We start from the raw sequence: 121,142 nt of genomic DNA on the forward strand, positions 1-121,142 counted from the left end.
ATGCGAAGTAAAATAAACCAAATCAATCAATCGACAGTTTACTAAGAGCTTTTGTAACCATAACTTTTGGCTGCATTCGTAATGTGGACTCCCTATTTTATCAGTTAAAAACCTGAACCTGTATCTAGCATTTGCAATAAACATTACCATAAAACTGAATACTTGTTCGTATGTGTGGGTGGCAACATTGGTATTTAGTTGTAACCAGTTTCCAGTTGCCTCCCCTTTGACAAAACCTCACCAGATGGGGAAAGTTAGGACACCCGCCTTGGAGATCCCAATCACAGATCATATTTCCCAATGCACAAAGGGCTCAAGAAGCCGCGCGTCTTTCCTACTGTCATCAAAACTGGTATGACCCTAACTTGGTATGACACTCCTGCCCCACCCCTCTCTCTCTCTCTCTCTCTCTCTCTCTGCGGAATATTCATGGGTCTTTGCATTCCATCAGCTGAATATGTAAAGTGTAAATCAACTTTCGATTTTTTAAAAATAATTGTTCATTATAAATATTTAAGGAAGAAAAAAATCAGGAGATTTCCACATTTTCCTGAAACTTGTCAAGAGATCAGTAGATCGTGCTGAAAATCAGGAAATCTCCTGCGAAATCAGTAGACCTGGCAACACTGCATTGAACAAGCAAGCGTCCTTTCTCTGGGATGTGTTTTCTTTCAGGAAGTAAAAATAGAAGTATCTCCAGATCTTTATGAGGACATGTTTGTTACAAAGGGAAGAACAACATACCCAATGTGGTGAAGTTTCCAAGGACACGAGGGACGGCATGTCCTCAAATTTGGAGACCATATTACGGTACCTGCATCCTCTCGAGCAGTGGTTTATGACGGGCAACCAGTAGAAAACGGCAGGGTCACAAACAACAGAAGTGTCGCTTATTGCTCCTTACCGGCGAACTTGAACTAACTGGTAGTGGTAGCATGCCAAAAATGAACACCGTTTTCCGAATCAAGAAATTCAACTGTGTTGCGGATAAAATTTTAATTTCGCATGTTTTTATAGCAATAATGTTGATTTTTGGCTGTTGCCATATCTTGCTGTACAGCTCACCGCTCACGAGAAGATACCCAAATGAGGGGAGAGGACGTGCGGAGGGACAGGGGAAGACCGGTCTATTTGCAGATTTTAGGGGTAGCAGGAAGTCTTCCGCTGCGGTCATTGTCGTTGTGGAAGTGCTTGTGCGTGGGTGTTTAATTGTGTTTTTTTGGGGGGATTTTGCGTGGTTTTCGTGGTGTTTTAAGAGTTATGGCAGGTGTAAGGAGGAGAAGTGCTACTGTGCATAGTGAAGCGCCTGAGATTATCAGCAAAGTTATTGAATTGTGAGATCGTGAATCTGAAGAAAATAAATCTGTCAATTACGCAGAGCACCAAGCGTGCGTCTGCAGCAACAGGTTTGTCGGAGCCGACAATCAAGAGGATTCGGAAAGAATCGCTTGAACGGAATGATCGGCCACCGATGAGAAAACTTGTTTCCCCCGAAAGATTAGGAAAACACCACTTCACCGTAATGTGACTCTCATTGATTTTGACATGAATGTCATCATGAATTCAATTCGCTTTGAATTATGAATTTGTTTATTTCTCATTGGTTGCTGGTTTTTCCTTTTCAGTGTACAGAATATTTTTGTATTGCTTATCCTGTACATTATTTAGCCGTGTTGTGTCGGAAACGTTCGAATAAAAGAAATTATGAACAATGTCGATATGAATCAATCAGCCCAAAAATGTTCATGCCAAACCTAGATCGACAAAGTAATGTTTACCATTGTTAACATTTGTAGCTCTGCACATTGTAAGTGCAAATAAATGTTCCCTATTTTTCATTGCCATTTTCTTCGAACGCCAGTGCTGTAACAGTCAATTCCGTCCTTAAAAATATCTTAAACATTGTAGTTAGTACAATCGTCAGGTTCTTTATCTTAAAAAAAAACCAAAAGGAAAAATCGGTGTACTCTGTCAAGAAACCAACACCAGATTGACGTTGATCATACCTTGACCGCTAATGTGGATACCCCCTGACCGTGCGCGGACAGTGATTTGAGCGTAGATGTGAATCAAGCCTTACAGCTTACAGCGAGTACAAAGCGCTTCTTTCTGACCCAGGGTGCACTCCCCCAACGTTAATAGTGGAGTCGCCTGCCCCTACGTCACTTGACTTCCGGCAGGGATCTTCTCCTGAGCGGTGAGCTGTACCCGTTTGAAATCACTTCTACGTGGCGGAGTGGTTAGTAGAGCGCGCTACAACGCCAGGGGTCCCAGGTTAAAATCCAGGCCGCCAGGATATGTGTGTTCTTTATGAGTGTCGTTTCATAATTTCACCATCCTCATCTTCGCGATTAGCCAAAGGTGGCAGAAAAGCGAAGTAATCAATCAATCGTTTTATGTAGTAGTAGGGTTGCTAACATATGTATGTTGTTGTTTTTTTTCCTCGTTTTTTTTCCCTCGTTCTATTTGAATGGGATCACGCTTTCACAATAAATGAATGAATGAATGAACAATTCGATAGAATTGTACTTTGGGAGCGCGAGGTCCTGTGTTGTGACACGCGTCGCACATCTAATGGCGGCGCTGAGTGTTGGACAGAAGTTGAACTACGCCATCATTCGAGCATCGCTGCTTTATAAATAGAAATGTGCAGACTGCCAAGGAAATTATAACGGGTAATATGTATTATTTGGTTGTGGTGGTGGTGGCGACCAATTAAGTCTTAAATTGTCAGGCGAATTCCGGTGCGAGAGATTGAGTATTTTTTCGATGGAAAGAGGGGAATATCAATGTTAATCTTAGGTTATATCGGGAATTTTGGTAGGCGACTGAACATCAAATTTGGAGCACTAACTAAAATTTAACCAACTCTCTAAGACTCTAACCTTCTTAAATTCGAAGGTTTATGGCTCCAACAACCAAAGCTTTCCATCTGTCCCTATCCTGGGCAAGATCAGTACAATCTTTTCCATCCCATACATATTTCCCTTAGGTTCTTCTCAACGTTATGCCTCCATCTTCGTCTTGGTCTTCCTACAGGTCTCTTACCATCAGGTTTTCCCAACAAGAATTCTGTAAACTCTTCTTTCCTCTCCAATTCGTACCTGATCACGAATGTTTTCTTGATTTAATTATTATAATAATGTGGACATGCATACAAATTATGCAGTTCTAAATTACCTTCTCCACTCAGCTGTCTCCCCTCCACTATGGAAAAATTGCTTTCAAAGAGGCCACACAACGAAGAAAAATGGATGATATTTGAACTCTCATGTAAAAAAAATTACTAACGATTTGACATAATTTACCTTAGAAGTAATAATTGACTGTAGGCAGTGCTCGAATTGAAGAAGAGGAGGGAGGGGGTTGAGTCATGGAGTTTTGTCGTTCCCACATTTTATTTTCCAACCTCTGCAGGTTTAAATTAGTTTCGAACGAGGGAATGACTTTTTCTCCATTCCGCCATTGTTGTTATTAATTTTATAAATTGAAGTAATAATTATCGTTTAATTTCAAGTCAATTCACAGTAATAAAACAGCCTACATTGTAACTTTTGTACTACATTTTACATTAAAAATCAATGATTGTAAAAGAAATCTATGTAATATTACCCTGGTCTGTAGGTGAAACATTTTTTTCTTCTAAAAGTTATACGAAAGTATTGACGCCATTAAATTACTATTTTTGATGGTTTACCATATGCATAAATAGCAAATATCTTACTGTGAAATTTATCTGATTAAACAAAAATTTCGATAGAAGTAATAGTTCACAGAAACCCTCGAGATATGGAAATAAGCAGGCCATAAAGTTTGAGATAAAGAATTCTTGACACCTCCAACCTCCGAAAAAAATTCTGCCTGCACCTTTGGCTTCCGAAGAACTATATATCAGGCAACAATCTCAAAATGTAAAAATAGGAAGCTCTGAAAATTTACCCTCCTTCCACGTTTACTTCTAATCGAACACGGGGGAGTAGGGGAGGGGGGGAGGGCTCACGTTAGCCTCCACATAAATCTGGGCCTGGCAATGAGTGAGTTGAAGTGAAAACGTTGGGACTGTCTTCACAAATGCATCTTCATGATGGGCATCGCGAGTCACCTCATCTACAATCTATCCAGGGAATCTTCTGGAGCAAGGCCGCGCATAAGGGTAAAAAGCTAGTGCGAGGAGCGAAGCAGTACGCGATGCTGCAGAGGCTGGTAACTGCAGTTGCTTCTCTGCCCTCCACGAAATCCCGTTCCCTGGCATGTTTTCACTGGTTGAGCCCTTTCACGTCATGACTTGTGCAGAGTTGCTTTCCTTCGCTCCTGAGATTCCCTGGACAGAGCATAATGTATAGGTTATGCGGCGGCATACGTTAGAACAATTATCACCAAATAACCTATGCCACCAAATTACGTTACTTTATCCTGTTATTGTATTATCGATTCCTGTAAAATGTAATAATTGTACTAAGTACACTACATAGTAGAGCCTTGTATATAAATTACTCCATAAAATTAGAAAAATAAATAATATTTGTGCCTTCATGGCGTGTTGCTATGCACAGGGGAGCACTTTTACTTTCTTTTTTTTATTTATTTGCATTTTCCTTGTGCGAGCTGTACGCTGTACGCACTAGATAAATTTTACTTTACACACACTTTCTCTTCCCTTACAGTCATGTAATAATATTGTACCCTCTTTACGTTAATGTAAAAATACTCTTAGTAGTTGATCAGATATAAGAAAATTAGACATAATAAGTATAGTTTAGCAATCCAAATCTTGTACATGCAAATAAAGTTGTATATCTGGTTTCATTACGCAGAGTCCATTTCTAACTTCTTGTCGGGTTACACTTTTATTTCAGGAAGTGAATTTTTCGCTTGAAATAAAACACATGTAATTTTTTCTACAGATTACCAGAAGCAGAACGCGTGAATCTGTACAGGAGACACCAAATTCTATTCCATTTTTAGAAATCTGAGTACGGCACTATACTACAGTATATATAAGATGTATGAAACAATATTTGAATCAGTCACACAAGCAATCAATGTGCTAAAAATAAATTTTAACTCTGTTGCAAAATAATAATAATAAAAAAATATCTGTGCACCCTATGTCTCCAACATTGCAGCATGTATATTTGTACCTACAAGTGAAAGTGAAGGAAATCCTGGCAGGGATTCTTCAGGTGCGTAGCTAGTTCCCTTTAGATTAGTACAAAAGGTATACAGAATTCTTCTCACCATTCGTTCTTCACTCTTTTATTCCCACGAGAGTTGAGGCTGCCTTCTACCACAACTGTCACGTCCTATTTCCGATGATATATCGAGCTAGGCGTGCAAAATGGCCACATGTGCCCACGCACCCACTAATTTTAAAACAATCAATCAATATCGAGCCAGACATTTACTAGATTCTCAAAATATACAGAGAATGAATAAACGTAATGTCCATTATTTCCCACTTTAAAAATTATAGTTTTTGATTCTTCGGCAAACATCAAACGTACAATAATCGGTGCTGCTGAAAACGATAGTTATCATATCCTAAGATGAAACCATAAATACACAACTGAAATAAAATAAAAAATCAAGTAGCGAAATTCATGGAATTAATACTTGTTGCTTCTCTTAACTATCTCATTTAAAGTTTATGATATGGTAGTAGTCTGTGTAATTCATGGAATATTAGAGAGAAAACCAGAGCTTTGAAAAAATAAATTATAAAAATAATTTCTAACAATTTATCTCAATAGATAAGTTTCAAAATATGTTATTTTGCAGCACAATCTATGTTATTTTTCGCTGTTTAGTGTGAAAATAAGGGTTATTATTATTTTTAAGTGACCTTATTTTAGTGTTATTTCTATTATTATAAAACACTATGCTTTGAGTCTGGAACACTGAATCGCGAAAATGAGGAAGCAAAGGCTCTGAGGGCCAAAATTGAAAACATATGGTACCGTTGTGGCTATACTACCCGTTCCAAAACCTTTTGGAATCATTTTCCCTCCTTCAGATAACAGGCTCAAAGATTCCAACAAAGACGCAGGACACAACTGATCATGTTTCCTGGGAGCTCTGTACCCGAAGCTTTCTAGAGATATGGCTTTGAATTCACTTTAGAGGTCGTTTCCAAGTCATTTGCAAATCTGTTCCATTGAAACAGACAGTACGTGACAAGGAAGACATGTAAGATATGTATTATTCTTGTCAACATCTATGTTATTCTTTTCCATTATTATTTCCAGCATCAGGCGTTGGAATGGTTCATTAGCGGGACCGGGACTTTTCTGCCGATCCCTCACTTCCTACAGGAAGTAGCCAACGTCCAGCATTTCCATCTCCGCAATGCACAATTGAAATCTGATGAGACAATCATTCCTTACTCACTGTTATTTTGTTTAATACGTATTAATTTTCTGTACGTAATTCCGTACTTATGACTGTAAAGCTGTGTCGGTCTCAGAGGAAAGTTGAAAATGACGGCGATATCCAAAATGGGTCTCCGGCAAAAATAAAATAAATAAAATATAATAAAATTAAAAACAAACTAGGTAACAATGGCGACGAGACTCTATGCACCGTCCACGGTTTAACAAACAAAAAAAAACGTATCAATAGATACTGATTTTCAAAGGAGTTTTATCACTGAGTTAAAATTTGCGTTTCTGAGTTAAAAAACAAACAACCAACAAATGATAATGTAGATTTTTGCAGAATGTATTATTTCGTTCACTGACATGTGGTTTAAGGTTAAAATTTAATGTATGGGGAACTTGGCGAGGGAAAGGGTCATTTTCCTTCCCTGAAATTTTCAGGCCTAGTAAAATTTACAAGTTCAGGGCATTTTCTGATGAACAAAGAATGAAAGAGTAATTTTAAATACCAAATAGTAGTTGACGCTATTTCCACAGATAAACGTATATAGGTTTATGTGTCTAGGTTTATAAGTTTATCTGTGCTATTTCTATGGGGTAAACAACTTGTCGATTCTGCCCCTCCCCCTTTCCAAAGTTAATCCCGAAGTTCGATTTTGCCTCTCCAAACCAAGGTTCGCAATGCATTTCTGCCTAAGGCTAAAGCCGTACGGCCTCCCCTTTAGACAGAAATCTGTGACTTTGATGAATAATTCACATTCCTTCCATATCTGCAACAATAGTTAACAGCTTCCACGTTTGGTGAACGAAGGGGAGTTTCATTGCTTCGGCCGGAGTGTAATGTACAGTATGCACTAGAATTCAGTACTGTACATTTTTCTTGTATGATATAGACATATAGATATCTGTATCATCAAAAGTGGTCTGGAGTGTGTAGTAAGGGATGATGCCAGTTGATTTTGCATTGCTTCTATTCATGTAAATATTAATTATTTTGTTGTAAATGCACTGAAAATAGTATCTGCTTGCCAATAATAAAATTAAGGAAGTTGAAAAAAGTTTAAATTAATTCCATTTCACAGGTTTTAAGCTTCAGGATATTTGCAACGATTTTCGTAGCCTTTCTTAGTAAACTAATCCTGCATCAAAGAACAGCGAAGATGCCTGTTGTGAACATTTTTTGAATCGACAACATTCGCAAGGATATTACGCATGAAATCGAAATCAGATCACATCTTCCGAAAATAAGAATTCGTTTTGAGTAGGCAGTTGCCCACCCGCGTCCACACCTGACGCCGATATAACATGAACAGCGGTTTGTGGAGGCTGAGGTTGATCCTTTATGAAATGATAATAAGTTACACATTCGCTATATTTCTGAATGTTTGCACCTGTGTTCAACAGAGCACATCGCTCTATCTCAAGCACAATAGAGCCTATCTTAAGACATGAAGGTGTGTTCTGTATGCAGGGATAATTCATTGGCTGAATCTAATGAATGTATGCCAGTGATCAGTGGCGTAGCGCAGTTCCCTGGAGCCCCCCTTCAAGTATAATATTGGGGCCCCTCAGTGAAAAAATAAATAAATAGACGTACAATAACAATAGTTAGGTACCCCTTCCCCCGCCGTTTAAATCAAATTAACTTTTACCGCAAATACCCTGCCTTCCCATTTTTTGTCATCGACATAGGCTATATATCAGTGTTTCTCGGAACTAAATCAAGATGGTCTAAATCTCTGATCAATAACTTTATAACGAATTTAGAAATATTTTATCTTGCAGTGGCACAGACAGGATCAATTTTCGGGAGACTTCACACAGCCAAATATTTTACTCGTGATCATTTTTGGCTCGAAACATTTTTAAAAAGAAACAATTAGGTTACATATAATACACATGTATAAATACTGTTTATGGAACGTGATTAATAGATAGTAAGCCCAGAAGCCCTCCTCTTTTGGACTTTGAGGTGGATGCGCCTTCAGCCCCCATACAAATAGTTATATACTCAAGAAAACTTATGATTTCAGTTTTGGGGGTTGAACCGGACCTCTAGATTGTCGATGGTGACCTAGCGCCACACGGTCAATTGCAGTCTGCTACGAGAAAACAGCAACGGACTCCAGTCTTGAGAGATAGATAATAAAGCGGCGATGGGACTTTATTCACTGAAAATTTGTCACTCAATGAAATGCCGATTGGAAAGACTGGGCCACTCACAAAAAACAAGTTGTTGCCGCACGGGCAAGGTGTTTAATTTTGATGTTAATGGACGTATATTATTATTCATAGTTTTAACGATGCCATTTCTTTCCGATAGACCACTCATATTTCTTTGAGACGTTTTCATGAAACAAGAACCATTTTGTTATTAGATCATCAGTGCTCGAAGAGCGTGTGTAAGGGGGGAAGGAGTGTAAAAGACGCAAAAAATAATAATCATAAAGCATCCCCCAGCTAGGGTAATTTGCATAAGCATCCTCCTCCACCTTCTGCATTGTCTTCACGTTGATCCATGTGATGATCCTTCCTTCTATCCTCTAACTCGAACAAGAAAATTCGCAGCTAGGAATTTTCACTTCGAGCACTGTATACACCCTTTGCGAAATAAGGGCAACTGGACCTCAGAGCAAAAGGGATAATTGCCCCCGGGCTCCACCTCCTGATTTTTTAGGCCCCTTTGAAGTAAAACATAAGGGGTGTGGACAATGTGGGATATTTATCTCTGATCTTATTGCAATTTCATATTGAGGCTACGTTTACGATAAACTTTGTAACTGTAAAGGTACGAGACGAGAGAATTTTCCTACCGATTGCCATATGTGAGTAAGTTCATTCTGTACTTCGGTAGAGACCAAGTTGTCAAGTTGCCCGGGTCCCTCAGGCTGAGACAATACCGCAGACGTCGTCATATCATATATTACTGGGAACCAGATTTCTGTTTCTTAAAACCATTTTTTATTTAAAATAAACGACACAACCTGCTGAATTTTTGGGATTATATAAAATTTCAGATGCACAGAGAGAGAACATAGCGGGCCCCTACAATTTAGAGCTCCCGACATTGCGGGGGCAGCCGCTACGCCACGTCAGTGATCGACAAGTTCAATCTGACATGTCGATAGTTCCTTTGACATTGATTTTGGAAGATACTAATACGCTTATTTATGTATTTCTAATTTATTCCATTTGCGTTGACGTTCTTCACCATTTAGTTAACAGCGACGATGAGGATGAATGTTGATTAGACGGAACTGCTGAAGGGTCACTCACAATTCACAAAGAACAAATTACGCGAACCCGGAAACATCAGGAGATAGGTTCTGATTACCAGCGAACCAGTTATTGTGCGTGTCATAGCCCGGGTCGCCGATAGGGGTGTGCGACGCGTGCCACCGCGAAAAACATAATTGTTGTGAAAAGAAAAATTGCGTCATAACAAAGTTGTATTTCTGCTAACGGACAACTATGTCCCCTTTTGTCAAGCCACCAGTGAAAATTCACCGACCCATTCGTGACTCCAACTTTCCCTGATTTCGTGCCTAATGTTCGACCCAGGACAGGCATCATAAAATGGTTATTTGTCTGCAAACTGAGGCCCAACAAAATTCAGGGTGTGCCGTTCTGCGAAAAGACAAAAACAAGAGTCGGCATCAAAGCCTTGAAGGTCCGCTGAGCTCTTTACTACAACCTCTCGTGTTTACAACCGCAGCGGCAAGATGAAACCGTCTACCGAGTGTGTAACAAATACTCCATTAGTGCAAAGCACGGAACGCTTTTGTTTTCGAGAATAATGGGTAGGCTTGTGGATTTGTAGTCAGCGAAAACCTCTGAATCAAATAGGCAAATAGGCACCCAAAGGATAAAAATGCATTTCTCTGTTTTCTGGCCTGATCGTGGCGACGATGATGAATGATGATTAAATGAAATTAGGATAACGTTATTTTATATTAAGAAATAAATTTAAGCGTACCTATTACTGTGAAGAGGGCTCCCGCGAAGTCTACTGGTTAGCGCTCTAGATTTTGGTGCGAGTGGTCCCGGGTTCGATTCCCAGTACGAACTCTCAAAATTTCGGTGTCAACCCAGCATCGTGAGAACAATTAAGGAGCTACTTGAAAAGAAACAGTAGCGGGCTCCAGTCTCGAAAGCCAGAAAATAGCAGCGATGGGATTCGATGCGCTCACCACGGGTCACCCAAAGAAAAGCTGAGTGGCAGGCTGTGCCCCTAAGACGGCTCTTGCGCCACGGACTTGTTTGTAGCAGCATTACTGTGAAGAATTTCTAGATTAAAGATAAGTTCAGTTCGTTTGCTTCACTCATATCATCCCATTTTTTAATTCCTACTATTCAAATATCTAATTCTCAAGAAATGCACTCGCTCGAATCCTGACGTGGGCTTGGATGTTCCTTTGTGAGTGTCCAGTCTTCAATTCTATATATGCGTCATTCGTGCTCATCGTTACGATTTAACTGAGGCAGAAAAGTGGCGTAAAATAGAAAAGTAGCAATAAATATAGTTTGATTTGCTTTATTTTACTTCGCCTTTTGTGCCACTTTTGGCTAATCTGCGAAGATGGGGATGAGTGATGATATGATGAAATTGATGAATAAACACTCACAAACATCCATGTCCAGGCCAGGATTCGAACCCAGGACCGTTAGCGTCATAGCGCGATGTGCTAACCACTCCGCCACAGGGGTCGGCAATCAATATTTTGCCTGCGTGTTCGCGATATAGTCCAAGTCGTATGTATCAGTGGCGGCGGTAGCTCGTCTGTGAACCAGATGCCAAACTACTTGTACCCGAGGCGGGTGGGGGGTATGCTTCATGTCATCTTCTGAGCCAGGTGACAGATCGCCTCTGCTTTTAGATCAAGGTGAGAGGACCTCAGTTTTAAACAGTTCCGAATTTGACTCAATCATTCAAAAGGACCCTGTTCGCATCATAAATCATGATTACCCAATTATTGGTGATAATTTACACTTTTCACCTGGATATTATAAGCGTGTTATGCAAAATGGGGAAACGGTCGACAGAAGGGTTGGTGTACTCGAAGAGGAAAGATAAAATTTTCTCTCCTTTTTGTTGTAAGCTGTTTGGGGAGAAAGGTGGGGGCATGCTGGCAAATGAAGGATGCGATGATTGAAGGCATTTAAGCTATCGACAACAAAACCATGAAATATCAGATAGTAAAATTCAATGCCTTAAAAAATGGACCGAATGTGAATTTAGAATGCAGAAAAACATAACTATTGATGAGCAACAGGGACTGTTGATTTCACAGGAAAAGCAGGACTAGTGTGAGATCTTCAAACGAATACTGTAGTATGTCCTTAAGTATTTGGCAGAACATAATCTTGCATTACGGGGCCTGGGGCATAAAATATTTGCGGGAAGTATAATTAATTTCTTTTTATTTTCAATTTTTGTTCCTTAGTCTGAAGTACAGGCGTTGTCCTACAAAATCATAATGTAAACACTATTACATGTCTATTTCGTTTTCATTCTGATGTATGTCGTTGCCTTATAACCAAGGGGTCCCGGGTTTGATACCAGGTAGAGGCAAATGGCATAGTGATTAGGATCCCACCACTTTAAACTGTAGGTCCAGTCTCGATTGCCTATCTGGGCATAAAGTGAACTTAAAACAACAAATCGATCACTCAATCAATCTCATGTACCCCTAGTACATATTTAATTGCAAAACCGGAAAAGCTCAAGATCATATTGTTAGTTTAACTAAAAAAGTAGCAATATTTATTCATATCCAATCACATAATTGTTTTCTTTACTCTTCATTGAATTTTGACACTGTAGTGAATTTGCATTGTTTCCATAAAATAATACTTTCATATATTTAATTCTATAAGTAAACAAACAATATATGTTATGTATGTTTGATACAAACATTTGGAATACTATAATTATGTAGTAGCTAGTTTGTCAAAATAACATACGAATGCAGGCGATATCAGATTAGTTACTTAATTGGAAACACCAGCATCCTATAAACTCGTAAAAAACTCACATAAACTATTATTTTTATCTAGCGCGGTGTCCCCTGGACGCCGGGGCTTCGGGTGAGCGCCCGAGTTGCCACACTCTGGGGCTGGCTCTTGCTGTCATGATCCCCTTTCCGTACTTAGTGCGTTTTCTGGCAGAAAAAATACATATCAACAACAAGAGTAAATTTACAATACATGGCTGCGAACACACAGGATAACATTTTTTTTTCCTAGGGCATGTATCGCTAAAACAAGGCCTCAATCAGCAGTCATTAAGAAAAGCTGGTTGCCAAATTTTAAATTTTATTACTGCTAAAAGGCGATACTGCGAACGGTAATAACCAGGTTGGCGCTAGAGAAGAATTTTACGAGAAACTGTTGTTATCGATATTTTAACATAACACAAAGGGCTCGCGGATATAGTTCGCACAGGGCCTCGCGTTCCCTAATGGCGGCATAGGCGTGCGCACAGGCGGTAATTGCCCCCCCCCCCCCAATCATGGACGTTCGCAGATTTTTTTTTCCATGGACACAAGCAGGGTAATTTTCCATGGGGGCATATTACCCCGATAATAGTGTTGCCCCCTCAAAAGACACTACTTGAATTTGAAGCTATCGCATTAATGTATGTAAATTACTGTGACTGAAATCAAATTATACGTGTGAAATATATACTTTTTAGGTTCACATTCGATTTCTAAGGGGGAGGTGTGGTCATCCTTGCCCCCCCCCCCTTCCAGACATCCATGTTTCTACATTATTATACTTTCACCTATAAATTTGCAATTTCCCACACCTGTACAAAATCCGCAGAAATGGCTCCCCTGCGAAGAATGTGTAGCTTGCATAATGAATGGTTAGAGAGGGGCGTACACTTGGACATATTTGCTAAATTTTCTGAGTATAAACGCTATTTAATGGACAACACTCTTACTTAATTTTATCTTTTCCGTTTTCTTTCTTTACCTGCTTTATGTGTGTATATATACACACACATACATATATGAATGTAATTGTGTAAGATTTGATTCATTTTTATCCACGGTAATGTATAAGAATGATATATGTAACCTCTATATGTATTTTTTTTATATCTGAAAATGTGTATAAATATTATTTTAAGTGTATAAATCCTCAAATGTACTGTGCACTGTAAAAGGGCAGATGCCTGTTGTGCGCAGGATAATAATAAATAAATAGTGTAGAGGAATCTTATCGCCTTTATTAAACGATATTATACTCTTAAAGAAAATGAAGTATTTTCAAGCCGATTAAATTTAAAGCAACAACGGGGGGAAGGGGTGCAATGGCGCAACTTCAAGGGGGCAATGGGCATTGCCCCTCCCCAACCTTGGATGGAAATCAATTCTAGAGGGGCAAGGGGGGGGGGAAACATTGAGGTAAAAGTAAGCAAGACTAGTATAATCTAAGAGTAGAAGACCAAAAGAATACTCAAGATGGAATTAGTTTTCACGTCTTTCTTGTATTATTTCTTCCAGACGGCCGAGCACCTGCAGGGGCAATTGTCCCCCTCGACATCAAATGTTATACACATAAAAATAGATTTCGTAAAATTTTCTTGCTCGCTTCGCAAGCATTATCTTCTTTTCTTGCAGTCTTGTCAAGTTCAAAGTCGTAGCTAGGGGGCGGCGGGAGTTGGCCTTGGGCGACGAACGATCGAAATGAAAAAAATTGAAAAAAGAATGCCATGGCGCCCCATGATATTTGTTGTGCCATGTTAAATCAATATTGTTTTCAGTTTGCAAAAATTTGGATCTAAATTTCTTTGTGCTCGCTTTGCTAGCAATTTTATTGTTTTCTATAATGCATTGTAAATTACCAAAGAGGGAAGTTTACCTCAGACTCTTGCTACTAAACAGTTTTGTGTTAAATGCATGAAAACAATTGTTTGGAAGAAAATGAGCGCGGCACATTTCAGGGACAATTTATTTATTCGTTACGGTGCGCCTATGTTGCTGCATATATATATATATATATATATATATATATATATATATATATATATATATATATCGATGCAATGCAACTAATAACAGTGAGATAAAGTGAGGTCTAATCAGAGGGTCTGCGCACGCGTATGGTGTGTGTGTATTTTAAAATAGAAGACAATTACAAAACGGTTTTGATAAATTGGTGTTATTTTACTTTGATTTTCTGCCACTTCGAGCTAAGCGCGATAATGCTGAATGTGCTCCACAGGGGGGCGTTGCCCCCAACCTTAGACGGAAGTCAATTAATGGGGAGGTCAAACACTGACTTCCAAGGGCCCCTTTGATCTCAAATCTTATGCAAGTAAAAATACATCTCGTAAAATTTTCTTGTTTGCTTCGTTCGCAATACCTGCTTTTCTTGATCTGATAAAGTTCAGACTGTAGTTAGGATGGCGACGGGAGTCGGCTCTTGACGGTGAACGATCTAAATGATAAAATTGTAAAAAAGAGAATGCCATAGTGTCCAGTGAAATTATTTGAACTCTATTAAATCATTATTGTTTCCTGTTTACTAAAACTTGGATCTAAAAATTTTTTTGCTCGCTTCGCTCGCAGTTTTGTTTTCTGTAATGCATTTTAAGTTACCAGAGAGAGAAGCAAGATTTATCTTCATTGATTTTCCCTTCAATGCATGAATAATTATTTTGAGGAAAAGGAGCGTGCGCATCTCGGAGACAATTTGTATAATTTTTGGGTGGATGAAATGATTATGTAATGTATTTTAAATAATATATGTTGAATATATATGTATTAAAGAAACGTTGAATACGTACACGTAGTGTTAGCGAATATTTTTCTAATTTTACGTCGCTTTATGTTGCATATGTGGTACATGAAAGTTATGCATGTTACTAGGCCCGTACCCAGGGAAGGGGCCCCCTCGAGTCATGAAATTTTAAAATGCGAACCAATAAAATGCTACGAAAATAACATCGACGATTTTTTCAAACTTGAAAAAAATTCAATTTTGTCCTTGCATAAATGAGTGTGTTTGTTGTGTAGAGAGGCAGTCTCCAGAAGTCTGCAATCATTGATGCAAGGCTACCAGCAGTGGCGGCGATTGGATGGGCAGTGCTCCCTCCACATACACACACAGTGGCGCAACCATAGGGGACAGGGGGCATTGCCCCCAACCTCGGGCAGAAATGAGTTCTAGGGGGGCAAACATTGACGTCCAAGTGTACCTGCAGGGGGCAATTACAGCCCACAACTTCAAATTTTATGCAAATAAATAAATTTTCCATAAACTTTTCTTCCTCGCTTCGTTCGCAATGCGTGCTTTTCTTAGTCTTATCAAGATCAGAACGGTAGCTAGGGAGGCAGCGGGAGTCGACCCTGGGCACCGAACGATCTAAATGAAAAAAGCTGTAAAATTGATTGACCGATTGATTTACGCACAGAAAGGCTAATCGAGACTGGACCTACAGTTTAAAGTGGGATCCGAACCACTGTGCAATTTGCCTTTACCGGGTATCGAACTCGAGACCCCTTGATCACAAGGCGACGATGGTACCACTACACCATCGGGGAGGCACAAATGTTGTAAAAGAGAGAATGTATTGACGTCCCGAGAAATTATTTGCGCCCTATTAATTCAATATTGATTTCAGCCTGGAAAAAAATTGGATCCAAAAATTTTCTTGCTCGCAATTTGTTATTGTTCTTTGTAATGCATTGTAAATTATTACCAGACGGAGAAATAAGACTTGTCTTAATTGATTTTCTTTTAAATGCATGAATAATTATTTTCAGGAAAGGGAGCGTGCACATTTCAGAGACAATTTATGTAATTTTTGCTGTTGGTTTATTGTGAAATGGATGAATTGGTTGTGTAATGTATTTACATAATATATGTTGTATAAAATATGTGTTAAATAAACTTTGAATACATACACGATTTTATGTCCACTTCGCTCCATGTTGCATATGTGTGAAACATATATCGTCCATGAAAGTTAGATGTTAATGTAAAAAAGAATAATATTTGGAATGCATTTATCAAGCATTTTGTGTCTTTAAAAATAGTTTGTGTACTTGTTTTCCATTATTTATGTGAAATTGAACGTGTTGAAAAAATAATTGAAATAGTTTGTTCGAACACAAATGCTATGGCACCAACTTCTACCACCTTTTTGCATAATTTACAAGGGCAATAACGTCTTTGATACTACTACTACAACTAATAATAATAATGTTGGTCCTGGGTTCAAATCCCGGCTTGGGCATGGATGTTTGTGAGTGTCCATCAATTTCATCATATCATCACTCCTTCCCATCTTCGCAAATTAGCCAAAGTGGTACAAAAGCAAAGTAAAATATAGCAAATCAATAATTACATTATTAAAATTATTATTATTGGTACGTTTACCCTGATACTTGCCCCCCAGACAAAAAATCGTGGCCTCTGCCCACACACATACATACATACACACACCTATTTCCACTTTGCTCCTGCACTGTGGCCTCTTAATGCTATGCCTTGTCTACCCAGACCCGGTGGAGGCATATAATGGTTCGGATCCCACTTTAAACTGTAGGTCCAGTCCCAATTAGTCTATCTGTGCATAAAAGTGGACCTAGAACAAAAGCTCAAACTTGTCTAATAAGAGAACGTAAATTGTCCTTGGTCCCCAGTTTTGGCACCCAATCGCAGCTACTGGCTACCAGGTGAATTATTATTTTTTCTTTAACTTCACTACGATTCTTTGTAGCGAGGTTAAGCAATTGTAATAATAACTGCTAATGCGTATGATTTAATTAACTTGGCTATTCAATGGTTCTGGTTTAAGAAAATAAAGGAAATTTGAAAACATTTTTAATTTGTGGAACTCTCAATTATCTGAATAATTCTGATCAGTAGGTATCGGCGATTAATTGCCAAAACTGGGAAAGGAGAGGGGAACACGGACAGTTATTTCAAGGTGGCAAAAGAGCAGGAGCAACTGCCTCCAGGTGCCTAGAAGGGACTTTTTTGTCACATTGCCTTGATGGGAATATACAGAGTGATTCAAAAGTCCCAGGACACCCTTTTTCTTCTGAAACGGATGCGGTAATGGCAAATCTAACTTCACCTGGGTACATCAGGGTAAGGGACCCATGTGAGGATGCTTCCAGGACATGGCCGCCATCTCTAAGTCGGCCATATTGGATCGAGGTCAATTTTTTTCAAATGGCATGTTGGGAATTAAAATACATTAGAATTTTCCAAGGAATGCAATGCTGTAATTAGTTTTGTGATAACTGTAAAGGTACAAGAGTTATTGACACTGAAAGCTAGCAACTACATGCTGCGGTACCCATCGGTATGTTCTTGAGGATGTGCTCAATGTGGTTTTCATTGTGCCGAACACAATCTTTCAGGCGTGAGATCCACTCTGCATGGACCCACATGAGCATCTGTGGAGGTATTTGATAACAGGCCCGCATGATAAGGTAGTGAAGGTGGTGTGCATCACGGATTTTCTTGGCATACTCAAGCTGTTTCAAAGTAACACCATACAAAAAAAGTCTAGGGGTGTGTGTTCGTCACAATGGAAACCACATTGAGCACATCCTCTTCAACATACCGGTGGGTATCGCAGCACTCCGTTGCAATTTTACAGTGTCAATAACTTCTGTACCGTTACAGCTATCACAAAACTAATTACAGCATTGCATTCCTTGGAAAATTCTAATGTGTTTTGATAATCCACATAATAATTTTGATAATGCCATTTGAAATATTTGACTTCGATCCAATATGGTGGTCGTCCCAATAGTACCCTCACACATGGCCCCTTACCCCAATGTACCCAGGTTAAGTTGAATTTGCCATTACTGCATCCGTTTGAGAGAAAAATGGGTGTCCTGGGACTTAAGATGTGCACATTATACTCCCAGTGTTATGCCTGCCCCTCCTGGAAAAAAAAAAAAATCTACATCCACCTGTGCAAAATGGTACCTAGTACCCTACCACTTTTCCCACTTGTTTCCAAATTCAATATTGCAGACTGAAAACATAATTTTATAAATAAATACTTTGCAGTTTCTTAATATTCTCTTCTTTACCAGAAACACATATAATTAAATCTGACTGGTTACACATTAAATAACCCAGAAAAAAATTGAAAATGCTACCACCGATTCAGATTTTCATGAAACTTTGTGCATTTTTAATACTACCAAGGCATAAACACATGCAAACTTTTTCTTCTCTACACCTCATAGTTACGGAGTAACAGGAGGCTAAAGTTTCAGAATTTTGCACAGATCGATCATTGTCGAGGCCATGGCAGTGCCCTGCAGTGCTTAACAGAAAAAGTTAATCTGAGAGAGAAATCGATATATCACTTCGTTTTTTATTCTAAATTTCATAGATATATGTATCTACCATAAAACTTGTCACCAAGATTCCCTTGCACTGAGAGTCAGAAAAAGTTTTGTGTTGTAAATAAAGTTGATTTTTTGGTATCAACATCTGGCGTTATTAAAATTGCATTGTCACTAACAGGTACTGCAGTAATCATGCCAATTTTTTTTATTTTTTTTAAATTGAAGCTTCAAGTATGTTCTAAAAGGCTATAAAATAAAATTAGTTTGCTTTTTTACTGCTTATATTAAGAAATCTTCATTAAAACAAATTTTATGTACATTCATATGAGTTATTCCATGCCAAATTATCACACAAAAAATAATAATTAAGAATTACTGTATTAATCTACCCTGGATTTCATTTGGCAGACTAGATGCTCTGACATCTGAACTCGCAGCCAGTATAACTATATGTGGAGCTCGTGTTGTCGTCCCCATCTTTTTGCGCAATATATAGAAAAATAAGTACACCAGGGTTCCCATGTGAACTTGAAATGTATTTTTCCGGAGTTTTCCAGAATCTTCAATTGTTTTCCAGAGTAGTCAATACACAGTGTAGTATTATTTTCTTTTTTTACAATAGCCTCCATTTCCCCTTATAGCCATATCATCACCACCTTGTTCTTCTTATTATTATTAGAGACAAGTTGGACTAGCTGATTCATTGACTTAAAATTTTTGGGTGCATGGCACAATGGCACCATTGTTGTATGCAGGGGCAGTATAAGGCCTTCATGGCACAGTGCTATATACACAGGACAGGGTGCTATATACCTTTACCTATTATGAAACCCTATACTATTATTATTCAATCAGTCACTGTGATAGGAAAAAATTCTTGACCACAAGCATAATTTCTTGACTTTTTATTGACTTTCATGAATGGTAAGTTAATGTCTGGGCTCTTTTCTCTTCTTTATTAGTTATAGGTCCTTTATAGAAAACTTAAAACTATAAAATAAGTTAATACTTAGAAGTTGTTGACAGTTTTTAGGTTTAGGACCTTTACATAAAATTAAAAACATAAAGTAAGTTGATAATTAGTAGTTGTTGATAGTTTCCTGATTACATGGCTTTTGTTACCTACTGAGAAAAAAAGTTCATGATGAATAGTTGATAATCTTCTCTTCTGTAGCAACAGCCTCCTCTTCCCATATCTTGTGTAGTTATTGGAGACTCACAGGTGAAGTATGTGTCCCAGGTGTTGGTTTGCTGGATACAAGTTACAAGATCTGGAAGAAGTATTTGTGGAGATAACTCCATTATTTTATGTTGTTGTTTCAACATGGGTCCAACAATATACCCTGCTATTCCTTGAGGAGAATTCTGGATATGTACAGGCAGTTGGTGGCAGCTGTCCTGATGTTTCCATTGTCGTCCCAGGGATTTAACCCCACCACAGCAATTTATTTACTGCAGAAGGTGACTGGCACATAACTGTTCTCAATGAAACAGCACACATTTTCAATAAAGGTCTTTCACCGTTTGCCCAGGAGCTCTCTTGTCAACGGAAAACATTTCTGAGTTGCAGAAAAATTTCCCAGGATGGACTCAATCCTTCTTTTTCTAGATACAAGCTTCTGACAGATGCAGTTATGCATTCTGTTCAGAAGATAGATTCATCAGATAGGTTTCGTGCGTCAGACCTACAACAGTGTATCCTCAGTAAAGTATGCTGAACACCCCCTGCTCATCACATCATCACTACAGATAGGTCTAGGTATACACACAGCCATCAATCATATCATAGAAAACAGAACACACATGCATCATCTGTTAGTTTGTAGACCAGATATTTGTATTGTGAGGATGACACTGCAGCTGTATGCTAAAGTGGCTAAAGCAGCTATACCGCTGCTTTGACTCACGTAGCTGCCACGAATGGTGACATGTCTGGCAAGAATAGTATTAAGTACAGCTTCTGTCATTCTTCAAGAAGGATGCATAAAAATAACCAAAAAATACCAAGGAACATGTCAACGGATTGCCAGTCTTGATATATACACCAAAATTTTCAACAAAACTAAATCTTCCAGTTTAGAAAAAAATGCAAAAAAGAATTGCAACTCTCATCATAAGAAAATAAACCCAAACTCAGAAGCAACTTCCATAATTTGCCAGTCCTTCAAGTTGCCCCTCCCTGTTCACTTAACAGGGAACCACCAAAACAGACTATGAAGCACACCAAAAGAGTAAGTTATTGAATAAACATTTGAAACAAATAGCAACGAAGTAAGTAGAAATCGAAACTACAATGTCATAACTTTATGTAATTGTTACTGTTTATGGCATACTCATTTCATTTTTTTTCAATTTTGAACTGTAATTTGATTTTAGAGCACATTACGGTTTTGAACATTTTGCCTCAAGGTCTCGTCTGAATTTTAAGTAAAAAAAAAAGTGGCATCCTTCTTTCACCAATTATATTTATTGTTAAGGCCAATAACCATTGTTTCGCGAGTGATTAAAAATGTCAAAATGTGATCCACCATGTGACTGCATGAATACAGGAATACTATGGAAGTTCATTGGGAAGAAATTTTACAGCAGTTAAGAAAAGTATTTCACAGAGTCACTTTACCTTCTGTAATGTCACTTCAGCTTTTCACAGGTACAGCTGACAATAAAATCACTCCTTTCAGGCTCAACTTTCATTATTGGTTTCAGAAGTTCAGATTTGTTTTCTTTGCCCAAGTATGTGCGAAGGAAGTGTTCCTTAACGATTTTATTAATTGCGTGAATGGCTCTTGTAAATGGAAGACAGACAGGGGAATGAACAGAAAGGGGAAAGAGAAGGAGCTTCCTCCATCACACACACACAATTCTCAAATTTTAGTGAATCTTACAATGTGGAGACAAAAATAATTATTTTTTCAAACTATCACACTTGGTGTTGCATAATGCCTTTGACGGCTCCATATGAATTTCACAGAATATCAGAGAAAATTTTTTCCTGGTACCCTGTCTAAAGTTACAGAAGGTGAAGAATATACACATGTAACAAGATCTAAATCTTCATTAGGAATTATTTTATATGTGTATTAGGGACCATACCAATCAATAGCCAAGAGAAATTAACAACTCCAATATTGAATGATGGTAACGGTTCTGAATGTTTTATGATTTCTCCTAGCACAAAGACTAATTATTATAGAATTCTGGAAATCATTGTCACATGAAATTTGAACCTTCCTTAAAGCAATGAGCACTGTTTGGATTCGAAAAAAAGTTATGTATGTTGAAAAAAAACAACTTGAAAATTACCTTACGCACTTCTCATGGACAAAATAGTCTCAGTCGACAAGCGACAGTAAATATCGTAGAAGCATGGGAATGAATGTAGAAGTAAATCAGAACCTTAGTATAATGCATTTAGGGACTTTATCTTAATGCTAAGGGAACCAAACATACCTGCCTAACCTAAACACGAAAGCATATATTGAACAAAATCTTAAGTAATTGCTAAAACTCCGCAGTATGTGTTAACAGATATACATCGAAATCGAACCATGTAAAAATTGCATTTGTAGCATGAAGAAATCGCAATAAAACCAAATGAACTTGGGCCGCTCTAAGTCCCAAATTAGTAAATACGGAAACACAGTGTTCGAGTGCCAATTTAGAAACAGATCTGCTTTTAAAGAAAATAATATGCAGAGCTACAGAACAATCCATTCAAGTGTAGACAACAAGGTGCTCGCAGCCGTATGTCGGCACTATAGACTGTCTGTGAATCAAGTGCGCAAGTTTCCGTAACTAGTTTAAAGAGTAATTTATTTACTTATAATTTATGTAAGAAGGTGTTGAAACTGGGAGCCTTCCTTGCCCACACATTTTTGATGGCTTTTGATGAAGTTACCCAAAACTCGCTCCTTGCATTGATTAATGTTGGTAATTTCTTCTGAATGTCACGTTTCAGTTCTTTCAACATGCGCGGATATGACTTGTATACAGCATTTTTTTAATCTACTCCAGAGATAAAATACTCCTCCATGGCCGTGTGGCATAAAGGGCTGTGCTTTGGACTCCGACTGCGGGATGACATGGGTTCGAGTCCTCCTGGGTTCTCGACCTGTGTATAGGACTGGTGGCAAGTCACCTTTGTGAGGAAATTGGGGAGCTACAAGTGAGTAGCGTAACCCGGTCTCGGAAATCTACTATAACTGCTGAGGGTTCGAGGTGCTGATCCCACATCATCCCATTACCAGTTGAAGATCTCCACACCTCCAGGTAGGATTGTGGGAGGGAGACTGGCAGTCAGGAGATAGGCCAAGGCCCTTTGAGGGCTGTTGAGTCATGGGGGTAGAGATAAAACTCACAATATGTAACAAGTATCCAAAAACTTCAGTCGCCAGACTAATAAATAGGCACACAATAAAAAACTTCTGTAAAAACCAGTTTCTAACTCCCCTCACCAGCTTATTTAGTGGATGTCTTTATCAAGAATGTGTGCGCATCAAAGGTGACTAGACACGTACAACAGTTGTGTCGTACTGAAGACAAGAATTAATTCAGTATGTGAAAAATGTAAATGATTGTATTATGATATGGAATAAATGTATAAATTTAATATATCTAGGAAAGATAAGCTTGTTTCACCAGAAAAGCAAATAATCTCACGAGATAATGCAATGGAGTGGAGAGACATTTTGGTACAATCACAAGTTTGCAATAGATACAGTGTGTGACATTTCACACATAAGATATAAGCTTCTAGACATGTAACTAAATTAAAACATACATAATAGAATTACTTTGTGGTGTTTGCTAACAAATGAAAACAACTTGTATATGACATAGCCTGAATGGATTAAGGAAAATGTATTATTTATTTATTTTTATTTATTTGAAAAGTGTTTTAAAACTGCCGAGAACAGCTTTTCAGCCTTAATACAGCAGAATTACATGTTACAAGGTATCCAAAACCACAGTATTGGACAAGAGAGCATTCCAAAATATTTAGCAAACATAACCTAAAACTACAAGAATTTTAAAAATGCATTAAAAAATATACAATATGTGTATGATCTTTACAAATGTAGTAAAATTTGGCTTCAATTATTTGTGAAGCATTTAGGCTATAGAATATACTTATTTTTGTTTGCAAAATGTACAAATTATAAACACTTGCAAACATTTAAACTTTAATGTAATTAAATACAACAATAATTTCCAGAATGATTTACTTTGGTTTGGTTTGAGTTGGTGTTTTAAGTCCACTTTATGCACAGTAAGGCTAATCGGGACTGGACCTACAGTTTAAAGTGGGATTCGAACCACTTGTGCCTCCACCGGGTATCGAACCCGGGACCCCTGGATTACAAGGCAATGACGCTACCACTGCGCCATGGGGGAGGCCCAGAATGATTTACTTTACATGAAGAAGCACCTCTTTTCGTGAAATGTTCCAATATGGAAAACCAATAGATTGATTTGCTTTATTTTACTTCGCTTTTGTGCCACTTTTGGCTAATTTGCGAAGATGGGGATGGGTGGTAATATGATGAAACTGATGAATGGACACTCACAAACATTCATGCCCAGGCCGGTATTCGAACCCGGGACCCCTGGCATCGTAGCATGATGTGCTAACCACTCCGCCATGGAAAACCTATTTGGCCAATAGAAGTATCAATAGTTTCCAATTATGTAATATGGGAAAAATAAATTTGCTTCTATTTACATTCTTGAGACATTTATCACGGAACAATTACTTGCACCAAAAGTAGTAACAATCCTCATAAATTCTGTCAATAATAATAATAATAATAATAAAATCGCCTTTATTGGAGCGGGCGTGTTTCGGCCTCTAGGGCCGTTCTTACAACAGACCCTTGTCTGGAAGATTAGTACAATGGAATAAAGAGTACATTGAGAAAAAAATACATTCAGAAAAAAAATAAAAATAAAAACATGAAAAGGATTACATATCAATACAAATAAGAATAATTAAATATATAGGTATATACGCTTAGGATATATATATAGATAATGAAAAAGAAAGACAGATTTACCTATAAATTGTTGAACATAGGTATCTTTTTTTTTTTTTTTTTTGCTTTTGTTTTAGTACACATTCATATATATTTAGTAATCTGGAAAAATAGAAAATATAATAGTAATAATGAAGTGAAATAAAATTATGAAATTATAAGATTTATGTGCACACAGTTGCCAAATGTTACAATGCGTATTTTTATGAATGAAAAGTTGCTCGTGATTAGGTATTTCGCTGCCTTGCCAGTAGATACTGTTTTAGATTCTTTTTAAATAGCTTATGGTTGTTGATGGATGTTAGGGAGGTTGGGAGGGAATTCCATTCTTTAGTGGCAGTTACAGTAAATGATTTTCCATAGGTGGTCGTATTATGTACTGGGACTGACAATAATTTCTTTCGTCGTGTTACATGTTCATGTCTGCTCGAATTTGTGTTCAGTTTTTCAAAGAGGTATGCAGGCTGTTTGTTGCCTAGTACTTTATGTGTTAAAGTTAATAATTGGTATTTCGCGAGATTCTTGGTGTTAAGCCAATTCAAATTGAATAAGTATTTTGAAATGTGGTCCCTTTTTTTCAGCTTGTAAATGAATCTTATGCATGCATTTTGTAGCTTTTGTAGCTTATTAGTTATGGAGCTGCTTGCATTGTAAGCAACCGTGGCTCCGTAGATTAATCGTGATAAAACTAGACTCTCGCACAATTTTTTTTTAACCTCAATGCCTACAATATTTTTCAAGTGATGTAATGCTCGAAGAGATTTGTTGGCTTTTTTCATCTGCTCTGAAATATGACCTGACCATTCTATGTGGGAATCCATGACAACGCCAAGGTTATTTACAGTATTTTCTAAGTTTAACGGATGGCTATTCAATTTGGGGAGAATCATGTTATCTGTGTTTTGGCTAAGCTTTTTTACCAGAAATTTCGTTCCCATTATGACAAATTTTGACTTGGTTGGGTTCAATTTTAGGAAGTTAGTTTGTGCCCATTCACTTATGGCGTTCAGGTCTTTCTGTAGTTGTGATGCTGCATTTGAGAACTCTTCTATCCTTGTATGTATGTATATCTGAGTATCATCAGCATATTGGTGATACTGCGCATGCGAGAGGTTCTTATGTAAGTCCATTACATAAATGGAGAAAAGGAGAGGTCCAAGAATGCTTCCTTGGGGAACTCCATTTCGAATGTTTAACCACCCAGAGGAACAGTTATTTTTGCCTCTGATTTGTACACGCTGCTTCCTGCCAGAAAGGTACGATGCAAACCAATCAAGGGTTATGCCGTTTACCCCAATGCTGTGTAATTTAGCGAGTAGAACTTCATGGTTCACGCAATCGAATGCTTTAGAGAAATCAAGGCATACAAGTAAGGTGATTTTGCTTTCATCGATAGATTTTTGTACATCGTCAGCAACTTTCAGAATGGCTGTTGTGGTGCTGTGATTTGGCCGAAAACCAGATTGATGCTTTGGAAAACTAGATGTAGCTGTTACGTGTGTGAACAGCTGCTCGTGTACAATACGCTCTAAAATTTTCGACATTATGGGCAGTATACTTATTGGGCGCAGGTCATTCACATTTTTAACAGGCTTGCATTTTGCGAGCGGTAAAACGATTGCCTTTTTCCACGCTTCTGGGAAGATACCCTGTGCTAGGGAGTTATTTATTATGACGGTTATAGTATTTACGCAAAATGGAAGTAATAATTTTAAAATGGTTAAGTTTATGCCATCGTCTCCACATGCTTTACTACGTATCCTGCTGAATGCCTTCCGTATGTCTTGAGATGTCACTCTAGTAAAGGTAAATGAATTTAGGGATTTGAGGGTCAAAAATGTTTTGCAAATTTTTTCCAGGCCATCCTGGTTCGCTTCACTTTGCGAAGCTTGTATAAAATAGTCATTAATGCTATTTGGATCTAGTATTTTTTCGGGAATATCTTGACTGACATATTTGCTACCTATTAGGCCATGTTTACGCAGGTTCGCCCACATTTCTTTCGCATTATTTATGTTCTTATCGATTGCAGATTTATAATAGTGAAACTTGCTATTTCGCACTATCTTTTTAGCTCTGTTTTTAAAGTATTTGTAGCTGAGAAGGCTATCGTTATCGCCGGTGTTTACGTATTTCAAATGATAGTAGTCCCTAAGCTTCCAAAATTCACGAACGGTATTGTTTATCCATGGCGCGGGAGGCTTTGTCACTCTGCGCGTTTTAACAGGGATGTGTTTGTTCGCCAGCAATAGTATTTCATCATTTATCATTTCGACCTGGCTGTTTACGTCCTCACATCCCTCTATATCCTCCCAGGCTGAATTTTTTGCATCCTCATTGAATTTGCTGATATCTAGTTGTTTGAAGTCACGGTAACGGACAAATTTCGTTTTCGATTTTTTTACACTATTATAAACTTCAAATACTGCATACACTGTATCATGATCAGATATACCTGGCAATGACTCTTGATTTACGTATAAAACCTTTGTCTTTTTAGAACAGATTATAACGTCTATTAGGGACTCCGACGTGGCAGTTTTCCGCGTTGGCTTTTTTACAATTTGAATGCCGCTTAGTTCTTTAATTATACCCGACAGTAATTTTGTATCCGGTTCTTTAGGTTTTAAAAAATCTGCGTTTACATCGCCGATACAAATATAATGGTCGTAGTTTACGAATGTAAATTGTAATACATCGTGCAAATTATTAAATGTGGTATAAGATATGTTTGGCGGCCTGTACACCAACACAACAGCTACTTTCTCTTTATTGCAACAAATTTCGACTACTAATATTTCGATTTGTTCGTCTAGTTTTAAAAAATTGTCAATTTCTATTATTTTCCATCGAATATTTTCTTTGATATAAAAGCAGATTCCACCCCTGTTGCATCGAGTTCGATCTTTCCTTACTATTTCGTAACCATGAAGTTCCACAACGTTATTACTTATCCCGGGCTTTAGCCACGATTCAGTGATACCTATTACATCGAAATTAGCAGGTGACATGATATGCTTAAATTCATCGAACGAGTTCAGTAACCCTTGAGTATTTAGGTGACATATTTGTAAACCTCTGCTGAAGGCGTGAATGTCGTCTGCGAAGCCATCTGTGCTGGCTGTAGAGGGGGCCAATTCTTGGAATGCTGCCTCAACTCTCCCACCCTCCTCCAGGTCACTCCTTTCCGCGTAACGGTAAGCCATTGTCATCGGGGGGGAGGGGGAGGAGTCTTCTAGCATCGGCCAGCGGACAGCGGACCGTCACGAGCAATGGTTGGGAGAAAGTGAACATTTTTAGATCGTGAGATATAGCAACTGGTTTAAGTACTTTGAAGACTGAAGCTACGTAAATTAGGTTTTTAAGAAGATAGAAAGAAAAGGAAAAAATATAATAATATTGTGGCAAATAAGAGCTACTTAATAAGAAAAGTGAACTTGCAGGTGGCTTAATATATCTAATAGTGTAATAATAATAATAATAACAATGATTATGATATAATAATTAGGAAATAGTAATAAGAAATAATGAATGGGATATGTTTTTCACTACTCGCTCTGGAACACACACTTGGGATACACATAACTTATCACACACACTTGCAGCAACACTCGTTAGAGTTCTTCGAGCCTTGTTATGTATTTCCTTTCCGTCTCTGTTTTGATGACGATCTTCCCGTCCTCAGTCCAAACATTTCGATTCCCGTACTTGTCCTTAGCTTTCCGTAACAGGTGGAGTCGTTCCTTGCAGAGGTCCTCAGCAATGGCAATGGGCGTTCCTGCTAGCTTCCTTCGGTTTTTCAGTACCAGTGTTTTCGATCTGTAACTCACGAACTTTACTATGATGGGCCTTGGATTCTTGGATGGACGTCCTACCCTGTGGGACCTGCAAATATGCTCCTCTGTGATGTTCAATTTTAAAGTTTCTTTGAAGAGATTAACCGCGATTGAGTCGGTATTCTCCCCTTCTTTTTCCTTGATGCCAAAGATTCTGAGAGATTGTCTTCTCTGATATTGTTCCAGCTCAGTTGTCTTCAGCGTCAGGTTGTCGGCAAGGGTTTGAAGCTTTTTCTCATAATTTGATAATTTACTTTCCATGTCATTTATTACCTTGGCGTGTTCATTGTTTACTTCCTGACAGTTCTTTTCAAGGGCGTTGAATTCCTTTTGGAGGTCATGGACAGCTTCAGAATTAAACTCGATTGTGTCACTCAACGCTTTTATCACTGCAGTAGTTACCCGTTCGACTATTAAGTCAGCAAGACATTTTTGAAGATATTCACTACTGATCTGAGCCTCGACGCACTGTTTGATGGTGTCCGAAAGGTCACCAGCGCACACGGCGCCGGTTAATTTCCTCGGGCTTACCTGCAGCTTGCTGTCGGGAACAAGCGTGCCTCCTTCCCGTCTCGCAGCGTGGCTCGACGCGCCTCGTTGGGATCCTTTTCCACTCGGCATGTTTTCTTCTATATCTGCGCTTTCTACACTTGTAATCCCACTTCAACGTTCACACCACGAACAGGAGTAAACACATAACGTCTAGGTAAACTTCTTGCTAAACATGTTTGCGTTGTACCCAGGTGGCTCAGAGATTGAGTCGGAGTAGTTTCTTAGCTGACTGGTGCGTCCGCCATTTTCAAACAAAAAAAAAAAAAAAAAAAAAAAAAAAAAAATGCACTACATGAACCAATTTGCTTATTTTGTTTTATATTTTTCAAAATGCATAGAAACCGTCACTACTGACAAAATTCATGAATACATGGACAACATAAGATACCTATTTATTCTTTTACAGGAAAGGCACACGCTCATTTACATATCTGGTATAAGAAGAAACTAGGTTAGGTAGGAGAAAGAACTCGCCCTGCAAAATGTTTATGCACAAAAAGCATTTAATTCTGTGTAGAAATGGGTGACTTACAATTATGAAACCGATTATTCTTCAAAAATCTTACTATCCAAATCACACTCATGGAGATCTGAGGGAAGCTAATTAAGCAGATGAAATAATTTTCTCTCATAACAGAATGTGAGTGGGTTAGGTAGGCTGTGTAAGATTGGTTTAGAATGTCTGAACCTTTTATTGTAATTTATGTGTATAATATTTGTTAAAAGCATCACATATGTGCTTCTAGGTGCTAAAATTTACAAGCACGAAGTTCCCCAATGTATTTTTGGTGCAAAATTACTGTCAGATGTGACAATTAGAAAACATTTTTTTTAGGTTTATTTATCTATTCAAAGTACATTATAACAACAAACACTTGGTCATAAGTGCAGAACATAAAAAAAAGAATTAAATTGAAGTTTGGCATTAAAATTACCCTGCACGCTGTTACTACTGTATGAAGACATTTTTTTTATTATTTGGTTTATTTTACTTCACTTTCCTTCCATTTCTGGCTAATTGAAAGATGGGGATGAGTGACGATAGTGAGGCATTTCATGAAGTGCCCTTACTCCATGTAAATAACAACATGAACTAATCTGGAATAATTATTGTTTGTGAATACGTATTTCACAAACAAAAAAATATTAGCTTCTGAAGTCAAACGTTCTAACATATCACATTTTCATGCATTCAGGCTAGATCATCAACTCCAGTATTTTTTAAAATTCGTTAGCAGACAGCAAAACGTACTTTATACTTCTATGTGAAATCAGTTCGTTATGAAATATTTTAATCCGATCACATTGCTAGAGCCTTATATTATACAAGTGTGAAATGTCACACAAGAACACTGTAATGCCCCTGTAAAATAAAATTGATGACAGGACACTCATAAACAACACACATGCCCAGGCCAAGATTCGAATCCAGAACCCAAGACCGAATATTGTCAGTTTTCTAGTCAAGAGGGTTGAAGTGTCAATTATGACAACATTATAATAACCTAACCACTTAAATTACATTTTATGGGCACTTAAATACAAGGATATAGCTACTTTTACTTGAAAATTAAGCACAAAAAAAAAGGAACCAAACTAAAGTTTGAGATCGAAAAACAATAAACAATCCCAAGCTTGCAATGTAATTGCCAGCTTTGATTTAGAACTTAATAAAGTACAAGGATTTCACCAGCAAACATTCTGGCCCAAGTTCCTTTGGTTTTGTTGCAATTTCATCATGCAATTTTTACATGGTTCGATTTTCATGTATGTCTGTTAACACATACTGCGGAGTTTTAGTGATTACTTAGGATTTTGTTCAATATATGCTTTTGTGGTTAGGTTAGGCAGGTTATGTTTGGTTCCCTTAGCATTAACATAAAGTCCCTAAATGCATTATACTAAGGTTCTGATTTACTTCTACATTCATTCCCATGCTTCTACGTTATTTACTGTCGCTTGTCGACGGAGAATATCTTGTCCATGAGAAATGCGTAAGGTGGTACTACTTTAGGCATGAGTTTACAATACCGGACCACTCTCCAATTTCTATAAAATTTCGCCTACTTACTAATTTCGGTGTCCTGATGACGTAACTGTAGTTCATATTTGGCGGTCGCTTGTTAAAATTGTACATTTACGTCTAGAAATTGTAAAATAACCTTGCGATTTACCACGCTCGTTGTCCCTACACAGTAATTCGGAACCATCTTTCTTTCGCAATTCGTTAATGGTCTTCCTTTATGCACAACAATCTTGCTGACGTAAGACGAGGAATGCCTACGAGGTTAGGTTAGGCCTGTTAGGTTAGGTTCCATTAGCATAAATACAAAGAAAAATTAATATTTTAGCTACGAGAACTATATCTTGTCTTGCCTGTTGATTTCTTCATGTTGGAAAAATGGCGTCTTCCGTGGAGCTATTGTTCTTATGGTAGGGTTACGTTACGTTAAGAAAACATAGTTTATTTCGTTTTTTTCTCGATTTCCATACTTGACCGCCAATTATTACATGCAGATTCGTGTTTAGGAGTTCACAATTAGTGAGTGGGCCACATTTCATAGAAATTGGAGAGTGGTCCGGTATTGTAAACTCGTTCCCTACTTTACCGGAGACACCTATCAATGATTTATTTCACAATTTTTTACATTGCTAACGTACTATTCTGCATTGCGGAACATTTCTTTAGGTGAAATAATGAATTTCTAACGAAAATAATGTCTTGGTAAAAATTTACTATCCTTTGGACACCTCTAATTTTTTCGTTTCGTCAATTTTTGACATTCGTACTTCCGTATCTGCTTCGCGGAACATTCCTGAAGGTGTATCAACGTTGTTTTGATGAAATTAATTGCAATTTCTCACATTACCAGTACGTCTTTCTGATAGGCCTTTTCGCTTGCCTGAGACGAACTAACCTAACCACGCGCCAATGGTTCGCAATTATTTCCAATTTCTGGATCCTGATACTAACACGACACCAAATTTTAACTGTTTCCTAACCTAACAGAACTAACCTATCCACGTGCCAATGGTTCGTGGGGCTAGCTATTCTCCGTCGGAGAATTAATTTTCAACAAACAACATGAATTTCAGCTATGAAACATTCCCACATCACACAAAACACCTTCCTGATATTCGACAATGCTACGGGAACTTATTACGGTAGAGTCCAGCGCAGATAATTCTGCCGTGCAATGCGCGACAGAACTAAAGAAGCAGTGTTGCTAATGGAGCAGATAGAAAAATCGCTGCGGTGCGCCGATGCACAGCTGTTACGTACAACAATAAAATTAGAGAATTCAGGTCTATCTAACGTTGAGTTTTAAACGTCATGCATTATACCAGGACTAGGATTAATATGTACTAACAAGTGACTATGTATGTAGCTACATACATATGGACTAAAAATTCGCAAAATATGAACTAACACATAAGTAAAATTACCAAAAATGCTGCAAAGAAGACTTCTTCATACGATTCCTTATTTGAGTGATTTCAAACAAAATAAAAAAAATATATACGTATATATTATTTTTCATTGCATTAATGCACTGGTGGCGTTCTAACTTTTCACTCCCAAAACCCGTATACACTGGTATGGAACTGCAACGGCAGATAATAACATGCCAACGTGTTAAACCGCTACAATTGCACCATAACACTCCTCCTGAAGCAGTATTATTATTTCCTCTCTGAGATCGGCGACAGTCGGTTGCCTTTGTTGTACATTTACAAAGCATGCCGGCTTCCACAACAATAACAAGTACATATACTGCCACTAGACGATAAGCTGCGCGGCTTTTTCTTTTGTTATGAACCAGGGCCGGCGCTAGTCATTTTGCCTCCCTGGGAGGTGGCGGCAGATGCCGCTCTATTTCGACCCCCCCCCCCGGTCATTACGCAGCAACGGAAAATTGAAAATCAATATATTCCTAACTAAAACATCAAAATATAAAATAAATAATGAGACTTCTTATGCTATTTCAATACTATTCAGCGCAAAAGAATATCTCGCTCGATCACAGTTTTCAATAGGCTTATTTTTTTCTTCTCTTCAAATTTTGCCGCTCTGGACGATGGGACGGTTCGCCCTCCCCTTCCGCCGGCCCTGCTATGAACTTGGTCACCCATCAAAGCATGGCAATTTTAACACAGAAAACAATATGTATCGCATTAAGCAGCAAAAATGACAGCCTCCTCTATGCAATTTCTACAAGAACACGTGCCGGAGCCAGAGTTGAAATGATGTTGGAGCCACATAATTTATTTATTTTGAATAATTCCAAAATTATGAAATATGAACAATTTGTTGCTGCTGTTCGCTGCTCTCTTGCCAAAATGCTTTATTGGGATGCTAACACCATGACTGGCTTCCTCCTTCATGAACTCGTGCACGTTGCTTAGAATTTCCCGAGCTTGGCTATGCAAGGTTTTTGATTTCAACTTCGACAGAACTGGAGGCATTATGGAATTTAACGTTCATTAGCAAACACACACTTTTACATAAACACACGCAATACACGCACACAACGTCAAACCGGTCAAATACTTAGTATAAAATAAAAATATGGTGCTTCCAATCCAACAAAACTCACCGCCACTTTACCTGCCTTTTCCCCTTCCGTGACAGAAATAGTGCCTCATTATTACAGTTGGCAACACTAGTTACTAGCTAGCCAACGAACATGCACTGCATAAAAGAAGCAAGCACTACGCCGTGCTATATTGCCACATTAGCGTCCCTACAGAACGGTGGGAACCGCTAGTTGGAGCGCTATTTAATTGTTTTCAATGATGTTTGCGCGAGTGTGTCCAGGAATGGAATGACAATGTGGCAACAATAGCGAAGGTTTTCGAGCAGGGTAGAACACATGATGCTAAGAGAGAGGGAGACGAAACGAAAATTCGTTTCTACGCAACGGCAAATTTACGTGTGTGGCACTCTAAGTAGTTTCTTCTGTAAAAATAAATAAATGTATCCAAAGGATAGTAAACAAGTACCCCAAAAACCATTGACGTTAGCCCAAAAATTCACGATAGCCCCAAGAACAATCACGGGGACGAGGTATGCCTACTATGTTAGGTTAGGTTCCATTAGCACTCCTTTTGTTCAATTTAGCATACACGGACAACATCGGTTTTTCTCGATGAAAGAAAATAGCTACATGGAATTCTTTTAATTTTAACCTTCCACGTCCTGCACTCCACTTCTTTCTTAAAGATTCCATGTTGAATTACAAATTCTACAGCATCTTCCACACCCGGCAACAACTTCACGACGCATCCTAGACACGTCATCTTGTAAAAGCAGCAATAGCGCGTATTGTGCTCCCGTGCAGAAAGCAAATGGCGGCAGCAGCAATAGCGCGTCGGAAATAGATTCTCGTAGAAAACCACATGCATTCGCATTAAAATTGTTCAAAACTACATTCCCGAACATCAACAACGCTACAGAAAATATTTTGCGTAAGTACTTTCTCCTGTAAATTTGAAGAAATCCGTCTCCGGTATAGTAAAGTGTTACCCGTACGGTAATTTTCAAGTTTTTTTTTTTTTTCAACATAAATAACTTTTTTCGAGTCCAAACAGTGATCATTACTTTAAGGAAGGTTCAAATTTCGTGTGACAATGATTTCCAAAATTCTACAATAATTAGTATTTGTGCCGTTACCACGTTTGTTACCTTCCTGTGACGCAGAACAGTCTGAAGACTTCCGAAAGGGAACATAGCACCAAACATGATATTCTACAACAGCAACTATTATTTTACATCATTAAGTTTGGAGTTGTTAGCATTTGTCGACGTGTTCTTTCACTACTTTAGTGTGGATACAACGTTTTTTACAAACCAATTTATCTTTGTTTTATAGCGATTTCATCATGCTATGTATGCAATTACGTCTGTAACACATACTGTGAAGTTTTAGCGATTACTTAGACAAAAACGTTTTAAGATTTTGTTCAAAATCTAGTAGTTCTGTTACGCGAGTCAAGTTTAGGTCCCTAGTAGGTTACGATCTGTTAGAATTACCTAAAGTAATATCGCTAAATGCTTTCTAAAAAAAAGTTCTAAATTACCTGTACATTCATTCCAACTAGTCTACGATACTCCGTGTTCTAAATACATAATAAACTTGCATTTTTGGGGGCAAAATTTTCACTTCAATTAATGTAAGAAAACAAACGTGTTAACTGAAACTCATTTTGGGCACAGGTTTGTATCATATCGTCAATTTGTGACAGTTCGGTCACTCGTCTTCATTTGTTCTTAAGATTTGTAACATCCTCTGTCATTGGTTAGCATTGGTTAGCAGACGAATTACGTGGCAGCAGCAAATTTGAGCCTCATTCCTGCTGCTGCCACGCGCGTGGCAGCAGACTCGGCCAATGATCATTCTTCTATGAAATATCCGTACTGCTCACGTGCAAGGTAAATGGAAGGGTTCAGCTGCGTGTGTGTTCTCAGGCCATGCGAAAAATATTGCTTATAAAATTGGTTGCTGACCAGACACTCAAAAATATTTTTTAAACTTATATTTATCGATATTTACCGTAACCTATGTAGTGCAAAATAGGAATTTTAACATTCTTCACTTTATTTATAAAGCCTATTTAACTTTCTTTTCCATAAAGCAATTTCAGTTTGTGTTCCATTTCTGTTGCGCAATTTATGATCAAATATTTTTGTGCAGATAAGAGAAAATACACTGAGAAGATTACATTAGTTGCACAGTACATATCTATACTTAGTTTATGTATAATTATTACAAGGAAATAATGTGTATAACCATGGGCGTATTTAAGGGGGATTCAACGGTTACAACCCCCTCTTTTTTAGGTTCACTAAAATTACCAGTTTCCTTGTTCTATCCGCTTGTTCATAAAAAATTCCTTCGGACTTATTTCATTCTCTTAAATTAGAGACGTATAGGACGGGATACGGATGGGAAGGATATTTCGTAATTCCACACACCAGATGGGACTGCAGACCAATATCTGCAATTTCCTGATAGTTACGGAATTTCTGCGATAAGAAACTGCATTGAGACTGTCAAATCAGTTATTTTTTCCCCCTCGAATCATATTAAAGAAATTTGGTTCTTAAAAACGTAGTGACACAAGATGAACAGAAAAGTATCAATACTAAGTTTCGTGACTACAAACACACAACTTTGTCGGGTCCAACATCCTCTCCCCCCATGCTCCCCAACAAGCTTCCGGCCAGCAGTGTCCTGGAGTTTCACTTACGAAATAAAGCAACCCTAATCATACCAAAAGTTGATCCATCCCTCCGCCCCGTGAACTATATATACGCCCATGTGCATAACAATATCCCATACTGAAATAGTACGATATAATTATTTTGAATTTTGTACTGCGAAAAAAGCCGCCTCATCTCGTTACCCCGAACGCATTAATTGGTTGGTTCACAACTTCACCACTAAGGATCCTATCGAGACGAGACATGGCAGCCTTGGTCTCGTTCTCGTTGAGAGTTGTAAATGTCTGTCTCGTGTTTATTTGTAAATGTCTCATTGACAGTCTCGTCTCAATTTATAAACATCCGGCTCGGTTTGGGAGGGCGATTCTCTTTCTCGTCTCAAGTCTAGAAAAATATAGAATTAACAACGTATGCAAAGGCTTATCATTATAAATACAAGAAAAACCTTTCTTAATATTTTTTTTTATTATTATTATTATTATTATTGACTCCTCGTTTCGACGGTACAGCCCTCGAAAACTAAATATTATCATGCTTATATATGCAAACCAAACTGTAGATTCAGAATTACCAGGAATGAACTGGCGTTGTAATTATTAAACACAAAATTCATGATTTATCTGAGGAAGTCGCATGTTCCAGGTTTGACTCTCGACCTGAGCATGACTGTTTCCTTGTGAGTGACATTTCATTGAACTGGAAATTGTTACATGGGAGGATGTTTTCTCGAGACTTTGGGGACAGCTAGGGGGATGCTTCTATTGTTAATGTTAGTGTTGCTCACGAGACGAGACATTTTCCGTCTCGTCTCATAAAAGGAGATGGGACAAGTGAATGTTTTCGAAATGAGATGGGACAGAAGAAAAAGTTCGTCTCTTATCATGGCAGGTTGGGTGATACTTAGATTGTGCAGTTGGTGGTAGTGCGTGTGTGTGTGTGTGGGGGGGGGGGTACTCCTGCACCCCGACTTCGAATACTGCTTGTAGTTATTCATCTTCATTGTAGCGATTAGCCAAAAGTGGAAAGAAGTTATGTTAGAGATGATACATAATAAATTAACCATGCGTTCTCATCGTTGCGGTTAAACAAAGTGAACGGAAAAGCGACGTAAAATAGGCTAAATACAAAAATTTGCAATATATATATATATATATTAACTGAAGAAAACTGTCATTTACTGCAGGAAATGTAAAAACTCACCGTAACTTTTTATGCCGTATCACCTCTTATATTGCAGAAATTGGCGTGTAAACCAGTGTGTTCTAAATGTATTATCTTAAAATTTGTGAAGAAAATATTATGACGAAAATAATTGTAATTCCAGAAAAGGCATTCCTATGTATTCGCAATGAACAAGGCTGTTCACGTGTTCAGCCATTGACTGTTACAAGGTTTGCTTTGTCACCCTAATGGGACCCTCTACAGAGTGGCTGAATTATAGTAAATACTACAATACTGCTAGGGCATAATTCATCTCCAAGAAATGGAGCAGAGATTTTTGCACTGGAAGTTGTAAGATACTTGTTTTACACAGTAACAAGTGACTTTACTGTTGCTTCCACGGCTCATGCTAAGTTGACGGGACGAGCAGAAGCCCCGCCTGCACGCATTTCTAAGTGATGACGTCAGAGGACCTCCTGTCTGTGGAGAGGACGTTTTCAAATCCGTGACGTAGTAGGTGAATTTCAGCGGTGTTTGAAGGCGTGTTTCTCGAGAACCGAAACAAATATCGCCGAGATATTTTGCACATCTCATGTTTGTGTCATTATCTGTAAAATGAATGGATTTAAAACGTTTTTCACGTCAAAGTGGAAATGTCCAATGTAATATTTCCCTGGGTAAACACACGTTTGCACATATTATGTACAATCCCGGTAACAACAACATCAAATGATAAATCATTCTCAACTTTGAGGCGTTGAAGACCTATCTTCGAAATACCATTTGCGAAGAAAGATTAAATGAGTTAGCTGCTCTGAACATTCACTGGGATATAAAAGTTACTTGTGACGACATATTGTCAGAACTCGCACAGAAACCTCGATGCCTAAATTTCAGAATTTAAATTGTTGAACTGTGGTACCTTATTTATTACTGTCTTTAAGACATCAAGTAGTCTTAATCTCTTTAATGTTGTTACATTGTTGAGTGTACATTTTTTTGTTTAAAAATTATATTTGAGCAATTAAATATAAAATATTAATAATTTGGAAATATTCAAGCAGGTGCTTTTATATGATGCAATAAAAACATGAAGCATCCATAGCAAATACATTGATTGCGTTCATTGGGGTAAAATCCAAGTATATTAATTATCTAATTTATTACAAGAAATTTGACCTGTGAACTGGAAAATGTATTGGATTCATAACCCCCCCCCCTTACGAAAATCCTGGGCACGCGCCTGCTTTTGAGTCCCAAGGCCATTTTCACATGTAACCCCCTTGGTCCCGAACCGATTTTGAGCAAAATGCAGAGTTTCAATTAAATGAGTGTAGATCGGAGGCTAATTGCCCGAGAGAGATGAGTGATATACCGTTGTACGAGGAATGAACCAGATATTCAGACTATATGAATTTTAAGCAAATTCGGCGTATATGAGGCGGTGGGGAGGGGGCTAACTCTCAAAATTCCAAAATTTCGGTGTGAAAAAAGGGGTCCACCCTCCCCCCACAAAAAAAATACATTGAATTGAATTGAATTGAAAAGTCTTTTTATTTACTACAGAGCGAGATTCAGCCCTGGGCTGCTCTACCACCTAACTCTGGTGAATAAAAGTTACAATACATACATTTATAATACTGAATAATACTGAAATCAGATAACATAACATGAATGAATTTGACATAAATGAAAAATAATAAAATTATAAGAGAATACAATGACAGATACATTAACACACACACACACATACACACGTGTACATACGCAATTTCCAAATCGATACTAAAATAGCATGCACACAGGATGAAATAAATATTCGTTGTGTCAGATAAGTGTTTGCGAAATACATGGTTTTACTTTACTTGATTCCTGTTGCTTAGCCGTACGAGCTAATGCTCAATTGTTGTCTTTGCAATAAAAATAATACGACTTGTTCTTTGAAGTTTTTGGGTGTTGTAGCAAAAGAAACATAATCGGGAAGAGCATTCCAAACCTTTGCAGACCAGAGGGAGAAGGAGCCTTCGAAACTGACAGCAGAGTGGCGGGGAATGTCTATTTTTCGCCGACCTCTAGTATTGTATGGATGTATGGAATTTCTAAATATCAATTTCTCGTGGAGATAGCTAGGTGTTTGCAGTTTTAATACCTTATATATTGTAGAACACTGATGCAGGAGGCGTCGCCTAGACATGTTAAGGATTTTGTATGTATTGAGCAAGGGTAGGATGTGCTGATTTCTCCTGATCGAGAGAACGTAACGAATGCAAGAATTCTGTATTTTCTGTATTCTGTTCGATATTTTACGTTGTAAATTCGTGCCGTACACCACATCACAGTAATCGAAAATAGGATATATTAGAGTTTCAATGAGATATAATTTCGTTTCTTTAGTGAAAAAGTCTCTCCTCCTGTAGAGTGATCTCATTATTTTTAGCGCTTTTGTGCATTGCGCTGAAATATGCCCTGCTCAGGAAAGTTTGGGATCGAAAGTAAGGCCTAGATTTTTAACGGTTGGTGCATAAATTATGTTTTGGTTTTTAATTTTGATGTTAATTGTATCATAATTTACTTTTTCAAGATAATACTTAGAGCCTAAAATTATGTATACGCATTTATTCTGGTTAATTGCGAGCCCATTTGCAGTGAGCCACTTGTTAAGGGTATGTAGATCATTGTTTAGATTATCTATCTTGTTTAACAAATCCGATGGTGATGACGATATCATCAACTGCGTATCATCCGCGTAACAATGTATATTACAATGGCTGATGGTCTTTGATATATCAGCGACGTCTAAGGTGTATAAAAGGGAGGGGGGCAGAATGGAACCTTGCGGGACTCCTCCATTTAATGTTATCGGTGATGATCCGGTGTCGGCAGGGTAAAAAACCCTTTGTCTTCTTTCGTGTAGATATGATTGGAACCAGTTTATTACAGGCTTCGAAAAACTGTAGTATTTCATTTTTGCTAGGAGAAGGTTATGATTGACAAGATCGAAAGCTTTAGAAAGGTCTAATAATACTAGTATAGTTAGTTTTTTATCGTTAATCGAACGTAAAATATTGTCCGTGACAGATAATAATGCCGTGGTTGTACTATGAGAAGTATTGTGACAGTCAGATTTACCGTCATTATTATTATCATTATTATTCATGTATGTAGCGGTAAAAAGACGTGTTGATTCAAAGTGTTAAGTGTTTTAATTTGTAAGATTACATATTTGATTTTTGCCAAGCCGACGGGAGGAACGAGACATTCGCTTGTGTTAAGGGGGAGCACCTGAAGGGTCACGCTATGCGTGTAAAGCTTAGGAAATTCGACCGTAATGACAAACATTTAAATATCTCGGTTTCCAACGGTCAGATTCATGTGAAACTTATACCAGCGCAGCGGCATGTGTGCAAGGACGGATGTGTGGAGTTTCGTCACGATCAAGCGACAATTACGGACGCCAGATCAAATCGGTTCTAATTGATCAGTTTGTGGACAGCGATTGCAATTGAGCTATGGGCGACAGCCAGGCGGAAGCTTAATCCGTCTGAGTAAACTTCGGACACGGTCCGTCCTAGTTTGGAGACAATAGAGCGTGGTGGAATAACCTCTCCGGAAGCGTCGCTCCAACGTGCGCCTAGCGTCTCTTTTCAAAATCCAAATAAAACGAAGGACATGGTTTTTCGATACACAGTCTTACCGCGATCCTTGTAGTGAGAGCAGCTCCGTGCTAACTCTCCATATACAGTTTTGCCGCGATTCTTGGAACGAGAGCACCTTCGCGCTACCTTTCGTGTACAGTGGACTTTGTTGTGTTGTGCGAACACCAGTGTGTGTGATAGGCAGTAAGTCTACACGAGTGCGCCTACCTCAACCGCTGGGGGAAGTTGAAGCGAAACCGTGTTTCCGTGATTACCTTACGCCATTTATAATTTTTGAGAAACGAGGAACACCGGAAACAATGGCGGGCTAGAGGAAGAAAGGAGATGAGGGCGTTACGTCGATTCGCCCGACGTCAGAAGAAACTACACCGATGATGCCTATCCGCCGCCATGGAGAGAGAGAGAACGTCGAACGCCGCCCTATTGATACGCCGATGACGCCTACCATCCGCCACGTTGACGCCCCGACGACGCCGACGACGCCTACCAGCCGCGACAGAGAGACGTAGAGAGAGATGTTGACGCCCCGACGACGCCGACGACGCCTACCAGCCGCGACAGAGAGACGTAGAGAGAGATGTTGACGCCCCGACGACGCCGACGACGCCTACAACGACCGCTCAGATGCGACGTCCGAACCGCGCCATACCACGGAGATCCACCGATCCCGAGAGGAAGAGGAGCCGGGGAACTAGGTGTTTGAATCCTTTTCGCATCTTCATCGTCGCGACCAAAGAAACCTTTCGCGTGGATACTATGTGTTTTCAATCGCCCATAAAGACGCCAGGATGCACCCCGGAAGCTGAGAGATGGTAAAGTATTCATCTGTGTGAACCTTAACACGTGACGGCCCGATTGATTTAGAGAACGCCCTTGAAATTCGTCGACATTTTGAAAACGCCCACTCAACTCGAAATTTTATATCAAACTCCCGTCGCGCTTGTCATTTGTAATCTATTCGTCTCAGGTCAATTTTTCTTATTCCTTGTGATATTTTTTAATGGTCTTAAATTTATTGTTGTTTGTGCTCCTTTGTATTTGTTTAAAGTGCGTACTATTAGAGTAAAGCGCCGCCCACTTAATGGTTTAATCTACTGGATGTTTGTTCACTTTTTATGTGTCAATGCTAGCTATGTCAGGCCGCATGTGTGATCATTTAGTAAAAGTATTTGCCTGGTAATGTGAATTGCTCGTCGCGGCGAAGTGTTTAAGTCCCGCCTGCTAGAGAGTATATGTTTGCGTCGCTCAACGGAGGTTATTTGTTATGTTTGGAACCACGTGAGGTCTTGTAAAAGGAAAACGTCCGCCCACGTGAATGTAATTGCCGTTGAGACGCCTTTGTTTATACTGGTCAAGTAATGTATTGTCACCGCGCCGACTAGTTTCTTTTTTAAAAAACAAAAGGTGAACTTAAGTAAGGGCTGGCTAGGATTTAAGTAGCACTGGAGCAAAATCACAAATGACCTGATTAGACAAAAAGTAAGATAAAATTAATTGAGAATGCAATAATTAGGGCTTGTCGTGATAAAACCTGTACATGTCATGTATAATTTCTTGTGTCGATGACCCCATGAGGATTGAATCTGAGAGAGAATGTGAGAGTGCAAGTGTGGGGACCTGTAATGATTCCATTTTTGTTGGTTATGAATAGAATATACTTTTTATTTTCATGTTAATTTTGGGCTATATCATTTTCGTATGCATGTCGCTACCCGTGATTTTCAGGTATGCAGCTAGCCGCTTCCCGGCTACAGGTAAAGAGGTGGTAATTTGAAAGTACATATGTCTTTGTTTTTATTCGATATGGCTTATCACTATGCACTGTCGGTCACCGGTTCCTACACACGAACTTAACCTGGACCGTAACGCTATTTCGCTTGTCCGAGGGAGATTTTGCCGCCTCTATCTAGGTAGTGGTTGCATTGTTTTCCCGGGCAAGGGAGGGCGTAGCATACATCTTTGGCGCCGCGAACAGGGACCGGTTTTTTTTCTTTAAATTGAAAGCATCATCAGTGCAGGTGAACATACATTTTTGGCGCTGCGAACACAGGGACCGGTATATTTTAAATCGAAAGCACCCTCAGTGCAGGTGCATATGTCGTTTTTGTAAGGGCTACGTCAGGCGTATTTTGGTGTCATGTAACTGTGTTTCATTGTGAGATTTTATTGTTTTATTTTGACGTGAGGTGGTAATTGAGATATTAGGCGCTTATTTTGTTAAGGTAGTAGGGCAGCTACTTAAGGCGTTAGGCATTTTAAAATTTTTGTTGGCATATGGCATTAGGCGTTAAGTTGAGTTCTGGCAAAAGGGGAATCGACCGCCCTTATCTTTTTCGTTTGTGAATTGTTTAAATACATACATTGGTATATATTGTGAGCGCTTACGTTTACGCTTGTCAGCGAGCATTGAGAATCGACCGAGGGTTGAATATTGGATTTCATGAAATTGCGCAACCGCCGCATCGAGAACTTAAACATGAGTGACGTAAGGGTGATTTGCGATGTCTGCAGCGAGGAGTTCCCAGAAAGTGAAAATGTCTGCACAGCTAGACAGGTTTGTTCCCGGTGCGACGTTGAAGAAACCAGTCTACCGAACAGCGGGGGGCAAGCCAATGAGACCAGCGCGCAACAGGTATCTCTGGGAGAAGCAGAACGGGCCAACGAAGCAGCTAGCCTCAGTGGTACCAACTCCCAACAGATCATCGAGATGCTACTGCGGATGGAAGCCAAGATGGAAGCCAAGATGGAGGCCACGCGAAGCGGGATGGAAGCCACCCAAAGAAAGATAGAGGCCATCAGCACCCAGATGCAAGTGACGGAAGACCGCCTCCAGGAGACCATCCGTACTTCCGGTGAGGTGATAACGCAAGAACTCGTCGCGCGGGTACAGGAATGCGAATCCCGGGTCGAAGCCAAGATCGCCGACACCAACGCACGGGTCAACCGGCAAGAAAACCAGATGGCAACACTGTCTCAGAGCGTGCGCGACCAAGAGGAAGGTATGCAGCAGATGGCCCGACAATGCGTGCAGCTGGAAGCGACATGTGACCGTGGCATAGACTCCCTGGGGCGACATGTGCTGGAAATTTCAGTTCGAGCCGAAGGAAACTCCGAACGGATTGAGGACCTCGAGATGAAAGTGCGTCAACTGAGCGTGACTAGCAGCGGCACTTCACAATCGTCACGGGAGCCCAGATTGACGTCACCACCGGCAGCCGACGTCGCCACTTGTTCGAACGGGGAAAGCGACCAGCGAGCTCCAGGAACGCCCCGCTCCCTTCGAAGAGAAAACACTGCGTCACCACGGGTGAGTCCGCGCCGCGAGCAGAGGGACAAGGATTTACAGTTAGGACAACCGTCCGCCAGGAGAGCTCTGTTTCCGCCCGAATACCGGAAGCACCTCAAAAAATTTTCGGGTGCTGACAGAATTCTTCCTTCCACGTACCTCGAGGAATTTACCTCTACCGCCCGTGAGTTAGGTCTGACAGACGAGGATAGGCTTCTGATTCTGAAAGGTTTAATGCAGGACCGGGCCAAGAACTGGATGGACAGGAACGAGGGGAACTTCAATTCATATGAGGAGTTCAAAGAAGCGTTTCTCACTTATTTTCAACGTCCCCTGCAGGTCGAGAGGATGCTGATGCAGGTGCGAAACGAACGATACGACAGGGGCGGAGGACTCACGTATGCCCAGTACTTTTGGAAACGTTACAATGAGTTCAAGTCTCTGCAACCCCAAATGACCACGGCGGAGATAATAGCCGCTCTGGTGTACCATTTCCCACACGAGATTCGTCGTCATCTCAATGGAGCATGCGTGTTTGACGCCGACGCGATGTCCCTCACACTGGAAAATCTGTTTCAGTGCGAGGAGGAGAGGCAGAAAACCAGGGGTGAGAAGTTTAGCAAGCGGCGCCAACCGGAAGATGATTCGTCGCACCGGAATAAACACCCGCGCGTTCATCTAGTCCAGCAGGGATGGAGAGGACAGCACCACACTCCAGGGGCTGAAAGGAACCGCCAGCTGCAAGATCCACCTTCACCGCGACGAAGACGCCCGTACAGAGGCAGGGGACGGCGTGGAGTTCCGACTCGTGGGTCGCCAAGGAGGAACGACAGCTTCTTTCAGAACGGCCAAGTCCGGGATGGCTTTTATCAGCGCCACGCGGATAGCAGGTCGGTCAGCCCGGAGTCAGATCGGGGAGATGCAGGACGCCGTGGAGCGAGAATGCCATGGAGCCCAGCGAGAGACCCGAACAGGCCAAATTCAAGACACGGTTCGCCCAGGTACGAGAGAGAGAGCGACGTAAGAATGCAAGCTGACACGTAAATGCTCACTTCTTGTTCTTGTTTTGTGTACATACTCTTCATGTTATGTTTATATTCAGGGTGTTAATATATATGTTATGTATCTGGAAGGTCACAGTGTCCGTGCCGTTCAGAGAGTAAATTTTTATATACAGGGTGTTCATGTATTTGTTTGTCAATTTTTATATACAGGGTGTTCATGTATTTGCTTGTCAATTTTTATATACAGGATGTTAATGTATTTGTTTGTCAATTTATATACAGGGTGTTCATGTATTTGTTTGTCAATTTTATATACAGTGTGTTCAAGGATTTGTAACAAAAAAAAATTCTGTCCCTGTGTAGAGCGAATTTTTCACGCTTACGAAATCCTTGGAAGAAGGAGAGGGGCGAGGTTGTGACAGTCAGATTTACCGTCATTATTATTATCATTATTATTCATGTATGTAGCGGTAAAAAGACGTGTTGATTCAAAGTGTTAAGTGTTTTAATTTGTAAGATTACATATTTGATTTTTGCCAAGCCGACGGGAGGAACGAGACATTCGCTTGTGTTAAGGGGGAGCACCTGAAGGGTCACGCTATGCGTGTAAAGCTTAGGAAATTCGACCGTAATGACAAACATTTAAATATCTCGGTTTCCAACGGTCAGATTCATGTGAAACTTATACCAGCGCAGCGGCATGTGTGCAAGGACGGATGTGTGGAGTTTCGTCACGATCAAGCGACAATTACGGACGCCAGATCAAATCGGTTCTAATTGATCAGTTTGTGGACAGCGATTGCAATTGAGCTATGGGCGACAGCCAGGCGGAAGCTTAATCCGTCTGAGTAAACTTCGGACACGGTCCGTCCTAGTTTGGAGACAATAGAGCGTGGTGGAATAACCTCTCCGGAAGCGTCGCTCCAACGTGCGCCTAGCGTCTCTTTTCAAAATCCAAATAAAACGAAGGACATGGTTTTTCGATACACAGTCTTACCGCGATCCTTGTAGTGAGAGCAGCTCCGTGCTAACTCTCCATATACAGTTTTGCCGCGATTCTTGGAACGAGAGCACCTTCGCGCTACCTTTCGTGTACAGTGGACTTTGTTGTGTTGTGCGAACACCAGTGTGTGTGATAGGCAGTAAGTCTACACGAGTGCGCCTACCTCAACCGCTGGGGGAAGTTGAAGCGAAACCGTGTTTCCGTGATTACCTTACGCCATTTATAATTTTTGAGAAACGAGGAACACCGGAAACAATGGCGGGCTAGAGGAAGAAAGGAGATGAGGGCGTTACGTCGATTCGCCCGACGTCAGAAGAAACTACACCGATGATGCCTATCCGCCGCCATGGAGAGAGAGAGAACGTCGAACGCCGCCCTATTGATACGCCGATGACGCCTACCATCCGCCACGTTGACGCCCCGACGACGCCGACGACGCCTACCAGCCGCGACAGAGAGACGTAGAGAGAGATGTTGACGCCCCGACGACGCCGACGACGCCTACCAGCCGCGACAGAGAGACGTAGAGAGAGATGTTGACGCCCCGACGACGCCGACGACGCCTACAACGACCGCTCAGATGCGACGTCCGAACCGCGCCATACCACGGAGATCCACCGATCCCGAGAGGAAGAGGAGCCGGGGAACTAGGTGTTTGAATCCTTTTCGCATCTTCATCGTCGCGACCAAAGAAACCTTTCGCGTGGATACTATGTGTTTTCAATCGCCCATAAAGACGCCAGGATGCACCCCGGAAGCTGAGAGATGGTAAAGTATTCATCTGTGTGAACCTTAACACGTGACGGCCCGATTGATTTAGAGAACGCCCTTGAAATTCGTCGACATTTTGAAAACGCCCACTCAACTCGAAATTTTATATCAAACTCCCGTCGCGCTTGTCATTTGTAATCTATTCGTCTCAGGTCAATTTTTCTTATTCCTTGTGATATTTTTTAATGGTCTTAAATTTATTGTTGTTTGTGCTCCTTTGTATTTGTTTAAAGTGCGTACTATTAGAGTAAAGCGCCGCCCACTTAATGGTTTAATCTACTGGATGTTTGTTCACTTTTTATGTGTCAATGCTAGCTATGTCAGGCCGCATGTGTGATCATTTAGTAAAAGTATTTGCCTGGTAATGTGAATTGCTCGTCGCGGCGAAGTGTTTAAGTCCCGCCTGCTAGAGAGTATATGTTTGCGTCGCTCAACGGAGGTTATTTGTTATGTTTGGAACCACGTGAGGTCTTGTAAAAGGAAAACGTCCGCCCACGTGAATGTAATTGCCGTTGAGACGCCTTTGTTTATACTGGTCAAGTAATGTATTGTCACCGCGCCGACTAGTTTCTTTTTTAAAAAACAAAAGGTGAACTTAAGTAAGGGCTGGCTAGGATTTAAGTAGCACTGGAGCAAAATCACAAATGACCTGATTAGACAAAAAGTAAGATAAAATTAATTGAGAATGCAATAATTAGGGCTTGTCGTGATAAAACCTGTACATGTCATGTATAATTTCTTGTGTCGATGACCCCATGAGGATTGAATCTGAGAGAGAATGTGAGAGTGCAAGTGTGGGGACCTGTAATGATTCCATTTTTGTTGGTTATGAATAGAATATACTTTTTATTTTCATGTTAATTTTGGGCTATATCATTTTCGTATGCATGTCGCTATCCGTGATTTTCAGGTATGCAGCTAGCCGCTTCCCGGCTACAGGTAAAGAGGTGGTAATTTGAAAGTACATATGTCTTTGTTTTTATTCGATATGGCTTATCACTATGCACTGTCGGTCACCGGTTCCTACACACGAACTTAACCTGGACCGTAACGCTATTTCGCTTGTCCGAGGGAGATTTTGCCGCCTCTATCTAGGTAGTGGTTGCATTGTTTTCCCGGGCAAGGGAGGGCGTAGCATACAGTATGGAAACCTGATTGAGAATCAGGTAAGATTTTATATTTTGCAATGTACTCTTTTAATTGTATAGATACTATCTTTTCTGTGACTTTTGAAAATATTGATAGAATGCTGATTGGTCTTAAATCGCTTAGAGAGGTTAACGTCTGCTTTTTGGGGAGCAGAATAACTCGAGCTTCTTTCCATGCATTTGGAAATTGGCTGGTTTTCAGAGAAAAATTTATGGTATGCGTGAGTGCCGTAAGTATGAAGGGAAGGGCCAGTTTAAGCATTTTGCACGTAATGTTGTCCACTCCTGCAGCATTTGATCGAATACTGTACACTGCCTTTTCAACCTCAGAATCTTGAACCTGGCGAAAGGATAATTCTTTTGCATCGTTTTGAAAGCAGTTCTCTAAGAAATACTTGCACTCCTTTGCAATAATGGCGTTGTCTCGAGGAACACTGTCGTAGACATTTGCAAAATGTTTATTAATTTCAGAGGGACTGCTCAGGTGAGGCGGAAGTTCTCCCGCGTTCCGTTTGCTACCGATACCAATTGTTTTCAGGCTATTCCACATATTTTTTGAATTTCTCTTATTGTTATTTACAATAAAAGAAAAATAAGCTTTCTTCTCTTGCCTCGTAACAGAGGTGGTAAAATTTCTTAATCTTTTATATTCGTCCCAATGTAAAATTAATTTGCTTCGCTTGTATTTACGCAGCGCACCATCCCTCAATTTCATAAGAAGCTTAAGATTATCCGTTAGCCACGGCGCTGGCTCTTTCGTCACCCTAACCGTTCGTAATGGGGCGTGAACGTTAAACAGGTCGACGAGATTTTTCTCAAGAAATTCTATTTTAGAATCGATGTTTCCAAGTTTAAACGTTTCATTCCAATTGATGTTTACAGCATCTAGACAAAAATTTTCATATTCAAATTTCTTAAAATCTCGGTACGTAACGTACTTGGCTTTATCCCTGGGTTTTGCGCAATGCAGTGACACGCTCGTCAAGCAGTGGTCTGAAGTTCCGATTGGACTCGCGATTTCGAAAGAAGATACAATGTTGGGGTTGTCAACAATTATTAAATCTAACAATGTTTCGGAAGATTCTGTTATTCTAGTGGGTTTATCAATCAATTGTGTTAAACTATACGATTTTATAATATCTTTAAGAAACAGGGTCTCGGCTTTTTGTGTGCTGAGCATGTCGCAATTAAAATCGCCTAGCATAAGGAAAGTGTCTACACTGGCATAGTTATCTGAAATAATTTCTTCTATGATGGCGAGATTTGTATAGGGTACATTTGGTGGACGGTAAAACGCGCAAATGCCAAGTTTTAAGTCACTTACACTAACTATCATGCTAATATATTCAATATCATTGTCTTCGGATGGTCGGAAGTCTACGAATTTTACTGCCAGCGGCGAGCGGATAAATATGGCAATGCCTCCGCCTTCTTTCTTGTTTCTGTCGTTACGGAAAACCGAGTAACCGGGGATGTTGATTTCGTTCGTCCCGTCTGCGCTACAGAGCCACGTTTTCGTTATTATTACGATATCGTAAGCACGTTGGTGTACCACGAACCTCAGTCCGTCTATTTTCGGGCTTAAAGAACGAACGTTTGCGTGTGCTATGCTGAGGTCGGATAAATTTGGCAACCTCTGCTTCCGAACCAGGGTGTCGTGGGTCTTTGACCGAGTAACGGGGGTTGAGACTGTTTGATGATCAGGCGGGTAGGGGTCGCTCCCTCTCATGACGTTTTCACCCATTCTTGAAAGAAAAAGGCGCTACTGTTTCTCCTTCCCTCCCCTCTCTCTGCGGCCGATCGGAATACGTAGCTGTGGGGACATTCTTTGATCAAAAAAGCGAACAATATATCAAGGCAAGAACTTACCTGACTTACACGAAAATTTCTAAGACACACATCCAGGTGATTTCTTCTCTTCATCGGGTGGAAACGAGTACACAAACAACGACACACACTCACACACACATTTACACACACTATTGCTTGAGACGAAGACACAAACACATAATATTTTAATGGCAAAATAGAATTAAACATATTTAGATTATTAGTTTTCATGTCTCTTGTAGAATACACTTCCTACGAGCGACATAGGAGGCACTTGCTGCTATCCCAGAGTTTTTTCTTGTTTTTTTCGCGTATTACGGCTAGATTGTTTTACAGGTTTGACAGTTGTCTACACGATGTGACATAGTGTTTCGTGTTACCTTTCCTGACCACTATTTTCCCATCTTCCGTGTACACCTGTTTGAGACCGAACTTCTCGATGGCCTTCCTGAGAAGCTGCAGCCGTGCACTGCAGATATCTTCTCTTATGGAGATTCCAGAGTTTTTTAGTTTCCTTTTGTTCCTGAAAACCAGCGACCTTGCCCTGTAATTAGTAAATTTCACGATGATGCCTCTGTGCGACCCGGGAGACTTCGGACCTACCCTGTGGGTGCGGCACAAATCACCGTTGCTTACGTGAACCCCTAAATGCTCCTCAAAAAGAGACAGGGCGATGTTGTCGGTACTTTCCCCTTCGGTCTCTGGAATTCCGAAGATACGTATGCTATTTCTTCTTTGGTATTGTTCCAGATCCTCTGTTTTTTCCTGCAAATTTCGGATATTTTCGTCTCTGTCCGCCAGTTCCGCGCGAAGGGAGTTGACTTCTTCCGAATTGAACTTCATCGTTTCTGTCAAACGATCCACCACAGCTTTTGTGATCGATTCAATTATGGAATCTGTGATCAGTTTTAGCACTTCTGGGATTTGCACCGCTGATTTCACTTGCTCGCAGATCTCCCTGACGAAGGCCGCTGTGTCCTGCAGGGGTGACTGACCTCCAGCTGCTGCTGATGCTCCGCGTTTTCTAGGCGCCATGGCTGCTGGCTGCTTTGTTCGCGTTCACAAGCGAGAGAAACTATTCAATATTTCTATAGAGTGACTGGGGTGGGAAAGTATCTCTATACAGAAATCGTTCACACTATCAGTTTCTATGAAACAACACCGCTTATCCTCTTTACACCTGCCTTTGTATAACGAAATTCTGGGAGCACAGTATCGACATGCACATGGAAGTGATCGCTGACATCTAACGAACACACAAATATTTGCATTATTATCATATGACCAATGTAACGTGAGTTGTACTCCCAAAAGGAATGGTCGGCACGCCACTGATTCAAGCTTCAAAATGCAGTGGTACCTTGAAATGGCTTTAGCTCGAATACTATTTGCCCTGGAGATAATGAACGATATACCGTTGTACGCAGAATGAATCACAGATTCAGACGATATATAAGTTATGCACATTCGGCGTACACATGGAGTGGAAAAGGGGGGAAATCCCCTGAAAAATATATTTTAAAGAAAATAAGGGGTTTCTCCCCCGCCCCCCCCCCCGAAAAAAAGGATATGAAAAGTTCAAAATGCACATAGAAATTATCGCTGGCATGTAAGAAACAGAAAAAAAAATTCATTTTTGTCATATGACCAATATTACGCGAGTTGTTCCCCTGCAACGAAAGGCTTGTACGCCACTGTCTCAAGCTTCGGAATTGAGCAAAGTGCAGAGTTACATTGAAATGACTATAACTCAGAAACTAAATGCCCTAGAGATATGAAAGATATACCGTTGTAGGCAGAATGAATCACAGATTCAGACGATATATAATTTATGCACATTCGGCGTACATATGGAGGGGGGAAATCCCCTCAAAAATACTTTTTTTTTAAAAAAAATGTGTTTCCCCCCGCCCCCCCTCCCCAGAAAAAAAGAATGTCAAAATGCAAATTTGGCGTATATATGGAGAGGGAAGGGAGAAAAACCCCCAAAAATGATTTTTAAAAATTGTCACCACCCAAAAAATGTTCTCGCACTTGGGCACGAAACGACACCTACGCACAACATTCACGGACGAAAAGCTAGAACGATTTTTGCAGCTGCTTGAAATTCTATTTTTAGACAATGCAGGTTAACCCGTGTTGCAACTTGTGGACACTTGTGCTAAAAAAAAACAAAGGTTTCAGCACGCTTCGAAATTCCATTCTCACAACGCAGATTCAACAACCAGTCTTCCCCCCCCCCCCCCTGCTTGCGCCCTCACGGAAAACTTTCATTTTGACATCGGACACTGATTAACAAGCTTCCTTCGAAAGCAGTTAACAGGCGGGAGTGAGAAAAGCATTGCTTTAGAACAACAAAGCCCGTCTTCCTTTGTAGGCAAAAATTTTCATTTGAAAAGAGATGCAAAAGAGAAGTCCCTTTTCCCGCCTTTTCCCCTCCATTTTTATGAAGAAAAAAAAAAGGTGCAAGAAACATTTCTGTTAGAGTCCAGCGCAGATATTTCTGCCGTGCGATGCGCGAAACAACTAAAGAAGCAGTGTTGCTAATGGAGCAGATAGAAAAATCGCTGCAGTGCGCCGATGCACAGCTGTTACGTACAACAATAAAATTAGAGAATTCAGGTCTATCTAACGTTGAGTTTTAAACGTCATGCATTATACCAGGACTAGGATTAATATGTACTAACAAGTGGCTTTGTATGTAGCTACATACATATGGACTAAAAATTCGCAAAATATGAACTAACACATAAGTAAAATTACCAAAAATGCTGCAAAGAAGACTTCTTCATACGATTCCTTATTTGAGTGATTTCAAACAAAATAAATATATATATATATATTATTTTTCATTGCATTAATGCACTGGTGGCGTTCTAACTTTTCACTCCCAAAACCCGTATACACTGGTATGGAACTGCAACGGCAGATAATAACATGCCAACGTGTTAAACTGCTACAATTGCACCATAACACTCCTCCTGAAGCAGTATTATTATTTCCTCTCTGAGATCGGCGACAGTCGGTTGCCTTTGTTGTACATTTACAAAGGATGCCGACTTCCACAACAATAACAAGTACATATACTGCCACTAGACGATAAGCTGCGCGGCTTTTTCTTTTGTTATGAACCAGGGCCGGCGCTAGTCATTTTGCCTCCCTGGGAGGTGGCGGCAGATGCCGCTCTATTTCGACCCCCCCCCCCCCGGTCATTACGCAGCAACGGAAAATTGAAAATCAATATATTTCTAACTAAAACATCAAAATATAAAATAAATAATGAGACTTCTTATGCTATTTCAATACTATTCAGCGCAAAAGAATATCTCGCTCGATCACAGTTTTCAATAGGCTTATTTTTTTCTTCTCTTCAAATTTTGCCGCTCTGGGCGATGGGACGGTTCGCCCTCCCCTTCCGCCGGCCCTGCTATGAACTTGGTCACCCATCAAAGCATGGCAATTTTAACACAGAAAACAATATGTATCGCATTAAGCAGCAAAAATGACAGCCTCCTCTATGCAATTTCTACAAGAACACGTGCCGGAGCCAGAGTTGAAATGATGTTGGAGCCACATAATTTATTTATTTTGAATAATTCCAAAATTATGAAATATGAACAATTTGTGAATTAAACCTGTTGAAATATGTAAAATTAAGTATATTTTCCTTAAATATGTAAAAGTAAATATTTATTAAAGTTAGAAATATGGAAAAATATTGACAATAAAATGTACCTTAAATCACTACAAACAGTACTATTCGCACAGATATCACAAAATTTCAGCGATATTTCGTCAAACTAAAAGTATGTAATTTACCTATAAATCCTAGCCCTGATTATAACTAGTAGATAACATTGAACACAGCTATGGGTTCGGTAAATTGTCTCAGTTCAGAAAAAAAACAAACAACTGGGAACTTACCTCCAGTTATTCAGAAAAGAGTATAGTTCCTCAATTCCTAATAAATCCTCGGTGTCGGTGTCGGTGGAATCGGACCCTACATGGATGACGAGAGGGGCAGCCGCCTCCTCGTAGTCGTCTATTAATCCCTCACCTTCCATGTACTCACGCTCCATCTGTTCTGCATGACGACATGTTGACGCCCATTCTTCGGTCGTGACTTTTTCAAATTTTTGTGTCGCAAGCGTCATGACGTCGTCCAATTTAAATGTCACATTATGTGATGCCACCCAGTTCTTTACAAGAGCCCAGCTTTTTTCTATGGGATTTAATTCAGGATGATAAGGTGGAAGTCTTAAAACGGAATGGCCATGTTCATTTAACAAAGAGTCCACTTTATATGTTACATGTTTCGCTTTATGTACTTTAATTATGTCATATAACTCAGGCTTCGTCATATCAGGTGTAAAGGGAATGCCTCTTCCTTGGAGCCAACTCTGCATGTCTTTCTTTAACGAGCCGAGAGTAGGGGCAGGATTTATTTGTGCATTGTGGTAAGAAGCGTTGTCAAGAATCACCACAGAACTGGGCGGCAGATTTGGAATTAATTTCTCACGGAGCCACTTCATAAAGTTTTCGCTATTCATGTCATCGTGGTAGTCTCCTGACTTGCTATTTGATTTGAATAAGAGTAGGGCATTGGGGACAAATCCATTCTTGCCTCCTGCGTGAACTATTACCAGGCGCCGTCCTTTAGACAAAGGCACCCGAAGCCCTCTTCCAGTCATCCGACCAAGAAAGCGATGTGGTGTGGGTGCTGTGCAAATAAGTCTCGTCTATGTATATTATTGGTCGGTCTTGTCGTCTGTAGTGCATTATTTGCCTCAAAAACCTTGTTCTTTTAAGGCGAATATCTTGCATTTCTGTCAGAATGGTTCTATTGTTTTGTGTCTTCCTCCACCTAAATCCCATCTTTCGCAGCAAACGTCGCAAACTCTCTTGACTTCCCGCAAAATTTATGTCCGCCTGTAATTTGACATGCAATTTTTTCAATGTCGGTACTTCATTTCACGCAGAGCGTAGTCGTATATGCGCCTACGGATAACGTTTTCATCGAAAGCGTCCACTGACGATTTGGTCGCTGGTCTTTGTCGTTCTTTCCCGGGAGTGTGGAATGATGTGGAGGGGCCTTCTGACATCTCAAGAGATTGTCTTTCGTTCATGATAGCCCTGATTGTTCTTTCAGGAACTCCAGTCGCAGCCGCTGCTCTCTTGCCAAAATGCTTTATTGGGATGCTAACACCATGACTGGCTTCCTCCTTCATGAACGCGTGCACGTTGCTTAGAATTTCCCGAGCTTGGCTATGCAAGGTTTTTTGATTTCAACTTCGACAGAACTGGAGGCATTATGGAATTTAACGTTCATTAGCAAACACACACTTTTACATACACACACGCAATACACGCACACAACGTCAAACCGGTCAAATACTTAGTATAAAATAAAAATATGGTGCTTCCAATCCAACAAAACTCACCGCCACTTTACCTGCCTTTCCCCTTCCGTGACAGAAATAGTGCTTCATTATTACAGTTGGCAACACTAGTTACTAGCTAGCCAATGAACATGTACTGCATAAAAGAAGCAAGCACTACGCCGTGCTATATTGCCACATTACCGTCCCTGCCGAACGGTGGGAACCGCGAGCTGGAGCGCTATTCAATTGTTTTCAGTGATGTTTGCGCGAGTGTGTCCAGGAATGGAATGACAATATGGCAACAATAGCGAAGGTTTTCGAGCAGGGTAGAACACATGATGCTAAGAGAGAGGGAGACGAAACGAAAATTCGTTTCTACGCAACGGCAAATTTACGTGTGTGGCACTCTAAATACATGTGTTAGGAACAATATATATATAAAAAAAAATCGAAATTCTAGCCAAAAATAGAAAAGTTATAACGTAAAAACTACGACCTTGACACAGCGTCTCGATCGAGACGCTTGGGACCGTGAGTGTTACATTTGGGTATCTCGATCGAGACGCTTGGGACACAAGAGGTTAAACAAAACGGTACGCCTGCGCTTTCGCCTAGAGTGTCCCACAAGTCGTTAAAATAACTGGTTTCACCAGATTCACGAGCCTAGTTATTTTCGTTGAATGCGTTCGTTTCGTTAAGACTTTCGGAACGCACCCTTGGTCGCGACAGGAAATTTTTAAATCCCTCCAACATTCGGGATAGGAAAAATTCGTCATTTACCGACAAAGTCTGGAAATTTTCGGGACGGGAAATGTTTGAAATTTCCCGAATCTACACGTTATTTTCAACTTAAGTGATTGTTTTTGCATTTATGGAACCATAAACCGTTTCCGATAAGTTCCAGACACTTGCAATGCAGAAAACGTCGAGAATTAACAACTTTTTAAAATGACCATTCGGTATTTCCCGACTGCTCGGGATCCCGCACACCCCTATTTTTGTGGATCGTTCGTTCCATGCAGCCAAGCAAACTAAAAGAAGATAAGAAAAACGAATGTCAACTGTTACGTATATTTCTTTCCGGTCGTCGGTCGCAACTCATTTCCACAGTTTCCGGTTTCTGCAAACGCAGAAAGAATGAAAATTTTTTTTGGAACATTTGTTGGACGTGTAACTTATAAACTATGTTGTCAGGTAGAAAATATTCGTTTTCCTAAAGAGTGATACAAATATTGATAACCCGTTCTGCAAGACTATTAATAGAACTATCGAATGCAATAAATAGAATGGATTATGCACAGCAATACATTAGATACTATTGATAGTGTGTCCTAGTTAAAAGCTTTTCCTTACAAGTAAATCAATTATATTATAGTATTGAAACCTATGTTTTGTAACAAGTGTATTACCAAGGGCAGAAAAAATAATTCAGGAGCCAGCTCGGTAAGTGTTCAGATTGTTTTATGATTTTTTTTTTCAAATTCTACTAGCAGGAAGTCAAATTATCGTAGAATTTTGGAAATCATTGTCACACGAAATTTGAAACTTTCTTAAAGTAATCCGGGTAAAATTTTCGTATCCCCAAAACGTATTTCTTCAATTTTACAGGAGAAAGTACTTACCGAAATGGGTTTATTTATACTTTAGGAAGGTCTTGGAAGTTTGCTTTCAACTCGTTGAAATTTTTTTGCCGATAAATCATGTAATTTTCGACATTAATGTCGCTCCGATGCATGAAAGCTGTTCCCTTGATGTCCGTCTACTACGTGAACCAAATATTTGCGAGCGTTTCATGACGTAACAACCGGTCAGTGTTTCCAAATGCGCGGTTTTGTAACTGTGTAACAGTTCTAGAACGTAAATAAACGTGAGTTACTGTTCATCATTTCTGATTACGAACTTGCGACAACATGACGTGCACAGGATCAGTGGCGTGCTCAATGTGAGGTTGATGGGGGTGATAACCACCCCCCCCTTTCGCCCAGTATCTCTAAGGCTATTTATGAATGGTTCGTGGGCTATTTATGTATGGTTCGTGGGGCTATCCGTGAATGGTTCGTGGGACTATCTGTGAATGGTTCGTGGGGCTATCCATGAATGGTTCGTGGGGCTATCCGTGAATGGTTTGTGGGGCTATTTATGAATGGTTCGTGGGGCTATCCGTGAATCGTTCGTGGGGCTAGCGCCAATGGTTCGTGGGGCTATCCGAGAATGGTGTGTGGGGCTACGAATATTTTTTCGAAACCAATTTTTAACTATTGAAACCTTTGCGTGGCCCTACTAACCTATCCACGCGCCAATGGTTCGTGGGGCTATATTTTTAACTATTGAAACCTTTGAGTGGCCCTACTAACCTATCCACGTGCCAATGGTTCGTGGGGCTATCTTTTTCACTATTGAAACCTTTGCGTGGCCCTACTAACCTATCCACGCGCCAATGGTTCGTGGGGCTAGCGCCAATGGTTCGTGGGGCTATCTATTTCACTATTGAAAGCTTTGCGTGGCCCTACTAACCTATCCACGCGCCAATGGTTTCAGTTGCTTTGTTTTATTTCAATCACTTATTGCACAACACTTGCTACCTTGCGTTCTGACGTCAGCAGACTGAAGTTTATTTTTAGGCTAAAGGCCTATGTTGTTATCCATATCATTAAAATTTCAGTAACCACCAAACGTCTCTAATTCCCTTATTTTCGTATTTTCCACATTCATACTTACGTATTCTCCATACTAGTACCTAGATATTTTGCTATGAAGAAGGTCGCAACACTGCATAACCACTGATCATGGACTACGCTAGTCAAGATTTCTCCGCCATATCGCGTGTAACGCAAGCAAAAGCGAAGAAAATAAAAATACTCCATATTTCGAAAATTGAGATTATTTGCCTGCAAAAAACGAAACGCGAAATAGAAGAATCCTTACGAATGCAGAATATGTAAGTATCAATGTGAAAAATACGAAAATAAGGGAATTAGAGACGTTTGGTGGTTACCGAAATTTTAATGTAATCCGTACTGTTTGGATTTCGAAAAAAAAAAAAAAAAAAAAAAAAAAAAAAAAAAAAAAAAAGTTAATGTTAAGTATCCCCGAAACAGCTGAAATTTCTTTATTTTCTTCTTTTTCACATTGGTACTTACGTATTCTGCATTCCTAAGGATTCTGAAAGGTGCCTTTTCGTTTCTTTCACGTAAATAATGTCAATTTTCGACATATCCAACATCGAGTAATTATTGTTTGTTCGTTTTCGCTTGCGTTACACGCAATATGGCAGAAAAATCTTGACTAGCGTTGTCGATGATCAGTGGTAATGCAGTGTTGCAACCTTCTTCATCTTAAAATACCTACGGTACTAGTTTACTATTGTGCGGACAGGGGGACAGGTGACTCCGGCCAATTTCTAACATGCCTCTAACAGGGAGTCTAGAAAAATCCGGGGAGCCAGAGCGGAGGCGGGGCCGCGTTAGCGGTTGGGGGCATTGGGTCAATTACCCCAGGGGTGGAGCCGGAGCCCTGTGCACATCACCGTCTCACAAGTTCGTATTCAGAAGTGATGCACAGTTACATACGTTCATTTACGTTAGACTACTTGTTTGGAATCACAGACCGGTAGTTACGTCATCAAGCGCACACAAAATTTGGTTCACGTAGTAGAAGGACATCAATGGAACAGGTTTCGTGCATCGGAGAGGCGTTAATGTTCAAAAAATAGATGATTTTCCGTGAAATTTCATTGAGCGAGGCAAAAAAACACTTCCCAGACCTTCATAGAATATACAGAAACTCTTTTCGGTAAGTACTTTCTCCTGTAAAATTGAAGAAATGCGTTTCGGGGATACTTGAATTTTACCACTATGATTCTCCATACACTAACATGGAAACCATGTTTTCTGATATGAAGACGTCTTCCTTTCCGCACAACGTTGCTCAAGTGTTGTGCAATAAGTGAGACCCGTTGCATGGAGTGTTGATTTGCATGTGACAATACGCCATCTTGCATAAAGGTGGAAAACATGTTTACCCCACGAACCATTCACGGTAAAGTTAGGTTAGGCAAGCATAGTTAAAATTAAGGGTCATCATAAACATAGTTTTGAAATGCTAATCATTGCAAAAATTAGTAGTTTTCTTCATAAATCAAGGGTGTTTACTTCGTTCATGGACACACTTTTTTATTTTTTTACTTATTTCGCAATTTCTAGACATGACCGCCAAATTTTAAATGCAGATTCGTGATTACGAGGCCAAAATTAGTGAGTATGCCGAAAGAGATAAAGGATTTGAAAAATATGCTAATGGCTGATTGGTTTTGGATTTCAGAGAACCTATACAGAATACCAAGGAGACGCATGGCTTTTAGTAGTATGTGTAGTGTGGTCATTGAAGTTTAGCTTTTCGTCGATGATAACACCAAGATCTCTTTGAGAGGAAATGTTTTTGATGGGACTGTTTTCGAGAGTATAAAATAGAGAGCACTTTGTTCCTGTTTAAGGAAATGGTGAGGCAGGAGCATTTCTGAGGATTCAATTCAAGTTTCCACTGGCGACACCACAAAAGTAGTTTTGTAACAGCTTGTTGTAGAATTAGTGAATCACGTTCAGATGAAATTTCTTTGAAGAGTTTACAGTCTTCGGCAAAGAGAAGTACATTAATGGGAAGATAAGACAGTCCGTTGGGCAGATCATCCATGCAAAGATGATGTGTTCAGTGTATATAATCCAACAATAAGAGAAAAAATCAACAGAGCCCCGGGTTCGAATCCCAGCCTGGGCCTGGGTGTTCATTGTGAGTGTCCCTTCATCAATTTAATCATATCATTATTCATTCTCATCTTCAAAATTATCTAAAAGTGGCAGAAAAGTTAAGTAAAATAAACCAAATCAAATCAATTGACAAGTTTGCCCCAAATATCTGCAATGCCTCATATACAATTGAAGAAGAAATACGTAAGTGCTAAAAAAAAACAGGTAAGCGCATTACTAACTTATTTCTGCAAGGCTTACTTGTAATGGTTCTATTAATTTTGGTGTCACCATCCACATTGGAACTTGTTTCATGGCTTTTCAGGCTTCTGGTTTGTCATTTCCCTGCGTGATGCTATTGAAGATACTTCCAGTATTGTAAATTCACTCCAAAAGTTATTTATGTTGAAAAAAAAAATACTTAAAAATTAGCTTAGAGAAGCATGCACGCTTCCCATTGATATGCGACTGTAAGTATCGTAGACTAGTGGGAATTAATGTACAAGTAAATCAGAACCATAGTAGAATGCATTTAGGAACTTTATTTTAATGCAAAGAGAACCAATCCTGGCCTGCCTAACCTAACTACAAAAACATATATTGAACAAAATCTTAAGTAATCACTAAAACTCTGCAGTATGTGTTAACAGAAGTAAATCAAAATCGAACCATGTTAAAATTGCATTCGTAGCATGATGAAATAGCAATAAAACAAAAGGAACTTGGGCCACCAGCACCCTTTTCTCAGTAGACAGCATTTTTCTTTTTTATTCTTTTGGCAAATACAGTCTAAGAAAGCCATGAATAGAGCCAACGTAAAGCTACATATTTTGAAACATTATCTTAAAATATTTAATTTAATACTTAATACAAGTGGATTAAGAGTAATGGATTATTGCAATGGACTGACCTTCCCAAGGAAATCTCTACCAGCATCAATAAGTATACTATACACTCTAGCATATCTATCATATTGCTTCAGATTTTAAAATTTAGCTAGGAACAGTGCAAAAATGTATAATGGCTTATTTGTTATTCTTATATAATGATACACGTGATGCAGAAAGCACATAAACTTTAAAAACAAACATTGTACACGTTACTTTTAAAAAAATAATAATTGAAAGGATTGACTGACACTTTGTACAGGGACAGCATAGTTGTTGCCCTCCTTTGAAGGGCACAGAGGATATCTTTCTTGCTCAGATATTTGAATAAGAACCATAGTTATGGGTTCAATTATGTGATCTGAACACACCAATCACCAGGGCTGGTGACCGATCGTACCTCCTCGAAAATTCCAACTTTTTCTTTCCAATCTGCACATTTCGTTGTTTTAAGGTGCCTGCAAGGGATTTTCACGTGCAGGGGGAAAAACAAGTAAGCGAGATGCTAATCCTCGAAATGTGACCACTGCATGTCCAATTCTTCGCATCCTGGACCACTTTCGCCACTTATTTGAATAAATTTTCATCACACACTCGAGAAACCAACGGCGGATATCATTGGATAACACGTGATTACCATCATCATGGTAAAAAAGTGTAAATTTTAAAAAATAACATCTGTTACACTTCACACATTTCTTGTTCTTGGCAACTCACTAATGTACACGCAGGCTCCCTATTGAAGAGATTGTAAATTTGAAATATCATAGAACAACGTGACATGTTTGGTAGCACACTTTCCACTCTTGGCATTCACTTCAACAATATTTATGCTAGGAGAAGCAAACATAACAGGTAGGCATTAGTCATGCATGACATCATAAATTCACCAATTTCTTGTTTATAATGGTTATTTTATCTATGTTTATAACGCATTTCTGCATACTAAAGTCAGCAACAAATGTTCATATAAATAACAATCTTTCAAACCCTCTAAAAAATTTCAAGTTTCTCGCGTGGGTACGGAGGGTCACCATCACCCAATCACCTTCACAATAATTTCTATCTTCGTAAAAAAAAATCCTAAATGGGAGATATGGTAACGGTTCCCTAATGTTTAATGGTTTTTTTTCAAAGTTCAGAGGAGAAGGACGAAGTATTGCTGAATTGTAGAAATGAATGTTACAGTGAATTTGAACCTTGGTGAAAGTAATTACTACTGTTTGGAGTTCCGAAAAGTGCAAATTGCCAGTAGACAAAAGACATAAGAAGTACTGTAAGCAAGCATCTGCACTTGTAATCAACAAGGCATGTGTATAGAAGAAACAAAAGTATCGCACAGTAGTGGAAATTATTGTGACAGTAAATAGCACTGTTTGTAGTTCCGAAAAGCTTGATTTATTGATGAAAAGATGATGTAAAAGGCATGTTATGCAAATATCACAGGTTCCCACCCGACAAGGCATTTTGCATACTATGTAATGTTTTGACACAACGTTCAAAGGAGTGTCGTACTTGAAACCAGCACCAGAATGATGTGATGTTGAAAGCATTATATTGTAATGAACCTGACCCACCTAACCTAACTACAAAACCCCTTCGCACCATACGCATTTTACCTAGATGGCAGCAGCAGTCCATAACCAAGACGACAGTAAACATATGTCCGATTGGAAGACAAAGAACATTCTCAAGCAAACACGCAGTAAGTAATCACCAAAACTTCAAAGTATGTGTTAACAGGCATCAAGATAAATGTAACCATGAAGAATTTCAAATTAAACAATCAGAACTTTGTCCAAAGATTCCTTATTCCCATGATGCATCACATGTGGTTTTGCTAGTTACAATCCCACATTTTACACTTTTCAGTCCTTGCAGCATTCAGTATTTCATGAAATATTGACAAATGCCAACATTTCGTTTTGTCCACAAAATGAAGTTTACAGTTTGGTCCAACACAGGAATATCTGATTTTATACTTTTACACTGAACAATTTTCTTCTTCAGTTGGAAGATTTTGAATTCTCAGGGAGAGTATGATTGTCAAGTTTATAAAGTTCTGGCATACATATCTTCTTTACAGAAGCAGAAACAGTTGATGTGATGGTTTTTAGTGACAATGGTTCATTCGTTTCACCCCATTCTGAATGGTCTGTTTTGTTTTTCTTACTTGCCATTCTAGAATGTTCATCAGAATCGCTTGATTCAAAATCAGGATCATCATCAGTAGTATAAATGCCACCTTGCTCATCCTCCTTAATATGATCTATCTAGTAGATGTCTTCAGAACCAGTAAATTTTGACATTCCTTCTCATCCAGGTTTTCATACTCTAAATTTAACATATGTTCCAAAATTTCAAAATCAGACTACAGCACCTTGAATAACGTAGTGTGGAAAACAGCACTGTTCCAGGCTCTGGCTGGTTCCACTCGAATATGATACTGCTAGAGGCGCTGGTGTTGGTCTCGGTGCATGGTATTCCTCTTCTTATAAAGGAAGTAAATGGAGTTTTTGCTGCAACGTCTGATTCTTTTACATGAAGCATTACTATGAATAAGGTAATTGCTATGATATTTGGTACAGTGGTCGCGAAGATATTAACGAACATTCTATACAGTCGACCACGTCCTCTTATCATTATACTTTCTTTAATAATATGGGAGGAAAAATACGCGTGGAATGCTCTTGGCAACTAAATTTTTGTGTATGAATTAGGTTCATAATTATTATCATCATCATCATTTCTTTTAAAGATTTACACACTGAAGCATTTATATTTTTTTATATTTACTGTCTCTTTTCTTCTGCTTTAAACTAATCGCGGCAATGATGATGATGATTGCATGAAACAACAAGGGGAAACCCACAAAACGTCCTTAATGCCATCCACATGAGTGTAAGGAAACTTTCAGACCAATGGGACAAGCGACACAGGATGTTTACACTGATGTGACTAAGGTCTAAATCAAAATCCCTGAGACCTTCTGTAAACAAACGGATCACCGATTCGATGTATCACTCCGCGTCAGCTGATCCATGACCGCAATCATCTGCTGTTACACTCATAGTTCGCCGCACCTATTCATTTTATATAAGAGCCTCTGAATGTGAGAACCCGTTCTCAAAACATCAGACGAATATGCAGCCGCATATATTGTTACTCTCCCGGTCATTCTCTCTTTCATAACCCTTAAAACTGCAGACACTGACACACCACTGCACTGGGATACCAACTTAACCACTTCATTTACTGGTTTCTCAGGATACTACTGACAGAACGTTACATAAATATTGAGTAGAATCTGTTACTCACCCCTTTGCAAAGGCTGTCCTTGCTGGTGTTTTGAAAACAAGCTCGGAGAACACGGAGACTTTCCCTCACGCATAGAACTCGGCATGTTATTTTTCTAAGGCTAAGTCAGGCAATATTACTAAGTTGCACTACTTCCTTGCTGTTCACATGATTTTTTTTAGAAAATAACCAATGTTATAAAATATCATTATGTACACAAATCTCTAAGCTCATTGAAAGTTATATTACTACAAAATGTTCACACTTATCTTTCCTTGCGATGTCACCAAGTTATTTTACGAAGTGCACTATATTTGGCGGAACAAAAATCGTTATTAGGATGCTTGTCAAAGTTTCCAACCGCAATAAATTTACGAACTTTTTGTCTTGTTTTGATCATCATCAGTATATTTATTGGACTTACAGCAATGCATATGGCTGTTTATGCCCATTATATATTTTAGTTACATAAGATACAATTTACATAAAATGTACAAACAAATTTCAAATACACTCCTATCTATATCATCCTTAGAAATATACATTACCATGTTATATCATTTTGTCTAAAAAATGCAAGTAAAATATATTCAAAGAAAGAAGCCAAATTTATGGGAAATGATTACTGGTGCAAAGAGTTAACCATAAAGGTGAAGCAATAAGTAAAAAAAGAAAGATCATTGGGTTTAAAGTGAGACGTCATTTGCGGCAGCGTATCCCATACTACAAATTTGCCATTGTTTTACCTTACGTAATGAATCCTGTAACAACGCTGGATTTTCGTGTGGATTATTTTACTTGTATGAGTTTGCAATGCTTTCTGCATGCAGGTGGTTTTGTTTACAGAAGGTGTTAGGGTTTGTGATTTGACATATAGTGACACAGACACTTCCAGACTGTAAAATAGCATTCATTGCGCATGAAGGTCAAAACAGCAAACGACACGTTCATAGAGGAGGAGAAGGACGAAGTATTGCTGAATTGTAGAAATGAATGTTACAGTGAATTTGAACCTTGGTGAAAGTAATTACTACTGTTTGGAGTTCTGAAAAGTGCAAATTGCCAGTAGACAAAAGACATAAGAAGTACTGTAAGCAAGCATCTGCACTTGTAATCAACAAGGCATGTGTATAGAAGAAACAAAAGTATCGCACAGTATTGGAAATTATTGTGACAGTAAATAGCACTGTTTGTAGTTCCGAAAAGCTTGATTTATTGATGAAAAGATGATGTAAAAGGCATATTATGCAAATATCACAGGTTCCCACCCGACAAGGCATTTTACATACTATGTAATGTTTTGACAACGTTCAAAGGAGTGTCGTACTTGAAACCAGCACCAGAATGATGTGATGTTGAAAGCATTATATTGTAATGAACCTGACCCACCTAACCTAACTACAAAACCCCTTCGCACCATACGCATTTTACCCACAAAACGTCCTTAATGCCATCCAAATGAGTGTAAGGAAACTTTCAGACCAATGGGACAAGCGACACAGGATGTTTACACTGATGTGACTAGTGACACAGACACTTCCAGACTGTAAAATAGCATTCATTGCGCATGAGGGTCAAAACAGCAAACGACACGTTCATATGTCATATTCGCCAGCTACTTGTTAACTTTGGTCGGAAAGCTCCTTAAAGGAAGGGTGCTCAGACCGAAGCGATGTGCTACAGGGGGAGTTCCCAACTAAGTGACAAGCGACAGCCTTGAAACTTCACATTCAGTCTATTAGCAAGCATTTTCTGCTAATTGTGCGAACAACAGATCTAGGTGACAAGATAAGCCACACGTGTCGTCTCGCTTCGGTATGCAAGTTGCCTTGGACTGAAGGACCCATGTCGCTTTGGTGTGAAATCCTCGTATCGTTTGTCGCGTGTCGCTTTGGTCTAAAATCTCCTTGAGGAAACGTTGCAGTCTGAGCTTGTGTCACTACGGTTCGAAAGGCTGCATTGATTACCGACTCCTCGCTTTCGGCGACACTTGTGGTTTGTCGCCTCGGTATGAAATATCTCTCAGGATACTATTTATGTTCTAATAACATAAAAAAAAGAAACTAATACATAGTCCAAGACCTGATGTCCGGAATCACGTTGCGATGTTTCTTGTGTTACGCACGCATGCTATTTATTTATTCATTTTATTTTACTTTTCTTTCCAAGTTAATGCTATTTTGTGACTGCAAATCACTCCACAAATATAACTGTTTCCATCAATTCACGTACCGCCTTTCAAGGCAAACAAATCTACATAATATTTTCCAAAAACTAACAAAGCCGTATTACTTTCATAAGAAAATTAGCACCGATACTGATCGCACTGCCATCTATGTTCTCATCCATCTCGGGAACCAGTTTCTTGGTTTTTTTTCCACACTACATTATTCAAGGTGCTATAATCGGACCATGCAATTTTCATCCACTAAACCTAAAAATATTAGAAAATTTGCCCAGCACAGCCAAAACTACAACACAAAACACTCCTCCCTTAAAAGAATCTTACTCTTCACTTAACCTTGTGTACATTTTTTTTCCAGTGGCAACTGTTACAAAATATCACTGAATTTTCACCCAACCTAGAGTTTAAAGGTTCAATAGGGTAAATCATATGGATGTGTCAATACTGATGTATATGTCAATTGGAAGAAAGATATTTACCAATACTGATTGATAATTTTGTGCCATAATAGTCTTTCAAGGGGTCTCAAAAATGCTGTGCAACACTTTCGTGGAACTAATTTTTCTGAAAATTATACAAAATTTTGTGACACAGCTGAATTTTGTGATTACATAACATATAGTTTAATATTCTGGTGTAATTCATAAATATTTTAAAGCAAACTCTTGGCAATTGATGCATATAGTTGGGAGTTGAATACTTTCACACTAATATTAATCAATATTTTGCAGTTTTAAGCATTGATATTGGTATCAGAGGGAATTGGTGATAGTGTTGTTTGGTTCAAAGTGGCATCGGCTCGGCCCTAGTAAACTGTAAATAACTGTCAAGATTATTTCAACAAAACCATAGTTAGCCCTTTATGCAAGACCTGAATAGTTTCTTTACCACAGAATTCATTAGTGCAATATTTGATGTTTATAAATAATTTGCATATTTTGAAAAATGTACACAATGTACCTCGAATTTTTTGTGTAAATTTTACCTTAACTTTTATCCAAGTCTAATATGGGTATTAAAACGTCCATATGTTTTTCCATGTAGACCTCACCCCCCCCCCCCCAATGGGTACAGCTTGTTTAATAGGACTAAACAGGAATGTGGAAATAGGTTGTCAAATATCTGTTATTTTCCAGGACTAGATATACATGGACTTCGAACACAGAGCCCTCTAGACACCAGACGACAGTGATCTGGAAGTTGATTGATAGAATTTGAGCTTTCTGATGGAGCAATTCATGACGAAATATTTGAGGGTATTTTGTCTTCCGAATTCTTGTAACAATCTACATCCTTCTTCAAGGATGAGTCATAGAAGGTTTAAAAACGGTTAAAATAGTTAAACCTGAGGTCCTGATCATATCACTGAAGGAACCATGAGTTTCTAAAGCCCCCACTAGTATAGTTACCCCAAATTAAGATAGCATGGTCCCTGGTAAACTAATGTATTGGCTCAGCTGGGTCTTCGGCTGACATTATCTAAGCCATTCTCGAAATTTCCTCCCCTTTCAAAAACCTGCTATGTTATTTCAAATTTTGAATTAATTTCAAATTACACTTGCTTAGAATTCCTTCTAGAGCATTCATGTGAATCCTTGTGTGGTTTACTTTCACTGTTGTTTGGTTTAATGGGCATGTATGGTCACAAAACTATTGTGAATATCTAGACAACAGTGAAAGCTAACCACAGAAAGATTCACATCATGAACATTTTAGAACTAAGCAGGTGTAATTTTTCAGAACTTGGAATATCATAGCACTTTTTCAAAAGAAGAGGAATGTTGTAAACAGCTTCGACAACGGCCTAGGTCCAACCAAACCTTAATAACTTAATGATGAATACATCTATATTAATTCTTTTATTCTATAGTGAATCCAGCACTGCATAGAAATAGAGGAAAGCATAGAGAATGCTGACTCCATGAATTCTATGGAATCTGGATCTTCAATGGAGAGCTCCGTTGAGTCTCTCCCTCCCAGTGACCAAGCAGAAGATGCTGAGAAGGAGTCCAGTGAGGATTCATCTGAGGAGGATGCAAAGTCCAATGCTTCGGATGAAGCAGAAGACCCAGTGATTGCTGCCACCTTCTGCGAACCAGTCATAGAGAATGCAAATGAGAACAATGAAGAAGGCGAAGCAGGAAATCATGTGCTGTGCGAGGATGGTCCTGCAGGAAGGTAAGGCAATGGGTGAAAATGCAGGAACGTATAAGAGAGAAGGGCAAAGTGTAAGGGATTGCCAGAAAATAAGTGTTGCAATTCTGTTTGCAAAGGAAATATTCATTCTGGTGACAAATAGTGTTTTCACTAGGGAAAGAATTTCGAGTTTCATGCTTTTGGGGGGAGGGGGGGTACATCCTAGATGGATGCTATTTGGAAATCTTTGTGTTTCGTTTACACAGCACTCCTCCACTCCTCTACTGAAATTCTGTAGTTCTTTAGGACCTAACAGAGCCATAAATTCCTATAAATGTCTAAAAGCCGTGTTTGTACCTGAAAAATTCCATGTAAACCTTTCCGTAAGTTTAAATATAGCTTTTATTAAAATGACCCTTCATTTTTATTTAAGTTTATTACCCTCTTAGAAGGGTTACATGATATTTTTCAAAGTATCCCCCTCGACTTGAATGCACTTGTAACAATGTATCCGCCAGCCCCCAAACACATGATGTAAGCCATTTTTTCTTGAGATCCAATCGCCTTACATTTCTTCAGCACTGCTTAAAAGTCTGCAAAGTAACTTTAACTTGAGTACATGGAACAGAAAAAAGTCACAAATGGCTAGGTTTGGGATATAAGGGGGATGTGGTACACAAGTGATGTTGAATTTCGCCAAATATGCCACAATTTGACACATGAGGTTGTGCATTGTCATGATGGAAGTCTCCATCGATTCTGATGAGGTTGTGGTCGTTTCTTTGCAATGTGCCTCCTTGGTGTCATGAACACCGATGTTTAGTATTCTCCTGTAATGGTAGTGTGTGAGATAATTACTTTGCTGCAGTCAAAGAAAGTGATCATCACCACTTTACTTACAGATGGAACAACTTTTGCCTTTTTCGGTGACTTTTATCCTGTGCTGGCTTGTTACCCTTCTGGATAGCAGTGGTGCACCCACAACTCATCCCCGGTGATAGCTGATTCTAGAAATGCACCATTTTTTCAGCATCACGACAACAGACTTTAATTTGCTGCATACTGCATCATCTCCATTGTTTGTTATGTGAAATGCATGCAGTGTCTAGTACAGAGATTTCCAAACTGCCAATCGCAAGCTACTAGAAGGTCACGGGGTCATTCCCAGTAGCTCGTGAAGGGTTTGGCTATGATACACTAGGGGAGACCGGGGTAATTAGAACATGGGGTTATTGGAACATGTTAATGTAGAATTATTTAAAACAAAAAGACTGGTGTAATAACATTTCATACCTATGTACCTACACTAAACCTACATGCAGAAAATTTGTTATTGGAATAACTACACAAAAGTAAGTTTTATTTGACCTTTATTATACACCTGCAAAAAATGATGTGACGCATGCTTGGTGTTTCTCTGCTTCTGCATATACTGGATGTGAATGAAAGAACCCTTGCAAAATTTTCTTCACCCCTATAATAAAACATAAGGGCACACATCTTTTCATGTGTGTTTGGTTGTCTATGGGCAATTTGCCTGGTTTTTATAAGCAAAGTTCTTATTACCCCAAAAATTTCTGCAAAGGGGTTATTAGAACATTGCGTAATTTGCTTGATTTCGCTTGGGTATACTAGATTGTACATGTAACTATTAGAAGTTTTTCTTTACTACATTGTAGAATGGCCTGTAAACTTTCAAATAAATAATAGAACACTGATTTTCATTCACACATGTTTGCTTCACAGCTGGGAAATTGAACTTTATGAAAAAATACATTAACTTGGGATTTTATTTAAACAAGCATTGATAACTCCAGAAGAAGTAGAGCTATTGTGTTCAAATTTGCAGGATAAATGAGACATTTATATATGATGTTCTTATTATACCCCAACAGCAATCTAAAGCTATTCAGTTGAAATTTCTAACTTATGTTCCATTAACCCCAAATGGGGTAATTGGAACAATTTTATGGTGCCATGACAATTTTTTTTTTTTGGACTAGTATTTGCAATGCAGGTATGGTCATTATTTTTTTCAAAAATATACAAAAGATGTCCTTTTAAATGGTAGAAATTTTTAAAAATCCATCAGTAACTTTCTGAGTAATTTACAGTGGAACTTCTACAGGCTGTTTCCTGTTCTAATTACCCCGGTCTCCCCTATTTATTTTTTTAGCCTATTTGAAAAATCCGGAATACTAAATAATCCATTTTATTTCCATTTTATGCATGCATTAAAGATAAATGTGCAAATATTTTAGTGAAACTTGGGAATAATCGTGTCTTTATAGTAATTGATGCCCCCCTCATAACAGTGAGCCTCAAAAGCCTTTCTCTTTGTATCTTGCTGTTGTTCCATAGTGCAAAATGTGTGCCTCATGAATACTTTCCAGGAATTATGGTTTGCTTAAAGTCTTGTGTCTGGTATAAGATTGACAATAATGACAAGTAAAAAAAAAGACCTATTACTTACATTCAAAGTGGGAGGAGGGTTATTTCTTTAAACTGTTTATTTGTCGTGCAAAACAAGTGTACCCATGGGAATCCTAAAGTGTCTCATGGCAAGAAGAAACTATTCAATGAAGGGATAGCGATTAGTCAAAAGTGGTAGAAAAGAGACGTAAAATTACTTAATTCAAATAATCAAACATTCAATGAAAGGGATATGATAAAATAAACCTTTGTAGACACTGAAAACTGATTTCGATAGCTGAGGATATTTTTCACTGCAACTAGTACAGATGTGCTCGATACTATTGCTCAATTGGTGGTTTGATTTTCAGTGATTTCAAACAACTTACATCTGTAAGTAAAAGGGCATGCTAGGGGATAGGTCATGTATTCACAGATAGATATTTATTCTCATAAAATATTTCTGTGTGAAAGATGGTGAATTTCACAATACTAGATGGTACTCCAGCTATGACTGGTGGCACTAAGAACTTGTAGCGTTGTGCTGCGAAGATAAATGTGTTCCCAAATTTGTTTCCTAGCACAGTATTATTCACTGTGTGGACAATTTTGAAAATGAATGAAACTAGAGGTGAAAATTGTAAATTTAAACAAAATGAGAGCACATGCTCTATGCAGGCACTTATTCAAGGTGCTGACTGATAACTGGATTGTCAGTATGGTGACCTGTCAATGAGGTATGATGGTTGAGTAGAGGAAGAGTTCTACAACGTTTCTATGAACAGCTGCCTGCAGTCGCAGAGTTTTTTTTTTAAAGAACGTGGTAAATCATACTACCCTCAACTTCAATATTCGGTATGGTTGCAGGATTTTGCAGTTTTGCTGAACACAACAGGAAAGCTGAACTAACTTAATTGTCAACTGCAGGGCAAGGATAAGAACTTGGGGAGATAATGATATCGAATGTACAGCATTTTCATGGAAGCTTCAGATGTGGGAAGTGAATCTTAACTGAGGTGATGCAAAAACTTACCCTGTTTGAAAAAAATCTGAAAAAAAACACGGCTCATCATAGACCTACTGTAGTAAACGAAAGGCTCAAGTTCAATTGCAATTTGGCCTTTTGTGTCCAAGGAAAAGTATTTTGTTGTGGTTTAGATTACACTACGAGTGAAGGCATTGTTGAGCTCTGCTTACATATGTGATCTTCCTTTTTCTAATATGAATGTGATTAAAAAAGGTTCAGAAATAAACTGACAGATGGACATCTGGACAACTCTTTCCTATGCATGTGACAACCTATTCTCCCAACCTAACAAATAATGTGGATGAAAATGAGTGTAAGTTTCTCATTATCGTTGTAAGAAGCAAGATGATAATGATTAGGCTGCAAGTTTTATCATTTTACTGTGCTTTGTAAGAATGTTTTTAAATTCTTTTTAAGAAATGACATCCTTTGTATGCCCCAGAGAAATTAAAAATAATAATTTGATTATACATGTTGAAGTTTTTATAAACCAAGAAATAATCATCAAACATTTCAGTCCGCATTTGGTAGCTCGCCATGTATTTGCAAATGTGGAAAGTAGGTCAATGGCTCTGGGAGTTTAGAGACCTCTGGTTTAGAACAAAGAACGATGCTGCCAACCAAAGGATCCGATGGTTTTGAGCTCTGGGTATTATGTATGAAACCCCACTCTTGTCCAATATGCACATTACAAACATGTAACGATACAGGATGCTGTGCAAAAAAAATGAATCTCATTCTTTGTTGATCAGCTCTCATAGTTTATTTTTTATTATTTATTTATTTATTAATAAACTATTTAAAATTATAACAAATAAATTTTTTGTCTAAACCGTTTGGATATAAATATTAGCTTCTTGTGCAGTAATTACATTAACGAGAACAATATTGTTTTTCCATTTAATTTTGCTAGAGTAAGGCTTTTAGACTTTTAGACTATGTGACATAGGAGTATCTAATAGCTACATCAGTCTGTACATTATTTTGCCAAGATATATATTGACCAATTAACGTATTTCTAGGTTTTGGAACCCAATATATGATTTCACCTCTGCTGCTGCAGATGGGATGTCATCCAAGGACAATCTCACTGGCGAAGAGATTCCAGCCATATGCAGCATGTGTCGAATAGCCTTCATCAACCATGAGGTTCTGCGCATTCACATCAGGAGATACCACGACATGCAGCTGCGGTATCTGATATGCAGCGATAAGGAGTGTCTGGATGAGATTCAGAACTGGAAGGAACTAGGTAAAGGCGGAGGCAGAATGACGTCCTGCGGAAAGATGTTTCATAGCTTTTATGGTGGGGAAGATAACAAAGCTACAGAAAACAACAACCACCAGTCAAGTGAGGCAGATGATAAGGAAGACGAGTCTGAAACATTATTTGAGTGTAAGACATGTCATTTTTCATTCAGGACTAAACACGAGTTGCGCACACATGGTTTTGTTCATTTGAAGGATAGTGTGAAGTGTGATCACTGTGATGAGTTTTTTAGTGACATGGAGGCAATGAAAGAACACAGATTGCTTCATAAGGACACAGATGTGGATAAAGCCTCTGATGATGTAGGTAGCAATGGAACACAACACAAATGCAAAGAGTGCTCGAAGACCTTTAGACAGCTTGCAGAATTCTTGAGCCACCAGCTGACACATGACAATAAGTTTGTGTGCAACATTTGCGGGGACGTTGTGAGCGGAGTGCCCAGCTTGAAGAAGCATGCGCAGACCCACTGCAAGGGAATATCCGTGTACCAAATGGAGGAGCGCCCACTTCAGTGCAAGATCTGCAGTGCGGTGGTGCAGAAGAGATACATGAAAACTCATTACCGCCTCCATACCGGGGAGTTCCCGTACAAGTGTAAGCATTGCGAGAAAGCATTCCGAACTTCCACCGCGGTGTGGCAGCATACCAAGATACACACCCAGGAGAAGTCGCACGTGTGTAGCGAATGCGGGAAATCCTTCCGAAGGAGCTCCGACCTGAAGGTGCACTTCCGTTCTCACACAGGCGAGCGTCCGTACCAGTGTTCATTCTGCGAAAAACGGTTTTACGATAACTCAGCGCTCCGGAAGCACAAGAAACTCCACACGGGCGTGAGGGACTTTCAGTGCAATGAGTGCAAGAAGAGTTTTGCTCGCTTGTCAGATCTCCGGAATCACTTGAAACTCCATTTCAACAGAGAGGAGTTCCGATGTGAGCATTGCAACAAGTGTTTGAGCAGTGCATCAAATCTAAGAAGGCACAAGAGGAAGTTATGTGGGAAAAAACCTACAAAAGCTTCCACAAAAAAATAATACTTGCTCTTCCGGTTTTAGAACAAAGCTATTCCATATCAGATAAGGCTTCCTTTTGTGAAGATGTGGCAACTGTGTATAAGTTTCAGTGAAAAATGCAGTGGTTCAGTTGGTAGAGAAATGGCACGGTATGCCAGACACATGAGTTCAAGTCCTGGTTGAGCCTGCATTTTTCGCTGAAATTTCTACAAAGGCTTCCTTGGTTTGGAATTAATCTTCAGCATGTACACAATTAGGAATAGTTTCCTCTTAGCTGACATGCTCAAGCATGAGTTCCATCTTCCTTTTCGGATCGGAGTATCTGTTTTTAAGTACCCCTCCAATTGATCCTTACATTGCTCGCTCGGTACCAGAATTCTGGGTCTTCCAACTTGGAATTGTAGCTACTGAGGTTGCGTACACCAAAGGTGAGAGCACGAACCCTAGATACAATCCAGGTGAATCTCGCTCCCTTCACTTCTTGAAATTCGGGAGTGAATTAATCTTTTCACCAATAAGCAGGGTTGTTTCAGCACAGTTTTCCCCCATACACTTTGTTATTTATATGTATACATTTATAGAAAAAAAATCTTTTGACTAAAGAGAGAATGGATGGTTTTAGTTACAGTTCTGAAAAAGATAGCCTACTTAAGGGTCATTCCATGTGAAATCAAACATTGTTGTCCACCTCAATGTCCCCAATGTTAGTGATTCTAATTTGAGTAGTCTACGACGTTCAAACAATTCATTGTTCATATTTCTCATGATCCTACAGCATATGTGACATTGTGGATATTGGGGGCAAACTAGAATTTACCAGTCATATTCCAAGCATCTATGTTCACTTGTTGCTCTTGCACTGTTCCATTCTAAAGCAAATTTCAGTGTTCGAGGCAAGGTAGATTCCGGTCATGTTCCATTAGTTTATTTATTTATTTAAGAGTTTATTTATTTATTTACTTAAAGAGTTTATTTATTTAATTTACTTAAGAGTTAATTTATTTATTTACTTAAAGTTTCAGATAAGTACTGAAAGACTATTTTATACTGAAACTGTAGCAACAAGAAAAAAACAAAATTTTTACATGTACATTCTTATTGATTGTCGGAAACTGTGTGCTGACAAGAAAATATCAACATTTACAGGCAGGTTATTATATAAGTGGGGGAGCCTATAGTAAAGAGACTGCTGTAGGAGAGAGAGCCTTGTAGCGGGAATGTGAAAGAGCTTTACGTTGCGGGTTGGCCATGCAGGTACTCGTAGATGAAATTGTTTTAACAAGGAATTAGGTTTTAATTTTGCCGTTAATGATTTTATGCAAAAATTTCATGTCTTATAGTTCGTGACGAGTGTTGGTGACCGGATGTTCAAAATAGACATAATATCTGTTTTATGGAGGTGTCTGAAAGAAGGTATTTTATGGCGAGGAAAAAGCTAAAGACAGAATTAAACCTGGAAAGATTAGTTTTAGAAGCCATAGTCCAGATGGGAGAGTAGTATTCAAGAATGGGAGAGATAAAGGATTTGAAAAATATGCTAATGGCTGATTGGTTTTGGATTTCAGAGAACCTATACAGAATACCAAGGAGACGCATGGCTTTTAGTAGTATGTGTAGTGTGGTCATTGAAGTTTAGCTTTTCGTCGATGATAACACCAAGATCTCTTTGAGAGGAAATGTTTTTGATGGGACTGTTTTCGAGAGTATAAAATAGAGAGCACTTTGTTCCTGTTTAAGGAAATGGTGAGGCAGGAGCATTTCTGAGGATTCAATTCAAGTTTCCACTGGCGACACCACAAAAGTAGTTTTGTAACAGCTTGTTGTAGAATTAGTGAATCACGTTCAGATGAAATTTCTTTGAAGAGTTTACAGTCTTCGGCAAAGAGAAGTACATTTATGGGAAGAGAAGACAGTCCATCGGGCAGATCATCCATGTAGAAGATGTCTTCAGTGTATATAATCGAACAATAAAAAAAAAAAAGGTAAAGTGTTCCCCTGTGCTTAGCACCACGCCATGAAGGCGTATAGGGGGTGTGGGGGTCCGATCTTGATCCGGTCGTAAGTGGGGGTGATGTGATCAGCACCACGCCCCTGACCGCCTTTAGCCCCCAGGGTTTCCCCCAGGTACCCATGTTATTCGACGCTGGGTGGGCGCCGGGGCCGCTTCCAACGTTAGAAAAGTTCCCGGATTTGAACCGGCCGGGGTTCGAACCCGGGACCTTTAGCATGGTAGTCAGACGCGTTACCGACTGAGCCACAGCGGCCATCATAATCGAACAATAAGAGAAAAAATCAACAGTGTCCTGGGTTCGAATCCCAGCCTGGGCCTGGGTGTTCATTGTGAGTGTCTCTTCATCAATTTAATCATATCATTCATTCTCATCTTCGAAATTATCTAAAAGTGGCCGAAAAGTTAAGTAAAATAAACCAAATCAAATCAATTGACGAGTTGCCCCGAATATCTGCAATGCCTCATATACAATTGAAGATGATACACGTAAGTGCTAAAAAAAACACAGGTAAGCACATTACTAACTTATTTCTGCAAGGTTTACTTGTAATGATTCTATTAATTTTGGTGTCACCATCCCACATGGGAACTTGCTTCACGGCTTTTCAGGCTTCTGGTTCATGTCGTTTCCCTGCGTAATGCTAGGACCACTGGTGTAGTCAGTTCATCGCTGCGTTTATTGTGCATGCGGAGACCAAATGTGATGCCCCATGTTTAGCTCATGCTGAAAGTGCATAATTGCATGCATCTCCTTGATCTTTGTGCTTAGCATGTGTGATCTATGCCTGGCTGAAACATTTTTTAATGTGTGCCTGTTGAATTTGGGGGTGCTTGGCTATTCCAAATCATGGTATCCTGGTTTCAATCCCCAGTGGAGGCACATTGCACAGTGGTTCGAAACTCACTTTAACATGTAGGTCCAACCCAATTAATGTATATGACAGAAAGCAGACTAAAAGTTTACTATTTTGTTTAAACAAAAGATAAAATCAATGTTTGTTTTTTTGTTTTGCTTGCATGCGTACGTTGGTGTTTTCTTTCTATTATATCTAATTAATCTAGTTGGGCAGGTGTATAATAAATACAATAATTAAGAATTTTTGCTGTAAACCAGATCAAGTTTTCAGGATACATAACTGCTTCAAAGTGAGTGTCCAAAATAGCATATCTGTGTAAATGGTTGTGAATAGTGAAAGATCTATATAATGTTTTGACAATGGCAAATTTAACTTACATATTGAATTTGGTGATCCTGTCTAAGAACGTTATGAACATTTACATCCAGGGACAAATAATTTCCGTATTGGAAATGGTGTGGTGGAAAGTGTGTCTAGATTTGTTTGATTTTATATGATATGACCCTTAAGTTTATTGAGTAGCTCTCCAAATTTTTTTTATTATTATTATTATTTGCAGGAAATTGATTATTGCTCAGGAGGTTGAATATATTTTCTATCAATTTTTTTATTTGTTGGGGTGTATAGAACCAAAAATACGGTTGCGAGAGTGACATAGGCTAATGTCTACTGCTGTGGCCAAACATGTTGACTACTTAATTCACCAGCAAACAATCGGACTTTGGGCATAGGTGGTTTTCATTTAATTATTCATCCTCAACATTGTGATTAATATATATAAGTAGAAAAAGCAAAATGACTGTCACTTCGTGCAACCGGAATAATTTTTGAAACTTTCCTGATGACGAATGAAAGAGATTTATTTTGGGTATATCGAAATTGCCCTGCTCACAGGTGGTAAATATCCAAAGCAAATCTCATCATCCAGGAGAAATTGATGTGATACGCTTGAGAACAGCCTATTAAGGAAGTGATGGGACATTGTTTTTACAATTTTCAAGGTCGTCTGTACTCCACTTTGTTGCCGGCATTAAGAATATGTGGTGGGCCCTCGCTCCACGTCTCCTGTGTGCCTTCATGGTATATTACAATGCACAGGGGATAGCTTTACCTTTATAAGTGACTGTTACTCCCTTACAGTTTCAATGAACAAAACTTAATGATACTAAGAATGACTTCATACACTAAACAGAAAGGAAAGGTTGTGGGTTCAAAACTTGGTTTACCTCAAATTGTCATTCGCAAAGAACTATTTAAGTTTTTCTACAAAAAGGTTACAACATTCCTAAACAACAATAGGGACTGTAATGTTTTGTTATATATTTATACATTTGTTTTTGTTCTGAATGAGTATTGTATGTAGATATATATATATATATATTTTGAGGTATGTTGAAGGAAATACATTTCTAAATAACTGCATATGGTTTGCTTTTTTTTTTTTTCCCCAACAGTGAATTGTACAGGGTGTCCGGCTTAGACCTTATACATTACAAAACAGTATAACTTTAGTTACATTCAATTTCAAATGAAACTTATTGTTTGTATGGGGACTGGCAACTGTGGCGAGAATCACCAGTACTTCGAGTTGACTTGACGTGCATGCACGTGTAATGCATAAATTCCAAGATGGTGGAGTGGACGGTTCAGCAGAAAGTGTTCTGCGTTATTTCACTGGCAGAAAACAAATCTATGAAGCTTGTTCAATGTGCTTTTCTTCAACGTCACGACAATGTTCCTTCCTATGAGAGTGTTGTTAAGTGGGATAAACAACTAAGAGAAACTGGAAGTGTTGTGTCGGTGCGCGGGAAGTTTGCGAAGTGGAAGGTATCACAGGAAAACATTGAAATGATTCGCACTGCATTCACAAGAAGTCCAAGAAAGTCAATGAGACGTGCAAGTTTAGAGCTCAACATTCCTTGGTCTACTATCCATGACGTTGTACACAAAAGGTTACGTCTACGGGCCTACAAGATCCAGTTACATCAACGAATTTATCCTGATGATAAACCTAAAAGACAGACGTTTTCTGGCAAAATGTTGACTGAAATTGACAACAACAATGCTTTTCTGGACAAGGTGTGCTTTTCTGATGAAGCAGCATTCCACACATGTGGCAAAGTTAACAAGCATAATTGCCGTATTTGGGAAAGTGACAATCCTCGTGAGTTTCGTGAAATTATGAGAGACTCGCCAAAAGTTAATGTGTGGTGTGGGTAAATGAAAGAGAAGATAATAGGCCCGTTTTTCTTTGCTGAAGAAACAATGAGAGGAACGAATTATTTAGAGATGCTTCAGCATTATGCTGTACCTCAAATGTCTCCAGAAACCATTTTCCAACAAGATGGAGCCCCGGCACATTTTGCTATCATTGTATGAGAATTTCTTGATGAGTATTTTCCTAGAAGATGGATAGGAAAAGGATCTACTTGCTTGGCCTCCGCGCTTGCCGGATCTTTCCCCACTAGACTTTTTCTTTTGGGGGTTCATCAAGGACCAAGTCTACAGTATGCCTGTTGAGAACTTGGAAGATATGCATAACAGAGTTCCTCAGGCGATTAACAATGTGGCCCTTCAAATGCTAGTGAATACCTGGACGGAATTGGAATATCGGTTCGACATTTGCCATGCTACGGTGGGTGTGAAGTGCTGGTGCTGGAACAAAAAAATGCACGAGTCTTTCTACCAAAATGTAAATTTTGGCAATAAAATTGTGTTTCTCTGCAAAATTATGCTCTTTTGTAATGTTAAAGGTCTAAGCAGGACATCCTGTATTGTGAACTCAGTTTACTTGCAAGTAGGTAGTTTAGGCATTTTAGCGTGTCTTAAGCATAGGGCTGAGTTGATACCAATACCTATACTAGTGGTTACAATCCTACTTTAAACTGTAGGTCCAATTTGTACTAGCCTTACTGTGCATAAAGTGGATTTAAAACAAAAATCTCAACACTTTTGTGGAAACTAAATATCCTTGAAATTGTGCAAAATGTGCAATTTACATAATTTTGCAACAACATTGTGGGGTGGAATGGATTTTATGAATATTTTAAATCAAAACAGGTAGATCACAAAGATATAGTTCCAATGAGAACCAAATTTAAAATTTATAAATATTGAATAGTTAAAATGTTCAGGTGTCGATGTGGGTTCCAAATGATATTGGTTCATCCCCTACTCCGACTTTGCTTCACATAAACTGTTTTGAAATTTTGCTTGATTTCATATATTATTCAGGCTTCAATCAAGGCTACAAAATCTAATGGTTGGCAACATTGAGGATGATTGGCATTTGCCTCTGTTTCCTTGCAATCCCTTGTGACCAAGATGGCCGATGCAAGTGCAGAATCTATTAATTGTTCAGAATTACAACATTCTGTTTTGTGAAACATACATTGGCTTGTATATTCAAAAGTAGGAGTTTCTTGCATCTGTCGCATGGTATATGATGAAAAGATTGAAGAAGAATGCTTTTGCCAAAATCATGTCATATTTTAATAAGAAAAAAAAGGCTGAATCAACATGCAATAAAAAAGGTATGTAAAACAAGTCTAGTGTGTCCATCAGGCTGTAGTGCCTAATTCTGTATTTGGTTGGTTGATTACAGGATATTGGTTTGCTCAACCCTAAAATAATAATATTTTTATTTTGTAATTTAATGTTGTTTGTATGCCACTTGTGACTAATCACAACTATGATGAAATTGATGAAGGGACGCTCACAAAGAACACCCATGCCAGGATCCAAACCCAGAACCCTTGGCATTGTAGTCCACCGTTAACCACTCAACCATGGAGGTTGGCTAAAATAGAATAGAAAATAATCTTGTTGATGGATTTCTTTACAAATCCAAATATTTAGTAAATTCCTGTTCTTATTACAAAGGAATTGCACCAAAGGAGATAGTTTGATTTTTACAAAAGTACATGCATACATTAAAGTTGAATTGGTAATTAGCATGGTGATTGGTACTTGTTCCCCATAATAATTAAAAATGTGTGCTGCACCCATTTCAATGAAAACATTTTAAATAGATCATAAGGAACTTTTCCATAACATTAACAAAATGATCATGATAAATTATGAACACTATAAGTAGATTATATATACTGTATGGGATTGTAACTGTATTGTAACTGATTTTCGCAGGGAAGTCCTTTTTTTTAGGACCATGTCCTGCAGTCTGCGACGACACTAAAAAAATGTCATTTTTTCAACAGTGTCCTGCAAATTGTTTTGCCTTCCTTTCATAAATACACAATAAACTTTTTTTTACATACACACACACACACATGTATGTGTTTATACAAGATCATGTACATAAAGAAACAGTTGTACATTAAAAATTTTCACGCTCTCTTCACTGACAGCATTACACCTTCTCTCAAGTTCATAGAAAAAATATATTGCATTCGATTTGTTCATGTGATATGATATACGAGGTTGAAGTGATGACTGAGAATTGTATGATGTATTAATGAGGTGATTATGGAGGAATATACTACAGATGGGGCAGGAGACAAATATAATTATCAATATTTTTTCACGATGTATGGATATTTTATGGAACTGGGAAGTTGTTTTAGCATGATTAAAAAAGATGTGTAAGCTAAGAGAAAAACACTTATCTCGCTAAACAGCGGGGCACCAAATTTGGGTGCAGAAATCTCTAGCTGCATTCACTACTTGCAAGTCATAATTTGTAGGGTTCGAATTGCATGCTTTCAGTAATGAATAACATCTGTACAACCAAAAAATGTAAGATTGAAATCATGATTTCATCCTGAAACTGAAATAATAATGAGTTTTGGGTATGCATCAAAGAAACATTAGTTTCATTATTTATAACAATAAATGATGTCTGGTGCATCCAAAAATCCCTAAGACATGGAAGAAAATGAGAGATGGTGGAGGGGGAGAAACTAGCAACAATAAAGTGAATAAAGGTACACACAAAAAAAACAGAGAGAGACGTAGAAAGCTAATATGTAAAATGAAAAAGCAAGAGGAACAAAAAGAGAAGAAAACAGATTAGAGAGCGCTGTGTAATATGCATGTAGACATGAAGGTAGCACAACTTTCCTTCGTTCAAAAGGAGGGTGCACGTGATCCTCCTAGACCCTACCTCTGTGCATCCATGGATGTCCTGCTTTTAGTTTCAGAAAATCTGGTCACCCTATTGTAACTACGACAATACATAAACATTGAATATAATAAAATCACCATTTTGGAATCCAAGCACCGTGGTTTACAACATAGCTGTAATGAAAATACTATTGTATACATTTTATGTTTTTATTTCAACAGCAATGTGATCTTTGGTATGTAATATTCTGTTTACAGTAATACTTCATGATTAAAACCAAACATAATCTCACATCACAAGCACAGACAGTTTTTGTACTGCCACAAACATATACAGAGAACAGTGAGACTAAGAAATCACATTTCTTCAGTACAATACAAAGGCAAGAACAGCGTAGCACATGGATAAGGCTTTAGGAAAAAAAATAGTATAAAAAATAATACATATTAAGTACAAAGCCCAAATCAGAATTGCTGCGAGACACTTAACACATTTCTTTTCCTCTGCAGTGAACTATACATTAACAATGGCTTACTAGTTAGTTTTTGAAACATTATGAAACTATGCATTCCTTTTATTAAGAATATACACCACTAAAAGTAAATTTCATTTAGCTTTTTTCTTACAAAAAAAATGCATGTTCTTCTATTCATTCATTTCATAATGAGAGAGCTATACGGTTGTTTTTATTTATACATTTTTGCATCCATCTGCTATTTTCAGAAATTATGGCCAATTTGCCTATTATATTTGCAGCTGCCTCCACAGGTATTTTGGGGGACTAAGGGATATGAGGGTGTGGTGTTCTTATTCCCTACCCTTGACTTTGTCCACAAGAGAACTGTTTTGTGCTCCGTTTTCAGTTAACATGGCCCTTCCTTCCTGCTACTGGTTGACTTTGAGAGGAGGAAGATGGACAAGTTCATTATTTGACCTTTCACTGATACTACTACTCATTTAAGCTATCAAGTTGCTACAGTTCATAGGCTGTTACTGAGTTGTAGAGACTGCCTTAAGCAAGACCTTTGATGCTCTCAATGTTGAACGTTGCAAGCGTAATATCAACTTACTACTGGAATTTGCTGCCCAAACAAACTAAAGGCATATTAGAATGTTCACAAAAATATTTTTAAAAAACTACCATTCAAGAGTTTGGAAGAGGAGGAGGAGAAAAAAAAACTATTACTTTTTCATTTCAACATTTCCTTTTATCTAGTGTTTGGGTTCAAACTTTTGGCAAATTTCCAGTCTGTACGCACATAGGTGACTTTTAATCTCTCTTTATATATAATATTGCAACTTCTCAATTGCCCAATAAGCACATTGCACAAAGTATTGTAAAAGCACAGCCCTGAATAAAAAGCATTAGCTTTTCTAATCATGTGGCAGGATGAAACTAAAATATTCTTCAAAATAAATCACAAATTTTAATCAGTTTCATTGTTTTCATTTAAAGTGTAGCTTTGATATGAAATTGTCTGCAAACTTCAAATCCTGGTGTGTACAAATTTCATACCTTTCCCTTTATTCTGTTGTTTTTGTTATTATTTATTTTTACAAAACTTTTTTTTTTTCACTTACATTTATAGGAAAACATATCTTTTAGAGTCCAATATAAGATTTGTCATCTTGTGAACTCGCTTGATAAAGACTGAAACTTGAAATATTGTGATAAAAATTAAATATGCTGGACAAAAACAATAAAGTAGCGTAAAAATTACTAACATTAGTTATTCATGAATATCATCTAGTAAAGTTAAAGAAGAAAATATTGGTTTCCTTTGCAACTGGGCACTATCAAAGGTTGGCTATCTAAATTCCATGGTACATTTTAATGAAAAATACTAAGTTGTATCATACTTCCTACATACACTGGAAGTTTAGTTTATTATCTACTGCAAGTTATGAATTATTACTATGTACACTCGTAAGCGTAGCATTTTTATTAAACTCTGTCATGTTCTTCTGATGCAAGACTAGAACAATTTGCTTTGTAAGTGCACAAATTTCAGATCTTTGGTTTTGTTAAAAATATTACACCATGTTGCAAAATATTTAGTCAACAACATGTCTGAAAAAATTATCTCCATATTATTAACATAAAGGTACATTGTTACTCAAATTTCAGATCTTTGGTTTTGTTAAAAATATTACACCATGTTGCAAAATATTTAGTCAACAACATGTCTGAAAAAATTATCTCCATATTATTAACATAAAGGTACATTGTTACTCATATATATGTCACAATTTATGAGCACACGGCCACAATTTTAATGCCACAGTTACACAATAAGCTTGCTAACATAAACTCTGAAATAACGCAACAATATAAACAACCATCAACAACTGTCACCAACATACAAGCTATAACAAAGCAAAAGGCTATGAATCACGAATAAGAGCAAAATTGTAGTTATTACTACTGTTTCATACTTCTAAAACTGCGTATAGGCCTACTTAAAATAAATTATAATACTACAATACTACTGACTTTGCTAATTCGGTAACGTCTTTTTCAGTCATGGTCAAATCTAAAGTGTGATAAGCTCCATATTACACACTTTCAGCAAGATAAGGAAGTTGTTTCGAACAAGTCCTATTAATGAACAAAGGGAGTACAATAACATATTTTCACAAGCAAGAGATCCCATATGCACATACATACATATAATACCATATTGGTAATTGTAATATATTTGGAAGTAAACATTAACAACAATTATTTATCTCCCATTTTTACTTTTGATGTCATGTATATGCCAACAATAAGACCAAATAAGCCGATGGCACTTCCAAAAATTTCTACTATCAAAATTTTCACAAACAACGTAGAATTTGCTGCATCTGCCAAAGCTGCTCCAGAGCCAACAACACCAACTGCGATTCCGCAAAATAAATTCACCCAGCCAACACTAAACCCTGCTCCAAACATGACATAACCGCCCATCCAATTTTGCTCCCGAATTTGTGTGTTGTTCGGATTCATTACAACTGATGGTGTAAATTCATCCAATAAGCCAGAAAGAACAATCGCCGTTATCAAGCCATAAATGGCAACTGCTTCACAAAAGATTACAGAAATTAGGTTTTTGGTTTTGATTCTGGGAGCTTTCACACCGGCTCCTAGAACGCTTACTCCTGTTGTATGAATGCCGAAAGCTGCTCCAACGACTGATAATGCGACAGAAAGGCCTATTCCAATACAGCTCCACATATACGGAGACGTTTCGCTCAAAAACCATCCAACACTAACTCTTTCTCCTTTACCTGTTAAGACATAGTACAATATGATTATAGTTGAAGCAAAAAGGGTTGTCCCGCAGAGAGCAGAAGCAAGAATCGTTCTCATGCTCACCATGGTTATTGGCTCAATAAAACACCGTCACTGGAAACTAAACAGGTGTAAAATGTAAAAAATAAACTAAAACAATTGTTCTCCAGTACAAGTCACAAACCTTATCTCACATCAATACGAGAGCTTATGTCAAACATCAATATCAACAACTAGTATTCCAAAATATATTGAAACTTGTCCGTCACCGAAAACCACAAGGAAAGAAGAAGGATAAATTCCTTAATTACTTTTCGAGAACGACTAGTCTTTTCACTCGTAACTATCAATTTTATCTAAACAAGAAAATAACTAATTTCAAATTATAACAGTAACTTGTTTTTATATTTATTTTATTATGTAACGTGAATGGACAAACATCGTTATGTCTGCAACCTATAAAGAGCTAACCAACATATAAGTATACACAGCAAAGTAGAAATTTCAAAATTTGTGAGACAGGAGAGATCTATGAAATATATACTTCTATTGCTGTTTTATTATTGAACATATAGATTATAGAGGTAAATTGAAAATATAAATGAGGTTCATGAACGTATAAGTACGCTGTAGTATAAGAATAGCTCTCGACGGAGCAGGTAACGAACTGTGATTTGTCCACTATGGAAGCGCTGGGATGGAAAATAATAATATTTGATTTCATTTAATAAATACTATACATATTGAAGGCTAATGTGAAATTTTATATCACTGAACAAGATGCATTCAGATTCGATTCAACTAAAATTTATCTTTATATTTGTTTTTTCAACTTTGTGGTGTGGGATAAAATGGAGAATGTGAACTGGTTGTGTGTTTGATGTGTGTCCACATAAGTATTAATATGAGGATTTAAATTATTTGAAATTTATTAATGATTGTATAAACACAGTGCATGTAAACTTGGAGATATTTAACTGAATTATGAAGAGACTGGTGTCAACATCAATATAGACCACCGTCTACAACTTTATGCTGTAGATAAAAGCATGGCTAACATTGACGTTCGGAAACTTATTCGTGAAGTTCAGAAGCGAGAAGTTCTATACAATACAAGCAGCGATAGCTACACAAATACAGAAGTAAGACATCGGAAGTGGATGGAGGTTGCTAATGTCATGGGTAGCAATGGTAAGTAACACAATATTAGTGTTCAACATGTATATAAATATCTATAATATGGTAGTATGCTATATTTTATGTGATAACTTGACAGTGGTTATCCCAGGTATTTGAAGATCATGCTGGGGAATTTTTGTAAGGCTACATAAGAAAACGTAAATACAAGCAGAATTCAGTATGCATTGCACTGCTTTCGTGCCTCACTATGTTGCTAATGAATGTTCCTCGAATGTTTAATAGTTTTTGCAAGTTTTAGAGGAGAATTAGAAATGTCGAAATGATCGTGAAGGTTTTAGAGACGACGGTTTAATTCCAAGAGCACTAAACCTGGTCTGCCTAACCTAACAAGGAAAACATTTCGGTAACAGTATCCTATACGCCGAAAACGTCTCGCTCGTTTATTTCGTCACTTTTTACATTGGTACTTAACCTATTGTGCATTGGGAAACATTCTTTTAGGTGTTACTTTGCTTTTTTCACGAAAACAACTTCAATTTCTGACATTAACAGTTAATATTGTTCGTTTTCTTACTTCCGTAACACCATATGGTCGCCCACTTGGCTGCGCAGCTTGACTTGCGTAGTGGATATGCAGTGTTTCCAACCTTACTAACCGAAAAATGCCCCACACCATTCACGCATAGCCCCAAAAACCAATCACTGTTAGATGATGGCATAAACAACGGTGTGGTTGGAAACAGTGACGGGAGATTACGTCATGAAACGTGTGCAACATCAGGTTGCAACAAATTGAAGCAATAGCAATTGGGCGTCGGAGAGATATTTCTCTTCAAAAATACACGAATTCCCGTTCAAACAGATTAAAGGATGAAAGAAAACACCTCTAAGAACCTTCAAAATGCTAGAGAAACTCATTTCGGTAAGTAGTTTCTTCTGTAAAAATGAAGAAATCCGTTCGGCGTATAGGATACGGTTACCAAAATGGTAAAACTGTCAAAGCTGGGAATCGGATTTCTTCAAATTTACAGGTGAAAGTACTTAAGGAATTGAGTTTCTGTGTAATTTCGGAAGGTCGTAGAAGTGTTTTCTCACATTTTTCAATGTATTTGACCGCTAATTCATGTATTTTTCTATAATAATGTCCATCCGATGCACCGAAGTTGTTGCTTGCATTTCCATCCATGTACTTGAACCAGATGTTGCGAGCATCTGATGACGTAATCCCTGGTAAGTGTTTCCAAACACACAGTTTTTTCACTATATTGCCCAATATAAAGCAATGATGGTGCGTGGGGCTATCGTGAATGGTTTTTGGGGCTATTCGTGGATGGTCATACGATCCAGAATGGTTTTTGGGGCTATTTGTGGATGGTCATACTATACTGAATATTTTTGGGGCTATGTGTGAATGGTTTTTTGGCCTATGCGGGAATTTTTCTGTTAAGAAGGTTGAAACACTGCTTTGCCGTTTGAAACACAACGCTAGTCAAGATTTGCCCGCCATTTTGCATTAACGAACAATAATTACTCGATATGTCGACAATAGATACTAATTTCGTTTAAAAAAAGTGAAATCCCTTGTTAAACAATCTTTCGGAATGCAGAATAAGTAAGTACGAATGTCAACAATTACAGAATAGACGAGTTACAGCCGATTCCCGGCTTTGACAGTTTTACCAATTTTGCTATCTAAAATGCACAACACTTGTAATATTGAAATGAAGCGGAACGAAATTTCAGAGCTCAGTACACCAATACAAACATTTAATCTTCATTATGTTGAACAGCAACGTATTTATGTTTGCTCAATATTGAATACATTCGTTACTGCAGTTTGTATACAAATAGCATAGATGGACTGTAGGTTGACAATTGTACACGTTCACATCACCGTTCAAGCTTCGCTCAGGTCAAGTGTCCTTTCCAGTTGATCGAGACCAGACCATGAGCGGAGCTTGATCGGAATGAATCTTGACCAGACGGCTAGGTGTGAATGCTTCTATTGAAAAAGCATTCAACAATATTTGATCCGACCATGAGCAGAGCGTTACGTGAGTGTTACTTGAGCGTAGATGTAAATCAAGCCTAACAGGTCTGAAGCAGGAACTCCTTCACACTTCATGCACATGATCTAGATGCCGACAGCAATCCCAAACCAAGGCGATAGTGAGCGAATGGTTTTTCACAAAGAATCATGTATGAGGGGGACAGTAATCTCCAGAAAGCAGACAGTAAGGACCAAGTTCCAATTGTTTAATTCCTAATTTATCATGGTGCACAGACATATTGTACATGGTCCGGTTTCTAATTATGTCTGTTAGAGTGTTAGTGATTACTTGCTGTGTGTTTTTTGTAGAACAACTTTTCCCTTCTGTATACTTGGGTACTGATTGCTACTGCCATCTACATCATGTGCGTGGAGAGCAAAGGGGAAATTTGCTGCTGAAAACTTGTATTGTTAGGTTAGGTTTAGGGCTCTTAGCATTCAAATAACATCCCTAAATACTTTAACCTTTTGAGTCCCAAGGCCATTTTCACAAGTAAGCCTCTCGGTCCCGAGCCGATTTTGAGCAAAATGCAGAGTTTCAATTAAATGAGAGTAGATCGGAGACTAATTGCCCTAGAGAGATGAGTGATATACCGTTGTACGCGGAATGAACCAGAGATCCAGACTATATGAAATTTATGCAAATTCGGCGTATATATGGAGGGGGGAAGTCCCCTGAAAATACTTTTTTTTTTTTTAAAAAAATGGGGTTTCGCCCCCCCCCCCAAAAAAAAAGGATATGAAAAGTTCAAAATGCACATAGAAATTATCGCTGGCATGTAATGAACACAAAAATATTTGCATTATTATCATATGACCAATGTAACTTGAGTTGTACATCCCAAAAAGGAGTGGTCGGCCCGCCACTGATTCAAGCTTCAAAATGCAGTGGTACCTTGAAATGACTTTAGCTCAGAGACTATTTGCCCTGGAGATATGAACTATATACCGTTGTACGCAGAATGAATCACAGATTCAGACGATATATAATTTATGCACCTTCAGCATATATATGGAGGGGGAAAGGGGGGAAATCCCCTGAAAATACTTTTTTTTTAAAAAATGGGGTTTCGCCCTTCCCGAAAAAAAGGATAAAGGATATGAAAAGTTCAAAATGCACATAGAAATTATCGCTGTCATGTAAGGAACACAAAAATATTTGCATCATTGTCGTATGACCAATGTAACGCGAGTTGTACCCCCAAAAGGAATGGTGGGCACGCCACTGATTCAAGCTTCAAAATGCAGCAGTACCTTGAAATGACTTTAGCTCAGAGACTATTTGCCCTGGAGATATGAACTATATACCGTTGTACGCAGAATGAATCACAGATTCAGACGATATATAATTTATGCACCTTCAGCATATATATGGAGGGGGAAAGGGGGGAAATCCCCTGAAAATTCTTTTTTTAAAAAAAATGGGGTTTCGCCCTTCCCGAAAAAAAGGATATGAAAAGTTCAAAATGCACATAGAAATTATCGCTGGCATGTAAGGAACACAAAAATATTTGCATCATTGTCGTATGACCAATGTAACGCGAGTTGTACCCCCAAAAGGAATGGTGGGCACGCCACTGATTCAAGCTTCAGAATGCAGCAGTACCTTGAAATGACTATAGCTCAGAAACTAAATGCCCTAGAGATATGAAAGACATACCGTTGTACGCAGAATGAATCATATTCAGATGATATATAATTTATGCACATTCGGCGTACATATGGAGGGGGAAAGGGGGGAAATCCCCTTAAAAATACTTTCCTGGGCGTTTCCCCCAGCCCCCCCCCAATTCAAAATGCACAAAATGCAAAATTTATGCAAATTTGGCATATATATGGAGGGGGAAGGGAGAAAACCCCCAAAAATTATTTTTAAAAATTGTTGAAATGTTTGAAATTTATATTTTCCCTTGAAAAGAGAAGTCCCTTTTCCTGCCTTTTCACCTCCATTTTCATTAAGAAAAAAAAAGGTGCAAGAAACATTTCTGTTAAATACATATGTTAGGAACAATATATAAAAAAAAAAAAATCGAAATTCTAGCCAAAAATAGAAAAGTTATAACGTAAAAACTATGACCTTGACATAGCGTCTCGATCAAGACGCTTGGGACCGTGAGGGTTACAGTTGGGTATCTCGTTCGACACGCTTGGGATCCAAAAAGTTAAACACCTGATCTCATAATATCTTGTCTCAACTATGAAACCCCCTGCAAGCCTTGCATGAAAATTTGCAAAAACTCGTGTCCAAGTCGACCTGCATGTGTAAGCTAATCAAATCATAATTTCTGCGGTAAATAATACTTAGTGGAGATTTTAACTGTGTTAATTTATATCTCCAAGTTTCGAACTTAGTCCCACAATCATTTCCAATATTCTAAAGCACTTCCTAGTTTGGAATGAAACAATCAGAACTTGGGCTGGTCCCTGGTTTGAGTGCTGACCTGAAAATTGGTGTTTCTTCATCAATTGAATCTGATCACAATTCATCCTCAACATTGACATTTGCCAAATGAGGCAGATTTTTCATTGCTATTTTCACCCACAATAGCTAAGACAGACTTGAAGTTTACTTTCATCCTCCTGTACACCTCATGAAAATTATCCAACTGGGAAAGCATAATAAATAAATTAGTATGAGCTTACACTGTTTCATTGTAATTTTATGCATCCAAGAGTATTTTGTTTTTTTGTTTTAAGTCCACTTTATGCATAGAAACGCTAACCAGGACTGGACCTACGTTTAAAGTGGGATCCAAACCACTATGTGACTCTGCCAGGCATCAAACCCGGGAATCTGGTGATTACAAGATGACGACATTACTGCTGCACCATCTGGAAGGCCCTATGCAGCCAATAAGTTGCACAAAAAAAAGTTAGCCATATATCTGGCACTGTCTGTTAATTGGCTAATTGAGAAGATAAGGATGAGTAATGATGATAATAATAATAATAAGCCGGTGTACAACAGCCCATGAAGAACAGAGCTTACCTACCAGGTGCTGGTCTCACTCCCACATTCTTCAGCAGATGTGGGCGATCATCCTACCAGTTACAGGTTGGAATCCACAGTCATTGTTGTAGGTTTTCCGTGATCATGTTACACTCTTCTTTCCTAGCTCCAGCATGAACACATGGTGAGATACATCAAATCACAATGTTTAAGATGGGTAGGACATCTGATGAGAATGGAGGTGATTACCATGCTTGGTATGAAACCAGAAACTATGAGGAACAAGACCCAACAAAAGACAGGGGAGATGGATCGATGCAGTTGAGGATGATTTGTAAAGGATGAACGTACATAATGGGAAGAATGTAGCTCAAGACAGAACAAGGTGGAGGAGGATTTGTTTTGGATGCCAGAGCCCATCACAGGCTGTAGTTTGCAATGTGCCACGACAATCGTAACTCCAAGATCTGGAGATGCAAATTGGCAACACTCTGCTCTTTGCTCCAGCTAGTCAGTTGGAACTACAAGTTCTCACCCAGGGATTGGGATTAACATGATTCCCAATCTTCTGGGGAGGTAATCACAGAATTGCAACACAACACATCAAATATTTCAAATTTAAATGTCCAAAAACTTTAATACCGTATCGCATGCATTACATACTTACACACACAAAATAAATGAATAATATGTTTGGTCCTGCTTGCTCGTAGACAGTGAAAAGTAAATTATTTTTCATGACAGAATCCAAGCACCACCTTTACTGTTAACTGCAAAACCTCAACTGCTTACCTCAGGCACGAGGCACAACATAACAAGTTTGTTTTTCTTAACAGTGCTACCAACTCATATAAAAATAACATGAAAAGCTGTCAGATCAATGCTAATTAGCGATGGCAAGCTTAGTTTATGGTTGGCAACAATTAAGAATGCCAACATGGAACTTATGATGTCACCATTTACACATATCATTATTCTCCACTCCTAAAATAAACAGCCAATAGGAAAACGTCATGTTATTGAAAGCAATGGATAATTTTTTGTGTTTTAAAGAGTTCCAATATTAAACTAGGAAATAAATAACGAAACTGATTTTATAAAGTAATTAATATTTGCCCTTGCCCATAAAATGATTAAATAAAGGTTAAGTGTACGAATTTTTAACGAAGACTAAATTACTTCAATCTTGTCCATTGTTGACAAAAATCGGCATTGAGAAGAAATATATGTAATATGTGCTTAAACAACTACTTCTGCGTGAAAGATAGAAATAATCCTAGCCATCTTGGATTTGAAAAATATAATTCAAAACGTTGCATGTACAATTTGGAATATTTATTTGCCCCTATAACTTGAATTAGATGTTGTAAAAATAAGTGAATAATATAATAACTTAAGATGAAACATAAATATATACATGAATTATGAAAGTTAATCAAATAGAAATAATTTTATGCAAGTTATTGACTTGAAAGCATACGAATAAGGTATATTCCAATATGGGAATGATATTTGGCCAACATGCTGATCGTTACAAGTTCAGAAGAAGAAGGTGGGTGGCCACCAGTCTCATACACTAGCTGAAATCTCCGGAGAAGAGTTGTTATAATTCCCCCAGAAGACTCGAACCAGCATACACCCCATAGCTCAAGCCCAAAGTCTGATGCCTTAGGACATGAGTGGTGATATGATGAAATTGTTGAAGGGACACTCATTAATAAACACCCATTCCCAGGCTGGAATTTGAACCTAGTATCCATGGCATCGTAGCACACTGTGCTAACTACTTTTCCATTGATATAAGGGTGGGCCCAGCCCAGTTTTCCCCACGTGTTTTTTTTTCTTTCAGAAAAACCCTCCAAAAAACCTAGTCAAAAAGTGGGTGTTTTCAGAAAATGTTGTAAATTATTGCTTTAAATGTTTGTGAGGTTCTAAGATTGTCAATTTTTTGTGGAAAACTTTTAAAGAAAAGGCTTAGCAGAGCTTATAATACTAATAATAATGAATGTAGTACATGTCATAGTGGATTTTGCTCAAATCATGCTAGAAATGGACTTTTAACAGAAATTTGTATCCAAAAAACAAAAAATTATCAGAAATTTTTAGATAGAACGTTTGCAGTGATTGATGCAGCATAGTTGAACAAAGCTTACAATTTTGAAATGTTATAGCACTCTGGTCAGTCACTTCATTGTGTGGGGTATCACATCATAGTTTCACCTGTGACGATCAATTGATACAATAGATGTTTGCATGTTTAAAGTATTACAAGAGAGATTTGAGTACACTCTATTGAAATGTTATTAGTTGTGGTATAATTAAATCGGAACACTCCTTAAATGATTTTTCTCATTTCTCATTATAATGGTTTGTATGCCTACACAAGATAAAATGTTATTTACTTATGTCTGATTAGGAGCTCTATACCCATGTAAGTCGTACACTTTCATGATCTACCACAATTTCAGTTTTTTCTTTTCTTTTTCTTGCTTATTTTTTAAGGAAGTAGGGTACTCAAGTAAATACAGGTTACATGTATACTTTCATATTTTGTTCATTTTTGACATTTTCAAACCTTTGAATAGACTATGGTTTTGAGCTGTGTGCATGACTTACAGGGGCATTATGTACTTGCACTATAATTTGACAATAAAATTATCAAAATATGGTGCATGAGTTAGGGTGGATGGGCAGAGATGGATAAGTCATCTATTTAATGACAGTGATAACTGCTGTAAATTTGGAATCATTTATGTAAAATTATTTCTTCAGCTAGAAAACTTGTGAGCAAAATTGGACAATGTGTTTCAACATGGTGGATGAAAAATTTATTTTCCCCATGTTGCAGGCTCTATGCTATGTTCTCCATTGTTTTTAGTGTTATTTTCCAAAACTATCTTAGAGTACAATTTTGGAGTATACGGAATTAAACAGTCGTTTTAGAGATTTCATTTGGCCGTAATTTTGCAGTAAAACTTTTAAAGTTATATTTCATAGGAGATGTGTGGTGGTAAAGTCACAAATGTTGTATTTACTAGAACTAGAGCTCGAATGTTGATGATCTAAAAAAATGTTAAAAAAATGCAAACTATAGAACAACCTAAACATCTTAAAAAATTACCTCAAAATTTTAAAAAAATGACAAAGAAAATTTTGTTCTTAAAATGAAAGCTTGATTTTTCATAAATTACAAGAGACTAGTTAAATAATTTAATAAAATATGTTCTTTGGTGGTTTAAACTATCGAAGCTACGGGAAAAAGCAATTAAGTATATTTTACCTTCCATGTTACATAAAATACACCACAAGGTTTCTCTATACAAGTCATTCACCTCCTTTCAGTGACCTTTTAGTCAGTCAGCAATAGGGTTTTGTTTTGTGTGAATCAGAGTATCTTTTTTATGTTGTGACTAATATTACTATAGGGGTGTAAGGGGTGACCTTCCACATAGTACACCCAATTGTCAACCTCACTTGCACATAGTACACCCTTGACTGCATTTTGCAGACAAACGAGGCTCTGGCGACTGGCCCTATAGCCAGTATAATTCTGTGTGTTGTCCTTGTGTGTGCTGAGTGCCTCTTTACAGCCTCAGCTTTAACGGGTCAGAATATTTTAATAATCTAGTTACAACACGACGTTACAGTTATGTTATTTTAGTTCTGGTAAGGGGCTGGACCCCGTGTAAAGTGGTGGGTGCAAAATAGCCTAAGTGCTGACGCACCCAAATTTTAAAATCAAAAATTAATATTACTTTAAAATCACAGATTAAAGCGATGCAAGGGAACCCCAAAGTAGGCTTCACCCAAAGTATTTTAAGTTTATTGAAATAAAAGTAAATTTACCACAGTTAATTATTTAATCCATTGCTAAAGATCTGTTAAAATAATATTGTGCTTTTGCATTGACCATAGTTACAATTAATGGTGTACTTGCTAAAAACACAATATTATGCAATTTAAATATGCAAGTTATGGTCGCAAATGCATTTAAAATTCATGAAACAACAGGTGAGAAGATAAAACTCAAAAATAGAGAAAAATGCAAGAAAAATACTGACAAATTACCTAAAAGCCAAAAAAGGTAGAGAAATGCAAAATATAACCAATGTTTTCTGGTTCTAACTGAAGTGAAACAGACTACTGTCAGGTTTAGCATTTTCTTCCAAGGTTCTGAAAAAAAGATGACTTGTCATCACTAGAGCCCGGAAGTTTGTCAAAATGCCTCTTTTTATCTACTGGATATATTGATAAAATTTTTCCGGATATACGTTTTTTATGTTGTTTCGAATGTTTTAGAAGCCTTTTCATTTTGCCTATTTTGCCTATTTGGGACCCCACTGCCTATTTTTAATTATAATGCCTTTTTTTGCATTTTTCAATGAAATTGGACAATTTTTTTTTAAAAAGAAAGTGTGTATATAAATTATTTTTCTCCCAAAAAATGTTGTTGGCATTTATTTTTCTTCCGTTTATTATGTGAATAATTTTCGCTTTATTTAAGTAATATTGAACTCACGCATGTTTCAACATTGCTGAAGGAGAAAAGTGTGAGAGAAAAGTATTTCATGCTGAGTTAGGATATTGGCTTTCAGTTAACATTTCCTTGTGCATGATTGACTGCTGAAAACCTGTTGCAGAACATCTGCACAATTACGTTATCACGTCCAGCTCCCGTGTCAGGACGTTATTGACAAGAAACAGCACTAATGCCCAAGAGCCTTTGCATGCATTCCAAAATCAAGCTCTCTATCTTTAGTTTAGTTCTGCACTTTGGAGGGAAACGATCGTGTATTTGTCATCATGCCGAAATTTAGTGTGCCATTAAGTGTTAAGTTACATGGTTACGTGCGTGAATTTGGTGAAAATTGAAATGCTCTTCCCAATGTAGATTTTAACATCTTGCCAGAAATTATAGATAAAAGTAAGCCACTTCCAAATGTGCCTTTTTTTGTTTATTTTGCCTTTTTTTCATTTTAGTGCCTATTTTCCACATTATAAATGCCTTTTTGCCTGCCTATTTTAACGAAAATAAATGCCTGAACTTCCGGGCTCTAGTCATCACCTTCCTAGCCCTAATGATAGCTGTCATATATGCAAAACTTTTGAATTGCAATTTTTTATAGTTGCAAGATAACTTGAAGGATTGGTCTCGCAGTGTATTTGAGAAAAATTGGTCACCATGTTTAAAGACAATAGACAACAGACCAGTTTAACATGTATTGGGAGAGTTTAAATTATGCTCATATTTGACCAGCTTACATTTTCGTAGATTAAGAAACACGGTTTTAAGGAAGGGTGGGGGTAAGTCACCAATTTTGAGACCACGATAATTGAAGCAAATTTAGTGTTTTTTTTTAGCTGAAATTAATCACAACTAGATACACATCTGGTATGATTTTGTTTTCCATTTGCATTTGTTCAGAGTATTTCAAGATTGTAGTTAAAAAATAGATTTTTGACATGCTGAGGTAGATTCCAAATTCTGATGACACTTTTAAATGCCTAAACTACATTTTTTTAGATTAAGAATATGTTTGGGGAGCGTTGGTGGCCAAATAGCATGTCTGAAATGTTTTGACCATGGGAATTGCCATTTTCATAGCAGCCAGATATTTTCGAGGATGTATAAGGTATTCCATTTGGACAAAATCTGCCAGGCAATGAAATATTGCAAACTTATAATTTTCCATCCAAAAATGGGAAAAAATAACTGTGAAAAAACTATATTGAAACAGATTTAAAACATTGAGTCCCATAGTACTTTTGAATTAATTAATGGTCTATGGCAGCTTGTAAGGAAATGAAATAAATGAGGTAAAAAATGTGTTAGTAGCTGTAGCATAATTCATTCCAACATAGGCACAACAGTGCATTCACAAAATAAATTGTTTCGTAAACTGAAGTTCAGAATGGAATATGCACTAATAGTAGCTTACTAAAAATGTGCTGCATCTTGAAAAACATATACTTTAACTGCTTAAATCTGAGTATCACTGCAGGAAGAAGAAATTAACAAACCTGATTGATAAAATTAAGTGTCACTGTAAAAAGTTAGTTATTTCTTTCTTTTTCTGGGAAGAATGGTTTATTTCTTTTTCTGGGACGAATGGTTCCGGCACTATTGAAGTTGATTTGTTGTGTTACTCAAAATTGTGTTACGTTCACAAACGATAATGCATCCAAGTATATGTGCACGCGCTTGTGTGTGTGTGTGTAATTCTTGATCTCATGTTGAAAAAGTCACATATAAGGGCCTAGAGGGTGATTCAAAAGTCCCTTAACACCCCCTATAAAAAGTAAAGGAGTTAGGGTGGGTACAATTGGTCATAATAGAAACAGGCTAGGCTTAGGTGTGTTCCAAGCGGACATCCACCATATTGAATTCAACTCCAAATTTTTAAATGGGAAGTGGTTGATGTGATATATATATGACACTGTTTTCTCACACCTGGAAAATGATACATATGTTACAATCATGCAGTTGTAACTATTTCCTGATTAAAGATAGGTTGAAGAAACCTTCACCACTGCATTTCTCATTGAAATCTAGCCTCATTTGATCCTAGTCTGATTGCCATGCGGGGAAACTCGAAGTGGATGATCTAAGGTCGGAATTTTTCCGGCTTTGTCCCAGCATAAAATTGCTCTAGGGCCCACTCATCCTCAAATCAAATGGTACCGGGGAAGGGGGGGGGGGGGGTGTATGGCTTCAGGGTGGTGCTGATCACAGCACCTCCAAGATGGCCAACATCGACAATATGTGGAGCCCACATACCCTAAACGTGCATTCATGGCACGGTGCTATATGCACAGGGAACTTTAACTTTACCTGTGTATTCGTTTCTGTACTGAGTAACTACGTTTATTTTTCACGTATGCGAACCCTATACTATGTCAATGGCTGAAGCCCCCATAAAGGCTTAATTATCTCTGCGTCCCCCTTCACTGCGGGGATTTGCAGCTTGTAGATCCGGCACTGGACATATGCATTTCTCTTGTTTGATTGATTGATTTGGTTTCTTTTACTTCTCTTTTCTGCCATATTTGGCTAACCGCAAAGATGAGAATGAGTGATGATACGATGAAATTGATGAAGGGACATACAAAGTATAACCATGCCCAGGCCAGGTTTTGAACCCAGGACCTCTGGCATTGTAGGCATTTCTCTTGTTAGAATGAATGTTATTAGTCCTCATCTATAAGAAAGTGCCAACCTGTATGGGGTAACGTTGTTGACTGCCAGAAAAAAAAGCACTGGTTATAACCCTCCCGTAGTCTGATTGTTGGCTACACCAAAGTATGTGCCTCCTCAGGGAATGCAACCCTGAAAACTGATCACATAGCAACAGCATTAACTATTACACCATACTGGAAGAGTAGAATCAAAATGTTGGACAAATATTTTAGAACAGAATATATTAACAGATATGTTAAATGATTTTTCATCCACTCAACTATATCTGTCCCAACTATCCCTGGAGCAAGGCCGTGCATAGTGTCGGAGAAGGAGAGGAAATCGAGTGCGCAGAGAGAAGTGGTACATGCTGCTGCAGTTCCTTGCCCCCTCCCCATTCTCCATGCAATCCCGGTCCCTCTCATGTGTTCAGTGGTGGAGCAGTCTTGCATCACTACTTGTGCAAACTTGTTTTAGTTCGCTTCCTCCAGAGATTATGGGACAGGATATAAAGCAATACAATTTGGATGTTATGATACATTACAACCAGGGGAAAAATGTATAACGTAACCTGGAAAAAACCCCAACAAACTCCAGTTTTGCCCAGGTTTTATCAGAAAAAACCCAAAAAAGTCTACATGGGTTGGGTTTTTTCAGGAAACCCCAGGCAAAATGCCAACCCTGATTGATGTTGACATCACTGCCTGTTAAGAATGTGAAATACTGGGTTGATACATAAGTTGGTAGCGTATGTGTTTTAGTGTGGCAACACTGCGGTGTTAGAAGTTTGTTTATCATTTGGAGTGGCATTGTTGTGCTTGTGAATACGCATTGTATTTTGCAAATTTGAAGGAAAACAGTTTTATTTGTGGGCCAAAGAATAATAAGTGACAAGTGGGAAGAAACTAACATTTCCGACATGTTCTTCTGCCTTTAGTTTAATAGATGAGCAAAGGTAACAGAGAGGGCTCGATATATTTGTGTTGCGTACGGGGAAAATGCCAACAGGGAAATCGGGGCAAAAGAATGGTTTTGTCATTTCAAAGTGGGCAATTTTGACTTGAGTGATTCTCCACGTTGAGGAAGACCAACTGGCTTTAATAAAGATTATTGAAACGCTTTAATCCATGGTGATCCATGTCAGTCGATCCGTGAATTAGCAAATGTGGTGACCTGTGACCATTCAACCATCGTTATATATTTTGATTCCATGTTAAGGATAACGCACGTTTTAAGTGAAAACAGCACAATCCTCTTTACTTCCCCGATCTTGCACCCTCGGATTTCCACATTTTCAGCTCTCAATACACCAATCTTCAAGGAAATTCCTTCGGTAATTAAAGTACTCTTCAAACTTGGCTTGATGATGTCTTTAACCCCAAATCAGCTGATTTCTTCAGGGGTGGAGTCGAAAAACTGCCCCATCATTGATAGACAGTCATAGACAATGAAGGAAAATACTGATTAATTTCTGTCTTTTGTTCATGTCCAATGAGTATCAAATTAAGAACTTTTGCCATGGTGAAAGAATGCTACGAATTAATGCATCAACCCAACATTTCAGTGCAGAAGTCTAAAACATAGATCTTAAATGATGATTAACTAGAATTTAAGTAATTTGTATTTTTCTGCTACAGTCTGTTCATTGCTCTTTTCTCATTACTACAGTCCATGAGTGCAAGAGGAAATGGAAGATGCTCCGGGACGTATTCTCCAAGGACGTGAGACTGGAGAAGGCATTGGATCCCCACGTGTATCAGAAGAGAAAAAAGTATATCTACTATGATGACATGTCTTTTCTTATCCCATTTCTGAAAAGAAAGTGAGTATTTTTCTTTATTTATAGATTGGTCTTTTTAATTAGATGTATTGTCTGAAAGGGGTTAAAGTAGAGACAATTTGCAATAAATTTGACCATATGATACACCGTCCGAAAATTAGTAGTTTTCGAGATAATCGAATTTCTATTGTTTTTTTAAAAAATGACAATTTTCCACATAAAAAGATGAATTGAGAAAAAACTGCTCATTGTATTGAACTTATTTCAGCATTTTCTGATAACTAACAAATAAGTGGTTTGTTGAAAAAAAAAGTTTTTCCCAAATAACAATCACATGTAAGTAACGGGTGGGTCTAAACTTACAAGTGATGATAAAAAAATGCACTCTTAGTTTACTTGGCAACGTATTAATAACAAAAAATGGTATGACACGAAGCGTACAAATTACTTTAATTACTTCCTTGTGTCATCTGCTATCCAACAAGGTACAAATGTTGCTAACATTCACATTTGTGTACAAGAAATAATACTTCATTCATCTTCATGTGAATGGAATCAATGAACAATACAATTAAAGAACATTGCACGTCTTGCTCAAAGTGGGCACCTCCATTACGAATGCAAGCATGCAGGTTTTTACAGACATTTGGTCTCTTAACTCGTGATGTGATGGTGTCCTTGATGTGTTGACCAGCTGTTGAGATTCTCTCCCAGAGCTCTTCTTGCGAGTTTAACGGTGTCTTGTCATGTGGCTCCAAATGTAAAAGTCGCAAGGCGTCAAATCGATCGGGGGATCGAGCTGGGCAGTCATCATGAATGTAGTAGAATCAGTTTACAATGGTTTGAATTTCTGTGGTAAGAAAGATAATGCTTATAAGTTATAAAAAATATTCACTTTTTTATTGGGCGAATTTAAAATAGGTTATATTAACAGTAGTGCCTTGCATCTGCTGTCAAATTACCAAAGGGGGGTACAACTCGATTTATGGATTTAGGGGGTACAGTACTCCTCTTTTAAAAATTTGGGAAGGTAAAATGTACCCCTGTAACCCCCCCGTTCCTGCGCCACTGACCCCATCAATATATTAGGGTATATGCACAGTATGAATATGAAAAGTACAGACACCTAGATAGCTCATGGCAAGTATTGGGCACAGTGCTTGGTGTGAGGTGTATCATCAGTAAAATAGAATCCTTATTAATTTTGTAAATCCTTAGTTTATACAATGTGACTAACGTAACATATTTTGCCACACAATGAAACAAAAAACATCAATGCAAGAAAAACAAAGGTTCCTATTCTACAAATGTAATGACTTTTTCTGCTGTGTACTGAACAACTGAAGAGTGAACTGACGAAATATCAGATTGTAGAAATTCAGCAAATTATTGTTACAAATTTATGCAGACCTACAAATGATGTGACTAATGTAACATAAAGTAAGGATGATGACAATGTGATATTCTTGACATTAAAAGTTGAATATGCAAACTTACATCACGGAAGGGGATGGAGGGTGAGAGAGGGAGATAAAAATAGAGATAGTGAGAGAGAAAGAGAGATAGAGATAATAAGAGAGAGAGAGAAAGAGACGTAGAGGTAGTGAGTGAGATTGAGAGAGAGAGTTCTCTCTCTATTCACATCAACGGATTAAAACTCTTCATTCAATGTTAAATGTCCTCTACTATTGACCATGACTGGAGGACTGGTTTCTTTTCAAAAGATCAGCCTCCTCATAAATAATGTAGTCCCTTGGCAGAGGCCACTTAAAGTATGAGCCAGCTCTGCTCACACATATTGGAGACTTCTGTTTCATTTTGGATTATTCAGTGGCCACCACCTACCTTGGTATCTCATCATCATGTGACACAACACACCAGTCACCGGGACTTTAAGTATGCATCAGATCCCTGGCAATAGAACCCTTAATAATTGAATTGTCCACTTCTAACTGTTCTGTAGCAAGTGATATGGTTCCAATGATTGGTATTTGGTCCCCTGTTTTCCGATCCAAGAATATCTTCATGTGTCCCACTGCTCTTACTTAGGAGGCTTGTTTAATGGCACTAAGATGTGGGATATTTTAGAAGAAACCTGCTGATGTCCCAGCTTTGGTAGCAACTGTGAGCTACGCCTTAACATTGTGTTTACTATGTACTTATGACACTAGGGATTCCCTATTAGTTAATGGCACAGTGGTAACGTCGTCACCTTTTAATCAAGGAATTCGGGTTTGCTACCTGGTGGAAGCACATTACACAGTGGTTCCAATCCACACTTTAAAAACTGTAGGTCCAGTCCCAATTAGCCTATCTGTGATTAAAGTGGACTTAAAACTTCAATTTAAACAATTCCATACTTATGTCTACAGTTAACATTTTTTTAATGCATAGTGCCAGCAAATATGACTAACATGACAATGTTGTAGGTGTTGTTTACTTAGGTTGTGTTAGTTCCGTTGATCTGGTTACATTAGTCACAGCTTTTATTGGTGCTTTGGAGCAATATTTCCAAATATAGTTTATGAGGTCATGTGTTGGTTATATTTAGGCTCTAACTTTGATGTAAGAGTTTTGCTCATTCCTTGTTTATTTTTTCTAAAAAGCCTTGAAATATGCTTTTTTTGTGACTAACGTATCATCGAGGCATATTCAGGACCCTCAAACAAACTGCAGCACAAGGTTTCTTCCATTAAGGCATTTTCACACCATACATGCCATATTATTTGGCCAGTAATACATTTTCATTATTATTTTCTTTTTCCTTTTCTTTTTTTACATGCAAAGTACTATAAAAATCAGAAGCTTCCTGTCACAAAAATCATGGAATGATACTTTTGTTCATAAAATCATAAATGTAATGTAAATAGGCAAATGCATTAGGTGGGCCTATCAGGCGTCATCTTTGAATGCGTGTCATTTGAAACACTTATGCAAGTGAAAGTGTACAGATTGGTAATTTTTGTAATTATTATAATTAATAAATAACTGCACACACAAGTAATCATCAAAGGAAGCAGTAATTCAATAACAAAAAGGTTTCTTGAATTTTTGTAATAAAAAATGTGTTGGCCTGTGAGTCCCTTCCCCCTCAGGTAAGTACGTTTCTCGTGCGCACAGGTAAGCTAGGGTTGAAATCCTTGGAAAGTCTACTTGTCAAGATTTGAGAGTGAAAGAAAATTCAATTTTTTCTTGAAACAACTTTTTGGTCCGAGATATTCTATGTAAAAAATTTATATATAAATGTATATATTTTAAAGCAATGTTGATTGTACTTTAATTCTCTTAAATGTCAAGTATGGCTTAACACTTCAAACTGACTTATCATGTTGAAGCACCACAGAATGGTTTGACATTTACTTTAAAATCCTGGTAGAGAATTTGTTATCAAAATGAGTGGGAACCATGTTTTAGAGAATCACGAATGCTGCAGTTGCTTGTGGAACTGATTGCACCTTGTCCTTTCCAGGACCAACTCTTTCAACGGATACGAATCGTCAAAGGGAGACTGCGTGAGTTCTGAAGGGTTTACGGAAGAAGAGATGGTGGTGGTACACAATGACGACACATCCGACGAGAAGTACACATACCTCGAGATCCCCTGTTACAGTGTGGAGGAGACGGTGAATGCAGACAACACCGACTTCGAGCAGAAAGTTGTTGACGTTCTTCAGAAGCATTTAAGTGAGGTGAACGAGGACCTGGAACAAAAAGTGGTTGCCATATTGGAAAAGAATGGACAGATCGCCTATAGGCCGAAGCCAAGTGAGGACGAATTATTCTTCCAGTCTCTGCTGCCGACCTTCTCGCAGCTCAGTCCCGAAAGGAAGTCGCTTCTGAAAGTGCAAATCAGTCAGTTAGTGCACAATGCTGCGTTTGAACATGATAAAAATTCTAATTACTCATGACTGCAATTTTTGCAGTAGCAACCTGTAAGGTTATTTATTAACTTCATATTGAAGCAATACATACTGTAAATGTGAGGAATGGGACAAAGATAGATGAATGTGATATGAAATTAAATAAAATGATTTTGTTTACTGTTGAACATTTCTTATGTGGTAATGGTATGGCATTACATAATTAACTGAGATGTCCTGGGTTAATTATCTGCAAGATAGACATCCACCCACGGATCACACATTTGAACTTAATTGTATTATTTCCAATGTGTGATAGAGGCAGGGTTGAGAAGGTAGAACGAGAAGAGAAACAGGATTGTGAAGGTGGAACGAGAATAGTTTACACTGAAGAAACCAAGTTTCCACAATAATTTCATATTTGAAATACACACCAATACACGAATGAATGTTAATGGAATGACACACTACTGAACCTGCCAAACTTTGCTTCTTTGGCGCATCATCATTGTTCTGAATACAACTGCTTTTATCCTCTTGCCATCACCTTCATTCCTAATTTCTGCCCACTTGAGTTAGTCTTGAGAGTTCATAGGAAGATGCTGCATTTATTTTCACAATAGTCCTGGAGTGGGTGCCAACCTCTGTGGAAGAGTGATTGGCATCTTGATGCAAGGTTCAAATCTCAACCTGAGCATGGGTGTTCTTTGTGAACGTGGAACTGATGATGTCCCTTCATCATATAATCACTCATCTTCATCATCCCAGCTAGCCAAAAGTGGCAGAAATAATGATGCTAAATTAACAAAAATACAAATTCAGTGATCCTCACAATAAGATGTGTGTTGCTTAGATCAATGTTTCAACTAAACATCAACTGGAACCAATGTCAGTGTCATGTTTGACAAAGGATTTCATTTACATTTTTACAAGGTTCATTTCACTCATCTGCAAAGAGGAATCCCCGAATGAACTGTTGCATTCATTTGTGATGTTTGGAAAGAATCAAATAAGAATTCAAGATGTACAAAGGTAAGCAACCTCAGAAATTTGTTTATACTGATTACTGGAAAAAAGTATCAAGCTACAGAATGCCAGTTCTGTGGCGAAGAGAAGTGACACAGAAAGTGTAAACACGTGCTTGTGACTTGCAAGAAAGGTAAGTAGAAACATTTTTGTTTGTATTTATTTAATTACAGTTGTACAACAAGGAATAATGTATACTAGGGTAGTTGAAGGTGGAAAAATTGGAAATTCCTAGAAACACCTAACTAGATCAGTTTTTCAAATTATTCCCCCTGACCATCCAGGCACTGCTGCCATCGTTGTCAGTTCCCTCAACCACTTGGCATTGCAGGAAGTTGACTGCTGTCATATTTACTGCAGGACATCTTTTTTTTTGTCAGTGGTTTATCTTCCTTCAATTTCTTCCCTCTTGTATGCTCTTTACGGAGCTCAAACAAATCTGATAATCACTGAAGGCTAAGAACTGGAACAAAACCTCGCAGTGTATTTTGGAGTGAGTTGTTGCTGTCAAATTAACCATGTGGTGCCAGGCATTGTCATGTTGAAGAATGACATTTTCAGGCAATATTTCCTGTATTTTCTTGCAAATGGCATTACGTATGAGGTGTGATTGAAAAGTTCTGGGCTTGTAATTTCCAAATGACGGCACTTACTGGTTATTATGATGAATCCCCTTCAAACTGTTCTCTCCTGATTGAACACTCCAACGGTGTTTCGACTTTTAGAAGCATTCCTGGGAGTCCTCCTCCTTGAGGATCTCTTCAATTGACTCAAGTTGCCTCCCTTTGAGCAGCAACTTCAATTTTAGAAATAGATAGAAGTCTGCTGGGTCTAGATCTGGAGAATAGGGGGGTTGGAGAAGCACAAGAATTTGGAATTTAGTACTTTGGAATGCATGATGAGCCGGTGTGTTATCGTGTTGCAGGATCCAGTTATTGTCTTGCCAGAGTCCTGGTCTTTTCTTCCGCACTTTTTCACGTACCCACATAAGAACATGTTCCTGGTGCACAATACCGGTACTATCAGGAAAAGTATCATTGTCTTTACATGTGACAGACTTTGCAGTGTTTTTTGTTGGCCATCTTTAAATGTATTATGCTAGTTCGAAACACTTGCTCTACATACACACATATCCCCGAAAGCTATTTTCAACAGTTTATAGGTCTCCGAAGCAAAATTTTATGCACATACATTGTTCTGTTTTTTCAGCCATTGATCTGCACAAACAATAATCTGCCAACAACACTACACACGTCCACATTCAACAGGCTGCAGCTCGCAACTAAACAAAGAGAGAGTCGTGACCTTTTCAGGATTCTTCAAGGACAAAACAGTTGTCTTCTCCTAACACACAACCCCAGCAAAATCTAACCAGTTAACAGTAGTGGCTCCTGTCTTAAGAACTTTTTAATCACACCACACCTGGTACGATACCCTTGATTAATCTTCACCAATACTAGGCATTAATTCTGATCCTTTCTAAAAGAAATCCACATGAATAACACCTTACATGTCCAAGTCAATTGAACAGGTCCATGTGGTTCATTTGTCGCCAACTATTGTTCTTCGCCAAACTGTTGACATCGTTTGTTCCCCATACTGTGCTTACAGTCTTCTCAAAATTTTGGTTGGATTAACTTTCTCCTTGAATAACCTTCTCCTTCACAAGGAATATGATTATACATTGTTGTGCCACAGATACAGACACACTACTTGCTTCCATTTCAATAACACTACTGCACATGCACTAATTGCATGGGGACGAATGTGTAATACTTGCAAAGGATGCCGGTACAGTCTCCGGCAGTTTTTTTTGTTCTCCAGCTTTCACTACTTTTTTGTGCTCAAATGTCCGGTCAACATAAACGATCCTTTTACTTCCACATCACATTATAATCTCTCAGTTTCTTTGTTGCCTCCTTTTGGCTTCTACATGGAATGATGAATCGATCATTACAATTAATTTGTATCATCATGTCGCTCTAGTGTTTGGAAATAATATTATTGTATTTTGTTAGAGCTTTTTTTTTTTTTTTTTTTTGCCATACACACTACCTTTTACTAAAATGTGAAATATTTATTTCATTATATACAGATGCAAATTCAGACCTTTCAAGATTTCGAATAAGAACATTGTTCAATGACTTTCAATTGTCAAATTTTTTGGGTCATGAATGTTCTCTTTCAGTGAGTATTTAATTGTTTATGGACAGCTTTAAGGGGGAACTAAAACGCAATTTTGCAGCAACTTTTTGTTAATATTAGGTGCATCCAGAAAGTAAGTTTTCCACTCGCCCACAGGTTGCAGGCCATGCGTATTGAAACCGGTTTACCGTATGCGTGAGAGGCACATGCCCTGGCTAGTGAATGTCCTAGAAGATGCCTCCCAAAAGTCCTCAGTACCATCGCGGCAGCGGTGAAACATGGATGCTCTTATTCCATCTCTTGCCACGTGCGAGGTTCGTTCTATGATCAAGTTCTTGAATGCACAAAACGTACAGCCGATCGAAATTCATCGCCAGCTGTGCCAGGTGTATGGACCAGACGTCATGAGCAAGCAGTTGGTGCAGGACATTTACTGAATGCCGGTAAAATGTGCATGACGACGAGCGCAGTGGGGGTCATCGGCCGTTATGGAGGAGCTTGTGGAGCAGGTGCAGCAGCGCATATTGGAGGATCATCTCGTCATGATCACGGAACTCGGCAGCCATTTTCCGCAGATTTCTCGGTCGTTGTTGCACGACATTGTTATCAAATGCCTCTTGTTCCGGAAATTGTGTGCCCAGTGGGTGCCGAAACAACTGATGCCCGAACACAAAGGAAAATACATGGGCATGGCGCTGACATTTCTGCAGCGTTACTATGATGATGACAATTTTCTCAACCGGATCATCATAGGGGATGAAACGTGGGTTGCATACTGCACCCCAGAAAGCAAGCAGCAGTTCATGCATTGGCATCACAGTGGATCTCCATGCAGGACGAAGTTCAAACAGACTTTGTCGGTGTGAAAAGTGATATGCACAGTGTTCTGGAACAGACAAGCCATTCTGCTCATCGAGTTTTTGCCCTGAGGTGAGACTGTGAATGCTAACTGTTACTGTGAAACACTGGGGACATTGCTACGAGCCATTCAGAATAAGTGACGCGGTAACCGGTTGGGAGGTGTTCGATCATCCATCGTACAGCCAGGATCTGGCTCCGAGTGATTACCACCTGTTCTTGCACGTGAAAAAGTTCCTGTGCGGTCAACATTTTCACAGCAACGAAGAGGTTCAGATGGCTGTCACACAGTGGTTCGGCACCCAGGTGGCGGACTTCTATGATGCAGGTATACAGAAGTTGGTCTCACACTATGACAAGTGTCTGAATTCCGGCAGGAATTATGTTGTTCATATACACCCAAAACTTTCAACAATTGTGTGGAATCTTTATTCCAACAGAATTATGTGTGGATGGTTCTCAGATAAATTAACCGATCCTCGTTCCACTTCCATCAGCATACCTCAAGGTTCACCTCTGAGCCCTCTCTTATTCAATATTTATACGAATGAGATACATGCATTATCTATTCAACCATTTCATCCCCTTCAGTATGCAGATAATTTCTGTTTCTATAACATTACAGATGATGCTACTCAAGGTATTACAGCAAGGCAGAATTTTATCTCCACCATAAGAGCGTGGTTTTTCAACAAAGGACTATCCATCAGCGAAACAAAATCAAAAATTATTTGTTTGTGTACTTATCCCAACAATATATCACATATTTCTAATATCCCAGTAATAGAAACATATATATTTAGGTATACATTTTGACAGGCGATTCACATGGAATACACACATTATGCATTTAATCAATAAGGGCCGTAAAATAATAAATATACTCCATAGTACCGTATAACAACAATTAAATGGGGTGGCCACCCCAAAATCTTACTTCTATTTTACAAGAATTGTTTTCGATCGAACTTTGAGTATGCAGCCTTTAGTTATGGGGGTGCAAAAGTAAGTATTTTAGACAAAATAGACGTACTACAGAGAAAAGCTTTAAGGACCTGCTTAGGTCTCGTGCAGTCCTGTCCTAATGTCAGTTTATACAGTATGTAACATTGTTATTCGTACACATAGAATTTCGGACGAAAAAATGTCATATCTACTAGTAAATATAATCATTTTCATATGTACTGGAAATTAATGTTAATGAAGGTTTCACCAACAAATGTCAATAAAAATATATGTTCAAAGTGTATAAACAGAGCATAATTTGTGTGAAAAGAGAAAAACACGCTGTTTCATGCAACATTGTTATTCGTACAGGCAAGAGTTTCAATCTTCCTTGCATACAGTGACACCACTATTTGGGCGATTTCGTGCAGTTTGCAACTTCGTAACAAGTTTGAACATGCAGGCGCGCTCCCCGTCAAGCGGAATGCTGGCGTAGGTATTGTTGTAGCAGGCCTATCGTCTATCAATCAGCGTGTTCGAAATGAGCAAGGTGAAGGAACTTAGTTGCGATCTGAAGGATGTTATTATAAATTTGGCCCTTAGAGGTTATTCGTTCAGAAAAATTGGACAAACAGTCAATAAATCACACTCCACAGTCCAATACATAGTAAACAAATTTAGAGAGGAAGGTTCAACATAGAATGTGCCGAGAAAACCAAAAGAGAGACAGTTGAATAAACGTGATGAACGCTTTATTTTAAAAAGAGAGTGAGAAACCCCCTCCCCCCCACCCGACTAAGTGTTCCTCAATTACGAGTGTTAGTAGAAAATGTTGCTGGCAAGATGATGTCCGATCAAACTGTCCGACGTGCCTTGTGGAAGCATGGATATCATGGCAGAATAGCACGAAAGAGGCCGTATGTAAATAAGGTGAATCGCAGGAATAGACTACCATTCGCGAAAGAGCACATCCACAAGGACCAGGAATTTTGGGATAGTGTCATATGGTCACACGAGTCCAAGATTAATATATACGGGTCAGATGGGATAAATGGGGTCTGGAGAAAATCAAATAAAGACAATGATGACATTAACACAGTTCCAACAGTTATGTTTGTCATCCAAAGGTGTTGGTACCATCCAGTTTATTGATGGTATCATGGATGCATATGTCTATTTGGACATATTGAAGAACAATGTAAAGCAGAGTGCACAAGAAATGAACATGCCGCCTATCTACAGATTCCAACAAGACAATGACAGTAAGCATAAGGTGCGAGTTAACATGAATTGGCTAATATGGAATGTTCCCAAACTACTACAAACACCAGCTCAAAGTCCAGACTTAAATCCCATTGAGCATTTGTGGGCAATTTTGAAAAGGCGAGTCCATAAATCAGGCGTCAAGTCCAAACAAGAGTTGAAAATTGTTGTGCAAGCCGAGTGGAATAAAATAAGCTCTGAAACATGTCGGAAACTGGTTAATTCTATGAAGAACAGGTGTCAAGCAGTAATTAAAGCCAAAGAATACGCATCAAAGTATTAGAACTGTCGGTCAATTTGCTCTGAATATACTTTTTTCTTTTATATTATTAAGTGTACGAATAGAAAAGTTGTACAAAAAATGGCGTGTTTATCTTTCAGTTTCATTTAATTTATTATTGTCATTGGTTATACAGAATTTGGGTAAGATTTTATGTTCCTAATGATATTAGTTATTGAATTGTAAAGAAACAATTTCAAAAGAGTGTATTTCCTTTCAGATATTAAAGTATTTTCTTTGAAAATCCGTGTGTACGAATAAGAATGTTACATACTGTATATGGAAAACAAAGAAACTAGTTTGATGCAATAAAATTTCTGCTCAAAACCTGGGAAAATCATACTATCCATTCAATAAATTGTTCAAAATACAAAACAATGGACAGAAGCTAAAGTCATAGATCCTAAACATATGTTCTTTTATTTTGCATATTGCCATTACACAGACCCGGAAACCTGTGCAAAGTCTTTCACCTTCCAACATCCTTTAATTTATCAATTAGACATACCCTTATATACTCAATGCAATATCCATCTAGGAAGGCATATCATGTATAAAGATAAATGACCAACACACCTAAGCATATATACTGATGGATCCAAAGAGCGTCTAGGTGTGGGTTGTGCTTATTTCATTCCAGATCAAAATATAAGCAAACAATTCCATTTACCTCCCGACACTTCTATTTTCAGTGCAGAAAGTTAAGCAATATATAAAGCTCTAACATAGGCTATCCATAATAATTACACAAAAATTCTTATCATAACGGATGCTTTAAGCATATTAATGGCGCTGAGTTCATCAGATTTGTAAACATCCCTTATTTATCATCCTTATAATCCAACAAACTCAATATGCTAATGGAAGAAATATCAACGTTCAGTTTAGTTACATAAAGGCTCACCAAGTAAATACGGGAAATGAGCGTGTGGACGTATATGCAAAAGCTGCCCAATCATCGTAATCTACCTCATTTGCAAGACTTCCATACACGGATCTTCTCCCAAGAGTTAATTATAAACTTCAAGATAAATGGAAACAGTGGTGGATGGAACAATTTCAGTCTGTGGGCAATACATATAAATGGTTTGCAGATCATTCACAAAATAAACCTTGGTACTACTCATATAATCTTCAAGATCAGTTATTATTTTTATATTACATCTACATACAGGTCACGTTCGCACTAATGATAATTTAGCACGATTACATATTACTACAAAACAAGCCTGCACATGGGGAGAAGTTAATCAAGATGCCACACATCTTTTTTTGCGAGGTCCTAATTTCGACAGAGAACGAGATAAATTATATAGTGGTTTGAGTCGCCATGGAGTTCCATTCCCTACATCTCTAATTGCCCTGCTCACGGATCCCATTCCTCCCACTATATGGCTTCTTTATGGATATGCAAGAAGATGTAATTTGACGATCTAGCAAACAGTTTTTTTTTGTGAAAAATAAGTGCATAGTGAAGTAAATATAATTTGCAAAAAACTCGGAAAGATGATTAAAATCGACGAACAGTTGATAGAGTCAGGAGAAAAAAATATGTTGATAAGTAACTGGACAAGTGCTGTATCTGTGGCAATAAATCATTGAATGAAATAATGTTTCCTTTTTGTGCACGGTCCCAGGGAAACTTACTTTCTGGGTGCACCTAATAGATGGTAGCACCGTTTGTCATGGCAACCGAGTGCAATGTTGCCAGATCTATGCATGAATCAAGGGTACATACTATTTGTCTAGAAAGTTTATTCTTGACTGATGCAGCATTGAAAGCAAAACTTCAAATATTAAACATTTTAAGGTCATGTGTGTGACTGAACACACCAGTACCACCTCAAGTTTGTTGAAAATAAGATATTCTCTTTCTCAGAATTGCATCCCAATAATGTATTGCAGAAAGATTTACATGGGTGGCAGGAGGTTAAAATTATAACAGTCTGAAAAAATAACTACAATTGAAAGAAAAGGAGCGAGAAGAGATACACGTCGCTCGTGATGAAACAACCGAAACAACTTACCTTATAAGTAAATACTCACGTAGCTACCAGTAGGCGCTGTAGGTGAGTGGTCAGTGTTACAGCTTCACATTCTGAAGGATGCATGTTCAAGCCTGGTCAAAGATATTTTTTGTTTGTTTGTTACCAATGAAGCTCCAACATGTGTGTGTTTGAATCCACATTTGTACAGTAACGTTATTTAAAAATCTTGTGTAACTATGCTTTTTCTCGAATACATGGAATGTAGGAAGTGCATACGACATGCATTTTCAATCCATCGATTTGACTCGCTAATTTCTAAAAATGTCTTACATTTTTTCTTCTTCACAAAATAATTTTACACTTGGGGATTAGACATGGAACTTTTAGACCATACCTACTTTCAGCGTGACTGTAAATTACATACCTCTACATTTTAAATTAAATATGATTTTGAGTTTATTTACACAAGTTTGCTTTGTGACCTTTTAATATGTTTAATTTAATCTGTATTTAAAGAAATATTGTTCTGGAATCCTAGAATAAGAATGAAGCAGACGCTTATACTTTTACACAACGTATGCATACTACAAATGTAAATGGAGACGATACTGATTGGCCGAAAAACAATGTGCTAAAGGTGGTCGTAAGAACATTCGTTTCGCTATTCTTATACATAGCCACAGATTTTAAAACAAAATTATAATGACGTGGTTGTTAGGATTTTCAGATTTAGGTTTCCACACAAAGCAAGAACTATAGTGGAATCAATTCCATACACAACAATAATGTTATGCTTGTATGAACTTTCTATGTCTTTTTTGCATGTATGGCTTGTCCACATGCCTTTCCACATTTTGTAAGAGATTTAATATCAAGTAGTTACTCTCAAAACCATTACATTTTTATTAAAAATAGCAGTCGTTTCGAAATGTGTAATTAATTCCATTCAAGGCATACACTAGTTGTCACTGCATTGTAAAAAAATCTACCTTTGATGAGAAGTGAATCCAGAACCATTTAGCATGTTGGCAACTTATCATACCAACTTGACTATAACGTCATATTTCCACAGCATTTTATTGCCCTTTTTGACTTGTGTAGAAAAAAAAATAATATTAAAGAGCAGGAGGGGGGTGATGACCTTCATTCAATTTTTAAGGAATGTTTGTCCGTAATTAGGAACTGATAAATGTAGTAATGCAATGTCGATATCTTCTTCTCTCACCAGGCATGTACACAATGCCTAAAATTACACAATTTTTCAAGGTGTAAAACATAAATCATTTATCATTTTAATAGAAAGAATATAAATGGCAAACTGCAAGAGACATCACTTTATGAAATGATAGCTTGCCATGGGGTTGCTAACAATTCCAACATTAACATTTGCGTTTGTGTATAGATTTAGAGGCAAGATTTAATAGCATAGCTATAGCCTAAATAAGCAAATAATCTAGTGATACCAATACCATGCAAAGTACTTGATTCAAATAATACACTACACTTAGCGTTTATTTTATTTACGTCTCATTTCATGGCTTCAACTTTATGAAAGTAATTTGGTATTCAGCAGTTTCAAATTTATTTGCAATTTGAATAAGAAATAAAATAATTTGTCATCAAATTTGCAATTAATATTTCACAGACTTATATTAGTTTGCATTTGATCGTTTAAAAAAAAGGAGTTGTGTTTGTGATTCGAACCGGAGACCCTTTGTGTGGTGGGAAAGCATCATAGTCACTGGGCCACACAGTCTTTCTTGTTCAAGTGCTTGCATGTTCCTATCCAATCAAGCACTCACACTGATCAAGAAATAACTGAACGAAATGACGGCAACGGTGTTTGCTAAAATCTACACCACTGAGTACATTGTGACGAAACGCCACTTCAAAAATCATTAACCCCTTCAGACCCATTGTACATGATCATGTACATCACTTTTATTATTTTTTTAATGCTTGATAGCGAATGTTTCAGCATTTGATTTTTTCTGTATGATTTTGTACATTTCGTCTTCTGAGAAATCGCTAAGCTACTACCACCTGGTATCACCGACAGAACATAGAGAGTAAATAGCAATGATGGCGGGAATAGTTGACGACATTCAAAGTAAATATCCTACATCTTGTCCAATAATTTATGCGTAAACAAGGCCGGAAAAATTCCCACCCTAGGAATCGAGGCTCCAGGAAATTGGCATTTCATTCGAACCGTGCAAATTATTTTTCAAAATATGGGAAAGATAAAATTAGGATCTCGGACGCTCACGACGCCTCCTCAACTAGCTTCAGAGAGAAGGAGTTAGTCTATTTTGAAACATGCAGCAATGAGAAAGTGAATATCCCAACCTATTTTTTTTATTTTTAAATCGTGTTCAGTTTCTTGACATAAACCCAAGCTGAAGCAAGAGACGGCGTAGGTCAGGAAGCCGCATGCACTTTGCCAACACAGTAGCCAATGACTCGCCTTTCCTTTTTGGTCAGGTGGTATACTTATTGTCCAGAGAACAGCTGCATTTTGAATGGCCGAAAGTACAGCACAAATGTGCTACGATGCCAAAGATCCCAGTTTCTAATCCCTGCCTGTGCATAGGTGTTATTCGTGAGTGTCTGTCTCTTCATCATTTCATCACTCATCCCCATCTTCGCAAATTAGCCAAGAGGCACAAAACGCGAGGTAAAATAAACTAAATCAATCAATCAATCCATCAATTTCATATTTCCTCACTCATTCTCATCGTCGCGATTAGGCAAAGTGACAGTGGTAGAAGGAAAGAGCGGATGACCTTTTCTTTTGTTTTAGTTTTGCACGTCGTGTCTAAACGTGGCTGACTGATCGCTTAGAGGTATCGTAATTTATTCTTATGTTCATGGGTTATTTAATTTAATTTTACTTCGAGAGGGTGATTTTGTTTTAGATGTCGACAAGGCATGATCTCCTTCTTTAACATCTCAGTTGAGGTTGGGGGGGGGGGGGGGCGATAATTGCTCCCTCCGCCTTCCATATGATTCTCGAGATTTTTTTTTCAAATCTGAAACTTCTGACCGAAGAGTTATTGATTTGTGAAGGCTTGTGAGGTTGAGAGGGATGAAAAACAACACCTTCTGGTGAAATTTATTTTTTCACACTAAGCAATGTGTTTGGTAGCTAAAATATTAACAATATTATATATTTGTGTGGATAAATTGGAGATGACCTATGAAAGCGAAATGTGACTGAGAATAATGCATACTACAGAGGAGGTTCTACCAGAGATAGTTGAAAATACACGGAGTTTGATACCGATTAATGTCATATTTTTAGATCGTTATCATGGCACATTCACGACGACGACCGATTTTTGAGTGCATATATTTTCATCAATTTACGCGTATAGTATTAAAATCGTTATATGCTCAGAATTTCCATTTGTGGAGAAACACGACGGTGTCACTCCTGTAACTGTTCGTTACGAAAATCTACCCCATAGATTGAGCCCCTGTGTATATAATGTTGACTTCGAATCAAATTATTAATTTTTATAACACTACCACACACAATATTTGCCTACGTTTTTCGGTTTTCTTTAATAGGACAGTTCAGGTCTTCACACACTTTGTGATAAAATAATTGATTTATTGATTGATTTAGTTTATTTTACTTCGCTTTTCTGCCACTTTTGGCTAATCGCGAAGATGAAATTGATGAAATGACATTCACAACTAACACCTATGCCCAGGCCAGGATTCGAACCCGGGACCCCAGGCTTCGTAGCACGCTGCGATAACCACTATGCCACAGAGGTCGGCATGATGAAAAGAAGTAAGATGTCTTAGGGGCGGATGAATTTTCTTTTTCTACAGCCTACCCCTTGCTACGAAAATATATGATCAACATGGACACTTTCCTAACACTGTTATAGTACCTGCGCAAGGAGATATTTATTTATCCTCCCCTCATCTCCCCGTTTAGCTAAAATAAACGACATTAAAAAAATCAACAGAGCATCGAATAGTGGGTTAATTTATTTATCGTGGTTTGTCAGAAACGCATACCTAATAAATAGCTAATAAAAATAAATGACAATATAATATGTATATGTGTATATATATTTATATATATATAGGGGGAAAAGAGATTGTAAAAATCTGTTGGTAAATTGGAAAACCTGCCCCCCCCCCCCCACTCTTGAATAAGTTCCGACGTCCCTGCTTGAGTCTGAAAGCTTCCTTAGGGAGAATTCACACCATAGCGACACGCAACACGTGCCGCTTGAGGATTTCACCAGTCGAACGCATACTTCTGCGACCTCCCATGCCACTATGGTGTGAAACTTTGCTGCTGATTGGCTCGTTCCCAAGCGACACGTGTCGCCTGTCGCTTCGGTGTGAATTCTCCCTTACTGTTTGAATTAAATTCGGCCACAAAGACACGATGATTTTTATTAATCTGCTCTGCAGTTGATCATCCAAAATATTTAAGCAAATGATTATCGTCGCACAACTGATGAAAACAAGTGCCCCAATATGTTACTTCCTACGCTGCTGTTTCTGTATTGGAAACAAGGACTGGCCTATACCGGAAGTTCCGGTGGAACCGGGCAAGACCGTCACCAATGTTTATGTTTACATTTTTAACAGGATCTATACTGGACCAAAAGGGGAAGGAGTATGATGACAGTCACCGACCCACTCCGCTTGGACACGCCACTGAATGGCAGTGACCTTGAACGGTAGCGGCGATTTGGTGCCAAAACTGGTGAGCAGGGGGGGGGGGGCAAGGGTGGATTTAATTTGTCTTGATCCTATTTTCTTTGACAAGGCTTAGCATTAAGAAGTCATAGCGTGCGTGGCGTCTCACTGTGCAATGTGCCCCTCCCCCTTGCTTCCTTCATGGCACGAATTAATGCACAATATATAGCTTTATCTTTTACAAAGAAATCAAATGTTTAACATCATATCACAAAAGCAGTATGATAAATTTGCGAAATAATCGCATCCTTAGCAGAGTGCATTAATTGGTCGATTCATAACAATGTACCAAAAGTTGCGGGTTCGAGTCCTGGCCCAGACTTGGTATTCATTTGTGTGTGCTCCTCCATAAAATTAATATAACCATTGTTCAAACATTTGCTGCCCCGGTTTCTCTTTTTTAATTTCTATCTTGATTATTGATTGATTTGCTTTATTTTACTTCGCCTTTTGTGCCACTTTTGGTTGATTTGCGAAGATGGAAATGAGCAATGATACGATGAAATTGATTAATGGACACTCACAAACATCCATACCCAGGCCAGGATTCGAACCCGGGACCCTTGGCGTCGTAGCGCGATGGTCTAACCTCGTAATTACAAGGCGGCGACGCTACCACTGCGCCATTGGGGAGGCACCTGCGACGATGAGAATGAACGATGGAGTGATGAAGTAATTGGACAATAGGGTGGAACGAAAAAAAAAATATTTAAAAAAAAGAAAATTCTAATGGTGCGGAAAAGTTGCCATTTGATGTAAAAACGACCAAAATAAATTTTGATGGTAATCGCAGCATGTCTTGAGGTGCCGAAAGTACGATAAAGTTTCATAAATTTGAATTGTTTTTCTCTATTTCTACCTTTTTCTCTACTTTCTTATTTGCTCTATAAAAGCCCAAATCTAAAAGTTCGTACTTTTAATGCCTTTTTATTAATAGAACAAACGTTTTTGGGGGTTTTAAACTTAATATTTTAATAATTATTTTTTTTATCCTCACCATAAATTTAAAACCCCCAAAAAAGTTTGTTCTATTAATAAAAAGTCATAAAAAGTACGAACTTTTTGATTTGGGCTTTTATAGCGCAAATAAGAAACTAGAGAAAAAGGTTGAAAATAAGCAAAATAAATCACATTTATGAAACTTTATCGTACTTGCGGCACCTCAAGACATGCTCCGATTACCATCAAATTATATTTTGGTCGTTTTTACATCAAATGACAACTTTTCCGCACTATTAGATTTTTTTTTTAAATCTTTTTTTTCGTTCCACCCTATTGGACAAGCACAATGCTACATCCACGTCTGAACAGGGTTCGTAAACATAGAGGCTGTCTGCAACATCGGTGGCCGAACGTTTTTTGTGGTCTCCCGATCTTTGCACCGGAGGTCACCGGTTTGAATCCTGACCTGGACAATGGATGTTTTTTTTTTTTGTTTTTTTTGTAACTGTCCTTTCCTTAATTTAATTTCATCCCTATTCATCCTTGCTGTGTCAGAAAATTCACCATTCGTGCGTTAATTACAGAAGCTACGGAAAAATAACGTAAAAGTTCGATACCCGGTGGGGGCACAAGTGGTTCGGATCCCACTTTAAACTGTAGGTCCAGTCCCGATTAGCCATACTGTGCATAAAGTGGACTTAAAACACCAACTCAACAATAACGTAAAAAAAGGTTAAAAAGTACAAACACAAAATTTCAAAATCTATTAACCAAAGGAAACTGTAGTTTCTGCATGAGTTAAATAGCGCTCAATAATCTCTTCAGTTTATACATTTTGCTCAGATATGCTTATCGGGACTGGACCTGCAGTTTAAGGTGGAATCCGAACAACTGTGCAATGTGACTCCACCGGGTATAGAACAGGGGATGCCTTGATTACAAGGCAACGACGTTATCGCTACGTCATCTGGGAAGGCTCAGATCTTTCCATGTTGAGGAAATGTGTGTAAACCAAAGTGTTCTAAACGTAGCGTGACAAGTTTAAAATTCGTGAATATTTTGTTGTTGTAAAATAATTTGTTCCCGCTCAGAACCTAAAAATTGTCAGTGAACTATGCTGTTCAGTCATTGAAAGTTGGGTGTGTAACAGAATGCTTTCTGCGTAATGCTGTCACTTTGTAAGTAAGGGGTTAATTTCCGATAGGGGCATGTTGCAAATTCCGATTAGCCTATAATCTGAGCACCCACAGTTCACTTACAATTTTCGAGATGCTGGGTGAAGTCCATTGTTCATGTATGAATATCAACAAAAGAAAATTCTATCCAAGATCCACCAAATGAATCAAACTCCAGCCTCCTGCAGGGCAGTAGATGCCCTATTCTGATAGCTATTCTGTTAGTGCTCTCTTCTGAAGTTTCATTCTCAAGCAATGGCAGTCCTGAAACCTCGAAGAGGAGAATAAACAGAATATCATAAAACCAGTTATGAAATTAGAAGTATTTTCACTTGTCAACCGGCGTGAGGAACTTGCCCTCATGCGTTTGCGAATTGGTCACAGCCATTGTAATAAAGTGGATTGGATCCTCCGTTGTGTGTCTGTTTTGTGATGTTTTCAACGTTTGACACATTTTTGTCGAATTTATAAACACTGCTCATATCCGCTTTAACTTGTCCAATGATTTATTATCTATGCTGGGTGATGATTTGTTACTTTACATAAGCTACTTGAGGTCTGGCGTGTAATTTTATTCAATTGTATCTTCAACTATACCATTTTAAGGCCAAAATCATGAATGGTAAAATTAAATGCGAATTTCTGCTCAACTAATTTCATCTACGCTTCCCCACACTGCCAACCAACAACGTTAAGCTCTTTCACAATCCCACCACAAGGCTCTCCCTTCTACAGCGGTCTCTTTTCTACAGGCTTCCTGCCTCCAAATGTGGACATATTCTTGCCAGAACAAAGTTTTAGAAAATTGTTAACGATGTATGTATAATTTTGATTTGTTTTCAGTGCCATCTTGTACTATAGATTGTTGTTGTTATTATTGTTATTTTCCTGCTGTTAATGTTTCAGTGGAAAATGGTCATTCAGTGCTGTATCTGAAACTTTAGGTAAAATAAATATATTTTATTTGTCCTGCAGGTTTTTCAGCCTTCCGTTTTGTACTTAAGGCTATCTCTCCATCTTTAACGTGTTTATGCTTTGTCTCTT

The 121,142-nt window shown here is 38.4% G+C and overlaps 3 protein-coding genes and 1 pseudogene across 4 annotated transcripts; 2 read left to right on the top strand and 2 right to left on the bottom strand.

The window, feature by feature from the left end:
- Window positions 1-54,133: 54,133 nt before the first annotated feature.
- LOC145996789 (uncharacterized) lies at window positions 54,134-54,904 on the bottom strand. Its single transcript, XM_083133322.1, has one exon. The coding sequence runs from the start codon at window positions 54,902-54,904 to the stop codon at window positions 54,134-54,136; it is 771 nt and encodes a 256-aa protein (XP_082989448.1).
- A 1,763-nt stretch (window positions 54,905-56,667) lies between these two features.
- LOC145997369 (uncharacterized) lies at window positions 56,668-78,846 on the top strand. 2 transcript variants are annotated; one of them, XM_083134330.1, is made up of 3 exons: window positions 56,668-56,788; window positions 68,576-68,883; window positions 73,303-78,846. In XM_083134330.1, the coding sequence occupies exons 2-3, from the start codon at window positions 68,627-68,629 to the stop codon at window positions 74,582-74,584; spliced, it is 1,539 nt and encodes a 512-aa protein (XP_082990456.1). In that variant the 5' UTR covers window positions 56,668-56,788; window positions 68,576-68,626; the 3' UTR covers window positions 74,585-78,846. The 2 variants fall into 2 exon arrangements, with proteins under 2 accessions (XP_082990456.1, XP_082990458.1); XM_083134332.1 differs by lacking the exon at window positions 56,668-56,788 and adding an exon at window positions 56,925-57,037.
- A 3,864-nt stretch (window positions 78,847-82,710) lies between these two features.
- On the bottom strand, window positions 82,711-85,992 carry LOC145997361 (V-type proton ATPase 21 kDa proteolipid subunit c'' pseudogene; annotated as a pseudogene).
- A 677-nt stretch (window positions 85,993-86,669) lies between these two features.
- On the top strand, window positions 86,670-105,282 carry LOC145996994 (uncharacterized). The gene is made up of 3 exons (XM_083133604.1): window positions 86,670-86,979; window positions 100,774-100,927; window positions 104,355-105,282. The coding sequence occupies exons 1-3, from the start codon at window positions 86,838-86,840 to the stop codon at window positions 104,791-104,793; spliced, it is 735 nt and encodes a 244-aa protein (XP_082989730.1). The 5' UTR covers window positions 86,670-86,837; the 3' UTR covers window positions 104,794-105,282.
- The last annotated feature ends 15,860 nt before the right edge of the window (window positions 105,283-121,142 follow it).

The sequence above is a fragment of the Lepisma saccharinum genome, chromosome 13, assembly GCF_977018435.1.
Source record: "Lepisma saccharinum chromosome 13, izLepSacc3.1, whole genome shotgun sequence".
NCBI classification, from domain to species: Eukaryota; Metazoa; Arthropoda; class Insecta; order Zygentoma; family Lepismatidae; genus Lepisma; species Lepisma saccharinum.

What these genes read in the sequence shown, in the direction of transcription:
- LOC145996994 (XM_083133604.1), top strand. Translation starts at nt 86,838, where the DNA reads ATGGCTAACATTGACGTTCGGAAACTTATTCGTGAAGTTCAGAAGCGA. An exon ending in TAATGTCATGGGTAGCAATG is followed by an intron (nt 86,980 to 100,773) that starts GTAAGTAACACA and finishes TCATTACTACAG; the next exon opens with TCCATGAGTGCAAGAGGAAA. An exon ending in ATCCCATTTCTGAAAAGAAA is followed by an intron (nt 100,928 to 104,354) that starts GTGAGTATTTTT and finishes TGTCCTTTCCAG; the next exon opens with GACCAACTCTTTCAACGGAT.
- LOC145996789 (XM_083133322.1), bottom strand. Translation starts at nt 54,904, where the DNA reads ATGACTGGAAGAGGGCTTCGGGTGCCTTTGTCTAAAGGACGGCGCCTG.
- LOC145997369 (XM_083134330.1), top strand. Translation starts at nt 68,627, where the DNA reads ATGAATTCTATGGAATCTGGATCTTCAATGGAGAGCTCCGTTGAGTCT. An exon ending in GAGGATGGTCCTGCAGGAAG is followed by an intron (nt 68,884 to 73,302) that starts GTAAGGCAATGG and finishes ACGTATTTCTAG; the next exon opens with GTTTTGGAACCCAATATATG.